This window comes from Dicentrarchus labrax, unplaced genomic scaffold (assembly GCF_905237075.1).
Source record: "Dicentrarchus labrax unplaced genomic scaffold, dlabrax2021, whole genome shotgun sequence".
Taxonomy (NCBI): domain Eukaryota; kingdom Metazoa; phylum Chordata; class Actinopteri; family Moronidae; genus Dicentrarchus; species Dicentrarchus labrax.
In genome coordinates this window covers 20,605,949-20,748,508 of record NW_026136701.1, presented here as the reverse complement: position 1 = coordinate 20,748,508, position 142,560 = coordinate 20,605,949, and the positions used below count along the sequence as shown (strand labels likewise).

The following is a 142,560-nucleotide window of genomic DNA, read 5'->3' as shown; positions in this document are numbered from 1 at the left end:
GAAAGTGGCTGTGTGACACCTCTGTCAAGATCAGCTTCTATTGCTCCGGAGGTCGTTGTAAGTATTAAGGCTGGTGACACGTTGGTTGTTGAACCAGAATCACGTTCCACCCCAATTCAGTCCATCAAGGCACCAAGCCGAAATGTGTCTGGTGACACTTTGGTGGATATAGTAGAATCCCCTTTCACCCCCATTCAGTCCGGCAAGTCACCAAGCCGAGATGAGTCTGGTGACACTTTGATTGTGGTTGTAGAAGAACCATCTTCCACCTCCATTCAGTCCGTCGTGTCAGCTATCAGAGATGAGGCTGGTGAAGCTGTAGGTGAGACTGCAGCAACAGCAGCCCATCAGTGGAACGAAATGAGCTGCAAGGTCATGGCAGTTGCACTTTTTCAAAAAGTCATGGAAAGTCAGAAACATTTAAACGTTAGTCTGACTTGCATAGACATTGAAAACATCAGCGGGACACTGGGGAAGTTGCTTTGGGAACAGATGGCAGGATCTAACGTTGCTGTCAAGCCAAGCGGCCATCATATCAAAAGGGTGGCCAAGGCGGTGCGCAAAGAGTTGTGCAAGAAGACAGGTGATGCAGGGATCTTGCAGATGTGCCTGCTGTCCCGGGATGTATCTATTTACAGATACATAACTGAGACAATTAAGAACCATCTGGTGATGCCAGAGAAGAAGACTGGCGGGAACAGCTTCTTTTCACGTCTCTTAAAGACCGTGGCCAAGCCATTCAGCGCCTGCTTTGGACGCAAAGAGTAATCTTTGGCGGGTTCGAGGTGGTGGTTAGGACACGCATAGTAACTGAAATAGCATAGGGTTTACTCCGAGAGGCTTCGGTTCGCCCACATTTAAATCTTAATGAAAAAAAACCTAAGTACGCTTTGGACACAAAGAGTAATCTTTGGCGGTTTCAAGGCGTTAGGACAAACGCACACAGAAATACACGCGTAGTTACTGAAATGACATAGGGTTTACTCCGAGAGGCTTCGGTTCGCCCACATTAAACCTTAATGAAAAAAAGCTAAGTACGCTTTGGACGCATAGAGTAATCTTTGGCGGGTTTCAAGGCGTTAGGACAAACACACTCAAAAATACACGCGTAGTAACTGAAATGACATAGGGTTTACTCCGAGAGGCTTCGGTTCGCCCACATTTTAAACCTTAATGAAAAAAAACCTAAGTACCAACAAAACTAAAAGTCTGGTGGATCGCTCTGTGCTACTAGCCTCAGAGTTCGTCTAGTCGCTCAACTGCTAATGTTATTATTATTACTAGGGCCCAAGCAGCAACAGCATCTAGTGACACCACATGAAAAGACCGGCATGAACAGATTTGTCTCACGACTCTTAAAGACCGTGACCAAGCCATTCACCGCCCGCTTTGGACGCAAACAGTAATCTTTGGTGGGTTCGAGGTGGTGGTTAGGAAAAACACAGACAAAAATACACGCATAGTAACTTAAATGACATAGGGTTTACTCCGAGAGGCTTCGGTTCGCCCACATTTTAAACCTTAATGGAAAAAAATCGCTCTGTGCTACTACCCTCAGATGTCGTCTTGTTGCACAGAGGAACCAGAGTTTTTCATCTCACAGGTTATCATAGATCCTAGTTGACCCCAACACTGCCTGCTCTGGACGCAAAGAGTAATCTTTGGCAGTTACGACACACATGTACTAACTGAAATGTCAACGGTTTTACTCCGAGAGGCTTTGTTGGTGGTAGAACTTTACATATTATTATTTTGCCCAAGAAGCAGGAAGTGCCCAACTGGTCGAGGCAGACGGCCACCCACCTACAGCCGGGGTCTGTCCAAGGTTTCTGCCTCTTAAAAGGAAGTTTTTCCTTGCCGCTGTCGCCAAGTGCTTGCTCATGGTGGGAATTGTTGGGTCTCTCTGTAAATTTGAATTGACATCAGGTGTCATAGGGCCACACAGGTGCCTCAGTGTTTAACACTGTGGCCTTGCAACTATAGGGTGAGAGTTCAATTCCGGCCTTTGACCCCCTTTGCTGTGAGGAATACAGAGTGCTCACCGTGTTGCTGTGGATTTTCTTCAAGAAGCTTCAGTTTCCCACGTAATCCAACCAAATCCGACCTCTCTCTCTCTCTGTCTCTCTCTCTCTCTCTCTCTCTCTCTCTCTCTCTCTCTCTCTCTCTCTCTCTCTCTCTTCAGCTATTAATATCTATTAAAGGCAAAACAAATTATTAATAAACAAAATAAGAATAATAGAAGAATAAACAATTGGTCTGATAGGAGTCCCTTCCTGAACACAATGACAAGCCTTATATGGCAATAATCGAGAAATTTTCATGATATTTGTGCGATGTGCTGGAGCACGACACGGCCGCAGCACGCCCTTACAGATCTGAAAGACAATTATTGACTGACGTTAGCAGGTGATACCTAGCAGGGAGTTAATGCAGTGAAGGCTTGAGATACAAGTCCTTATGGTATAATTTACTATAATATTTAAAATTGTAATCATTAGTTTATAATCAGTTTAAAGTAGAATATGTTTTGTTTGTGACTGAAAAGTAATTGTCTTATCTAAAAATATGAAAATTAATGAGAGGAAGGTCATATTTCTGTAGCTGTTAAGTAAAGGATAGAAGTGTTACATATTCAAATAAATGAAAAATATCATCATGTCAAAGGGTTTCTTCAGCCATCTTCTTCTAGACTTATTTCTATTCATAATAATGGAAACATTACTTTATTACTCTTTTCAAAAGGAATATTATTACTTTACTTATTTCTCCCTGCCAACAAATTTTTTAAAATCACAGTAATGGACACACAGACATTAGCAGCATGCAGAATGTATTCATTCAAACTTCAACAGATTCTGTTTTCCATCATCAGAACAGGTCTACAGATATCTCTGCACTCGTTTTTGCTCTGTACAAATTCAAATTACAGCACATGTACTATTCAATGGGTTTATTGGGTTATATTTTTGGGTAATTGTCATCATGTTAATTGGCTTGCTAGCTAATGTTCGCTGCCATGTGCTCAGACATTGCCCGTATTTCTGCAAGTGATGTGCACACCCTTCATCGGTCAAGGAAGCATATATGGTAACTTCCACAGACTACAAGAATGGCGCCCCCACGTCTCCAGACAATCAGCGATGGTCAGGCTATGTCATAGGTAGCATTGCTATGGACTCTGACTAATCACAAGTGAGCCAGAGCATCTCAAACTTCCTTGTTTATCCAGAAGTCAAGAAAAGAAAAGACGAGATGGTACATTTTGTGCCTTTCCTGATCTGCTGCCACCAAAAGCTACAATTCCAACATGGGGGGAATTGACAAGAGTGACATGCTGGTCCAACTCTACCGTAGCCCCATGAAATCCAAGAGGTGGTACATGCGGCTGTTTGCATATGCAGTTGATGTCAGCCTCACAAATGCCTCGGTCAGCTAGAACTTGGACTGCAAGGCTCTTGCTGTGGATGGCCTGTCACTAAAGAACTTCAGGATCCAGGTTTTCAGGTCTGCCAGCACCCAGAGGCCAGTCTTGTCTCGCCACCGAAAGAGCTTAGCAGCTCTAAGAAGCCTCAGTATCTCTGTAGATCTTCCTAAACCTATTTGGGGACACCGTAGCCACACCCCAGATGATTTTGTGTGGTTGTACCTGTCCCTTTTCTACGCCCCTGTCCACCGGTCAGCAAGCACTGCAGCAGGAAGGGGCACATCTTGAGGTCAAACATGTGGCTCTGCAGAGTCCGTAAGGTCCACCTGTGCCTCAATGTCGAGCGCAATTGCTTCATAAGGTACCATGAAGCAGTTGCCTAAGTGACTGGACTGGACTAAATAATAATAATAAATAAACTTTCTTATTTACATTCTTATGTTACTGAGGTTGATGTTTACAAGTTGTAAGATAAGTTGATATTTTGGAAAGTACACTTATTTGTTTACTTGCCAATGTTTACATAAGGAGTTTGAAATTACACTCACTACTTTTTGGTTACATACAGTGACTTACTGAAGTTGTTTTTGCACTGTATCACGTTCAAGCCAACTGAAAGATATAGTATCAGTGGAGCATTCACTGCGGAGAATCTTGGACTGTCGGAGTACACATACCCTGTGAAGCAACTACAACAGCAGTATCACCATCTCAGAGGTATTCCATTACAGTTTATTGATCATGCATGCCCTCATGTCCTCATTGGCTCAGACTATGCCCATCTAATGACAGCTACAGAGTCGATACTCATGCACATATCAGGTTAGGACGGGCTCTCCAAGGGCCAGCTTGCTTAATCCCAACCCAGCACACTCTTTCCTTCCCTCTTACCTGCTTCAAAGGTGAATTGCTTAGAAATGTGGAAAGACTGATTGACACTTTGCCCTATTTGAATGAAAAGACAGCCACAAGGTCAAAACAAGACAAACTAGCTCTTGATATACTCCATTCTAAGACAGAGTAGAAATAGATGGTGTAATGTGCCATGCCATGCCACTTCTAAGAGTTCCTGACATTCCTGTTCTTCAAGCTTCAAAGTCAGCTGTCCTGCCCCGTCTCTGTGCTACAGAAAGACGTCTGTCCAAAGATCCTAAAATGTCTGATACATACCAGGAGGAACTGAATAAACTTGTGCAGTCTGGCTACGTTCAAAGGATTCCCAGTGAGCAGGTAGACCAGCCACAGGGGACCTGGTATTTCCCTCATCACATTGTCGAACATAACAACAAATACAGGGTTGTATTTGACTGATCCTTTGAATACATGGGACAAAACTTAAACAAATGTCTTCTGCCTGGCCCAACCCTTGGTCCCTCGCTCCTTGGAGTTGTACTCAGATTCCGCCAACATCCCATTGCCATCTGTGGAGATATCAAAGGTATGTTCCATCAGGTACGCCTTTTGATTGAGGACAAACCACTACTACTCTTTATATGGAGACGGATGCAGATAGACCAAGAGCCCAGTGTTTATGAATGGCAAGTCTTGCCATTTGGAACAACCTGTAGCCCATGCTGTGCCACCTACACAGTTCACAAACATGTCTAAGATCACTGTGATGGAAATGAAGAGGTCCTCCAATCTGTTCAACGTTGTTTCTATGTTGATAACTGTCTCCAAAGGTTCCCTTCCTCTCATGAAGCTAAAACCCTTATTGACAAAATGAGACCTCTGCTTGATGATGTTGGGTTTGACATCCGACAATGGGCTAGTAATGATCCAGCTGTGATACACCGTCCAAAACAATTGAACTGTGGCTCTCAGACAATGGAGACCCTAAAGAGCTGACACTAGGCCTGCAATGGAACTGCTTCACAGACATGCTGAGTTACAAGAGCCGATCAGTCATCTACTATCAGCCTACAATGAGGAATATATACAAAGTTCTGGCAAGCCAATATGATCCTCTAGGCCAGGGGTGCCCATTACGTCGATCACGATCTACCGGTCAATCGCAAAGGTAGTGTGGGTAGATCGCATGGCATTAAAAGACGTCAGCCTATCATCCATCCTCACTATAACATTTGTCACTTGATTGACGTACAGGACAACCACTCTAACGTCTGATCTTTTCTGACACACCGGTCAGCGCGCATGCGCGTTCAACAGCGACAGTTACTTCAAAATTCCAGCAAGCTCGTGAGTTGCTCAGTTAGCCTAACGTATTTCTACTAAACTTAAGAAAGGGTATAAAAATAAGTGGGGGAGCTGGACCAAGTAAAAAGCCAAAATCCTACCACTTCCATATGGACTGGGAGGAGGACTTTTTTTTCACAATGTCCTATTCGAAGTGGGTTTGCCTCATCTGCAAGTCTACCATTGCTATTCCGAAGAAGGGAAATGTGGCGCGGAATATGGAAATGTGGAATTGTGACTGTTTATAAAAGCTACGACACTGACTTCCCGCCAAAAAGCGAACTTTAGAAGGAGAAAGGCGAAAGAACTAAAATCCCAGTTGTCCAAACAGCAGGCCTTTTTCTCACAGCTTACCACAAAAGCGAAGACCGCCACCGAAGCATGTGTGGCGTGTGGGAGATTTGTTATTTTGAACAGTTGGGATCTGTTTTACTCTTTTGATATTTGTAGTGAGTTCTTTCTACTGTTGACCTATAAAACTTAACTATTGGGTATTAGATAAATTAATGCTAAAGGTTAATTGTTTTCTTAATTGTTGCGTCCTGTGGTAGGAGGAGCTACAGCACATATAAGCAGGAGTTGAGGGTTCTCCAAGGGGAGACTACTTTTGAGGATGTTGGTGAGCAGGCCACACGGTTTGTTAGCTGCCAGGGGCCCAAGCTTAAAAGGGGTATAGCCCTGAGCAGAGTTAAGGTTATTTTTGATACCTCTAGTTACCTTTTTCCTAAGTTGTTTCCATTTGTTTTAATTTTTATTCAGTTTGTTGTTATCTTCAATTTGGGCCAAGCTGACCCTCACTGTAAATAAGCTGCACTGATCCACTGCTTGGAAAAAAAGGAAAATAAAGAAATTTGGACTAACTGAACAGTTTCAGTCCCTTCCTTCCTGCCTTCACCACTGGAGCAATCTTACAATATGTTTAGCATTTTTTAATGCAGGTAGATCAGTTTGACCTGGTCATTTTGAAAGTAGCTCGCAAGCCAAAAAAGTGTGGGCACCCCTGGTCTAGGCCTATAGCAGCATAACTAAGGGATGGTTCAGGACTCACCTGAGTGGAGTGGAGGTTGAAATATGACCTATTAATAATTAAAAGATGAAAAAAACACAATCCATCCTTCTGTACGACAACTCAACAGCATCATGAAATTCAACCCTATTAAATTACCATAACGTTGAAACAACACAGCAGAAGCAGAATTACATATTGCATGATTCCTTTTATTTTAAATATATTTGCCAAACTGTTGGTTTCAATGACATCAAGAAGGTCAAGTGATGCAGAAAATCTGTAAACCTTCCTTTACATGTTTGTGTGTGTGTGTGTGTGTGTGTGTGTGTGTGTGTGTGTGTGTGTGTGTGGACCAAGAGGTGAGTCAATCCCTCGTGTGGTCGTCAGGTTACTAAACATCTGCAGACTGCTGTTGTGGCCAGAGGAAGAAGGAGGGTTGGGGGGGGGGGTTGAAGAAGAAGTGGTGGTTTGTGGGGAGGAGGAGGAGGAGGGGGGCTGAAGAGGTTGTCATGGTAACCACTCCTCTGCTGCTGGGGGTGATGATGTAACGTTGCCCATTGCTGTGTTTCTGGGCTCTTTTCTTCTTGTCCTCCCCACCTACACACACAGTGCATGTATGTGACATGAAGTGTGTGTAGAGGAGACAACAAAGGAAGTCCAATGATTGTACATTACCCAACATTGACAATGAGATAAGAGAGCAGTCCCTCTGAGATACTTTCATAACAACCTGCTGCACTCTAATCTCTATTTAAAAAAGGATTATTCTTCTTGTTTTTCTATTCTTTCAAGACCACTGATGCTTATAATTTCAAAAGAATCCAGCGCACTTCAGATAAAACAGCTCTCTCTTCCTCTCTCTATCTTTCTGTCCCCCTCGTAATCGCTTCTCCCTGCTGCACTTCACATCATCAAAGCCGTGTGTGTGAGTGTGCACGCTCCGTGCATCATTAGAAGACAAAAGGCAGAAAGCCTTGGCAGGGGAGTAAAAAGGCTTCTACAGTGAAACCATCAGATAGCAGCTGCAGAGGACGATTCCTGCCACATGAGGGCGTCAATCAGCCGCTGAGCTTGGAGGTAAAAGGACAAAGGCACCACACAGATTAAATTCTCAGGTTATAGAAGTGTATCACAGATAAAATATACATGGGTTGTCAGTCAAAAACAAGCTGTGCAGAGCTTTTATATTTTAAGATTTACAACATGAAACATGGAACTACAAGACTTTTAAGAAAATATAAAAGATAATAATTCTGTTTGACATTATGGCCCAAACGACAAACAACAGCCCCGACAGAACATCTACATAACAGCACCGGTGACATTTGATTTGACTTATTTTCTTCACATAAAACAATAATTTTAAACATCTCGATGTCAGCGGTATAATTTTCTGATCCCAGCCCCCTTCAGTCAGTCCCAGAGAGTGCACACAAACACTCAGACGTTGATCCAGAACCAGCAGTTTGTGATCGTCTTCATCTGTGCCGTTACATAGCATAAAGAGAGGCTGAGGTGTCAGTTCAGGCTGCAGCTTCACATCTCTGGCTAAAGAGCACCTCCACCACCTTCGGGTCGGCCAGGGTCGAAAGGTCACCCAGGTCCTTCTCATTGCGGGCGATCTGCCGGAGGATTCGCCTCATGATCTTCCCTGAATGGATCAGAGGAGACAGATGTTACTGAGTAGGCGAGTAGAGCAGGAGGATGTTGGTTTACAGGAGGCATAAACAGGAGGACCTGTTACCTGAGCGAGTTTTCGGGAGCGCTGGAGCATTTTGAATGAAGTCTGGCGTGGCGATTGGTCCAATTTTCTCTCTCACTGAGAAAAAGGATACGGAGAAGAAATCTGAATAAAGCTTGTTTGGACTGATATTAACGTCTTTTGCCTTCTATTTTTTACATTTTACATTTACATTCAACTAAAAAGCCAAAACCTGATTGCTTTCATTCAGGGTGTTAGTATGGGCATGCCAGATGTTTTTAATCATTTTTTTTCATAATCAATTGCATAATCAACTAATGTTTTTGGCATAAAGGACCAATTATCTAATAACAGTGTGACATTAACGTTAATCTAAACCCCCTGTGTGAGAGCCTCACCCAGTCTCTTGAGCTCCTCCACCAACGTGTGGTTAAACTCTCTGCTGTTTTTGAGGGTGACGAAGCAGTAGAGGCACTCGCCCTTCACCTTGTGAGGCCGACTCACCACCGCGGCCTCCGCCACGGCCGGGTGCTCCGTCAGAGCCGCCTCCACCTCCGCTGTGCTCATCAGGTGGCCTAAAAGACAGAATATTAACTCTGTTTTGAAGAAGCAGCTGTGCTATCAGACAGTAACACCTCGCAGTACAGTACCTGACACATTCAGCATGTCGTCTATCCGTCCTGTGATCCAGTAATAGCCGTCTTTATCCCGTCTGCAGCCTTATGGAGGAGAAAACAAGTTGCATGACTACCAAAAGAGTTTTTACAGCATCTCTTTTTTGATGTTTCAGGGAGAAATTTATTGGTGTATTTCTGGTGTTTATTCTTTTGCTTAATCCAGAGTGATGTACAATCGTTGGCAGAAAGGTGATTTTTGTGATTCTTATTGCTAAGACAGTAGATGCAATATAATTTTTTTTGTGACTTACCATCACCGGTTACATAGAAACCAGGGAATTTCTTGAAGTAGGTGTTCTCGAAGCGTTCATGGTTTCTGTACACAGTGCGCATTATTCCAGGCCAGGGCCTCCTGAATACCTGCACATACAAAATAACTGCCATTAATAAATGTAATGATAAACTTTATTTATACAGCAACTTTCAAGTTCAAAGCTTTACTTTTGATTGTATTATGATTTTGAACAATTTAGAGCTATAATTAAATCTAATCAGGTAAATTCAGATAGAGACACTTCAACAAAATAACATTCAAGAGTGAAATAAGTAGTAAAATCCCATCTATAATTAGTTTGTAGGATTTAGTGTCCTCTTTAGTGGCATCTAGCGGTATAGTAAGAGAAACTATGCAAAAAAAAACACAAAAGGCCCTATCTACAGCCAGTGTTTGGTTTGTCCGTTCTGGGCTACTGTAGAAAACATGGCGGTTCAACATGGTTGCCTCCGTAGATAATTGTAGATAAAAACGGCTCATTTTAAAGTAACGAAAACACAACGATTCTCATTTTCAGGGGATTATACACCAATGAAAACATACCTATGAGTATTATATTCCATTTCTGACAATAAATCCTTCTAAATGTTACACACATCCAGTTTTAGACTGAATATAAAACAATTAATTTTAAGGTAAAAACTGAAAATCCACTAATGAAAGTCTAATGCCAGCGAGTAGGAGAAACAAGAATAAAATAGAAAAGAAGCTCAGCTATATTCCGGCAAAAGAAACTAATGGTTGACTAACCAATAAATATTAAAACCTAGAATTTAGTTCTCCATAAAGCTTATAGCCTTGGATTGGTTTTCAGATTATTTTTCTTTCTTCACTGTGCTTGTATCTGTAGGTCAGGGTGGCGAGCTGCTGCAAACAATTGCGCCTACGGGGATGAATAAAGTCATACAGAATTGAATTGAAACTCACCAGATAACCCTCAGCCTCGCCTTCCAGTTCCTCGCCGTGTTCGTTGAGGATTGTGGGCTCTACCCCGAAGAAAGGAAAGGTCTGAAATATGAGGTGTGGATTGAATGTGAGATAACGGCATTCTTTCATTAAACAGCTCCTGTACAGCTACAACGTTTCTTTAACACCTTAAGACTGGATCGTAATCTGCACAAAGAAAAAATGAAAAAGAACTCCTGCATTGGTTAAGTTTAAATTACTGAGGTCCAACATTTCCTCACCAGCATGATCTGTATTGATGAAACTCACTGGAGGAGATATATACGTGTGTGTTTAAGATTTACATAACAATGTCAGTAGGATATGTTGTCACTTACAGCAGAGCCTGGTTTCAGTGGCGTGGCAGCAGGCAGCGGAGTCAAAACATGACCTCCCTGTAGAGAAATATGATGTTTAAAGGCATATGAAAGTCATCCTATAGGGTTTATTATGTATTTGTCTTGTATTGAACTTTATGAATTTAGTTTGTTTGTCTAAATGTTATTATTTCTGTTATTATTTTCTATTTTTACTGGGAGAAATTACTACTTTGATCAATCACTGAATTAAGCAGTTTCACCTTAAAAATCTGTGTTTCTCTGACTTTATTTGGTAGACAAAGGACGTCCCTGAGGGGCTGCGAGCCAAGCTGCTGCTACCGCTAGCTCAGCTTGTTTCTCCAATAACTTAAGATCCAGATGTCCGATGACTAAAAACCTTCATCCAGCTAAAATATACAGATAAAAACGACCAAGATCTGAAAAGTGAATGGTAAAAATGTGGCTTCAAACTGGATATAAAGTCAATTTATGACTTTATCTGGCAAACAACCACATTGCTGATGCATGTGCAAAGGGGATATGACGCCATTGACCCCATTACCTGACTAGAAAAACAGATTTCTCTGGGTTTGGCTTTGTTGGAAACATTTTGGATAATGTAAGAAGTGAAACTTATTCAAACCTTCCACACAGGATCCTAAAATATAACCTAATACCAGCTGAGATGTGTGTTAATTGCCCGCACTTACGGTCTCTGTCTGCCAAAAAGTGTCGACCACGGGACATCTGCCCTGACCGACGGCCTCGTGGTACCACTGCCACGCCTCCGGGTTGATCGGCTCACCAACAGTACCCAGAATCCTCAGGCTGGAGAGGTCATACCTGGCAGAGACAAGTGAGAAAATGTCCCTCAGATATCTTTATCATTACATGGTGCTGATCACTGCTGTAGCCGTTTTTTTATGCCTCTGTGTCTCTATTTGTTGTGTGAATTGTTGGTTCTTTTATACGGTATATGTGGTTTTTTTTGTATGCAGGTTGTGGCGTTGTCTGATGAATGTTTCTTGTTCTCAAGTTTTTGGCGAACAATAGATCTGGATCTCAATGAGACTGATCTGAATTGACTGATTGAATAATGTTAAATATGCATTGATGATGCTTAATATATTCCATGAGTTACACTTTTCTTTTCTTAAAGCAATAGTTCAGATATTTTGGCTAATAGTTATTTGCGTCCTTAAGCTTTTGATTAGCTCAGCACCTCTAAAGCTCACAAATTACACCATCTTATATCTCATTTGTTTAATCTGCACAAAAACTGATGTGGAAAAACAACAAGCTGTGGTTTTACAGGTGCATTGTGAGATAGAGAGCTCAGACATCTGGTGGTTCGGGCATCTTCCTTTGGAGGTTTTATGTGCACGTCCAACTGAGAGGAGACTCCGGGGTAGACCTAGAACTTGCTGGAGGGATTATAACTAGCTTGGGAGCTCCTCAGGATCCCCCAAGAGGAGCTCGAGGGTGTTTCTGGGGAGAGAGACGTCTAGAGTGCCCAGATTGACCTGCTGCCACCGCGACCCGACACCAGATAAGTGGACGATAATGGATGGATGGATGTGTGCTGACTCACTGTCAAGATGAGGTTCAGATGGTTTCTGCTTCTTACATTGGGAGTGAGTGTTGACAGAGTAAGAAATTGAGTTTTCCTGGCTTTTAGTGACACAATTCACACAGTATCGCTCCCGTCATTATTAATACAGTTTGTTTTTTCTTCACCTCACCACTGAGGAGTCTGTTATGTAAGAAATGAGAACTGAGAAGGCGGTCTTTTAAAATTAAAGGTGGAAATTTCCATATGAAAGAGGGGAAACCGTGTTGTAAAAATACACTCGGGCCAACTATCAGGTCACTGCTGCAGCTTCTGAAGAATACGTTTCTGCTGTGAGGACGCAGGCTCTTACTTCTGCAGCGGTTCCCGTCCGTACTTCATCAGCAGGCGGATGGCTGTAGGAGCTGTGTAGAACTTGGTCACTTTGTACTTCTCAATAATCTCCCAGAAGCGGCCGACGTGAGGGTGGACTGGAATACCTTCAAACTGGAGGAAACATATAAACACACACACACCTCTATGAAGGAAAACACTATCGGGCTCCTGTTAGGTGCTAAAATCTGTCTTCTAATGGCACTATACTGATTGTTAATGAAAAAGTCTCTTTCAGACTCACCAGGACACTTGTGGCGCCATTTGCAAGGGGGCCGTAGGTGATGTAGGAGTGGCCGGTGATCCAGCCGATGTCTGCGGTGCACCAGTAGACGTCGTCATGGTGATGATCAAAAACGTACTTGAAGGTGAGCGACGTGTAGAGCAGATACCCGGCAACGGTGTGGAGAACACCCTGTACCGTACACGAGGACAGAAGCATGAATGAGGAGATAATTGGTGAACACAAAGACAGCAGACAGGCAAAAATAAGGGATGGGGCCTCCCGATGCTGACAGAGGAGACATGTATGCAGGCGGGTGTGTGTGTGTGTGTGTGTGTGTGTGTGTGTGTGTGTGTGTGTGTGTGTGTGTGTGTGTGTGTGTGTGTGAGACGAAGACAGAGATGATTTCATGCCGTCTGACGCTTTGAACCCTGTGTTTTGAGTAATAATAACATATACTGCACACAAAATACAACTCTATGTATTTTGTGTGCTGTCGAGGAGTGATTGGTGTTTCATGTGTCGAACGCAACAAATTTCCACTAGTGCTAAAAGATGGAGGGAATTCAGATAGAAGAATTTATGTTCTTTTTAATTTTTAATTACAACCCCCCCACATAAACAAAACAAAAAAAACAATGTTGGAGCAAATGATTATAGTGGCATCTAGGAGTGTAGTTGCAGATCTCAACTATGTCACTTCACCCTCACTATTCAAGCGTGAAGGAGAAACTATGGTGGCGAACACCCATATCTAGAGCCAGTGTTTGGTTTGTTGGTTACAGGCTACTTTTGAATTATGGCAGTTTAACATGGGGGACTCCATGGAAGTCAACCCGTGGCGTCTGTAGATATTCTAAGGTAACAAAAACATGGATGTGGATTTTGTTCATTGTAAAAGAAACTGAAAATTGTGGCTCTTTTAACTTTAAGGTGTCATTATTTCACGACAGAGATAGCAGATTACGTAAAAACCAAACACACTATACCTTTACAGGCTTATCAGGACTTAAAAGATGCCGTTTCACAGAGAAAATTAAAATTTCCTCTCCTACTCTGTATGTTTCTGCTAATAAAACTGGTTTCTGTGTGTCTTACCTTGGGTTTGCCGGTGGAGCCACTGGTGTAGAGGATAAACAGAGGATCCTCAGCGTCCAGCCACTCAGGTTCACACTCTTCAGGAGAGTCTGTCATCGCCTCGTCCCACCACACATCGCACTCTGAGTCCCAGGGGATCTGAACACACCAGAACAAGGGGGAACAAATGAAACACATAAAAAAACCCTCATTACAGCTACTCGCATTGTGGACCACAACACCATGTCAATGTTACTGCGGCCCTTGGAGACATATTCTGAATCCTAAATTGGAAGAGAACATGTCTGTTGCTGATATTCTATTGTCGTTTAGCCTGGAGTGAAAAATCATACGATCCTCTGTGGAAAGTGCTGTAGCACAGAACCATGGGGCTTTTTTTTAATGACACAATTGCTTTAAAGTTCACTTGAAGTCTTTGCCATTTGTGTCAGCGCAGTGCCACTTTTGGAGTCTTTTCTTTGGAGACTAACTATTTCTGTCCGTCCGACCGCAGGAGTGGACTTGGACCATGTGCACCTTTCAGTGTGGGGCCCTGAGAGGCTCTAACATTGCCTCATATTCGAGAAATAGTTTTGTCAAACTATTTATACAGCCAACAGTGATGGTAATGATGGGCCCTATCTTCTCATAGTTAGAGATACAAGGTATGGCAGTGATTATTAAAGTGTATAACATGAATCAATGTACGGTAGCAGCCCTAAAAAAAGTGCCAAATCTGACTTCTTACCTCTAGTATTGCAGCAGCTACTGATTCTCTTTAATAAATAGATTTCTACACACATTAAAGAATGATACATTTAAACAAAGATTTATTTTATATATCTTTTTTTGTGTGTATATTCTATTTTCCTTGCTCTTATGTGAAACCAAATTATCTAAAAAATCCTTTTCATGAGCTAAGAAAAAAAAAAAAGCCCAGAGAAGACTTAAAGTAAAAATCACTAAATTTGGACATTTAGAGACATTTTATCTTCCCATAAAGTGACACTCGAGCTGAGGATTAGAGCTCTGTATCTGTGCATTGTGTCACTCTGTAGGGAGTTTTTACATCTTTATCTCAGGCTACAATACTTGTCCCAGATACTGTCACACATTTTGTCATAATTTATCTTGAAGAACATAGCCATAAACTAAAATGTTAACTTTGAAAACATATCATACCTGTAGTTTATTGCACGCAGCTCCGCTTTTTGTCCTCAGTGCGTGGTGCTTGATGACGAGGCATTTAGTCACACTCGATGACGCTCTGTGAGGAAATGAAAAAATAGGTGTGAGATCCAGTATAAGTGCCATATGACACTTTCTGTGTCCCATCTCATATTTTCTTCATATTTTTTAACTGCACTTGTCAATGTTATACAACACTTTCTATCTTCTGATCCTTGAAAAATCCCTCATAAAACGGACAGATGTAGCAGAAGTGCAATATAGAGAAAAATAATGATATTATAATAAGTACATAATATAATATCATGTTAAGAGTTATGGTTTAAAAATGGTTTTGGGTTAAATTGCTGCAAACCTTCTGTTTTGTGTGGGATATGGGAGATTTTGAGTCAAAGAATTCTAGTTTTTGCTTTGCCACATGAGGCGTATATAATATCCCTATACATATTATTTTGAAATGATACCCCTGAATGCATCTGCACCCCCCAAGATAATCGTTCCCAGCACACTGTGTTTCGTGTTGCCACGGGGGACGAGCAGCTTGGGCTTCCCTGATGAATCTGAGCGCCCCATGTTGCCCGGCAACCCTGTAATGTGGAAACCAGGCGAGTGTGTATCCTCAACATCCCTGATAACAGCTGACAGTGCTTTGCTGTGTGTGTGTGTGTGTGTGTGTGTGTGTCCAGTAACGCATATGTCAAGGGTTGAGTCCCATTACCAGCAGCCAGTGTAAATAAAGGCGGTTGCTGAGAACCAAGAAACTGTCGGCCTTGTCAGCAGAACTTACTTTTCCCTGCACTTCTCCAGAGCCTCGTCTGCAATCTGTTTCAGGTTGATCAGCTTCTCTCCTCTATAAACACCATCTGTATGTTACAAAGAGGATGGAGGGAGGGAGAGAGAGAGAGAGTGAGGGATGGGAAGACAGAGAGACAGATGATGAAGTGTATAAACCAGAAGGTATTTAAGCTCTGAGTCACTTTACAACTTGAAAACCGTCTTTACAGCCCCTGAACACCAGAACACATCACCCCCTGGTGCTGCTGCGGCCTACCTGCTGTCACCAAAACGTTGCTCTGGGCGTCCATAATCCTCTCACACAGGGACTCAGAGGAGAAACCTGCAAACTGAACATGAGAAAGACAAGACACAAAGTGGAGGAGAAGCTGAATGAGAGAGATGTTGTAGCTCTTATGACCTTTAAAGGGTAAATATAGTTTATTATAACTTGTAACTTAGTTAAGCTGAAATCTGGGAACACAGCAAGATGGGCGACACAGAGCAAAACCCAACAGGCCAAGAATTATGATGGGTTATAAATAGTTCAGCCAAATTAGCTGAACCTCTTTATGTGGAGGTAAAAGTGAGTGCAACCAGATTGTTGGTAATACTCCCTGATTACACAAGAAACCTGCAGGCACGAAACAACAGTAGAAATGTTTTGATATATTTGATCGATTAACCAATTTATTTTCTCAAAAATGAAGCAAACAAGTTTTCTAAAAAAAACCTCTTTGATCCTTCGACAGCTCATTTTTCATGTCAGACTCAATTTTAGCAACGTCATCTCTGCAAACAACCTTGTCAGTGCACTGTTGTATTATTAGCAGCAGGAATGATGCTACAAAAAAAGAACCCCAAGTTTTATAAACTGGAATTGTACTAGAACCAGTTATATTGTGTTAACAACAGACCACGGACCAAAAATATGCAAACCCAATAAATGCGGTCTAAACACCAGTATAGAGTAAAAGTACGTACACGTCCTCCAAAATCCCAAATCCCAAATCCCAAATCAAGCTGTAGTGTCTCAGATATGACTTTAAAGCCAGACTACATAACTCTTGTAAGAAGTGACACATTTTTCATCTCACAAATGAAAAGTTGACTTCATAAACAATAAATCGCAGCCTTGCTCAGTCCAATACACTCCGTGGTTTTCGTGCTACTTGCTCTGGTAGATATCGCTGTGTTACTTACATTACTAACTCAGTTCACTGACTTTATTACTCTTCTCTACTTGTGCTACTGTCACACTGTGTTTTAGCTTTAATCATTATTCCTTAATTGTAGCTTGTGGCCACAATGGCTGCAGTTCAGCCAAAGTTTACATAGTTTCGCTTTAAAGTGCAAACAGACGGTCTGATGCATGCTGTTCCTTCTCATCACCAAGTATAGAAAAGTCACCTTGTTCAATGCTACATAATGAACCAGACATTTATAATGAATCTTTTATATGATTGTCATTTGCTGTGTCCCCTTGCCAGACGCTTGTCTCCTGGCGAAGGTTAATAGTTCACAGAGTATAACGTTTCAGTGTTGATGACAGCATTATGAATCAGGTCACTGACGAATCTGGACTCAGCAAAATGTCACTGCATGAGTGGCATTGGCTGTCCTGCCTGGCTCCATCTATGATTTAATTTTCATGCCAAGCTAATTTATGATTAATATTAACAGTCACATGAGAATCCAAGAGGCTGTCGCTCTACCCGAGATCCTACTGTTGCTAAGTAATGTTCAAAATATGATAAAATCTCAGAGTTGGAACATTTACAACAGTGACCATGCACAGACAAGGTCACTCACTCTTAAGTCTGCCAAAAATAGGCCTCGCAAGTCATAAAAGAAACCCACCTTGGAGCAGCCTGGAGTTATTTTTAACAGGGATACTAACCTTCGCACAGATGGGGAAGGTTGAAAAGCGAAAATAGTGTTGGCTCGCTTGCCAAACTGCACTGACTCTGAAGCCTTCCCAAGCTGGATACAGCCAGTAAAAGTCTGACCCATATATTGAGTGCAGGTGCTGCCAATGCCGTGTTCACACAGAGAACAGCTGATAACTACAGGAGCAGAGCAGTTTGGACTAACAGAAGCAAGAGCTCAGGTTCAGCTGATGTTTTCTCCTTGAATTGGGGCCAAAGCAGTAAACACTACCTAACCTGAACTATCTGCAAGAATTCTCACAGATGACAACAAGTGTCAGAAAGTTAAGAAATCAAATCTTGTATGATTTAATTAACATGCTGACATTAAATTATGGTACATGCAGCAAACTCCCACTCATCTGCTTCTGCAAAATGGTGCAAAACAAACATTATCTGCTTACCACAATGGAGTGAACAGCTCCTATCCTTGCACAGGCCAACATAATGTAGACCAGCTCTGGGATCATGGGAAGGTAGATAGACACCCTGTCTCCCTTCTTTACACCTAGAACACGGAAACAACCAGACTTTAAGTTTTCATCTGTTTGACAACTCAAACCAACATCAGCATTGTAGCTTTAGGAAGAGTTTCAGCATGCTGGCTATAGCACAGATGCTGTACTGCATGTCTGATGTGCAACAACTTCACTGATCAATTGTTGATCTTGAAGAAAGCCGGAGGACAAAAACATCATCAACTAAATAAAAGAGAAATGCATATGGAGCCAGAGTGTGCAGCACTTTTTTCCCACTCTCAAACTGGGCATAGAGCCACATCTGGTGAGTTGGCATGCTGGTTATGGGCCAAATGACAATGCCAATATTTGTCCCTGTAATTTCACAATGATTTTAGATCATAGTTTTGTACCTATAAACTTGTATACTTGAGGTATAGACTACCGCTGACATTGAAATAAAACTGCTGTGATAATGGAGTTTTAAGCTTTTGATGGTTCAACATTATGTCCTTTGCCCCTCATGAATCCATGATTTTGGCATGTGTTCGCTTTGTTCTTGTTTTACTCAAACTGTTGCTACAGGTAATTTCTAAGGAATAAGTCATCTCTATTTTTAGCTGCTACTCAATTAATATTGTTAAGATGTTAGATTTCAATTTCTCACCCATTTTCTTGAGGACATTAGCACAGCGGCAGACTTGGCTCAGCAGCTGGCGGTAGGTGATGACCGTGTGGTGGTCAGGTGAGTTCCCCTCCCTGAGAAGACGACATACAAGAGGAAAAACACAACTCAAATCAGCTACTGTAAAGCTCAGATTGTATGAAGCTCTGTGTGTTTGTGTTGGTTACATAGAGTTAAGCAGGGGTTTGGCTTTAAAAAAAAAAAAACATACTTTCATTAAGGACGTAGAAACCCTTCAGATACACTATTTGAGTCCCTGTGAGTTCTGTGAGTTCACAGGGGAGATAACCTGTTCCAGTTGTTGCTGGGTCTATATTGGGTTTGGATGTTTGTCAGGACGGTTATTTAGAAGACTATGTTTCAGCACACAGCATGGTAGCAGGCCTTTGGTACAGGACAGAAGCCAAAACACTGCAACAACCATTAAACCTTATCGTCAGGCTGATGATAGTGAAATAAATGATTATACTGATAAAACTCAGCAAACTCTTAACTGCAACCACTATTGATAAAGTGACCTGAAGTACATTCACGATATGATAATAGTGCTAAAAAACTATTCTGGATAATGTCGGACCATCTCAGCGTGTGAAAAAGCCCACGTATTTGATTGTCTTTTACCCATAAATTGCGTCTATTGGATAATAGTAAACCCAATCAAATGTGGAGTTCCACAGGGCTAAATCCTGGGAGCTCTTTAATTCAACTGCTGAATGCTTCTGTCAGCTCAGAATGTGGATTCAGCAAAGAAAGGAATGGATGTTTATTTAAATAAAGGAAGAAGCTAGATTTTATTTTTGGTATAACAGTGATTGAAAAATCGTTTTTGTCTGCAGCTGAAAACCTGAAAAAGTGAGAAATGTACAGCGAAGTAGCCTATAACCACCTGCATGAATCAGGGAATTCAGGTACAAACAAAATGTAGGAAAAAGTAATCCACGTCTTTATCTCTGGTAGGCTGGACTGCTGTAATAGGATTTTCTCAGGTCTTTCTAAAAAAGCTCTTTGACAGCTGCCACTCATTCAGAATGCTGCGGCTTAAAATCTATAGAACAAGAAAGTTGAGCAAATTACTCCATTTGTCAAATCTCTGCACCGTCTGTCAAATACATTCAAACTAATACAACTCACCAAATGATTTATGAGCAAAATGCTTCTGCTACAGTCTCAACCCATCAGTCCACTGAGGTCGTCTGCCATGAAATCCAAACACGGTGAAGCTGCTTTTAGCTGCTGTGCTTCAGATATCTTGAACGAATTCCAGACTATCTCAGACTGCACTTAATATTTCTAGATCAAAGCTGGGAATGTATTGAATGTTCAACATTGCCTTTGGACTTTGTGCAGGTTTTGTACATGCACCAGAAATCTTATTTTATTTATTGTGCTTTTCTCATTTTCCTCACTTTGTTTTTCTTTTAGTCTGCGTTTATAGTCTTTTAAGTCATTTACTCTACTGTTTTAGTCTCAGTGTCTTACATAATGCACTCGCCCTCTGTATACATTCATGGGTCCATACAAACAGTTTCCTTTTCTTTAAAAGGGAAATATAGAAAATGACACTAAGACAAACGTAACACTGAGATATCTTGTTTTGTCTGCAACTTAACAGTAAACAGTTAACAGTTACAATAACAACAGTTATAGTAGTGAATGCATATGGACTGTTGCTAATACCTTTAACAATTTAAAAGGGATAATGGAGCTAAATGATAAATGGACTCTTAAGACTCAGATTGTTCCTGAATATTCAATATTTTGATGGAGGATGTTTATCTCTTTATTACACAGAATATGTTACTGAGCATGAAGCTACAACCATTTCTGACATTTCTTACTTGAAAGAATTTCCCCAGTGGGGATTATTAAAGTATATATTCTTCTTCTTCTAAAGGCTTTAGGAAAGATAAAAACAGTTTTTGTTCAAAGAGTGACACTTTAGCCACGGGACACCTGTCATCACAGAGAATTGAGACAATCTCAAACCAAAAGCACGTTTCTCTCTCTCAAATCAAAGTTGTCTAGAGAGACATTATGGAAGGGATTACTTTTAATGCCTCTTATTGGTTTGATTTGATAATTTAATTTAATTCCTTAAACACTGTGCTTTAGTCATACCTGGTATCTAACTGCCTGACTTTTAAATACTCTTTGCATATTGTATAACGTGTCCTACTATTTGAAATGCTGTTTGGACAAGGCGTGAGCGAAAGTCATATAATCTTGGCAGGTCATAACAAAGCATCTGAGTACCGATAACTTGAATATAAACCTGGTAATAACACAGCTGGCAGACTAGATCCTCGTCACATGGTGTGCTGGAACTGGCGTGGCAAACACAGATATATTACACAAGTACTTTGATGTAATGCAAACAATGTTAAGACACTTGTGTTGATGATGGCTGGTCACCACTGTGCCCAGTTCCATTGAACCCTTATTACTGCTGAGCTTATACCCTTATTTCTTGTTTGCTGTGCTTCGTCGATGACAGAGCAAATACGTGCCATAATGCAAAGTGAAAACAACATTAAGTAGAGCCTTTATGGTGACTTGTGGAGGGAATGGGGCTTTACTGTAAACAGTAACTGAAAGTTAAAAAGTAATTTGAGGAGTTTAGTGGAAGTCAGAAACTTCTGAAAGAGTTCAGTGAGAAAATATAGCCTGTGAAAAGAAACCATTAGGCTCTTATTAGAAGATTCTGGCAAGATTTAAGCAGAAGTAGGCTTTTGTACTGTAATAAAAACACCAAAAACCTCTCTCTTTTTTATATATTGTGCACAAATTTGATCAATTCTGGGAAGATTTTGCAACAGATGATGTTAAATGTTGATTGAGTTGAAACACTGAAGCACTGACACTGTGTCGTGCGAGCGGAGGTTTGCTTTGCGTGCACAGGGGTCAGCACAGGGGGCACAACAGTTGCTACTGACTGGAATACCTGACATAACGCCAGGCGGTATTTCCCATCAAAGCCATCATTCATTCCTGACAGACGACGTTGCTTACCAGTAATAGGCAACTTTTTCACCGAGATTCCTCTCCTTCACCAGCCTGTCCAGGACATTATAGCACATGTTGGTTTTGGCCCCTTCCATGCATTTGACATAGACGTTCCCTTTTGTCACGTCAAAGTTGTACTGCATCATTGGTCCTGTTGCAGGCTTCTTCCAAAAGAACTCATCAGCAGTCTCTTTCCAGAAAGCTGAAACAGAGTCATGTGTCAAGTGTTACAGGCTGCAGACAGAGCAGATAAACACAGAGAGATACTGTATACAGACGGGCTCAGAGGGAGGTGAAATGCAAGGAAACACTGCAAGCACTGCACTAAAAATACAGACGTCGTTTGACCTACCTTCTGGATTCTCAAGAGATTTCCTGTACAGTGCCAGATAGGAGTTAAAATCAGGCACGTGAGCATCCCTCTTCATGTCATCAGGAGGGTAGTACATTTTGTCCTGGCTTTCAGGCACAACCATTGTGGAAGGACAGATGTCGACGGGGCCTATATCATCTGAGTCAGAATATGGGTTAATCTGGAGTCACTGCTGATCTGTCTGGATCCTCCTGGGTAAAGTAAGAACACTACAAGGCCTCCTGGACTGAAGCAACACAATTCAGCATGCATAAGACCCACCTCTAATCCCTGAGCTGCAGGCTCTCTCCAAGTCTGCTTAGGGCCAGGGCAGCCAATCGGCTTACATGGTGCAGCACTCCCACTTTTTCATTGGACAAGCCCTCCCTGGCCTGTCATGGCATTATTTTTCTAAGCAAGTAGGTGGAGGAGGAGGAGATGTGCAGCCTGATGAATGCTTGGGATTCAGGCAGGCAGTGGGAGGTTTTATTTGGCAGGGAGGGTGATGGTTGCTCGGAAAGAGAGGGAGAGAGAGAGGGAGAGAGAGAGAGAGAGAGAGAGAGAGAGAGAGAGAGAGAGAAAAGGAAATGAGATTTAGTTTACTGATACCAAGTAAACAAAATATTTGATCTTTAAGGCATTGTCACTGCATGCTCTTACAATAATAAAATGCTCTTTAGGCCACATGTAACCCTTGCACTTGTCTTACATTTTAATATCTTTTTACCTTTTTTGGGAGGGTCAGATTTTGGTTTTATCAGATTGTTTCACCAATACAAAAAAAGCTTGACAGAAATAACAAAAAAAATCAATTTCAAAACAAAAACTAGACAAAAACTAACACATTTAATGCTTAAATCTTTGAAAACTGCAACTTATCTATATTCTGCTAACTGCAATACTAATTCTAAACTTTCTATTTGTTTATGTTAATTAACATATCGTTTTTATCCCTCACAATTTAGATTTTTACCCTTGCTTTGCTGACAAGCACTTGTTGTTTTTGAAAGTGTCACATAAAAACAAAAACCCTATTTAAATCATTATTACATTTCATACATGTGTCATAATGTGTCACTGAAGTAGTTTCTCCTTTATGATTTGTAATATGTGTCGCAAGTAAACGCTGGTAAACACGCAACCATTCAGGTTACGTAACAAAGCTCAGAGGAAATATCCAAATGGCTGTCGGCATCAAGTTCTCGCTCAAGTTTCAATCTGGGATCGATTACGTTGCCGACGTAACGTCTCACGTCAGACGCTGCTAATCGAGCCGGAGCGTGTTGTGTCGATGTCGCCCGCTGCTGTCCCGTCCATTTGCTAACGCACCGGGACCAAACTTCAAGCCCCTCAAACATGTTTCTGTCCGCCGCTGTTCGCTCTGCAGTGTCGCAGACGGTAAGATTGTGGTGTTCTGTATGATTCTGGGTCATAATCTAAATGCCCCCGTCGATGAATTTGGGGGTAGAAGTTGCTGTGACTCGTCACAAGGGCAAACAGCGGAGGCCGCTGAGCTAACGGTGCTAGCTGTGTTAGCTCTCCGCTGTCAAACGTTTACAAGGTGATGTCATTAAATAAACCGTGTAAAGGATAAAGAAATCCAATAAATTAAATATTAGAATTAACTTTTAGTGTGTTGTGCTTTTAAATATGGCATTTATTATCACTTTGAATTTAAATAGAGCCACTTTATGTTGTAGTTGCACAACACGATGAAGCATTGGTGTTTGACTCACAGCCAGCAGTCACAAAGCCTTAAATAACGTTTTTATTATCCAGTATTTCTTGTAATGAGTGTTATATAAAGATATGTCTAATAACTACTAATCTACAACCTGTATTTCTACCCCTGAAGGGTGTAAATGTAGAAGAAAACTGACATATTTTGTGGGATTGTTTGGATCATTTCTTCATTTAAAGACTAAAACAAACCTGCTCAAGCTCTGTGAGGGTAAATAATGTTGTGATGATTCAAGCAGGCAGTTAAATAGTTAAATACCTGGACCAGAACAGACAGGGATTTAGATTTTAGAGGATGCTGATTGTTCTGTCTCCACATATAAGAATTATTCCTAATTACATAAAATTAAAGACTTATTATCTTTGAGGTAGACTTTGATAACATCGGCAGTTTTTCTGTTTAACCTTTCCCCTTGACGAGTCCGTTAAGATAAAACAATACAATACAAGACACATCCCTCAAAGGCATCTCTCTTTGGAAGGTCAAGTATCAATTCACACACTACCATTTGTTTTATCTGTCTTTTCTTTCTGTATTTTCAGGCCAGGCAGGTCAGGAATCTGCATCGGTCGGTTGCACGCACCGGAGCTGGCGGCATCTTTGTGGTGAGTTACGGTTTCTTTGCCGTAGTTAAGAGATGTGCAGTTGTTGCTGCACCCAGAATCTGTGAGATAAATAGTCCTAAAGTTAATGGGGCTACTGTGTTGGGGGGGCAGTAGCTCAGTGTGTAGGGACTTGGGAACCGGAGGGTCCCACACACCACAAAATATGGAGTGTGGACTGGTAGCTGGAGAGGTGCCAGTTTCACCTCCTGTGCACTGCCGAGGTGCCCTTGAGCAAGGCAACCTAACCCCAAGCCTGCTCATGGGGTGCTGTTAACGTTGCAGACCCATCACTGCACCATCTCTCTCCCTGTTGGCATGTCCACAAGTGCATGAAGTGTGTATTTTAGCCTGTGTGTGTGTGTGTGTGTGTGTGTGTGTGTGTATAAAAGAGTGAAAAGAACAATTTCCCCTAGGGAATTAATAAAGTATATCTTCTTCTTATTGTATCTCTTAACTCAGGGACTCCTTTTAAAAAGAAAGCTATAAATTCACTGAGCTACCAATTAGAACAGAAATCACTGAAGGACCACGGACATGGACAATCAGATTTTTCTTTCGGTGCTTAAAACATTCAGAAAGTTATGCAGTATTGTCTCGATTTGTGTCACTGTTAATATTCCTTATTACTGACCTCTAGGGCCTTATATAACTGCAGTCAGCCATGCTGTAATAGAGACCATGTGCACAATAATGTTCACCAGTACTTTGTATTATGTCAAAGTCTCAGTCCATTATTTCTTTAATTTTGTGCCTTACAGTGTTGGGTATAGTCATATACTTTGTTGCAATATATTATGTAATTTAAAAATAAATTAAATACAATGTATGTATAATGTATTTAACTGAGTAAAGAAAACAGAACAACAGGAGGAAATCAAAATCATTTTATTCCACATTTGAGAGACTGAGTCCTCAAGTGTTTACAAAGTACCAACAAATCTGTACCTGTTATTTACAGCTGGTCTTACTATTTGTATTTGTTTCCAAATGAATTAGCCAATAAAAACTTAATGTGATCATTGTTTAATCCAGCAGTGTTTGTGCTTCCACTTTTACTGAAATAATCCCGAAGGTTTTAGTTTTCCAGGAGATCTTAATTTATCTTGGGAGCAGCCTTTAGAGCCTATTAGAGGCATCCTATGCAACAAAAACATCTCAGGTGATATTCTCATGTAATGGAAACATGCCATGGTTTCACTGTCCCTCGACAGTAAAGATGTTTTTGATCTGTGATTTTGAACCACTCCTCTCTGACCAGAAATGTTGTTTTTTTAAACATCTTTCACACCATTAAATTTAAAGTTGTTCGTTTGTTTAATTGGACAAATGATGTTTGTTGCTCACAAGGGGGCAGTGTGTGCAGAAGCAGAAATAATTGTTATCTGTGTTGAGTGTCTTCTATGGTCTGATAGCAGCACCTGTTTCCCCTGTGGGCTTACATGATAGGTTTACTCATATTTTATATTTTGTCAGATATTAGTAGATACTGTTGCTCACATGAAAGTGGAAGCTGATGAGTAAAAAATCCTCCATAATAGCAACTTAACATTGATGGCTTCTGAAAAGGACTTATTTGAATTGGCTGATAAATGTTATTTGAAGTTGATTAAGGATAATTATACCTTTTGGTGTGAACAATGTTAGCTGTCCTTTAACCCTGTGGTTTTCTGTTTTTAGCACAGAGATACTCCTGACAACAACCCTGAGACTCCTTTTGAGTTCACTGAGGTGAACAAAAAGGTAAGATTTGACATCCATGTTGAGCAGTTCCTTTAGGGAATACACTTTTTTTATTATTATTCTCTGAAGCCAGTGACAATATTTGATATCTTTCCATCTGTGGCGGTTTGTGATTTGCATATTACCCCGGGTTCAGTCAGGAAGCAAAACCACTGCGATATGTCAGTTCTCGTGGGAGCAATAGCCTGGCTGTTCTCACATGAGGCGCATTTCTCCGTGCCGGTCAACCAGCTGCAGAGCACGAGCCTCCTGTCTGAAGCCGGCGTCACGGTTACTGATTATTGCATTCCTTTTCAAATCAGCCTCTGTTTCACTAGATTCAGACAATTTATTTTGGGTTTTATAAATCTAGTTTGTTTGTTTAATATTTCCTACTGTGATCAACTGAGAATTATGACCAAGATAAAGTACTAATTATTCTTTTTTTAAACTGTTTATGCACATACCAATAATAATGTTTTCTTGTGAGCATAATTTTAGATTTTCAATTGGTCTAATTGTTGAAGGACAAAAAAAGGAATGCTTCTTATTCTGGGAATCTCCACATTCATGCTAAAATGTCTTTGTTTTCCCCCCCTGTAGAGGATTGAGGCCATCATATCAATGTACCCTGTTGGACACAAGCAAGCAGCCACCATCCCAGTGTTGGATTTAGCCCAGAGGCAACATGGATGGCTCCCTATCTCCGCCATGAACAAGGCACAGTGATTCTTTAATGTTTTACAGCTGTGTGCTTTCTAATCCTGAGGACAATCAGTTGGACAACATTTTTATGAAAAACCATACAACACCATGTCTTCTGAGTCATGTAAGGTTAACCTTAAATTAATGTTTGTAATTGTTTTACTTTCAGGTCGCTGAGGTGCTGGAAATCGCTCCAATGAGAGTGTATGAAGTAGCCACGTTCTATACAATGTTCTTGCGTCAGCCCGTGGGAAAATACTTCATTCAGATCTGCACAACAACACCCTGCATGCTCTGCAACTCAGACAGCATCCTGGAGGCCATCCAAAACAAACTGGGTAGGCGAGCCATTTTTCCATTTTACGGTGGGACACCAATAAAGGGATGAAAACCCAGATGAAAACAATCAATTTTTTATTGTGTATATTTGAGATAAACAGAAATTGGGGACACATGTAAATATACAGATGTCTCTGCAGTTCAAACAACAGTGAGCTGTATCAGCAAACAAGAAAACATAAAAGACTGAACTCAAGCCAGATGACTGCTAACCTTCCCCCCCAGTCTGTGTGGCATTTAAAGCAACCTTCATATTTGTTGCACGATTTGTTATAATTCCCATATAGTGTTACAGCTGTGTAACGTCAGGTGATACCGCTTGAGTTTAAAATATGTGTTGTTTCAGTAACATAATCTGCAGCTTGTCAGAAGAGATTAGCACAATATAAAGCATGTCTTCATGTGTTCTTTCCACAGGTATCAAGGTTGGAGAGACGACTGCAGACAAGATGTTCACGCTAATAGAAGTGGAATGCCTGGGCGCCTGCGTGAATGCTCCAATGGTCCAGATCAATGACAACTATTATGTGAGTGCTCGACGACTCTGTGCAGATGGTTTCCTCACTGAACGTTTTAACTAAATTAACAAAATCAAGTTAAAACCCCGAAATGAGTTTTGCGAAGAATGTCCGTGGAGAATACATCTTTATTTTCAGGAGTGCTGCCATCGCAGGTGTGGTACAGTTTTACACTTAGTTAAGACTTGAGAAATGGAAACCCGTGACAGAAAAATAATCTATCTTAAATTAATAATATGGCTGGAGTAACAACATTGTATCATCCATGACCTCAGTTTGGAAAAATATCAACTTAAACATTATCTGAAACTGATTCTGAACTCAATCGCCATGAGGAATTTAGTTATTGCAAGCTGAGCACAAGTGAATGACCCAATTAAAGTAACTACGACTGGGAAAGGAGGAATCTGCTGAGGTGTGATCATTAGAGGCAGAAAAGGTACAATGTGTTAACACCAAGAGTAAGTTAGTACTTAGCATTTTATGTGAATAATTAGCAGTCAGAAATTCACGCCGTCTTTGGCTGTTAGATTAATTCAGTCATCAATAATATGCGTTTAGTTGTATTCAAGATGGTACAGATTGTAAACAGGTCAGATTCATTCTTTATGCACAGTTAACACAGTTGATTATAAAATACAAAGTAATGCAGTAACTGAGCTCTTTTTTAAGTGCTGTTGGGGAAGACTAGAGATTCATCAGCAGTTGTAAAACACTACATTGTGTGATTCGGTTGTCTGTAAAAAATAATCTTCCATAACTAAACCTGCTTTGGTTGCTTGGGTTTAAAATAAATGGACAGTCTTTCAGCTATTTGTCACAGTTTTAACCTCTCTAGCACTGACTGTGATAAAAAGCATTAACTTTAATGAATCTATGGTAGCATATTAATATTTAGCCCACTGAATCTGATTCAGTTTTGGATTATTCTGCATGTCCTTTTATCCCTGACAATAGTTATTTAGAAATGTTAAGGGTTATTATTTAGTAAATCTGGTAATTTTGATTTCAAGTGTGAAACCTGCTTTCATGTCTGAAAAATTTTTGCTTTTTAGAATTATCTATAATCATTATAAGCTCCTTGCAAACAAGTAGAATTTCAACTATTACCTCCTCCACTCTTCTTAATAATGTAGCACAAAAATGAACATTTCACTGCTTTTTTCCTCTCATTTATTCTCTGTTTGTCTTGTTTCCAGGAGGACCTCTCTCCTAAAGACATTGAGGACATTATTGATGAACTTAAAGCCGGCCGAGTTCCACCACCGGGGCCCAGGTACGTTCAAAATACCATTGTGAATTTGATGTCATAGCTTTCTGTTTGAACAATGAAATTAGTTCGTAGACTTTACTCTAACATTGTATTACAGTGCTTGCACGTTATTATGTTATGCATTTATAGAGAGGCTCCTTTTTCTTTAAACTTACTTGGCAATAAACCTGATTCTTTTTCTGCAGGAACGGGCGTTTTTCATGTGAGCCGGCGGGTGGATTGACTTCTCTGACGGAGCCTCCTAAAGGACCCGGCTTCGGCGTGAGAGCGGACCTGTAGACGGCCGCCCTCAGCCACTATTTTCAAACACAACTTGTCCCTAAAGATGATATATTATGTTAAACTCAAACATATTGTGTAAATAAATTGTTCGTGTACCTCTGCTATAGGTGTCAGTGTGTCAATTACAGGATTCCAACAAAGGAAAAGGTTATATAACTGAAAATAGATTGGTACAGATTATACGTTAATATTTGGCCTGTGCTGCTACTAAAGCTTTATTAGGCACTCTTGACAGTAGAATAAGGCCTGAAACTGTATTTAGAGAGGGACACCACTTTTGTTGTTTAGGCTCTGTACACACCACCATGATGGTTCTGAAATTGAACAAGTATGTGCTCCATGTGCGGATATTCAGGTTTAATTTTGGGGTATTGGATGAATGGTGTAGGAATTACAGACGTATTTGTAGTCCACCTCTTTATCGGGATGAACAGTAATCGGACAGCTGTTCGTAGGACAGGCGACAACTGACGATGGGATAACACATTCAGGCATTAGTTCATGCACAAATCAGCTGATTAAGAGAGTAGAGTAGATGCTAAGTCTCTATATTGCTGGTATCAGGATGAGGGCCAAAGACGTGACAGTGTGGTAGACACACAAGAAGAAGGCATATCCGTCTCAATAAAACCAGGAGTTTAACACAAGATGCAAACCACTCTGGAACCAAGATCATAGAAACCTCCACTAGTGGAACAGCCCATTATCGTTTGCATACAACGTCATCTGTTAAACATGGGTCGAGGTAATGTTAAGGTATGGGTCTATGGCTGCTGTTGGAACCGGGTTCCTCGTATTTATTAGAGACGCGACTGCTGATAAAAGCAGCAGGATGAATGCTGAGGCGTATAGAGACTTAAATCTATATGGACGATGCTTCAGGCTGTAGAAAAATAACCCAAGACATACTGCCAACGACCAAACAGAGCTTGAATGGTCAAGTCAGACCTGAAGCCAACAGAGCGTGCACTTCACTTAAAGGGGGTCTATGGGTTCCAGACTTCAAGTATTAAATGAGACGACTTTATTTAATAATGTGTTAATTTGTCCAATTATTTTTGGTACTGTGAAATGTGGGGTGTATGGATGAATTGGGTTGTAATTCCTGTATTGTTGACCAATTTATTGCTGTCAATATCCTCAAATCAAAGCTGAAAGTCTGCACTGAAGGCAACACATGCTGTTTTATTTAAAAATCCATCGTGGTGGTAAACGGAGCCAAGATAACCAAAATGGTGTCACTGCACAAACACTTACAGAGCTGATTGTCGGTATTTTATAGATATTCTCTGGAATTATTATTCTGCCACGTCTTATCCTGGTCTAGCGTTTACAGAAAAATACTATTTTAATTAAAGTATCACCGAGCTTTACCACATGATGCCGTGCTGTACAACAAAAGCAGCTTATGTCACAGTTTCCACTGTCAAAGCTACTTAAGTGACAGCCTTCTCTGACAAGCTTTGTGAAGGGTTTCACTTGACTATCAATTACATACCGCAGACATACAAATGCATTTTGAAGAGCCCACTCACATTTATCACCTGCAAGTGTGGCACGTTACAGAAATCAGCAAAATAGGAGACACATCCAAATACATATTTCCAAGTGAGAATTAATAATGTACAAGATTACGTATAGGTTTGACTGAATTCATATCACAGAAAGGCTGTCTTCAGTTCACATAAGACTACCCAGTGCCTTTTTGACAATCATCCTAGCTCCAACTATCCAAAAAAGAAATTAAATAATGTGTAATTGTGAATAATAACATGTTTCTAAATTGAAAACTATCACTAGTTAGAGCTGAATTGCAGATATCCTTTATATTTGTGTTTTAACTAGTCATTATCATTAATTAGAGGCTATAACTCAAAGCCAAAAGTAACTCAAATCTCCATAATGTGTACAGGTATCTTAAAATGAGCACTCTGACCAGCCAAAATGTAATGTCACATTTATATTTTCACTTTAATTAATCCGAGATATCTGTAAGGTTAATCCGGTCTAAGCCATCATATGATAAACCCTCTTGCCCTCAACACACTGCCCGTCCCCCCCCCAACCCTTCCTACAACTGCTCCTGTCATTTCCATCACGCCCCGGTGGCGTTTTCGTGTCTAGCCGGTGTCCCCTCCCCCCACTCCGGTTTCCTCTTGCGACTTTCAAGCCTGCTCTGCAACATACAATATTATGCATCATGACGCATGCGCGCAGAACACCTCCATGATGCAAATGTCACTGCGCAACCGATTCAAAGCGAGGCCGAGAAACGGTTGAAGCTACGTGCGGGCCTGAAAAAAAAACAGGGCGGATTCCCGTTTATTCATGAAACTACAAGCCATACAGCCCCCCGTGTAGCCTCACAAAAGAGAGAGCAAGAAGCCGCCATTCCCGGTGTTTAACCCTCATCCGTGATCTTCGAGAAAGTTCCCACTGACCGCAACACAGCGGCGGAAAAGATGACGTCAAGTGGCCATTGCCGTTGCTCTCCCGTTCCCCCCTATGTCAGTCCACATTCACACGTTAACGGCCCCCGACAGAGGTTATACCCGCCGCTAGCTGACAGACAGACAACGTGAAAACCGCGGAGGACACTCTCGACACCGGCGGTGCGGGTTTACTCACGGGAGTCGTTAAAAACGAGCGTTAAAACCGTTTGACACATACCCGATCTCAAGTCTATCCAGCAGACGGAGACCTTATAAGCTCGGTGGGGCTCGGGCGGACACGTGATCCCCCCCTCGACCAATGGGAGCGCCGCTTGCATGTTTTGCTGGGGTTTTGTCGGAGAGGACGGACGACGAACGGCTGGGATGTTTTCAAAACCAGCGATGAACGTCACACAGCCGTAGGCTACGGTTAACGTCCAATATTTAGGAAATAACTATTTATATTGCGCAACATTCAACACCTAGCTGAACCTGAATGAGTCGGTGGGAACGCGTAACCCGGTGCAAAGGTAAGCGCAGTTTTTTTTTTGGGGGGGGTTGTTTTCACTCCCCTACGGATCTTAAGCGGTAAAAGGAAAGAAAAAAAAATAACGTTAGCCGTTGGGCTAAGTTGCACAGCGCGCAGGCTAACGTTCGGCTAACGTGAAGTAAACTGCGTGCGAAAATGGAATGTTATGTGTCTGCGTGGGTTCGGTGCGGGTTGTGTGCCACGTGCGTTACACACGTTGACTACTTTTTCTTTTCGTGAGCGATTAAAAAAAAAAACAACAACAACAAAAAAAGAGAGAGAGAGAATTACTCGTTAATCTGCGTGTAACAACTAGCTACGAGAGTACGGCACGGCGAATAGGAAAATGTCGGGGGCGAAAACAGTGAGCTGGGTTAGCTCCAGTCAGCCAGCGCAGCCTGCGAGGGCTGTGTTTAAAATAAAGAATAAAAAAGAAAAGGGTTGGAAACGAGCTTTGCTGGCTATCTAGATGAAACGCTGGGGAGGGGGATCGTTTTGAGGGGCAGCGAAAAGGGGGCTGCAGTGGGCTTTTGTCTCGGGCTGTGCTCTGCTCTCCTCTCGTGTTGGATATTGACATTAAAACACACACACACACGCACAAAAAAGACGTGAACTTGAATGTTCTTTATCTTGGCGACAGAGTTGCACATTACACAACACACGTACATGTGGGACGCATTTCAGGGGGCACACCGAGACCGTGGCTCGGTGTGTTTACCAAACCATAGCCAAGTTGTACATTTTTTTTTTTTTTTTAGCGCTTAACAAACATAGTGTCGTCTTGTGCATTGGAGGCAGAAAGCAGGAGCGACATTACCGTGAGGTGGGTGGTGGTGTCTGCAATGAGCTCGCCACCGTTTATTTACACCCAGCCTCAGCTGTAGGTGTGATAGCTTTACAGTCTGGGGTAGAAGAAAATACAGGAATATCTAACGTTAGTCTTGATTTCGCTAATTCATACAAGGAAGTAGCATAGCTTGAATAACCAGGAGAGCCTCCCAGCCAATGCCTGTGGCATCTTGGGGGTGTGTTGCCTGATACAAAAGCTGCCTGTTTTTTTTTTTTCTAGATGGCTGTCCGTGCAACGACTGCTCTGAACCAGTAAAACGTCAACATTAAATGTAAAATACCTCAAGTTTAAAGAGCTATGTTTTTGAAGACGACACTTAATACGCACTAAAAATGAAGCTTGTGCAATCCCCCATTCACCACAAGCAGTACCAAAAATTGCCAGTATTATTTGTTCATCTCATACATATATACTTGTGTGATGTTAGTATTGTAGGGAAAGACAGATTTTACCATGGAGTTATAATACAGTACATTAATATGAACTAGAGTGGCACAATGTTTTTTTTAAAAAAAAAAATCATATTGCAATTATTATTTTGACATATTGTGATTGCACAATTAATTTCAATTCTTCGTGCAGCCATAATATGAACAAATATAATCATTGGAAGGAAACAGATATTAAATAATTCAAACAGTATTAACACTTTATTCAACTAAGACTCTAAATGTAGCTTTTGTCAGATGTGATATTTATTTCATGTCTTGTCAAAGACGTAGGAAGCCTAATAATCTAAGACCATGCATGTCAAGAAAAGGAAGACGGTATTAATTATTTTCATGGTTTCTGTTCACAAAATAAGTACTTTGTGATTTCAACATTAGAGGGTTTTGTCCTTATGTGCTCACAAGAGAACACGTCAACAATACACAGGAAACCACAACTGCATAAAAAATGTTTCTATTATAACCACAAAAAGATATATCAAGCCATGTTCTTACCAAACCTTTTATTAGAATTTATGTAAAATTAACAATTGATGGGTCACTAAAAGCATTATCAGCCATAGGGGATATTTGAATACAGCAGATCTTCTCGATACCTCCTAAAGAAAATAGCAAAAATTGACCAATTGGTCGTCCAGGCCAACCAGTATTTGGTAATTTGCGGTTAAATTCACGCCGTGCGCTGTGTGGCGGTTGGACTTGGCTGTGGTTGTCAAACAGAATACCATGGAAGACGGGGGGTTTTGTTGGTTCTCATTTCAGCTAAAACTAAAAACTATACGTAGTCATTTGATTCATTATCACACCTCAAACTAGAGAAGAGGAACCCATTGATAATATTGTGGTAATGTATTTAGTTTAATGACTACTGCATACTTTCAGTTGGCCAAGACACACTTACTACCTGTAAAATTGAGTCCCTCGTAACCTGGAAATGCACAGGTGCTGTAATTACAAGAGGATATTTTTAATTTAAAGGTCCAGTGTGTGACATTTAGGAGGATATATTGGCAGAAATGGAATATAATATGCGCAGCTGCATTTTCATTAGTGTAAAATCACCTGAAAATTAGAGATGCACAGATATTTCGGACAAACATTGGTAGCGCTATTGGCAAACAAGATGGAGTTAACTGATATCAGTGACTGATGTTGTGTTGCATCAATTTACAATTACTTCCAACTCGGATGTTGTAGAAATAATCACCTCCGTTTTCCAGCACTGGTGCGTATTGCTAACACATAGCTACGTGCTCTATGCAGCTGTTGAGAAAAGAAGAAGACAAAGTTGTAACGAGGCAGAGGAGCTCACCTTTGACGATTTCTGTGTTTACCTGGCACACAAAGGCGAATAAATAACAACAAAAAACATCGGTTTCCGCATATGCCAAGTAGTTATTTTAAACATTGGTATTAGCCAAGAATTACATCCCTACTGAAAATAGGTATTATATTTACAGACACTGCTGGTCGCCTTCTACGGAGGCTGCCCTGTTGCCATATTTCTCTTCAACGGACAAATCAAACACCGGCTGTAGATCGGGCTGTTTGTGTATTTTTGCGTGTATCTCCTTTGCGTTTACAATCGGCAACTACTCCGCTAGATGTGACTAAATCCCACACACTGATCCTTTAATGTAATTGTTATTTAATCCATTATTCACTGGCAACATTTGATGTTTTAGTCCCTTTTTTATTTTTTATACAGGCACTGCAACAACAAACACAAATGTTGCAAGTCATAGCCCTGGCAAAATAATTCTTATTATTCTCATATTATCATAAAAAGCGTTAGTAAGCGTCACTTCTAGTTTGTAGTTAATTGTATGTGGTGGGATTAGTAAGATGTTCCAGTCTAATCATATTCACCCACTTTGCCAAACACATTTTTACAGGTTTCCCTTTTATTGTCCATGACTTTGTGCTAATATCTCAATACTCAACCGCAGGTCTAAAACAAAAAGGACATGAGAATGGTAAACATCCTGCAAGTGTACGTGGCAACTGAGGATGTATCAGATGGTGCTTTGATTGAGAATGAAAAAGTGTAAGATTTGGGTTAGACATCACCATACAGCTTCTTGCAATGCGTTATGTTTACTCTGGCATCAGTCCCGCAGTACCTTTTTTTTTTTTTTTTTTTTTTTTTTTTGTTGCGTCATTGAGGCTGAGGTGTATCCTTTTTTTTATTTTCTGCAGTCCCTCTGAAATGTTAGTCTTTCTGACAGCTCAATCATCTGCCAGCTTAGAGGGGTTTGACATTAAAATGACAGCACTCTTCAGACAAATAGCGTGGCATTTCTACGTGATCTTGCATCTTTTTAAGGGCATGTTTCACTCTTTACTCAAACCAATATTGTGATATGCTCACACCCTGATGTTTTGTGTTGTCTTTTCTTTCATAGTTCTTAGGAAAACATTTACTGCACGTTAAACAAATGATGATATCATACTGTCACACCACAACAGAAAACGTACAGTCCTGTTGTTGTTAGACCGCTTTTATCCAACTGTGTGACGTAACTGATGAACCTAAAAAAACGGTGAACCACAGCAGCACGACCAGTTCTTGATTCTTTAATGGCACACACCACAAAACACACATTGCTGCTCCAGATGAGGAACATATTTATCACGTTTGCACTCTGTATTTGACATATTCTGGTTGCTGTACCTTTTTACTTCTTCCGCAGGCATCAAAGTTGCACGTCAGATGACATGATGCTATGCGGTTCAGCGTGTTGAACCAATACCTCTCTGGTCTCGTAATAAATGCTACCTGTGTCAATGTACAGGATTGCATTGCATTGACAGTGTAGGTGTGGTTAAACATATTGCTTGGCTCGCACTTGAAATTGATCATTTGGAGCGTGCAGCTTACCTAGAGCCAGATGGAGGCTGTGCCCAAAACATTGAAGCCTTGTCCAGTTAATTTGGATGGCTGCCACTGTCGGGCATTACAAACACCCATTTTTTTTTACCAACAGGTAAGGGCCTTTGTGTGGCAGTGATGTTCTGCTGTTTTAATGGCCTTGATAGCTTTATCATATTGTATTTTAAAGAGATATTACAGCATGCAGTGCCATGTGGTGCTGCAACTACTAAAACATTGCTTTTCAAAGTATGTGCCATTGACTGTCATGGCCAACTGACTAATGCCACTATTAAATCTCGATACACACCACTTATGTAGGGTACATTTAACAACATGGCCAAATATTGGTTGACCTTGAGTGATGAACGCAGCATGACCTTTTATTCTGTGAGAGTGCAGTATTTTTGACTCGTGTTGGTTGTGTTAATTTGGTCTTTCTCAGAATTTCTAGCACATTTCCCTTGACTGACTCATTTTCCCTTTTCTTTCACCACTACCCATCCTTCTTTCTCTCAGAGGTTAGATTGTTTTTTTATTGCTTACTCACGGTGCCTTTGCAGTTTTTCCACATGGTGTAACTTGGAGAGAAATTGGGAGTATTTGATTTTGAGGGAGGGTCTTCCAATAAACACAAGATTATAATATATATTTAAAGTTAACCAGCTGCTCAACCGTGATACGTTCTACTCAAAAATCGAGTTGGCCACTGGGTCAGGGTCTAACTATTCACGTTTCTTTGTGTTATGATATAGTGTGACATTGTATAATCTACGGCGCATCACAAAAATGTATGTTATTCGTTTGAAAGTAAAATCAGTCAATTCAAAGTCATATTCATTTGCCAAGTAAAAATTATTTTCAGGTAACAGCTTCTCAGACATTGAGATATCTGATTTTCTACACGAGTAGTTTAGGTTTTTTTTTTTGCTTTTTTAAATTGTGGTCTTGACATAATACAATTATTTTGTGTAGTAGTAGAATTATTAGCCTAATCAATTAATCAAAACTGGATGAATGAAATAATGTATATACTGATGTAACATTGTTTGTTTGTTGCGGTCCGGCTGTGCTGGTAGTCTGAAGAACTTTGGGACTTCAAGCCAGGGAGTAGATTTGGTCCATGTGAAATATTATTTTGCTCCGTCTATCTTGGCAACACTCAGTGCCAACATTCATCCTCTGATCTCACCCGGATGCATTGAGTGACAGGTCTGGATGCACAAAAATCAGATTTTCCTCTTAATTTCTGCCAGATCGGGAAAATCAGATGAGGGGCGGGTCTGCAATCGCATCAGTTTTACACGCACAGTCCAGGCGAATGTTTGTACAAGTCACTGAGAGGGTGTGTGTGTGTGTGTGTGTGTGTGTGTGTGTGTGTGTGTGTGTGTGTGTGTGTGTGTGTGTGTGTGTGGAAAAAAGCAATGCAGACGCACGTCAAGAAATACGACCTTAGGAGGCACAAAGTTTGTCTTGATCTACCATTAACACAGTCTTTACAACCTAATGCGTCAGTTCAGTGTGACTGGACATCTGCTAAATCATGTTTGAACCTTTTTCAAGATGTCCTCGCTTGTTTATCATCGACATGTACATTACACCGACTGTATGTGTAACTGGGAAACCATACCATGGCTACCATGGCCTTTCCAGACAGACTTTAAGCCTCTTAGAGAATAGGGTATTGACCAAGGTGCTTTAAAGCAGGAACAATTATGTAAGCACATACAGTATTCCCTAGTGTGCTGCTTATTAATCGGGACGGGTTGGTTTTTCATCGCAGTGGTTTGTTTTTTTTAGTTATCAGGATGGATGGATTATATGTAACTTATAATTTATAATTAGCATTTTTATTAAGCATAACAGGTTTCAACACCTTTTTTATAATTTGTTGCATATCATAACAGACTGTATGTCAATTTAAAAAGCTTTGTCCAGTTTGTTGATGGTATATTACATAATCTAAGGAAAGCATTATAATAAAGTGCCTTGCTAAGAAAGTTACCTTCACAACGAGGTAGATGTGGTGGGGTACAAATGCAGGTTAGTTTAATGAAAAATAAGGTGCAATTTATAGAATAAATAGAATAGATTAAAATAAAAGGGTTGAAAAACCGTACAAACTGCTGAAGTGTTTCTGGGTCCTCGCCTTCACTGATTACTGTACGAAAACACATCTTTATTATTATTTATTAACTTAATTCGCTGATTTTGGTAAAAAAAAAAAAAAAACTGGATCATATTTCATGGTGAACATATTTTCTGGCTTTCCCGCTGATGTCCTCCTGCTTCCCTGCCTCTACTCTCTGGGATTTATAGAGTTTCCTCATGGATAGACAGTACATGTAGCTAATTAACCACTAACTGTAGCTGCCATTAACTAGTAAGTTAAGTTAGTCGTGTAGCTAACTGTCCCATCAGCTTCCAGGCTTTAATGAAGATTGTTTTAGCTTTATTAAACCTCCTCCTCCCAGCTCCTGTGCTAGCTGAGAGTCAGTGTTCACAGCACAGGATTCAGACAGTGAGTTTTGTGTTTATTCCAAACACAAGAATCCATTTTGCCTGTTGTTTTCTTCTTCTTGCTTTGCACTTCAGTATGATCGTTGGCGGTCCTTTAATGTTGCCCAGGATGCACTCACTGCTAAAAGAATGTGACCATATGTGGCCCAGACCTCCTCTGAATGTGGTCTTAGTGATCTGAGGTTCTTGGAGGATTCACACCTGCACTTACAGCTGTCCAGTTGTGATCAGATCACCCAAGACGCGTGTTAAAACCAGGTGTAAACAGCGGCCACTGACTTCTAATCGTGGTGTCCTTTGTGCTGAAGGCCTTTCTTCATGAGAGGGTTAGCCTAGCCTAGGAGATGTTTGGACTGTTTGCCTACTAGATCTAGATCCCTTTGCCATCTTGCAGCATTTCTTCAGCAACACTCACATTATGAATTCTGGCTGTAATGAAGCTTTGACGGTTTTGACCTTTTGACAAAATTCTTTAGTGTACTCGAGTTTAGTCTGGTTCCTCTTTTTATTGTTTTGAGTGATCACACCAGAGCAGTATCTTCAGGGAAACCCCCCAAAACGGTTTTTGTTTTACTCTTCCGTCTCAAAGTGAAGACCAGTGTCTCTTCAGTATTAATAAATTACTGTCATTGATTATTGTGGTCCGTGTTGCTAATTTTTCAGGTGTGTAGGAAATCCCTCTAGCTTGGTCTTAGGTAGGTAGAGCAACTCTTTGGAAAGGTTGTAACAAATGGAAAGAATCCCAAAGGCAGAAATGATCTGTTTCCTCTATTAGGTTCAAAATTCTGCTTAGTATCACTTTCACTTCAAGCTGTAGATCACATTTATTGGGTTTCAGTTCAAACAAGACTGTGAAAGCACCAGTACCGTTTATGATATGAAGTACCTCTAGCCTGAGCCTGGGTGCCGACGGCTCCATCAGCCGAGCGTCTGCGTCTTCGAGAGGCCCTGCAAGTGTGCGCTTTGTGCGTGTGTGTGTGTATCTTTGTGTGAAAAGGGTGGAGCCTCCTGATTACACAACATGTGCTAGCCTTTGCCAGGAGCTGAATGTGTGGAGAGCGTTGTTTTTGTTTGGTACGTTGGGTGCAGTATCTCGGTGTGTAACGGCTGCTGTTGCCTTGATAGATCCACCATGTGCTTCTGAGAGACTGACGATTCGAGAGCCCTGTGACCTTCCTGCAGGAGAATACAGCATGACAACGCAGAAAGAAAGGAGGAAGGAACAGCTTGGGTTGTAATGTTACAATGTTCTAGGTTTTTGATTATTAATGAGCCCTTAAAGTTTCCTTTTTTATGAATGAGTAGTGAGGGAAATAAGAGTCTGCGTTCAGGGGGGGAAAAGACAATTTGACCAAGGGGGTGTGTGGTTTGCATTCTTCATTGCTTGGCTGCTTCCACTTAACTGATGCCTAAGAAAGCAGTCATATCCTGTTTACGCTGGCTCTAACAGTGACCATGCTTTCTGAAGGGACACGGACCCTCCTGCTGTAAAATAGGTTAATGAGTATTTCATTCACGGGACAATTTTTTTTGGATTGGTTTCACCTCCTTTTAATGTGTTGAATTAAACATAGTACTTCTCTGAAGAATAAGATAGTTTAACCCTATATCGTTGGTATGGTTCACTGTTCATGCTCATTCAATAATACAGCTATGCTATACAGTTAAGAGGACTGCAAATATATTTACAGTAAGACTGACAGTTGCATGTTTGGTTCAAATTTGCACTATGTGATGACTAATGTTGAGTAAAATGAAAGCAGAACTCAACACGGAAACACAGTGTTTCCTCTCTGTTGATTTTGGAGCGGCGGCCCGCCTCTGTTAAATTTCTGCCACCACGGTATCAGAAATGGGGCAGACGCACAATGTAGTCACGGTTGCCTTTTAAATGATCCTGCCGACATAATGCACCCCCGTTGGCTGCCGCTCACATTGCAATTTAACAAGTAAAACTATTCAGAGGTTATTGGGGCTGTCCAGTTTAACTCCACATACTGTTGTGTTGATGTAGCTTATTGTCAAAACGTTCGCTTTCTTCCAAGTCGACTATTAAACTAACAGCTCCACCAAAAACGTCACCGCTGTGGGTCCGTTTTAATTGGACAACGTTCAACTTTTCAGTTCTCAGCTCAACGTCCTGATATCAAACATCTGGAAACATTAGAACGGTAAATATATTTGTTTGTGTTGCAGTGAAGTGTCACTTCTGTTTCATACGTAAAACGTTTGCCGAAACCTAGAGGAAACACTGGAAACAGCATTTTAAACGGTCTCTAAAAAGGTTCAGAGAGAAAGGAGTTTAAATGACTCGGTATCCGTGATATTGTTGATAGATCTCAGCTACCTTTTTAAAGATTATTATTTAACAACAGTAGATAAACTGTAAAAGAGCAGCAGTTGGAAAAGATGACAACACCTCAGTTGATATTTGTATAAGATTAATATCAACGAGGTGGTCAGATCATTTAGCATCATTAAGGGATTCATGGATTGGATCAGCAAAACCATTTTTTTTATTAAATAGTATAATAATACTTTATAGTCTCACTCAAGGTCCCCCGATTGTTCACACGTCAGGAATAAAAGCCTATCTACACCGAAAGCTGCTGTGTCATAGACGAGCAGAGGCAGGAGCTGCTCCTGTGTGTCGAGGGGAAGGCAGCAGATACTTCCGAAGTTGCAAAAAAAACCATCACAATCTTATGATCTATTTATACAACGCCCAGTTTCCCAGTTACACCACTGCAAATACTGAGTCACGGTGGGTCTCATTTTAAAAACACAGCACGTATCTGTCTTGTTGATCTTTCAGTGCAACGCCGCATTAAGATTTAAGGAATTATTACTCTTAAAAAGTAACTGCAGCAGTAAAAGTATATTTAAATTTGGTCCAGGGTTCACATGCGTACCAAACCATTTGTGGCAGCCCTACAGACAACGGATGAACTATGATCCATTGCGCCGCTAGCATCATTGAGTGTTGCCTCAGCCAATGTAGTTGCTGTGTAACGTTGGAGTAATTGTATCCTAACTGGTCTAATGTTTCTCATTTCCAGATAAGACCGTACCTCTTTTTTGTTGCCCTCCTGACAAAAATGCATAGAAAAATATCCAACTTCAGAGCGGCCTTAAGTCAGAACACAGTTTATGTTTAAAAGTCTTGTGGCTGAAGCTACTTAATGGTATAATCGTCCATATTGGCTATATATTTAGCCCGGGGTTGGTATACTGGAATAGATTAGATGTGCCAACATCTGCCACCTCAGCAACACCCACAATTTCAGATAAATGAATGTTGTGTGTCTGTGTGTACGTAATCTGAGATCACAATGTAGGAGGTTTCTTTTGTGTCTATCTAACAGTGTTTGATTGTGTCTCCAAACAGCCTTTGAGTGTGAAAATGTGAGGTAGTCAGACCAGCTGTCCATATTCTATAGCCGTTCTATAGCCGTTCAATAGCCGTTCAATAGCTGTTCAATAGCTGTTGAAATGAATTACGGTCAAGGTCTCGTGTTGTAAAAGCAGGTATGGATACAGCAGTTGCGTGTTTAAATGTGCTGCTTTTTATACAGAAGCTCCTTGAGTCCCACACAGCCTCAGGTTTTAAAAGGAATACTTGAAAATCCAAATCAATAGAGATATTGATATGAATATATACTGTTATGTATACTGTATGTTGTGATACAGTGCTGACTATAGAAATACACTCAGGCTGACAATGATTGCTGCGAATGAGTTGTTACCTCTGATCAAAGGTAGTGGTTTTTTTTTCTACTTTTTTTTTCCTGTGCATCAAAACTGCTGTCGAGACACATTTAGAAGTGCAGTCAATATTATTGATTAGTTAATTGATAGACAATTATTCAGACACATTGTGATAAAACTAATTGTGATAGGCATTTTTCAAATTGATCAGTTCATCAAGAAAACAATTTTGCACATAAATTATTAACTAAAATGTATTAAATCACAATAAATTATCTTGAGCTCAAATGATTTCTTGATTAAAGATTAGCTGATTCACCGTTATTGTGTATTTTATTAGCTTTAAAATCCCTTCCCTACAGTACTAGTGAGCATACACTAATGTTTTTGCTCAGTGTACCACAATAAGCACAGGGAAAAGTTCAACTCGTGTAGACTTTTATCGTGCACAATAAAGTCGTAGTAGTTAACCTGTTTTTATCTCCACCATCTTAAAAGCTCAATAGTGATTACACTGAAATGAAACTGATACTAATCTTCATGCTGCTCGACTTTTGATCAAAGACGTTGTTTGCTCAGTAGTCTGTGTATTCCTTCCAGTCTGAAGCCGGAGATGCTGTGTCAAGGTTTACTCACTCACAGAGGCTTACTCTGGCACTGCAAAGCTGTGGTTTTGGCACAGCCCGGGCGAGCCATGTGTTGGGCCTGTGATCGGATCGACATCTCATCAAGCCTAATAGGATGTGGCAGGTGTAGATGGAGTCATGTCTTGAATGTCATAATGAAAACTGACACAGCGTTTCCCTCGTGGTTTATTTGTCGTACCGAGGGCCTGTTAGTTGCTCATATGGAACTTCCTTGATGATTCCTTGTGGTTGTGACACCTTGTTAGTGATGTATTTTGCTTTATATTAATGCAAGTGGCTTCAGGGACGAAGATAACAAAGCAATTTCCTTAATTCAGTAGGTGCAAAAGATAGGAATTTAGCTGTTTTGAGTTCAGTACACCGTGTTTGCCGCTCGTGTTCTTGTGAGCGCGAGTTGAAAAGTGACCAGTCTCTTAAAGAATTAAATTAAATTGTTTACCTTCAGCGTAGATTTCTGGAGTTTAAAATGGGTTTTCAATGTCTGTTTGTACTGTTGATATTTAAGTGTTGAACAGCAACAGTTTCCCAGTGTTTGGTTCAGTCATGTGAGCTGTGCTGGAAATAAGAACAAGACCCACGCCTAGGTCCTAACCTTTGCTCTAATCCCTCCCTCCCCCCATTCCCTCTCCCCTCCTTTTTTAACCCATAATCAGCAGTAAAGGCTTCATTGTTCTTGTGCGTTTCTTGGGTATCTGATCATTAACCTACATTCAGAGCGGTGGCGGTAGGCTTCTTAAGGCTCTCTCGGCCCAACTTAATGGGCGTGTTTCAGTGGGCTGAGCCTTATTCTCCTGCCAGTAAAGTTAACCCTATTCACGCCTCTCGCATACAAACATTAGGCTATTTTATGAGGCTTTTGATTTGTGTGCGAGCCATGCCCTGAGCCTCTCCCTTGTAAATTTTTAGGGCTATTCCTGTTTTTTTATGGAAGCTTTTAAGTGATGGATAAGGCTGTGAAACAGTCCAGCACTCAATATTACATAAGAATACACATTTAGGACACATAAAGTACATTATGTCTGGGTCTTACAACAGCTTAATGCTTGGATTATGAATTAAGCCAGAAAATTTGGTGTCCTGAAATTATCTTTTTTGCCAAACTAACACGATTAACCATTTGGTCCACTGCTTATTCGTACTTTTACTCACCTCTGCTGGCAGTGGCAACCCGTGCTTGTCCCAAGTTGAGCTCACCCCCCCCCTTCCCAGGGAACATGACTGGCTCATTTATGCAACCGAACAACTACTGGAACGAAGGCCAGACACCCTGGTTGGAGGAGGCGTGTTTTGTCTGTCTGGGGTTAGGGTACAGAGAGGTGAACAGACGCCTTGAGGCATCCAGTGTCACTTGCTGTTTGTTTGTCCATGTCGAAATATGCCTTCAGTTCAGACGACCCAGTGACGGGAGGAGAGCTGCACTTATGTTGTGTATGAAATGTTATGCTTTTGATTTTCGAAGGACTGTTAGTGGTAGAGAGTTAATGTTGAAGGAATGCTTGAATGTGGCTAAATGACACAAATAGATGCTTGTGTGGGGTTATTTTATTGAATATTTGAAAGTAATTTGTGATTATTATTATTTTATTCTGGTATTCTGGCCACAACAGTTCCTGGTTTATATTACTGCAGGGTTATTGCTTGCTGGACATACTATTATCTTCATCAGTAATTACTCCAGTATTTCTTTATTCAGTTTAGTTATCACATCTTTAATTTTATGTTTTAAAACTGCTTACTTAATCTAAAAGCCACAGTTTTCAATCATGAAGACATTAAAAATAAACTCTGCCAGCAGATATTTGGTATTCCTACTTGATAAATTGAATGAATAATTCATCATTTAAAAATGTAGATTAATAAATTGAATGAACAATTCCATTTTAAAGATGAATTAATCAATTTTACATAATTTTAACTCTAATTTGGATTACTAACATGTCGAAGAATAGGATTTTCTTTTTGTTTTCTCAACAGGAAAATAATTGAACTGGACATTTCTGGGGCACATAACATATTTGACATAGATAGGTTGAGGTAATTGTATATTTCAGGCACATAAATTGGTCAGTGATATAACAATGAATGCTGTTAGTCTGCGTGTGTGATCTTGTTGAAGATGGCTGGCTCTTTGCTGGGTATTGTTGCCTTTTCTACCCCTCTCCTGTAGTCTCAGTAATCGGGCCTTTTCGCCTCGCTTTGTCCTGCTACTCATTAGAGAGTCAGAGGAGGAGGAGGAGGAGGAGACGAAGGCTGGGAGTGGATGCGCAGCTGAGAAAGACCTCCCCCATCATTTAGCCTGACGGCATACAGGACCACAACCACGTGACCGGCTGTTTACTGTTGCAGCAAGCGTAGTGCGTCTCCTCCTATTGTATGAAAATTATAAAATAAAAAGACTTATCTTTAATGTAGATTTAAAATATTCCTGCTAATAATCCACTTGGTTTTATTTCTGCTCTGTATATAACGTTTTGAACATGGCGATCTACATTCGCAGCTTGTTTTCCAGCGGGTTCCTTTGTGTGCGTAGTCCTAAGTGCAGCCACATGGGAGACCAGGGGGAATCACATGTATTTTCCACATGGTGTGTGTGTGAGCGCTCACAGCAGGCAGTACTCTGGAAGCTGTAGTGGAGTAATGCTGGTGGTGGTGGTGGTGGTGGCATACTCCGCGCTCTGTGTGTCAGGCTCAGTGCTATTCTTAGCCCTCTTCCCTCCCTGTCCCATCCTGCAGTCTGTGGATCAGGTTACTGTACTGTGTGTGCTCTTCATCTATCTCAGCTACACCACCACAACCCCCCCAGCACACATCTCCACACCAACTCCCACCCCGCCCGTCCTCCTCAAACCCCCAAACCGCTGCACTCACGCAAGGACATGCACTGAAGCAGCCGCTCTGCTGTCAGGGCCAACATGCTCCAGCACTACAGGGAAATGGTTGTTATTGTTGTTAGTCAGGAACCATCGCAGTTAAAGTGCAGGAGGTTATAAATAAATACAGAGACATCTGCTTCTCAGAAGGACCAGCGGTGCAGCCAACACACTTAACTTGGGATTTCATTGACTTAGTTCAGTCAGTGCAGGTGGATATTTCATTTGTGGTTTGTCATATCGAGGCTTAATGAGGATAATTCAGAAAGGGTTACATTTATAATTCACATAATCTGAAGAGTAAGTTGACCTCCGGCCTTATTGGCCACCGTGTTTTGGTGCTGGTCTAAAAACCGAGCAGAGAAGGCGATATATTTTTGGCTGCTACGTAACATTGACACAGTGGCATGTTATTACTGCCTACGTGTCCAATGTTAACTTCAGTTCAGCAAATAAGACATAACATAACGTGGAGCTCGATGGTGATTGTGCACTAATGTTTCCTATCTGTGCCTGAGGGCTGTTTGGAGTTCACTCAGAGACGTTACACTCCTAAAGCCTTTCTTTTGTTATGTCAGTTATAATCGACCAGCGATTATTCTCGTTACTCCTTGATTAGCTTCCAAACGGGCCTTTCTTACATCCTGCCGGCTGGAAAGAACACAGCTGAATCTCCTAACATTAATTAATTCACCTGTGGAGATATCAGGGACTTTAAGCAACAACAGCTGAGCATCAGATCCCCTCCCTCCCTCCCCACCGCCACCCCCACTGAATTCCCCTACAGAAGAGCCCTGGAGCTCTTCTACTAAAGGCCCAGAAAAATAAAATGCTCACAGGCAGGATGTAGCCTGTCACTGAGTTTTAGCTCGAGAAAATGTTTGTAATGTTTGACACCAGTTTCTCTAGTTCTGTTTTTATTGTCTGCTCTAGGTTTTTCAACCTTTTTGTACACATATGTTCATGGTAATGGTCCAAAATGATGTGAAACTGCAGATTTTGTATTGGAAAAACCTTTTCTGGGGGGAGGACCATCAAATTCCCCGCTATATATATTCATCTCTTTGTCTTTGTCTTCCACAAACCTTGGAATACCCTGAAATTTTAAGCTCCAGTACGTATGAATACCATGAAACAGCACCGCCGCTGAAAATAATTATAGGGGAAATACTGATGTTGATGGCTACATATTAAAAAAGAGCCTAGACTGTTTTCAGTGGCCTGGACAGAAGCATTGTATATTATACCTGGAACGATTAGTCTATTAATTATAATAAGTAATGATTATTTTTATTATCGATTTATTCTCTCAATCATTTTCTCAATTACTCTAATAATTGTTTGGTCTCCAGAACAATCAAAATAGCAAAAAAAAAGTACATATTACTATTTCCTTAAGCTAAACCAACTGTATAAAACCCAAAAATATTAAATTAACTATCACATAAAATTCTCACAGTGGAGAATCTGGAACATGTATGAAATAATTGGTTATCAAAGTAGTTGCCATCTATTTTCTGTATATCTGCGATTATATTAATTGACTTAATTGTTTCAGATCTACTATTGGAGAAGAATACAGACTATTATCTGGTAGCAGTCTCTCCGGTGTAAAGATTAGCTGCTTTTATTAAATCCTAAACTGAATGTTTTAGGACTGTTTTGAAGACTCCACCTTGTGCTCTGAAAAACAAGCATTTTCCCCATTTTATAGACAAAATGTTTATTCTATTAGTTGAGAAAATACTTGGCGGATGAATCTATAATAAAAAATAATCATAGGTTGCACTATAGGCAAGGGTACCAGCCATCCCGAGTGTCACTTCTCACTCTGAAGTACTTTCACCCTTTCACAGTCCTGATTTTGAAGTTTGATAGCCTGTTTCATTGGAATTAAGTGGGTTAGGTAATTGTTGCTATCACTGTTTTCTATGCACGGGATCCAGTGTCAAACTAATCTCCGATTCAGTCTCTGTGAACGGTAGTACTCATCAAAGCAGGGTTTGATCTAGACTTGAAACAGCCCAAGGTTAATGGCAGAGCTTGCAGGGGCTTATGCAGCCCTGAGCTGCTCATGAAACTCAGTGAATGCAAATGCCAAACTGGCGAGAGCCCAAATACCTCTGTAATTATAGTCACACCCTCCTCGCCTCGTCTCCGGGCCAGATTGGAGTCCTGTCAGCGTTTGTTTTCTGGTCTGGTCCTGTGCTGTCCATACCGCTTTAATACCCCCGATACACTAGCCTCTTTACACCAACGTGTTCACTGCGGGCCGCTCAATTCTCCCTTTCAGTGGCCTGAATGACGGTGCTGCTGCATACTTGCTATCTGCTGACTAATGATGGACCTCTCGCCGGCCTCGGCCGAGCAAGCGGGGCTGTGTGTTGGAAAAACGATACCTGTCGACACTGTGCTATTACTCTGGCTCAGCCATGGTTGTAAATGTTTCTGAGGAGACTAAATGTTGGGTTCCCTTTTGAGAAGTCTAGTCGTCTTATTGATGGTAATTTAGCGCTGGAAACAGGTACGACTGGATTCTGTCTGCAGAGGCAAATGGCAAGTGTGACGTCTTAAAACGAGCCCTGCTGTCTAATAAAAATGTAATTGTTTTAATAATGTTGTAGTCTAGTGCACAAAATACTTGGAGATCTAATTACTTGAAAAGCAGGAGGTCTCAACTAAGTTCTTTTTTATTATAGATTAATAAGCTTGATTTAATTGTGTAGTCAATGAATTCAGAAAACGGCGAAGAAAGCCACAAGGTGATTCAAATCACTTGTTTTAACAGACCGAAGCTGTTTAATTTGGATTAATATACAGCAGCAGCTTCACAGTTAAGAAAGTGGAAGCAGTTTTTGACTTCATGAACATGGACCCAATTATTTCAGCTTGTGGTGTTGGTTGCTGTATGTCTTAGTATTTGTGTTATGTAGTCCCATTGCAAGTATGAATGTGATGGATGTGTCTTTATGTATTTTTGTGTTATTTGAGTATTTTAAAACATTCAAATGGGGACCTCAGGAAGATACAGTAGCTAATGAGGATCTGAATTAAACTAAACAAAACCATTTCAGCTCTAAAATAATTCTCACACTGTCCCCAAACGTATTACAAAGATCACAAATAATATTCTAAACATCCAAGTTAAATTAAGACCAGACAGTATATAAATTAAGTGTCCTGCTCTTAATGTGTGGCAGAACGGTCGCTCTGTTGTTGTATTTTTCTTGGAGTGATTTAGCTGCTTGAACTTGTAAGAGTTAAGGCCTTTACATAATTCCTCAATACGCCACATAATTGCCCCATGTGAAGGTGGGAATGAAACGCCAGAACATGCTTGTTCTCTTGTTGACGGCTGTTATGATCCATTTAGCCACAGTGGTGGTGTGTATTTTTGATTTTAGTTTCATACACAAGCACAGATTGATTGCACTCTCATGGTAGTGTTATGTGTCTCTGTTGTCTAAGTTGTTCATACGACGCTGTTTGAGTCTCAAGTCATAATCTCCACAGTCTAGATTTGTTTGACATTGTTTACATCTTAGTTGGTTAGCGTAGCAAACCTTACATGTACTCCCTATAAGATAGGTGTCTATCTTAGCCTCACAAGATAATTGTTTTGCAGTCCACACCGTAGCTACAAAGACCCAAATAACAGGATGCCTACCTTGTAGATATAAACAGTACTTGTAGATGTACTCAGGATGTTTCTGGAAACCTGGCAAGTTACTTGACATTTGATGGTTACAGCTTCTTAAATGTGGGAATTTGCTGTTTTCTCTTGTACTGTTTGATTTTAATTTAAACATCTTTGAATTTTGGACTTCTGGACAGACAAAACAAAACGTATAAAGATGCCATGTTGGATTTATTCACTGTTTGCTGACATTTAATCAAACAAACGATCAATCAATTGCTTAGTACTTTTGGATCTCCCACTAGTATTGGTTTAGCAGGGACGGCTCGTCATTTGGAGATCATTGCTGCCTGTGTGCTGTCAGTTTTGACCTCTTACATACTGTAACCGTGCAAAGCAGCCGGACTCCTGAGATTACATGAGAATCCATCTTGGCAGGCTTAAATCTATGCATTTGTGGCCAAATGTTATATATAAAACCAATTAAGATCAACAAACCATGAAGTTTTAGTGTGTGTGTGTGTGTATAGTATAGTGTGTGTTTAAGTGATAGACAGATGGTTTATTCAATCAAATGCCAAGTATTTCTTTGCCCTTTTCCACACAATTTCCAAAGACAACTTCCCAGATGATTCCATGTATCAACCCATCTGCTGCAGTCAGGTTATATTTACTGGCCCACAGGAAAACTAAAGCTGTAGATGACACAGCTGAGCCTACGTCAACATTCATTTTTAAATCATGATTTAAAATAAAAATGTTGTACAATGTAATGGTTCATTTTTGACCCTGACAGTTTATAGAGTGTCTTTAATCTTACTACGATGGCAAGGCAACAAATAATAACTTTAAATATTGGTTAATTTTCCAATTATGTGCTCAATTACATAACTACTTAACGATTTTATTTTTTTTGGTCTATAAAATGTCAGAGTCCAAGTTGACACCATCAAATTGCCTGTTTTGTTCGACCCACGGTTCAAACCCCGAAGATAATGCGGTTTACTGTCGGTAAGGACGAAGAAAATAACAAATATTGACATTTGAGAAACTGGAACCAGTGTAAAAAAAAAAAAAAAGAAAAGACAAGCAAAGATTTAATCAATTACTTTAATTGTTTGAACATCACATCACAGAGTCCTGATAGAGAGAGAACTAGGTTATGAGGAAAGAAATCCCCAGAATTCTTGTGAAGACTCTTTAGCAATGTCTGATTTGCTTTGTGAATAAGTTCAGTACTAAGACAACAATCATACCGGTTCTTTTCTTAAAATTAAATGTTTACTATATAGGTTGTTGTATTTGTAGTAATTGGATGCATTTTGAGTAATGGGGCTCTCCCATTCATCTTGGAGGCTGATTCACATCTTATCAGTGGCTCTCAGGTTTCCTAATATAGACGTTGTTTTTTTTGCGATGCTTTTGTACGGCCAAGAGACGCTATTGGTGTGAAACCAGTTGCGATGCCGTTTCTGTCTTAGAGAGAAAGTGTAGAAGTTCGGTGAGCATACAGGAGAAGAGCGTCTTGTGACTGAAAACAAACAAACAAATCTTCAGGTGACAAGATAACTGACACATGCCATGTCGGCTTTGTGCACATGTTCAGCTGGGTGTTATACTTTCTCGAGTCGCTGTAGGCACCCGCAGTGCCCCCGTTGACTCTGCTGCATGTGTTACTACACTGACACAAACCACATCAGAGAGAAACTTGGTTAAACTGATGAGTAGGCTACAGTGACAACATTTTGGGGGGGGGGGTGGGATGCTTTCCTAGCAGAACTTTAAAAGAGTCCCTAAAGCTGTGATTCATGCTACCTTTTGTGTAGTTGTTTCCTGCCTCAATTGTTAAGGTCATTCTCAAGAAGTGGTATGGAAATTTAAATAAAAATCCCACATTACTGATCCACTCAACGTGTACAGTAGCTGCTCATACACTACCACTCCACTCCTCTCTGGCTAAGTGATCTGTCTTTACACAGGTCATGTTTCCTCTGTGATGCAGCAGTTTGCTGAAGGCCTCGCTTGTGAAACGGGCCTTTTGTGAAGACTGGTCATTTAATTGTACCTGTATTTAAACAATGTCCCCTGTGCTGGCCAGTGTCTGGTGCAAACACTAAGCCGATCATCCACTCAGACTCACTGTGATGTGGCAATGTTGAAGTCTTTCTCATTGCTGCTGTTTTCTGTCTCCAGGTGCATGATGAACCTACTGTGCTGTAGCTGTCACAGCTAGTCAGGTGCCACACCATGGCCAAACCTGGGAGCGACAGAGATGGAGCCATGGTGGATAAGCAGGCGGGGAAGAAGGTGTGTTAGCACAGACACAGAATAGCACTGAATATCACTTTTCTGTCCTCCAATGATAAATGAGTATAATGAATGTTTAGCTCTGTGAAATTTGGGCTTATTTTCTTTTAATTCTGAGTTAAATCATAGAGGTATGTAGCACAAAATTAGATCCCAAGTCAGAGCTTTAAATTCATTCTTGATCTTGAAACCAGCAGTTGAAACTAAAAAAACTATCTGACCTCAAGGACCATTTAGTAGATGCAGATTATATAACATGATCTTCATCAGCTGGTGGAGTTTGTCCAGCTGTCCTGACATTGTAGATGTTGAAATATTCAACTTTTCAGACTACTTAAGGGTCTTTTAGTTCATTATTGATCATACAAACCCCAGTTGACAAATGAGTCTCACCTCAAGGTCCATTCAGTAGCTGTTTTGGATCCCAAGTCATGTAGAGTATATATTAGTACATTAGAATATTATAGTTATCTTTGAGTTCTGTAGGCAGACAATAATAAGTAAATCTTGCATAATTTACCTGAGACACAGATTATAATGTTAGCACTTTAGCTGGTCAGCGTTATTATAGGAAACCTCAGAGATGCAAAAATTCCAAGCAGATTTACTTTTTATGGAGACTCTTCTGTTTAGTCACAACTTCCCTCAGTGCTGAAATATGTGAGTGTTTTAATGTTTTAGCACATTTTTGCACCTGTTGAGTGTTTCACAAAGCTCTCTAACCGAGTACGCCTGACTTCCTGCGCTGAATAAAACCCAAAACAACTCCTTTTCTTTCTTTTTTTTTTTTTACTTTTAGTCAGTGTTCCAGATTTGAAGAGCTTCTTGATGAACTCTCCCTCAGACATTTGTGTAAACTGTCTCTTAGCCAGTCATCTGGGTGCTGGCAGGGTGCACACATCATGTTCACTGTGCTTTGACAGCCATGTTGACATTGATTCTAATACTGTGATTTAATGTGATTCACCAGTAACCCAACAATATACATTCAAGGTGGATCAGAGGACACAACTAGTATTCTGAGAACCACTCTGTGAATATTGATTCATGCCTCACTGTGCTGTCATAAAACAACTGATGCACACATGTTTAAGTACAAGGTACTTAATGCACTGTGGAGTATGTGAGTGAGAAATCCTGTCCTCCGCATTTTTATACCAACACTACTTATTTATAATTTTCTCCATAAATGAGTGGGTCCATTTTATACGTCTGCTTTTTAATTTTTAAGGCAGAAGTGCTTCTCATCCTAACTCTCTTCTTACTTACAACACTGCCAGACACTTCAGCTTTGCACAGCTGGCACATTGCTTCACTGAGATCAAAGAAGCACCACACTGCATACATTTTTCCTCCTGCCAAAAAATGTATTTTACTGCACCAGAGTGCAGCTCACTAAAAGTACTGGTAGTGAATAAGCTTTGTCTGCAAGATCAGAGTGCGAGAACCTGGTAACTGGAATTGTAAGACGTTTTTGATGATACAGCCCCGGTGCAGTGGGTGCTATCACTGTTTTGTTGTACATGATGCACTGGAGCCACCCCCTCACCACCTCTACCATAAGTTTTTAGTGTTTTCTGAAGAATTTGAACAGCATTTTCTTTAATTGATGCAGAGAAAAGCGAAGACGTTTTTAAAAACTACTAGCAGCTGAAAGTAGGAGGGATCACATTTAACATTTTCTTTCTTGTGATGTGGGAATTGTTGTGTTCTTAACTTAATTATGGCTCAGACCTTGGTCACCAAAGAAAACATAACTAACCGCAGTGTGGCAGTACTTGTGTTTAACATTGAGCGCGGTGTGTGTAGACAAGATTGGGTTCAGTGTATACAGTTAATTACGAGTCCTCCATTTCATTACATTAGATCCATAGAGACTGTAGGGATTGTTGTTTTACATATTTTAAATCCTCAAGATGTTGCTTCTTTTTTTTTATACGAGTGCTGCTAATGTATGTGTGAAATATTAACATGTGAGTGCAAAGGGCAGCTTGTCTAATAGGTTTTTAGTCATTCTGTCTTAAATTAAACCACTAATCTAATAAGTATTAATATTTAACTGTTCTAGGAGTTCTGTTTGCTCTAGTATGAAAGTTCTCACACTGCAACAAGACTTCTTTCTCTTTCATATTTAAATTTCTGTGTGTGAAAAAACTAGTCACTCCTGATCTTTCACTTTAACTCTTGGCAGAGACCCTGCCTTGGGAGTGAGACTTTAGTGAGTCATGCAGGCAAACCTCCCGCCTGTAAGACCCAAACAGTATGTTACAGAGACACAACACAGCCTGTAATATAATCATCCGCACTTTGTTATGTTAGTGTAATGTTTTAGCAGGCTTTGGCCTCATCTGAAATACTACCTGCTCACTAAGCTCAACCCTTTTGTTGTTGAGCTAGTTAACAGGCCTCAGTTTATGTGCTGGCAGTATTGTTTACGTACAAACATAATTCATAAATGTAGCCACACCTTTTGCTGTGTTTAAAATGCCTGATTCATTTTTGTTCTTTTTATTTCCTCTTCACCTCCTCTGACAGAGCAAAGACAAGTTGTCCCCTTTCACCAAAACTCCGAAGCTGGACCGGAGTGAATTGCTGGGGAAGGAAGGGAAAGCCAAGTCTTCCATGAAGCGCAAGCTCTCCTTCACTACCAGTCCGCTCCGGACAGAGGAGCGAGACTCTGACACCGGTAAGAGCTGTTGCTGCTCCTCCCTGCTCCTCTTTCAACAGCCATGCTGCTGGCTGGGTGCCATGTCCTAACTCTGCCCCCTGGTGGCCTAACTTTTTCTTTAAGGGACTGTCTTTTGGTTTAGGTTTTTGACCTTTTTGGCAACAGGATCCAAAGCTGATCATGCTGAAGAAGTTGTGGCGTGTTGTGTCGAACAACAAGATAACTGTTGAATTATGAGATTTGAGAAGGAAAGATGATGGGAAATAGTTATGTTAGAGTTAACTTGAGGCTCTCAACCCTTTTAACTAGATTGTCCTGTAGTTCATTATACACTGACCAGTTTTTAAAGTTTAAATATAAAGCTGCCCATAAGCTGTATTTTTACTCATTGTCAATAAATCCCATAAAAATCTCCAAAACTACCAAAGAACTGATCCTGTAAACAAGTCTGTGTATCCTCTGCGTCATAATTTTTAAAAACACGTCAGTGAGCCACATTGTTGCACTCGCTGACGTCTTTCTTTATTTCTATGAACACTAGCACTGTAGCTCATGTTGAGTCATTGTCACATCCTAAATATTTACTGCTTCAAATAGTCCCAAACAAATGCACTTATTTGCTCCTGTTTATTAATGTTGGCTACAAACTAGCTAGCTCTTTTGGGAAATTACTGAGACTTTATATAAAAATGAAACCGTATGTACATTATATTAGTGACTTGTTCTTAAAGATTTATGTCTTCAGTAGGAACCAGTGGGCTTTGGGCTGAAAGCCACAGCCGGGGTAGAAAAGACAGAACTGTTTGTTTCGGTCTTTCGATGGAACTTTTTGACATAAATATAAAAGTACAAAAAATATAAAACGCCGACCTTATTCTTTAAGACGTAGCTTTATCGGAGCAGTTGTACGATGAAAGCTGCTCTTTTTGAGTTCCTTCATCACTCTGAAGATAAAATTCTTCACCCAACTCAGCTTCACATTGGAGTAATTGTGAGCTTGAAGTCTTAATCGTACCTCTCTTACTATTGTAAATAAAATTATTCTGCTTCTGTCATTTGGCTACAAATTTAACTGTATATTTACATCAGATTTGAGAAGTAAAAATAGGGTTAGTGTATCGTACAAACCATAATTACAGAAAATGAAGTACAGTAATGCGTTTTACAGACTGCTTGAGGTCCGGTAGATTTGCCTTCATCTCCTCTGTAGAGCAAAAGCTCAACGTAATGATTTTCAATGTGTGGTCCTGCGTCATTCTTACAGACGAAGAACCATCAATTTTGAATGTGCCGAGTATAATTTATGTTGCACACGTTATAAAGCTAAACTAGCATGCAGGGCGGCTTTTCCTCTCCCCCCCCCAACCCCACCAGTGCCTCTCCTGTGGCTCCTGTGTTGAACAGCCGTAGGAATAAAGGAAGCACCGACTCCACTGACCGCCTCGGATTGGATCTTCTCTCCTGTCTCCTGTGTTACCATGACTCATAATCTGTGCGTGGAGTGCAAGTCTGCCTTTGTGCCTGTCTGTATTTGAGTACATGTGAGACGAGGAGGGAGAGAGAGAGAGAGAGAGAGAGAGAGAGAGAGAGCGTTAATGCAGTGCTTTCCCACCCTTCCACCCACCCTTGCTCTCCCCTCCCCTCTCCCCTCCCCATCCTCTCTGCTTTGCACTGTAGATGACTCAGACCCAGGCCAGTCGAGTGAGACCTGGGGAGAGAGATTAGTGCCTCCCTGCAGGATATACGCAGGTAATCGCTGCAGCCCGATCCTCAGCCCCCGTGTCCTCTACCAGTCACCCACTTTGCGCCACAATGCTGTTATAAACACACTTGCACACATGCACTTGTGTGTGTTTTTCGCCCTGCATCTGGCCCTGTTACAGCTCACGCATGTCTGTGTTTAGTAACAACTGACCGACCGGAGATTGGGGAGGGAGGGAGGGAGGCCGGGGAGGGAGGGAGGGGGCTCGAGGAGTGCTGTATGAACTTGGCTGGCTTAAGAGAATGCTGTCTTTTTTATTTTGTTTTGTCCCCTTTTTTTCAAACCTCATGCTTGTCATCTGTTTCTCCGCGTGCTCAACAGATACAAGGGAAGGAGGAAAACGTCACTGTGACGATGAATTTGCTGCTTGAAATGAAACTGGACCTTTTTATGTATTTATTTTGGGAACTGTTCTCTAAAATCTGTCTTGGTTTTGTTGCAGATAAAGATGGACCAGACAAGAAGAAGGTGAAAAAGGAGTCTGGGGGCAAGAAGTCCCAGGCCAACCTCTTGTTTGGGTATCCTCTGTCAGAGCGCAAACAGATGGCTCTCCTAATGCAGATGACTGCCAACAGTCCAGGTTTGTGTGCCTGCCCTCTCACCTTAACCACATCCTCAAGATGGCTCAGAGTATATTTGCTGTTGGATGAGTCATGCTTCTCGAGCAGTTTGACAAACATGCTTTTATTTCAAGGTTGTTTGAGAATATCTAATATTTAATGTATCTGGTATAGAAGAAAGCTGCTGTGCATACATGTCACAGGACCGGTAACTGAGATACATTTTTCTTTTTGTGAATACTGGGTTGTAAGACAGTAGCGGTTAGTACATACATGCTGTAAATAAAGAGTCACAGGTAAGCGCAGGTTTCCAGTAAAACCAGTGACAGTGTTGCTGCTCAATCAAATGCAAATTTAAGGAACAGTTTGACATTTTGGGGAATAATAATATTTGCTTATGCCATGAGTTGGAGGAGAAGATTGTTACCGCTCTCATGTCTGTTCGTTCAGTATGATGCTGGAGCCAGCAGACTGTTAGGTAAGCTTGGCATAAAGACGGGTAGCTAGACGAACAGCTAGTCTGGCTCTGTCAGAAGCTAAAATCCACCTACCAGGTACCAGTTTTTTTTTTTTTTTTTGTTTTGTTTTGTGGGACTATTCCTATTTGTTACTGTTGGACAGAGCAAGACTAGCTGTTTCCCGTTTTTATGACAAGCTAAGGTATTCAGTGCTGGCTGTAGCTTCAAATTTAGGGTACAGATATGCAAATTGTATCCATCTTCTCATGTCTCCAAGAAAGCAAATGAGTGTATTTCCAAAATGTTTAACTATTCCTTTAATAAATACATACTTAAACACACAATTATAAGCACAGTCTTTAAACTTCCCACTAAAACCAGTTTTACTATGGCTGCTTATTCCATTGCTTTGCACATTAATGCAGGTAGTTATCTCAGCCCCTGACAGGCATTTGCTTCAAGCATCAATTAAGTACTTTTCTCTCTTCCTGCCTGTGACCAGACTCTACCCCCAGTCACCCCTCACAAACGACCCCTGTGCAGAAGAAAGTCCCCAGCAGCGCCTCGTCTCGGCAGAAGGACAAGGTCAACAAGAGGAACGAACGAGGGGAGACTCCCCTTCACATGGCTGCCATCCGGGGAGACGCCAAGCAAGTTAAAGAGCTCATTAGCCTGGGAGCTGATGTCAACGTCAAAGACTTTGCAGGTACGGTGCCCCAGGAGGTGATCATTTAACAGCTTCCATCATGTCTGTACGGTAGCTATTAATAACATGAAGCTGACTCACAGTTGCTTATTCAAAGGCGATGAGATAACACAGACATCGGTGTGCATGATACTATCTTGTGTACACGTTTTGTATTTTCATTTTTACAATTTATCTCCCAACAGAAAGCTATGACAATTTCTTTTTTTGCTACAATACAATTACTGTGAATTCTGAAACACTCCGGTTTTACTGTTTTCTGTCCTCACCAGGTTGGACTCCTCTTCATGAAGCCTGTAATCTCGGCTACTACGATGTGGCCAAGGTCTTAATAGCAGCAGGTGCAGAGGTGAACACGCAGGGTCTGGATGACGACACGCCACTCCACGATGCCTCAAGCAGCGGGCATAAAGATGTAAGAGCTTCACTTTTAAACTTTTGTCCTGCTGCAGTAATGTAGCGCTTCAGAAATGGAAAAATATGTGTCAAATGTAATGTACACATTACCAGAAGTCTTATAATAGTAATTTTAAGAGCTGCATAAGATTATAAAACTTTACTGCAGCCAATTAATGAGTAAGTAGTGTTTAGAAACAAATGTATTAAACATTTGTCTGAACTGAGTTGCTATAAAAGATAATATTTTCAGTGCCACCTTTTGCAATTTTGTAGCTTTATTTTTAAAATGTTTATCTACAAGCTTAATGTTAGATTCTCAATCTCAATTCTTGTGTTTTGTACAGATTGTGAAACTGCTACTACGCCACGGTGGAAACGCCTTCCAGGCTAACAAGCGCGGGGAGCGCCCCGTGGACGTGGCTGACTCTCAGGAGCTGGAACAGCTATTAAAGGGAGAGGTGCCACTGTCGGACCCAGATGAGACTTCTTCAGGTATGCAGAGAATGCTCTAGAGCTTGGCTGACCTCTGGTTTAAAGTCATATATTAACAAATATTAACAAATATTAACTGTGATATTACTGAACATTCTTCATCCACTGCACCTCACAGCACAATGTCTACATGTGTTTTTTCACTATAGATGGAGCAGATGGGGGGCTTAAACATCAAATGTCAACAGTGTATTTAGGGCTTTACTTTACCTAATATTTATGGAACAATGTGTAGTCTCAGTTTTATATCCACTACTAAACCCTTTATTGTCAGTTGGGATGCACTATAGAAGTTCATAACCTGTAGTTTTACACCTGTGGGTAAGAAAGGATAAAATGTAGTGAGCAAAGATGGATGGATTTAATAGTCCATAGCTCTGTCCTAACCAAATCTATCATGGTTGTGAATAAAACAAAAACAATTTGTCTTTATAGAGCATGAAGCCTATCAATTTATATTTATTATATATATATATTCAGCCAATATTATGGCTGTAATTTAATTTATAATTTCCCATTATTGGATGATAATTTATCTGCATGGGTAATTATTGTGCATCCCTGGTATAAAGCGCTGTCTTGACTTTAATCTATAATCTTAACATTGATTTCCTCCCCTCTGCAGAGTCTGAAGACCCACCGTCTGTCAATCCATCCAGTGTGGATGACAACATGGAAGACTCTGATACTGAAAAGGACTCAGATGGCAAACCAGCCACAAAAGCGTCTTCTTCCGTGCCCGGGCTGGATGAGTATGAGTTCAAGGACGAGGAAGAGGAGGAGGATCTCAGTAAAGCCCTGAACGACAGACACATCCTCCGGAGGGAACTTCGCCAGCGGGAGAAGGAGGAAAAGGAAAGGAATCATGTGGCAGGAAAGCAGAGTGGCAAAGGGGATTCCTCCTCCAAATCCAAAAAGCAGAAGACTCCTCGTGTCCACTGCAGCTCTGATACCTCCAGTGATGAAATGGAGAGCCTTCCAGAGAAAAGGAATTCCCCTACCTGCTCTCAGAGCTCAGAGAGCGTCAAGGCCGACACAAGGTCTAAAAAGGAGAATGCTGAGCAAAAGGACAAAGGCAAAGTCAAGAGGAAGAGCAAAAGCCAGAATAAAAACAAGGAAAACCAAGAGGATGGGAAAGAGAACAGCAAAACTTTGGTCCTCTCTCTCGCAACCGTGTCCGAGAGCACAGAAAAGGGTCGGGAGGAAGACTCCTTCAAGATGTCTTTCAGTCCTAAAGATGACTCATCCGTCCACCTCTTCCATTTGTCATCCATAAAATCTCCGAAACTGAACCACAGCCTGACAGATAAACAAACACCACTCAAACAGGAAAATACTAAGATGTGCATTTCCATCAGTGACAGCTCATGTCCGGTGGACAGTGTCAAATACAACCACTACACAGACGCAGATTACTGCACTGAAGGCTCCAGTACCAAGGGGTGCAAGCACAAGGAGAAGAGCAAACATCAACAGAAAGATTCCAGTGTAGACGGGGACGACGGTCATTCGAGTCCTTACAAAGAAGGCAGCATAGGAAACAGCATAGACAGCGCTGAAGGTGCCTTACGGAAGACCGACTTAGACGGCAAAGTAGTAAAGAAGCATAAACTTAAACACAAGGAGAAAGACAAACACAGGAGGGAATACGAGGCAGAGCGGAGCCGCCACAGGCAGAAGGAGGCCAGGAAAGACAGCCACAGGAATTTGGAGTTTGACAGAGAGTTCTGGAAAGAGAATTTTTTCAAAAGTGATGAGACAGATGAATCTCTGCCAGTGAAAAAGGAAGGTGAAGACAATAGCTCACTTCAGAAGACTTCTGATTCCTCTCCTGTCAAAGATGAGAGAAACGCAAAGGAGAAACACTCCAGCAGCAAGGAAAAGAGGCAGAGAGAGGAGCGAGAGAAAGACAAGGCTGTGAAAAAAGAGCGGAAGGAGGCTGCTGGTAAAGAAGAGAAGGTAAAGGATTCAAAGCTCAGCGAGCGTGACGAGAGAGTGGACTGCCACGGCTCAGGGCGGATTCCTGAGGAGACGCTGCAGAGCAACAGCATGAAAGAAGAGACAGAGGAGAAACCCATAAGTGGGATCACAGCTGATCAAGAACAGCTGGAGCCCTCTGAAAAAGGCTTGCGCGAGAAAACTGACAAGAAGCTCCCAGGAAAGGAGAAGGATTCAGAAAAAATGGAGAAAAGGCATCCTGAAAAGGAAAAAAAGGTCAAAACGGAGCACTCCGACAAAGCTGAACCACAGAATTCAGTGGATCGTTGGAAGGAAAAAGAGAGAACGGGAGCAATTTCTTCCCACTCGCCCGGAGATAAAAACTACAAAGAGAATGAAAAACTGAAATCTCTATCCACAACAAAAAAGCATGAGGAGGGCAGAAAAAATAAAGATAAGTTTGACAAACGGTCTGATAGGGAAAGGCAGGACAGAGAATATAGTGTTGGGGATCACAGAGAAAAGGAACGCACAAACTCTGAAAAGAAAGGAAAACCTCTGGAGAAGACCACAGATCATGGTAAATCTGATCGTTCCAAAGAAAAGGACTGTGACAGGAAGAAGAGAGATAAGATAAAAGATGGGACTTCCTCAAGCTCCAATCTGAAGTTACTTTTAGAAGAGAAGAAGAGTTATCTGTCCGAGAGCAGCAAGTCCTTATCTACTAGATCAAAGGAGGAAGTTGTGAGAACACCAGAGAAGGATCGCGACCGGAGGGACCGGGACAGAGACTCGGATAAACACAAGGAAAAGGATAAGGACCGACACAAAGACCGCTCCCAGCAGGCCAAAATCAGCAAGGCCAAACCCAACGAGACAGACGCGGACAAGGCCAAATCAAAAGCCTCGCCAGCAACACGAGACACCAAGCCCAAAGAGAAGAGGCTCGTGAATGATGATCTGATGCAGACCAGCTTTGAGCGCATGCTCAGCCTGAAGGACCAGGAGATCGAGCAGTGGCATCGCAAACACCTGGAGAAAATCAAACAAAAAGAGCGGGAAAGGCTTAAACAGCGGCCTCTGGCTGATCCGGGAAAGTCTAAGACCAAAGACAGAACGAAGACCGAACCTTGCTTGAGTAAAGAGCTGATGCGCTCAAAAAGCTCTGAAGCCTCCGATGTCCACAGCAGAGATAAACCCCTGAAGGACGGCACCAGCTCTAGGACGATGTCACTCGATGGGAAGAGTCTGCCCTCTATCGGCGCAAAGGTCATGTCAGCTGTAGAAAACTGTCTGACCAGATCACCCAGACCAGAGAGCGAACGCTGCCTCATGTCCAGGTCTGTGTCCTTGGTTTCCGTCGCCAGCTCAGAGGATTCATGTCAGGCGACGACATTGACACCCAGACACGTTGAATACGACTCCGACATGAACCTGGAAGCCTCCGACTCTCAACCCGCATTCCTCCAGTCTTCCCTCGTCATTCAAGCCACCAGATCGCCGTCTGTCCACGATAAGGATTGCAACAGTCTTCCAGATGTGCCGCAAAGTAATCGGACGCTGCTGTCCGGCAGACATGAATCACCGTACCTCAGAGCTATTCTCGATGAAGATGCCAACTCGTCGACCGAAAGCAAAGCTGTTGAAAATCTGCCAAAACCCAGCCAGCCGACTGAGGAGGCGAGAACGAGAGAGACCTCGGCAGAAATTGAGGAGAGTCTCAACAGTCAACAATGTCCGATTTCAGCCGCTGATTCTGTCACGGAAAGAGAAGTGAGCACTACTGGTGGTTTAACACCTCAAATGTCAAGCAAAGACCCCGAGACTAAAAACCTGACACTTCCAGAGTGTAGTGGCTCTCAAACGGGGTCAACAGAGCAGAAAACTGTTTCCTCCCCCGATGCCCCTGTTGCGAAGGACGTCCAGAGTCTGACGGAGATTTCACAGGCAGATTGTGTAAACAAAGACTCTGATCAGCCATCGATACCTACAACTTGTGTACCTGCTGAGCCGACGGCACTCACAAACACAAAAACCCTCCAGCAAAGGGAACCGCTCACTGTTTCTGATACGGAGACTCTGCAGCAGACAGAATCAGTTACCACACATGTTCCTGACCTTAAAGACAAACCTCTGGAGAGTGCCGATGGAGCAGAACAAGAGAATATGGAAACCGTTTCAGAAAGCTTCAGAACGGAGGCTGTAGGAAGTCCTGTACCGTCCACCAGTTCGCACATTCCCAGCTGCACTTCAGGAGAATCCTTGCCGGGCTTTAGCAAAACAAGCTCCGAGTCTGAATGTTCGCAAGAGGACATGGATGTAAACAACCAAGACTGCAAGAAATCAAGACCTTACAGCGACACTACAGGTTCATGTCTCGATGCTCAGATGGAGAAGAAGGACAGTCTGCCCCCGGCGTCATCCTCTAGTGCGAGCCCTGAACACAAGGCTGAAGAGATGATGGACGTCTCACAGAGTTCAGAGAACAGCGGCGCTGCTGTTCCTGCCACAACTGAGAGTTCGTCAGCAGAGGGCAGCATGGCTACCGAGAGCTCTTCTGAGTCCAAAGCAGAGGCCGGCTCAGAGTCGATGGAGGTGACCCCTGCCGACGAGAAACCAGAGTCGTCTTCGTCTGGAGAAGAGCACAGTCAAAGCACCATCCAGTCGGGGTCTCAGACAGACTTCAGCACCAGCACCTCAGGGAGCTCCTCTCCTCAATCTGGAGACCGGGATTCAGATTCTTCGGGGGCGAAGGTCAAGGTTCGCTCTGCGGATGAGGACGTGGACGTCCACGTGCCGCATCCACGCAAGAGAAAGATGCCTAAAGTGTCGTCCTTGCAGTCCTGCTCCACGACTCAGCAGGACAGGGAGAGAGGTCAGCAGTCTCTGGCTGCTATTGTGGACTCTGTGAAGCTGGAGGAGATCCAGCCCTACCAGACGGAGAGGGCCAACCCTTACTACGAGTTCCTGCACATCCGGAAGAAGATCGAGGAGAAGCGCAAAGTGTTGTGCAGCGTCACCCCTCAACCGCCGCAGTATTATGACGAATATGTGACCTTCAACGGATCCTACCTCTTAGATGGGAACCCGCTCAGCAAGCTCTGCATACCAACAGTGAGTTGTTCCTTTCTGTTATAATGTTATGAATCCACTCTTTTATATCATTTTGCACACGTTTTTATGTTGTTTTGGCCCCATATCTTAATTTTGACTTTAATTTGATGTGTTTAGTAGGATTTAGTGAGTACTTTGATGTGTCTGTACTTGTAAATATAGCAACTTTTATTTAAAAAGACTTGTTCTGTTATATATAAAGCAGCTTCTGATCAACTTGAAATCAATTTCAGGATTAAATCAACAAGAATTCAGATAACTTAGTTGCTTGAACAAATACAGATAAGAGTGAACTTGCTCATCCCCAGTGTTTAGTGTTATGTCTTTCTCAAAGTCAAACTTACTTGAATATGAATTAGATATAAATTATCTTGAGGACCTTTTCATACTTAACCTGTTTGGTTCAGTTTAAACTCTGTTGTGGTTTCCTGTTTAGTTCAGTTTGTTCAGGCCGATCTGGACCGACTGTACAGAGACTTTCTCACATAATCTTATTCGCTTAATTTGTGGTCTAAAAGCAAAGTAGACCAACAGAGGGATTTGAGAGTTCACACTGCTGAGACAAGAGTTATATTTCTATATATGTTTGTTCCTCTTGGTTTGTAAAAATTCGGAGGAAACACAAAAGTTTAAATATTCAATCAAAAGTAAAGTATTCTTCTGATTCGATATCTGATAACTCATCAGTCGTCACATTGAACCGTCTCCCTCTCCATTGTTGGAACAGATAACTCCACCTCCGTCACTACCCGAGCAGCTGAAAGAGATGTTCAAACAACAAGAGGTCGTCCGTATGAAACTACGGCTACAGCACAGCATTGAAAGGGTACGTACTTTTACTCCTGGAGCTTTTGGTTTCGGTCGGGTTGAGTGCCTCTAGACATTTTAAGTGCCACTTCTCGCAGCTGAAATGGAACAAAACCCGAAAACTCATGTTCTTATCCCCTCTTGAAGACCTTTTAACAGGATACCAGTGCTTAAGATGCTTGCTACAGTACAATTAAAGATCAGATTTACAGTGTTACTTTCTTCCTCCCCCTCCTCCTCCTCCTTCAGGAAAAGCTGATTGTTTCAAATGAACAGGAAGTCCTAAGAGTCCATTACCGGGCAGCAAGGACACTGGCCAATCAGACTCTGCCTTTCAGTGCCTGCACAGTTCTATTGGATGCTGAAGTCTACAACATGCCTCAAGACGCGCAGGTAAGCGCCGCGGAGCAGTGGTCACACGTTGCACCTGTGAGTGTTTCGCTTTCGGTCACCTCTGAACCATAACGTGTAGAAAATACTGTGCGTGTGTGTTAAGTTGTTGTGCGTTTGTGTTCACAGAGCGACGACGGCAAAACGTCAGTGAGAGACCGATTCAACGCCAGGCAGTTCATGTCGTGGTTACAAGATGTCGACGACAAGTTTGATAAACTGAAGGTGAGATTAATTGTTTTTAGTGACGAACACGCCCTGTAGATCTTTCATGTTTACTAATTAACACCGGAGATTTTTCTAGATTAAGTCCTGGAAGATTGCAAATGTCACACGACAGGACATCTTAACTGTATTAACCGGCTTGTTTGGACAACTGTATCAACTGAAAACAAGATTACTTGAACAAACAACAGTGGATGTTGTTCTCTGTGTACGTAAACTGAGCTCCTGGCAGAGTTATACAGCTAAAAGTGTAAACACACACACACTGGATACAGCACAAATGCTGCAGATCACTGGGTTAGTCTGTGACATTACAGTTGTTACCTGACGTCGGTAGATTCTGGGAGAGGAATCGAGATTTCTTGGACACGAAGCGAAAGAACAGCTGATAAGATTCTGTTGAGGTTACAAACTTTAATTGTGACCAGTTTAATTTCCCGTTGGAAGGTCAAACCCTCTGATATTTCGTGTGTGTGTGTGTGTGTGTGTGTGTGTGTGTGTGTGTGTGTGTGTGTGTGTGTGTGTGTGTGTGTGTGTGTGTGTGTGTGTGTGTGTGTGTGTGTGTGTGTGTGTGTGTGTGTGTGTGTGTGTGTGTGTGGTAGGAGAGATAGCGTCTATTATCGGGAGGTAATGGACAACATGGAGGCCAGAATGTCATAACATTTTAGATTTTAATGCGTTTTGCAGTCAAAATTTCTCCAGCTATAACTCCCATTTTCCTGGTATCACCTGAGGGTTTGGCTAATACCTGGAAGAATCCCAGAATAGAAATATTGTTCACTACTCCAGTAAATAGGACAAACTTAGATACGACAACTGGAGATATTTCAATCAGTATTGACCCCTAATAACATCATTTTATAATCCATTTTTTGGAATTCTGGACGGATAACAAATGATCACCTTTTTCCCTCCACAGACGTGTCTTCTGATGAGGCAGCAGCACGAGGCGGCGGCCCTGAACGCCGTGCAGCGTCTGGAGTGGCAACTCAAACTGCAGGAGCTGGACCCGGCCACCTACAAGTCCACCAGTATCTTCGAGATCCCCGAGTTCTACATCCCGCTCGTGGAGGTCAACGACGACTTTGACCTCACCCCGATATGAGCTGTAGGACAGACGTGCTTTGCCACAGCGGCGGCCCAGCGCTACGGACACGAGAGGCGAGCAGCTCCTTCTCCCCCCCCGCGCACATTCGAGGAAAAAAGGAGATGGAAAAATATGAAGCACTTAGAATGTGGCGGGAACACGAGAGATGATTTTTACTCCTGAGCTCTTACTGTCTGAACCGGCGCCGACCACGAGGACGGGGAACCCGGGGGAGACTGACGGTTCGTCGTACGAGGGGGCAAAAAAAAAAAAAAAAGAAGGGGGTCCAGGTCCACAGATGAAGCCCAGAGAGCAGAGACCAAAAGCTGGGTTGAAGGGAGCTCCTCCTCAAGCAGGGTCACACAACTGAAAGAGTTCAATTGTTTTCAAAAGTGAGTTGTTCATACATTGTGTACAGACTGTGCTCTTAATTTTTTAACTTATTTTATACATAAAAACAAAAAACAATTGTGCATTTGTAAATAGTCATGTAATTATTGTTTTAAACTTGTAAAAACAAAAAATAATAGATATTTTGATTGTAAAACTCTTGTTCTGTCTCATGTTTTAATGGACCAAAGTTGGTTTTTATATCGAGTGTCCTCTTCGTCCGTGATGTTCTTGTTGTCGTTGGCTTAAAACTCTTTAAGCATGTGTTGGCTTTTGTTGTTTGTTTGTTTTATTTTTGTTCCCGTTTCTTCCTTCCTCATCTGGAACTCCACGCCACAGCTCGTGTTTTTTGACTTTTTGGCAATTAAATGCTGTGCATGCGTTGCGTTGTTTGTACTTTTTTCCTAAAAAGCTGTAATGTGGACTTAATTGTGAGGTTTACTGAAGTGTTCCAGCTTCTTTCTTTTGTTTTGTTTTTGTTTTTCTGTTGGGTTTTTTTTTGGTTTTTTTGCGCCGTTGTGTTATGTCCTTTCTTGCGGCCTCACTCCTCATGTGTTGTCCATTGTGTCTCGCGCACATTAAAGTCTGTTGTGGCTTCCAAGGAAAGAAAGGAAAAAACAAAAAAACAAAACAACAACTTACTTTTACAGTTTCAATGTGAGATCACAACAAAACCTATTTTTTCAACATAATGCCTTTTTGAACGATAGTTCTAAAAAATGTCTATTTTAATATTTACTTGTTACATGACTTGTACATATTTGTAATATATAATTGAATAAATTTTATTTGTTGTGAAATTAAAAGTGCTGCTGTTGGTGTCATTAATCCAGAAAGAGCTGAAATAATCAATCAATAGATAGTTAATTATTGGAACCAATTCCGATCAACAATATAATTCTTTATCTAGAAAACAATCAGATAATTTCTGGTTTCAGCTTCTTAAATGGGAGAATTTGCTGCTTTTATGTTTTCTAATCATACATTTATATTTTAGGTGTTTCTTTTTTGTTTTGGACATTAAAAACGAGATGTCTCCTTCAGCTCTGAGAAATTTCACTGAACATCTTTCAGAGTTTCCTGACATTTCACAGACTGATTAATAGATTATTTACAAGTTAATAACTTTAGAAGAGATTTGATTTTAAGGTTACAGAGCTGCTGCAGTGTCGGTCTCGGCCAGTAGATGTCGCTGTACTCAATCAGCTCCCAGAATATCAGACATTAGTGTCACAGCTGATCATAGAAAGTGTAAATAAAACCACTTTATATATCTGAGGCTGTATTAATGCAGGTAAATGCAATTTTAAAAGTACATTTTTAAATAATTTTAAACCGTTTTTTGTGTTTTGACCTTTTAATATGTTTTTAGGGAGATGATGTAATTGTCAGTTCACTGCTGTAAATACTGTTTTATAATATTTAAAGGTTTCCCTACAGACATGTTTAAGAGTAATTACTCAATAATAATAATTATGTCTGATTTGGTTTTTCTACAAAAATGTTGAATTATTTAATTAAAGATTCCTACAATCATATCCGCTCCTTCCTCTAATCCATAATCTATAAATAGAGAAATATTGTTCATATAAGAAGTTTTAACTACTGACAAGAGGAAGTGGAGGCTTCAAATTTCTACATCTCACTTTTATTTAAAGTTCAACAAAACAAACTTAAACAGCAACAAGAAGCAAACTTATATATAAAAGTTCTGCTTACTCATGAATCAGAAATATTATTCCAATAAAACGTCTGATCAATATAATGTGCACTTTAACCTTTGATACTTTAAACACATTTAACTGGTAATTCTTCTGTACTTTTACTAAATAAAACATGTTAATACTTCTTCCACCACTCTTAAAGTGACACATACTGACACTGTATACTGTAGTAGATGAACATATGTATGTCTGTTGTTGTTTTATTCCCATTTACATCAACAAGAAACAACAACTGAACTTTACACACACTACTGATCGGTGGATTTATTGTGTTGTTGTTACATTAGACTGTAATCTGTTGTCTGCTCACCTCAGTAAACTCAGAGACAGATGAACACATGACGGTGTTTTTTAATCTTTGAGTCATTCTCACAGGAATATGCTCTGGAATTAGTTCACCTGAGTCACTGTCTCAAACCAAACAGCTCATTTAATCCCACAACCATCATTTGGAAGCAATGAGCACACTTCCTCTTAACTCAACGTCATAAATAAAGCTTTTTTTACTTGTTTAGATGCCGGAATAACTTTGTCAGGGTGAAACAATGTGACTTTTATTTAAATGAGTCCCCTCTGATTGAGATTTAAATGTCCCTGCCTCTGACTGAAGGTGTGTCTGTTCCTCTTCCTCCCCTACAAGGCTGGAAGTGGTGTGGGGGGGGGGCTGTTGTGGTTTCTGATGAACTTGTAAACACCTGTGGAGTGAAAATCAGAGCGGCTTCTTCTGCGCAGTCGCTACAAACGAGCGCGGAGACGCATCTCAGCGGGGAGTGTGCCCGACTTCAGAGCTTCCGAATCGGCCTTTTCTCACCTAATGTGCGCACTCACAAGGCCGCTGATAAGCCCGGAGACAAAGGGCTGTGTAATGGAGTGGGGGTGGCTTGTAAAGACAAGATTTGCCTGTGTGAAAGAGGACAAACAGAGCCCACCTGGACAGGCGAGCAATGGCCGGAGTCTGGCTTAAAAGAGGTAAAAAAAAAAAAAAAAAAAGACGCGCAAGAGTTTTTACGCACAGCTCCAGCGGGCGCAGTCGGTGAATGTTTGTCGGTTTATGGCGCTGTGAGGCGGATCATTGATGTCCCTCACCCTGAGGACACTCAGCCGGTGTGTGTGTGACCTGAGGCCCGGTGTTTTCCTCCACAGACGTTGGGTAGAAAATGGAGTGTGTGCCTTTAAGGCGCCCGACTGCCTGTCGCTTTTTGCTGCGGAGAGACTGACGCCCTCTGGACACAGTGGACACTTGAGCGGCGGCAGCACACCATCCTGGAGAAGTTCAAAGAGGAAAAAACAGCCACAACTCACTCTTAAAAAAAAAAAAAAGAAGATAAGTCGTGAGCTCGTTAACAAGCGTTGTGGTGAGTTTTTAAAAACTTCTTCTGCTTTCGTTATTTCGCCGTTTTTCTTGTCTTTTCTTTCTTTTTTTTTTTTAAAGCTGCGCTCGGTTTCTCTCGCGGATGCGTGCGAGTTCAAGCAAAAGTTTTGGTGAGTTAGCGATGAGCTGAAAAAGGAGGTGAAGAGGTTTTCATGACTCAGGGAGCTAATGTTCCTCACATGTTCCTGTGAAACTGGAACAATGTGCAGCGAGAGAGTGGCGAAGTGGTAAAAAAAAAAAAAAAAAAAAAAGCGGAGCGATGGGATTAGACTGTGTTAACACTTCGAGGAGGCAAAAAAAAAAAAAAAAATAGGTGAAGGAAGCTGATGTTGCCAGATGTGTGTGTGTGTTGTTATTCCACAGTAACGTGAGTGAGAGCTGGCTTTGAATGAAATGTGACGCAGGCCTTTTAGAAATGTGATGGATGTTAAAGTTTGAGCTGCTTTTGTAGGATAAAGTTGTGATTTAAACTTTTTTTTTTTAAAAACACATTTTTATTGACTTTTGCTGCACTTTTAGTTCCTGTGTTTGATTTTAGAGCACCAAAATGTAGATTTCAGATCTCACAGTGCTGCATGAAGCACATAAATAAAGGGAATGCAGGTTAACCCCCCCCCATTATTCATTAGAGCTGTTATATACTCATCAGGATACAAAGAGAAACACACAGTTTGGCATAAAAAAGCAACTCCAGCTCAGCATGAGGAAACACTCTCTGCTCTTTTACATATTCAACGCATTTCTCTTTTATTATCTCTCATGCAGCTCTTCACGTTCTTCCTCCAGAGGAATGTCAGCGCTGAGGTTTTGTTTGTTTGCCTCTGAGGTCCCTGTGTTTTGTGTTGATGCAGGTGTTTCCAGTGCCGTGCTGGTGAGCCATCAGGATGAAGCCTGGTCAGCTGATCGTCCTCCCCGCCGCCGCCGCTCTCCTCTTCCTCCTATCAGGGCTGTCTCTGACCTCCGGCTGCAACAAGGCCCTCTGCGCGAGCGACGTCAGCAAATGTCTCATCCAGGTAAAGGAACGCCGAGGTTTTCCACGTGTTGTCTGAGAGCGATGGATGCTGAAGGGTTGGAGTTACACAAACACTTCCTCCTTCCTCTCCTGGGGGCTCTTTTTCTGAAAGAATCTGTAAAGTTAGACCACCTCACTAGCAGTTTCTCATACTTTAACTTGGATTATAATGTCTGGAGTTCAGTTTGTTGGTGTTGAACTACATATAAATGTGGTTTGCATCCTCTAAAATCCCCTCTGATTGTCCTATAAATGTGCAAGGTGAGGTTACGGCTGCAGACAGATAATCTAATGTCACGAGTGGCCCCCGAACTCAACTGAGCTTTTCTGTTGATTAAAGTGGGAAATACTGATGTGAGAGCAACCAAGTTCAAGCTTTTCATCCTACAGCGTTACAGCTGTTTTGTGTAAACAGAGACTTGTTGTTTCTCTGCGACAGAGAACAGAAATTAAATGTTGAGTTCGAGCCCCGAGAGCGACAGGAGAGCTGTCGAAAAGAAGCCCCCCCCCACACAACTTGTTTTTTAATGCTGTTTAAATTGGCATAAAACTGGCAGGACGGATTCAAAAACTACGCAGTAGCATTCCTTCGGCTGGCGGGCTAAAGGAAATATGATTCAGCTGTTGTTACGTCTCCGTTTTGTCCAAGTACTTCCCATAAAAAACAAATATCCAGCAGTAGCCAAAAGTCGAGTTAAAATCGGCTCGTGTCCTGACGGAGATCTGGACCGGAGAACAAAGATGGAATCTGTTGTGAAGAATGCAGATACATTCCTTCGATAAGCCAGCGAAGTCTGGGAGAAAGGGTTTTTTTCCCCTTCTTCTTCTTCCCAGAGCGAGCAGCAGAGGAGCAGAGATCTAAATCTGACTTCATGCACACCTGTTCTCTACCTGTACAGGTCAGATTCAGGGCCGTTGTAGAGCAGTGGATCGTGGGAGAAAGTGCTCTGCAGTGCTTTGATTTTATGTTCACATCAACCCTTCTGACTTTTTGACTGTAGTTGACTTTCTGGCATCACTTCCTGTGTGTCACTCTTTCCCTCTCCCGTCTGGAGCCCGGTGGGTGAGGGGCAGAGGGGTGGTACCCCACAGTTAACACACACTCTGTAATGCATTCGTGTTATTTTTCAGGGACAACATGAAGTGTTGGCCCGTCCTTCCAACACATGTCAAGTCATATTTAAGCTGCTGCTTGTCCTCGTGTGTGTGTGTGTGTGTGTGTGTGTGTGTGTGTGTGTGTGTGTGTGTGTGTGTGTTTTAATGGCCCTGCCTCTCCCATTAACATCGTTTAAAGCACCGTATTTAACCTCAGTGGCCATTTCACCTGTGTGACCTCAGTGCGAGTGAGCTGCAGGTAGTCGCCGTTTGGAAAGGAGGTGTGGAGAACAGTCAGAATGAATGAGGCAGCAGGTCCATTAATTGAATCAACTGACTAATATTAATAATAATTACTTTTTTTAGGATTATTTATTGCATTTATTGAGGTTCCTCGTCTAGAATCGATGTTTATTATTATTATATAGTGTGTATATTTACCACTGGCACAGACAGAAAGTGTATATGCAATAATTCTGATTATTGATTTAATGCTGCAAACATTTACTAGTTCTACGTGTGAGGATTTGATGATTTTCTCTTTGATAAAACCTTGTAAACTGTGAGATCTGTTGGGTTTTTAACTGTTTCTGAACAAAACAAGTAATTTGTCACCATACAAAAGTAATCAACATTAAAAAGAATCTCTAGTTGCAGCACTAATTTGAAACTAAATAAAGTATTATTATTATTATTTGTTGATGCAAGTACTTCCTGTCCATGGTCTAGTTATCCTGTTAACCAGTATCGTCTTTGTTTAGTGGTTAAGATTCTTTAACAACTGTACAATTGATTAAGTTACCAAAAACTAACTGGCTCTCAGTGAAAGGTCTGAGGCCCCTGGGAAGTTTCCCTCTTTGTAATCCAGCCTGTTGTGTAAATGTTGTGTTGCTTCAAGGGAAACTCGCCTTTAGCAGCAGCCTTTAACGATACAACAGGCTCCTCGGAGAACATAAATACTTACTTATATTCTGTTAAACGTAACTCTTAAAGGAGGAACCATCACTGTGAGTTAAAGCAGAAGATCAAGACGCAGGAGAATATGAATAATGTTCATTGAAATTTAGCAGGACACAGAAACACGTTTTCAAATTGCTTGTTTTTATTCGAAAAGCCAGAAAAAAACCCAAAGTTATTCAAATTTTAATGGATTAAAGCAGAGAAAATCAGCAAATTCTCACATTTAAAATGCTGGAACCAGCAAATATATAGTTTTATTGCAATTATTAAGATTGATTCATTTTCAGTTGTCAGTGAGCTAATAAATGAATCACGAGGATAACATTGTTCGCTCTCTTACAGTCCTGAAACAGAAGATTTAAGAACAATATTACATTTTCTACACCACTTTAAAAAGGTCAACTTTACAGGAAATAAAATCTCTAGTGGCCCCTTCTTGTTTTATAGATTACAGCCTTTTTCTACAGTCATGTGTTGGGCACAAACCAAACATCAGCTCCCCTCCTGTGATCTACAGATTGTTCTTCTTTGCTTCCAGGTGGCTTATTTCGCCTGATGAATCATTGCTCGGGACAACAAAGCTCTGTAGTTTCCGCGACCCTGCCGACACCAACTCGCTAGCTGTCAGAGGCGAGAGCGATGGTGCGTGTGCCGTGAAGGAGAAACTTTTTTTTTCCTTCGCCTCTAGACGCTGCATGTTGCTAGTGATTAGTGGGATCTGCCGTCCGACGTTCGCTTTTTACGCTCTGCTGCCATCTCAAGTCATTTGTCTGAATTCCCCAAAACCCCTGAGGGTGGGAGAACATGAGAGGAGGAGAGGGGAGGGAGGGAGGGAGGGGGAGGCTAAGGTCAGGAGGAGGTGTGTATGTCTGTGGGGGGAGGTTGGTTGAGGGAAATATACAGTTGGGTTGAGATCCACAAGCCACAACTCTGTCCAGGCCGGGGCTGTTTAGCAGGGTGTGGCAGCAGATTTCAAAGTTAACACACAGCGGCGGTCGCTCAGCAGGACGAGGCAGCACATGTTCACTTTCTCCCCGCAGTCCTTTTGTCTCGCTGCGGCTGAGTTTTCACTGATTGCAGCAGTTTCCGCCCTAATTGAGAAAGTGGTCGAGATGACCTCGTCCCTTTTCTGTGTCGGGGGGGGGGCTGAACTACAAACTGTTACGATGTTTTACGATGGTTTATTCTGTAAAATGGCAGAAAGGTGACGGCGTGGTCGCTTCTTTTGTCCAAACAGACTAAAACCAAAAGAGATTCAAGATTTACTTTCAAAGAATTGCAGCAAATTCTTATATTGGAGAAGCTTCAACCAGAGATTGACAACACTGATTAATCGATTGTCAGAGTCAGTGTTGATCGAGTTTTTGTTGTTTCTGGACTAAATGTTTCAGCACCAGTTGCAGCTGGAACCAGTCGATGGGGGTTTTGTTCTGCGTGTGGATGTTTTCATGTTTTAAAGCTACACTGGGGAACTTTTATAAACTTTTTTTTTTGTCCTGTTTGCTAAAACTTTCACTATATCCTGACAGGAGTGCACGAGACAGATAACATGTGAAAAGATCTGGTTCCTCTGACTCGTTCTAGTGCTCCTAATGACGTTTACAAGAATCCACCGGGCCCAAGCAAAAAACAACCAATCAGAGCTGAGAAAGATATAAAGACGCTTTGGGGTTGGAGGCTTGAAGATAGTTGATTCTTGAGTCTCATTCCCAGAGTCCCAAAGTGTCTGTATTTGATACCCTGGGAATAAAACTCAAAATCAATGATCTTTCTCTGCTCTGATTGGTTGCTTTTGTTCGGGCCCGGTGGATTCTTGCAAACGTCATTAGGAGTGCTAGAACGAGTCCGAGGAACCTGCTTCTTCCACAGATAATCTGTCTCGTGTTCTGCTGTCAGGATATAGTGAAAGTTTCAGCAAATGGGACAGAAAATACTTTTATAAAAATGACCTCCTGCAGCTTTAATTCGGTCGCCATAGTTTTCTGTTTGTGTTTATTAAGATTAATGACTGAAACATAAGGAAAGGAACGCTGTGTTATTATTAGCTTTGTGTGAGTTTAAGTTGCTACCAGCCTGAAACAAATCGGTGAACACACTCAGATTCATTTCTTGCTTTGTTTCTTGTTTTAAAGGAGTAGTTTGACATTTTGGGAAATGTGCCAATTCATCTTAATCTAAAGAAAGTGAAATAAGTATGTTATATAAACTAACCTCCTCCTCCTCCTCCTCCTCCTGGCCCCAGCTACATGTAAATGAAACCCTCTTTTATTAAAATGAAATGACTTTAAAAAGTAATTTTTCTTCTTTTTCTGATTTGTGAAATATGAGATGCATGTTTTCCTCTCGGGGCAGCTGTTTAGTTTTTTATTTTTTATAATTCCACCTTTGAGAGTCATAATTACTCATGGGATCAGATGTTGATCAGAGGTTTTGGGATCGAGAGGCTGGTGATTAAGTGAACTGTGTGTGGTTTTGCAATCCCTCACTGGTGAGTCATTGCAGTGTCTTTTATCATTGCAGAGGCTGTTTACGTGCAGGAGATGGCTTCTGCGAAGATATAAAGGAGGAGCGGGGTGAGAGGAGGGTAAAAAAACATAGCAAAAGGGAGAACATGTGGAGGAAAAGAGCATAAAAAGGAGGAGGGAGGAGAAGAAAAGCGAGGGGGGAAAGTGTTGTTGGTGGGGGGGGGCATGTTCTGTTCTCCAGGTGTTTTCTTCTCCCTCCCACTGTTTCTCCCCCACCTCCCACCTCCTTCATTGCGGTGACCTTGACTTAGAGGAATGTGCTCCCTGTTCTGTGTCAGGAGAGAACAGAGCGGGGGGGGGGAGAGAGAGGAACTCCTCTGGCAGTTTCACCCACTTTTCAATCCCACCTACACGTTTAGTTTCCCTTCACTGTCTCTGCGTCTGTCCCCCCCCTCCAGAGACAAACTGAGAGTTGAGGAATGAAGGTGGGTTAAGTGTTTGCAGAAGAGTTATGGGCTCAGCAGAGGTTTCATGTTTTTGGATGGTAGCTGAAGTAATAATATTACTTCTATAAAAAGCAACATGAGAAATTCTCAGCAAGAGCTTTTTCTCTTTTTTTTTTCTTCTTTCTGTTAGTGAAGTTACAAAAATGAACCCAGTGAACCTTAAAGTCACTTAAATCGCCTGACATAATATCAGCATAAACACCGGCTATAGAGGCAAATTCTCTACATGCTGTAAACCCTCAGTTTGTGGATATTACAACGTTTTTATCCTTGATTTAGTTTCTTTTGCTGGCAGGTTGTGAACTGTTTTAAATATGTCTGAGTCATGAGTTGGAAGCACTAATGCAACTTTTTATTTTCCGATGTTGTGTCAGATTCCTCTACTCAAGGCATTTGCAGATACTTTTTTAATTTACTTTATTGCGTCAATACACACGTCAAGAACACAGATAACAGACCGACTCCGCCACCACCGCCTGCACAAGAACACAGTTAATGCCAATATTATTGAAATTTCAACAAACCGAAGTGCAAAATGCAAAACACAGAAGCTGCAGTTTGTTTGATAAAGGTCAAATGTGACAAATAGTGTTATAATGAAGTACTGTAGTGCTGCTTGTTTGGTACAGACCCTCCAAAAACATCACATCTTTATGATTTTAAACGTTTTTTTTAAGTGAAAATAAAATGTATGATGCAAAATTCATCAGTCAGTCATATCGTAATGTGATGTTTTTACCAGATTGCGCAGCTTTACTTGCATCGACAGAAAACATGCATATGGGAGGAAAGAAAAGAAATATAGTAGTTTTAAACAATGGGCTGTACGACCAAATCCTATAGATACAGTTTGTTCTGTTTAAAGACTGACTAAATAAATAATACTAATCCTCCAAAGAAGAAAGAGAATTATTAAAGAAAAGAACAGGATCTAAAGTTTTGTTAAAATGATTGGAGCAGCCTCCGATACTGTACTTAACTTATACTTTAAGTATAGGAAGGACATTAAGTCTTTAAGCCAAGAATTAGGAGCTGGAGGCTTTTGATCCAGTTAGGTAAAATAACCCTGCAGGGCTACGAGAGAGAGGCAGTAATATCTCTCTGCTCATGAGTGAAGCAGAGAAAATCTTCAGGGACACCAATAATAGAGTTCAAGGGTCAAAGAAACCTCCATCTGATTTGCCGATACCAAGAACTGATCTCATACCAGCGCTCTCTTGTACTCTAATTTAAAATATGCATATCGTACTGCATGAAACTCATTTATCACTCACTTTAATGTAACACGAGCAGGAATTGTAACTGAAAATACTGAATTTGCTACTTGCTACAGCAGCTCCAGATACAACACAACAGATAGGAAATACATATTAAATAAAAATGTAACAGGAAAATACAAGATATACAAAAAATAGACTATATATACGGCTTTTTATGTACAGATGTGATTAATATTTAACATTGCACAGGTCACAGCAGGAGGTAGTGGCAAGGTGTAAAAATAAATGTAATTACACAAGATGAAATATATACAGTAGTATAGTTTAGAGGAAATATAGGCTATAAACTGGGCTACGAATATACAGTACAGGTTTAATATAATATATAATGTGCGTGTAATAAATTATATATATGTATTAAATTAAAAGGTGACTGTTATAGGTGTTGGCAGATGTTACAGAGACATCAAACAGTGCTATATTATGTTGTTGAGTTAAAGAGTCGTCAGCCGTGTGCAGAACTGTATTTAATGTAGATTGATGTCAGTCAGCCGATACCTGATCCATTTAATAAGTGAACGGCCTGTGTTTCTTAAGTAAACACATGTTTTAGGAGCAAATGTGAAAGTACTCTTGTGTGGCTCCATTCAAAGCATTTATTATATATTAATTATTGGAGTTTTATTCTTAATTCATCATCGTTTAAGCAGCATCTGAATGTTGCCAAGAGTAGAGCTACTTTTATTTAGTTTAATCTACAGTAATGTATATTTAATAAACTGACCATATCTATCTGAAAAGTATCTACAGCTGTCAGATAAGTGAAGTACTAAAGTAAAGTATTTACTGTCAGTCAGTGCCGCCCACTGAGCCTCAGAGTGAAACCATTCAACGAAATGATTTGAATGCTGTGACCTTTTTTGACGTGTCAGAACCTGCTCTGTTCGTGAATGGAAAGATAGCGGAGGTTATCACAGAGTTCTGTAGACGTCAATAGAAACCACACAGTTGTCTTGTTAACGGCTTGTGTCCGGTAATAGTAACTGTGCATGAAGCAAACCTGCTGATGTTTTAATGGTACGTGTCCTGTTTGTTCAGCGGGTCTACGTGTTGTTTTCTGTCTGCTGTGGGACTTTTAACTGTCAGACCAGGATCTCTTATACTTGAAAATGAGCCTTTATTTGATGTTTGTGTGGGATCGACTGTTGCATTCTCCAATTTTTGATTGATTTGAAGTATTTTGAAACACAGAGTTATGTAAAAAAAGGAGAAAAATACAACAACATTTGGACTTTTTACAATTAAAGACTCAATAATAAAGCTCAGAAATTTAAAAAATGTCCCTGTTGAGTTTACTTGTTTGTATTCACCTTTTTAACTCGGTAACGCTTTAGATTATTGCGTACTGCAGCGTAAGTCTTCCGTATTTGATCTTTCCAGTGTACCAGTACAGTACGCACCAGTACCTGTAGGTACAGGGGAGGAAGATGAAGAAGAAGTTGGGGAATTGTGAATCATATATCACAATATCTGTCAAATTAATATAAAACTATATGATCATGCAGCTCTACTAAAAACACTACTAGTACTATAAATTACTAAAACGTGGATGTTAAAACGTAATTGCTTTAACATCGATATTTATGTGACTTTTTCTGAGAAATTGCTTGTAAAAATGATTTTGAACTGATGTCAGTCTGCTACATGAACTGATTATTACTTCTGTTCGCTGTAAGACAAAGAGGTGGTGATTATTTTTTGCACACACAGCAGTTGGATCCCAACTACGAGGAAGGAAAGACAAAACACAAAAGATAATGAGCCTAAATAGGCTAAAAGGTACCAGAAAAGTGTCCTGTTGCCAAGGATCATGTTCAGGATCACCTCTTTATAATCAGTCTGCTTCCACACTAATGAACTGCTGCTTAAATCTCAGTTTCTTTTCAATCAGAAATACAAACAGTGAAGTGTTGTTTCTGCATGTATCTGTTTTGCTGATGTTTCTGTGTGTTGTCCTGCAGGAGCTGTGCCAGTGTCGTCCGTCTGATGGGAACTGTTCGTGCTGTAAGGAGTGCATGCTGTGTCTGGGGAACCTTTGGGAAGAGTGCTGCGACTGCGTGGGTGAGTGCAGGCGTCGCATTTATTAGCAACATATTTCAAAGCTTGACTGCAAAGTTAGTCAGCGTATTCTTTTGTGCTTTGATAAACTGCATACAGCTTTAGCTTTAGCCCACGCTCCTGTTTTTTTTTTTTTAAATGCACTTACAGCGACTGAACAGAGTCAGTAAGACACACGGCTGCTGATGAACATCTGTGGAAGAGATCAGTGTCAGTGAAGATTGCATTCGAGTTGTAGAAATGTGAATTTGTCAAGTTTGTTTTGGACTTTTGGACGACAGGAATGAAATTGAATTTGATGTTAATATCAACTCTAGTGCTCAGTGCTGCTACTGCTCGTTTCCACCTGCCACTGTGGTCACATTGAGGCTAATTGTGTCCACCTCAATGGGAGCAGGTGACTGTAAAGAACTAAAAAAAATAAAATAAAATAAAGGACTAAACTTCAGGAATCAACAGTGGTAGAAAGTTCCTGTTAAGAAATTACAGTCTGAACTCAAACTGATAGAAGTCAGTTTATTTCTGTTGAAGCTTTTTAATTAATTTATTCAACACCATCACTTTAAGAGTTAACGACTGACAGATTCTCTTTAATATCTTTTATTTTTATCCATTTAATATATCATGTTTATGTCATAGCAGGTTTCATAACCCCAAATTGGATGAGATAAATTTTTATTGTGCATGTAGATTCTTATAAAAATGAGTAATAACACTTTAACCGCTATTTATGAAGTATGAGCAGTTTATCAAGATTTAATAAATGGTTTATAACATACTATAATGTAGTTGTGTAAGCAGATTTTAAGGACATTTTAAAGTATTTATTGATGTACAGTATTTGTTGTTGTTATTGACAAATACACGGCCACTGGCAGAGATGAGCCCCCTTCTCTTGGGGGAGACAGACAGCGGTGGAGAGCCACCAATCACTGAACCACTGCAAGTGCAAAAGAGTCAATTATCAATATAATCTGTGCAACATACAGACGTTGGTTCATTCAGGTAACCTGCACCCAACACTGCAGGATACTTTTAAAACTAGATAAAATACATTTTAAAAACTAAGATAAAAATGACAATAAAAAAGATTACAATGGAATAAATTAAGGAACAGCCTGGATGCTGATGATTTGTGTTCTCAGTGTAATGCAGATCTTTAATAAACTATAAATAAAATAAAAAAAAGTTTAATATGGTTAAATATTAACAGGACGTGTAACTACAGCAGGCAGTGAACCTTTTTATAATTGATCAAACTGTGATTTAAACATATTTAAATGATTCTGGCACTAATCTCTTTCTATACATGTGACACTTGAGTTACGTCTCAGTCTTGTTAATCTCTCTGTCGCCCCGCCAACAGAGCACTTTCTCTCCCTCCCGTGAAAAATGAGACTGTGGCTGTAATGCACTTGACAGTTAAAGAGCACGCCGGTTCAAAAAGGAACCAGTGTGTTCAGAGTTGTTGCTCCTCTGATACGAGATGAGTGTGAGGTGAGCGAAGCCAGATATTGAAGGTGCCTCTGAAAAGTGACCGTGTGGAGGTTAAACGCAAAGCAGAGCAGAGGGGGGGGGGGCGCTGTTAATCAGAGAGTAGGAAATTAAAGAAATATTATTGCTCCAAGCCTCGAGGTTTCCCCAGAAGATCAAAGGATGAAGAAGCCGGAAGAGAGAGGGGACGAGGAGGTCAACCTGCTCAGATGAACTTTGACTCTCTGCCTCCTACCGAGGTGTAGTGGGGGTGTAAATCCAAAACAACTGGATTGGTGGAAACAAGAAAACATTTCACTGGTTAACTCCTTCATCTGCAAACAGGCTCCAAACAAGCGGAGTTAGAAACTGGGACATGTTTGTAAAATGAGTGAAAATGTGTCAAGACTCAAATTTAAAGACCAAATTCTTAGATTATTAGACAATGGGCCCCTGCACACAGACATGTAAAAGGCCCCCAACCCTGCTATATAGGAGGAAGACAACAGACTGTGTTGTTCTGTGTTGTGTTTTGTGTCCCTTCTTAGTAGTTTTGCTTCTCTTTGTGCTCGTTTTGTGTTTGTTCGTGGTCGCTTTGTATTCATTTTATGAATCTTCCTGGTCATTTGGCCTCTCTTTCTGGTTGATTTACATCTCTCCTTGGTGGTATTGTGTCTCCTTGTAGTCTTTTTGTGTCTTTGTCGCTGTTTTGTAGTCTTTTTACGAATCTTTCTGGTCATTTGGCATCTTTTTGTCATTTTGTCTGTCTTTAGTAGTTGTTTTGTGTCTCTTTGTGTCTCTTTGTGGTCGTTTTGTGTCTCTTTGTGGTCGTTTTGTGTCTCTTTGTTGTTGTCCGGTACCCCGTAGTCCTGTTCAGTAATCCATCCATGATACAAACAAACCAACCACCTATCACTTTCTGACCCTGGTGGGACGGGGGGCACCGGGTTGGGGGGTGCAGTGCCACCCTTGGCTACCTTTCTGGCACCGCCCCTGCAAACTAGTAAGTTCTCAGATCAGCGTTGACAGACAGATATTGCTGTATGTGCTGACAAAGAGGCTTTATTAAAGCTCTTTCATGTGGAACACAAATACAAGTATCTGACACTGAGCTGCTGCTGCTGCACAGATGTTGTGGTGGTGGAGCTTTCCTCCTGGACAGGCCTTTTACAATACACCGAGGACAGCCTGTAGCTTTAACCAAGTATATTTCTCATTTATATGTTTTTATTTTTTTCCCTTACAGTGCTAGCCTTATGACCACTTTAAGTAAGTTTCCACTCTAAACATGTTATCTGTGCCAAAACGCTGGCTACTTTGAAGTGTGTATCTGCGAGTGGTTGGAGCAGCCCAGCAAGAGGAGCGGCGGGGAGAGGACAGTTTGTGTTTTAGAGGAAGGGAGGAGGGAGGGAGGACCCATGTGTACGCTTTATCTAAAACAGCTGCTCTGGCTCAGCTTTTAGCATTGGTTTGTAATCCAATTCCTCTGTCAAACTCCGTTCCCCATTAAATGATTTACCCATTAGCTATAATTCACTTTGACTCATTTAAAGGGTTAGGAAGATCATATCTGAGGATGTGGGGACTTTGTCAAGTGATTACTACTGTATTTGGAAATTAAATGAAGTGTTAAAAAGGACTTTAATTGAGACAAGATACTCTTGACAGCCGTGTGTTTTTTTTTTTTTTTTTTTTTTACAAAACTGCCCCTGTGAGTTGAAATCATGTGTGAAACCATTTAACGGTTAAACGTGTCTATTTTGAGTGAAAGTATGATTTGAAAATAAACTCTCTGCCTTCAAGGGTCAGTTCACCCAAATTACAAAAGAAAAAAACCTGAATGTTAATGGTATCTAGATGTGTTTTGGTTTTATTCGCCCAGGTTCATTTCTGCCTCCATCCCAGTCAAGGCTGTAGCTAGCATTGAGGACTAGCAACATGTCCTTTCTTATACAGTATATATGTTTATTAATGACATAAAGGGGAGTTTACGTTGGGTTTTTACATTAAATGTTTTAAGATTTGACTGCAAATTTAAAATAAAATTAAAATGGAGGACTTTAAACATGTAAATTGTAATGTAAGGGGATATAATTAACTGTAAATACAACTTTAATTAATAAAATCTGAACATTTTTGCTCATTTTAAAATAAATATTAGGATAATTTTACTGAATTTGGTTGTCAGAAATATCTGTGGTTGGGTTTGTGCTCTGGGGAAGTTTGAACTCATGACCCTGATCCCAATACAAGGGAATTAAATGGAATTTGGTCTGTAGTACATTACTGAAATACTTTAGTAATTACATTTTTAGTCTTTTCAAGCACAGTGTCTCCGTCGGGGAAGGATCCAGAGGAGTGGCGTTAACAATGTAAGGCCACTCCAGTTTGGGGTCAAAAGCTGTCAGATTGAACATATTAATTTAGATTCATATTTAAAATATTGTGTTAAACAATGTAAATAAACACATTTAATTCAATGACCAGTTATGGGCACATTTTAAGTTATAGCCTTAAGTTCAATGAAAGAATATTTATTTGAAAAAATGTCAGAAATGAAACAATTTATTGATTTCTATTGGCACATTTACATGTTTCTATTTAATACTTTACTAATGCGCCACAATAATGTTGTTTTTGAGTTTCATTTGGGTTTTTTTCCATCAAAATCAACTACCTAAAGTCTCCATAGCACCCCATGAACATTTCCCCTGATCATCGTTACTCTGGATAATCCACAAAGTACGAAGTGTTTATAGGGACTATTTCTTTGGTAGAAAGTAATGAAAACTATTGACAGTAAAGCCCGAATTATCCAGAGTAACTGGGACATTATCGCTGGTGCCACTGTTGTATTTAAGAGAGACAAAAAAGAAACTATCTGAATAGTGATTTTGGTAAACTGACCCTTTAATGTCTTCATCCATCTTTCTTACGCAGGAATGTGCAACCCGAAGAACTACAGCGACTCTCCGGCCACGTCGAAGAGCACCGTGGAGGAGCTGCACCGTCCGATCCCCTCGCTGTTCCGCGCCCTCACGGAAGGCGACGCGCCGATCAACATGATGGTGGTGTCCTTCCCCGTCGCCGAGGAGCTCTCCCATCACGAGAACCTGGTCTCCTTCCTGGAGTCGCTCGACAACCAGCCCCAGAACGTCTCCGTGCCTGGCAACAGCATCCACGCCAGCTACGACACTCAAGGTGACGCTTCGTTCGCTGTTCACTAGCTTCTCAAATACATATTCATCCACATACTGAAGGTCCCTCTTCAGGGGAAGTTTCAGATTCAGTTTTTCAGTGTAAAATAAGTCTCAAAAGTCCCCAAAACAGACACATGACCTGTAATTTGAATGTATTATCTTCATTACTTTACTTTTCCTTGACTGAAAAATGTCCATTTTATCCCACTTTTACATCCATTTTGCTGTAAATATTGTACTTTCTACTCTACTACATTTATTTGACTGGTTAATAATTACTTTGCAAGTTACAATTTGACATAAAACATCTGATGAGCTTAAAAAATATGAAGCATTTGTTATTAACCTACCCAACAGTAACAGTAAAGTAGTTAAATTAGCTGCGCCACAGCCAACCACAAACTACAGCAGCATTTAAATGCTCCTTACATGTTCCCATTAGCTACTTTTACGTCTTCCTCCAATGTCTGTGTCTATTTCACATGAACTAGGATCTCTCCATAATAAGACATAGCTCAAAAAATATTCAGAAAATTAAAAATCTGTTAATAATTTAAGTCATTTATCAAGTAAAAGGCCAAATATTTGCTTGTTCCAGCTTCTTGAAGGTGAGAATTTGCTGCTTTTCTCAGCAGTAAATTGAGTATCTTTGAGGAAGTTAGGCGCTTGGAAGAGGGAGAGGTTGAAGTGAGGGAACTGTAATCTGAAACTACACCACTGGATACCATTAAATCCTACGCACTGGTCCTTAAAGCCCCTGTAGAGAGCTTGTGTCACAACCACATCACTAATAAAGTTTCTGAATACATTACACTACATGAGGAAAAACATGCTTTAGTATTACATAGTTTTCTGTTCCTGTCAGCTCCAGTCAAATGTTTCATTTACATTTATGCACACTCACTAAGACCCGTGGTAATAAAATCAGGCCCGACCCAGAGTTGAAGTCGACTACAAAGGCTTGAACTTAGACCAGTTTGGGTTCGGTCAGGTTTTCATCATTTCAAAAATTCCAAAAGACTTTTCAAACTTTCAAACTTTTCATTTGCGGCTGTTTTGGCTCTCTACCTTCCTAAACCAGCGCTATTTGCTATAAAGACGCACTCATAATAGGAGTGTTCCCACAGAGCCGAGCAGTTAACTCATTAAGCTCACCAGAAAACATATGGTCATACTTAGTTGCAGCAAATTAATTTTACCCCTAAAAGTAAAAGTAGGAACATTGAGGGTTAAAGATACTCACTTTTTAAAACGGTGCTTTTTTACTGGATTTGTGACTCACGTTTCTTTCTTTTTTCTCATTTCTTTTTTAGAAAACATGTGCACGGTGGTCTACTTTGACGACTGCGTGTCTATCCGTCAGTGTAAACTATACTGTGAGTCAATGGGAGGATCCAAGTACCGCTGGTTTCACAACGCCTGCTGCCAGTGCATCGGACCCGAGTGCGTGGACTACGGCAGCAAGGCTGTGAAGTGCATGAACTGTCTCTTCTGAAGTGCGGGCACATATTGGTACCAAATGTCTGGACCATACCAGAGGACTGAGGGCAGAGGAAACTATGACTGTTATGTGTTAGCATTCCTCAGTTACCTTGTAAAATTACCCCCCCCACCACACACACACACACAAACACACACACACAAACCCTTCCTCCTACCCCTGCAAATTGTTTTTATTCTGCTGTTATGTTTCACTGTATATTTTTAGATATAGTGTTTTTTACTAGAGGTGTATATGAATAATGTATTTTTACAATTATGGTCTGCTAAACCCCAGTCTCATGCCAAATAAAGAAAAGTTTGGTGACATGGACTGTTTTGTTTCACAGAGAGGTGTCCTGATTTTTAAAATATCTTTTTCTTGCTTTGTTATGTTTTCTTAAAAAGATGTGTTAAAAAAAAAAATAAGAAAGAAAAAAGGTACATAGCATGAGTGGAATAGTAAATGTTTGTCCTCCCAGTTGTCTGTCTCCTGCTCTAATCTTAGCTTAGTGTTGCCCGAGCCAGGAAACGCATCATTTCCTGGGGAAACAAAGTTGTTATTATACCATTCTGGTCCACAGGTGTTCCAGTGCTCACTGACCGTCTCATGCAAGCGGAGGGGAAAGGGAACGTTTACCGATGCCAATCTCTCACCGCCGCACACAAATGCTCTTTGTAATGCCAGTGCGTTTTTCAAAAGGCAGCAGGGTGCCCTATCATTGATTCTGTTCCCAATTGGCATGCAACAGCAGTTTGCACAGACTAATGTACCCAGTTGCACAATGAGACCTTGTTTGTCTTTTTTTTTTTTATGATATTGAATCACGACCTCATTTCACCATTGCAGCTGTGGGTTCGGCGCAGATGGTGCCAACAAAGATCCGAGGACTAATGTGTTTCATATGTCAGGATGACCACTAGTCTTCTGGGTCCAACCGCAGCGTTTTGGGAAAGTACACATGATTCAGAATAGCAAGTGGTTTCACCAAATTTAGATTATAGCTGCTATTCCAAACATTGTTTGACGGTTTATTTTGTACACAGACTTGTGCACCAGCGGACCTGTGGTCAGGGTCAGAGTTACACCACAGCCTAAACACTCTTCATTAATCCCAGATCATTCTCAGCCAAGAAAACCTACACAGACTATACATTTGTGGTGAAAAGCCCCAACCAATGGAGGCGTTCGCTTTCGAACTACATTTCCCTTCACGCACTTTCGGGCTACCGCGCAAGCGCAGATCGGTTTATTTTAGTACACAGACATCCGGAAGCTCCACTCCGAAACCGACCGAACGGGATGGTGGTTGGTAAAGTTTCTTGTCCGTTGTGTTGTGTGTGTTCAGCGACAGTACAGCGGGGGGAAAACAGACCTCAGCACATGTAGTTAACAATAAATCTGCTGTTGGTTTTGTCTGGGCGGAAGTTCAGCTTTAATTGTGACGGATAGGAAGGCTAATCAGCTAGCTCAGCTACCGTTAGCATATGGGCCCCTCCATTCAGAGGAGAGCTTCTACTTTCTGGTGTTTTTATTTGTTTCATGTGAGTCTGCTTGAGTGCATTAAGCACAGGGAACTAAACTGGGTGTTTGAGCAGCAGGTTGGTGAAGTGTGACTGGTTGTGTTTGATGGAAAGAAGAGATTGAGGATAATCTGCACACAGCGAAGGAAAAGATTAAGAGGTCAGACATCATTAATTGTGTCCAGAGTTGAATTAAAAACCAGCGTTTAGTGGCTGTAAAGCTGCTGTGTTACATCATTTATCACAGGAGGAACTGATAGTGCACCAAACTAACCACCAGACCTCACTGTTGTCTCTACTATCAGTGTGTAACAGGAGCTCTTCAACCTGCTGTCAGATTGAGAAACAGCTTACATCGATTGGTAGGACAAACTGGGGCTTTTTATACACACACACACACACACACACACCCTTGCAGCGATTACGTAATTGAATCTGTTTGCTAAAACGTGTGCAACCTGACAGACGAGGTCGTTTTGTGCTTAATTTAACACAAACAATGCAGACAGACAGCCGCAGTGTTGTTTTCAGCTGATCCAAACATTGAGCTCATCAGAGTCCCAAACAGCTGCAGTCCTACAGTGGTTCTGGTAAATCACTGTGTCTGTGCTTGATGATGATGGAGTGGACTGCAGGTTTTATTTGGCTGGGCTGGGGATGTCAGAATTGGCATGTTGGAAGTAGGACATGGAGGATTGTTCATAAAGCAGAGCCCCATCTGGTGGGTGGACATTACTGTTGCAGCTGCTTCTCTTTTAAAATAAGCAGCAAAAGAAAGCAGAAGCAGGAAAGGGCTGCGGCTAGTACAGACTGTTTGAGTTTGGTTTACAAATCAATAGATCTGTTGCAGGTTATGAGTGTTAATCTAGATGGGAAATAACTTATTTTGACTACATTATCACACCGTGGCTGCACAAGTTATGCGTGTTTAGTTAATCGTATCTCAGCTTAAAGTTTTAATGATTCGTTGTTTAAATTGTCCTCTTGTTTTAACAGGATTTCTGAACTATGTGTACAAAGTTCCTTTTCTAAAAGCAAAACTACGTACTGTTTTGGGTTTCTTGTTGTTGCTGTTAATGTACATTTGTGTTGCTATAATGTGGTCTTACATAGTTATAAGCTACTTCTGTTATGCTAAGTGTTTTATTTTCTTTATATATATTTTAAATACATATTTTAACCTTTATTTAATTAGATAAACTCATTGTGATCGAGATCTCTTTTGTTGTTGAGTACTTCAGGGGCAATGTACCGAGAGAAGTCATGCAGTACAACAAACATAGTTCAGCAGATTGTAGCAGATAGCTGCATTAAAAACAATTGCAAACACCTGTAAACACATCCATGGCAGATTAAAGTAGTTTGTGAGGAAATACTGCTTCCAGTGATCGGTGATTGGCCCCAAAAACCCTGATTGGAGCAGCCTAATAAATAATATTATAAATAAAATAAATAGGATCTGTATTACTACAAGTCAACACAAAATAAATATATAAAATCTGCTGCCTCTGCCTGTCATATAAATAAGCGACAACAGGCACATGGAATAGCTTTCAAGAATCTGTGTGAGAACTGGACCACAGTCGAGATTACCCGAGTAGTCGAATGCAGGGTTTAATTGTTGTGATATTTTGTATTTCCGCCACTGCAGGTGTGATGGAGAGGTGATGTGCCAATCAGAGGAGTGATAAGGCCAGGGCAGCCATGACTGAGTGCTTCCTGCCCCCCAGCAGCAGCCCTGCAGAGCAGCGCAGGGCTGAGCACCCAGGGGGTGTGGCCCGCACCCCCAGCTCTGAGGAGATCAGCCCCACCAAGTTCCCCGGCTTGTACCGCACCGGGGAACCGTCGCCACCTCACGACGGCCACCACCATGAGGCACCGGACGCCTACGTCTCGGACGATGACAAAGAACACAGCAAAAAGAAGAACAAGTTCAAGAAGAAGGAGAAACGTAGTAAGAAATTATCCTGTAACTTGATCTTTCAGACATATTCTGAGCTTTGTCAAAGCTACGAGAAATGACTGAAAGCATGAGTGACTTTGTGCTACAAGTTAGTATAACATAACAATGTTCACAGGTATGAGATAACTTAAGGTAACTTCTAGTAAAAATACTGGTTATTGGTACTGTTGAACTGTAATATACAGTAGTGACACTTTAACACCTTTATTATTTATCATAGTTATGAAATAGCATTTTGGCAACCTTACGTGGAAACGGTATAGTCAGACAGTCTATGGTTGGCATGCAGATGAGTACTCATGCACAGAAGAAAGTGTTGCTAAGGTGCTTGAACATAATCCATTCATTCAGTGAAGGTCGTGTGATCAGTGATGTGATATTTGGGCTACACTGGACTGTTTCCATGGTTGCAAATAAGAAAAATGTAGAATATCACCAACCTTATCCTTTAACATTTCAGAACTGCCAAATAGATATAGGTCATCTATTCTCAGGCCACTTAAACCCTCTGCTTTAGAACAGTTTAGTAGTAGTAGTAGTAGTTGAGTACAGAGAGAGACAGCTTCCAACTTTTCCATCCTGTTGGCTGCTGCTGCCTGAAGCTGTGAGAAATGTTCCTTTACTGAGAATGTTTTTCACTGAGTGGTTGTCAGGCTCATTGTCCACTTTGTATCAGGATTTTTCCATGACTGTATTTAGCTCCTACACCAGGGTATGGTGTGAGAGAGGAAGAGATGGACAGTTTCAGAGCACACCCAGAGAGCCCAGTTGACGGTGTGTCTCAGGCAGCGGTGTGATAAACAGGGTCTGTTCTCGGAGAAACCCAGAGTGGAGGTAATTAGAGGAGACAAAAAAACTGCGAAGAGGCCGCTTAACCGCCTTTGACACTATCTTGTAGCCGTTTGCTCTGAGGAAAAATATTTTAACTGAGCTTGTTCTAGAGAAGAGAGGCGTAAGGTGCAGAGGGAGCTATGCTAAATCGGTGGCTGACCTCTTTTCTAAGTCCCCATTCTCCCCCTCCTCTGCTATCCTCTCTCTCTCTCTCTCTCTCTCTCTCTCTCTCTCTCTCTCTCTCTCTCTCTCACACACATCTCTCTTCCTGTTTCTATTTCACTGCTATTATGGTTCTGTCGTAGGAGGAGGAAAAGAAAACGTGTGTTTTTTCCCCTCAGATCTAACCCTATTTTTTGCCTCTTCCTAATCTCTTTACTTTTACAGCGGAAGGTTACGCTGCCTTCCAGGAGGACAGTTCAGCAGACGAAGCAGAGAGCCCATCCAAGATGAAACGCTCCAAGGGAATCCATGTGTTCAAGAAACCCAGCTTCTCCAAGAAGAAGGAAAAGGACTTCAAGGTGAAGGAGAAGGGCCCCAAAGAGGACAAGGCCAAGGATAAGAAATCTAAAGACCTGACGGCTGCAGACGTGGTTAAACAGTGGAAGGAGAAGAAGAAGAAGAAGAAACCAACAACAGAGGCAGAGCCAGTCCCAGTGGAGATCCCCACCTTCAGGCCCATCTTTGGAGCACCTCTGGCTGAAGCTGTCAAGAGGACAGCTCTGTATGATGGTATCCAGCTGCCAGCCGTCTTCAGAGAATGCGTGGACTACATTGAAAATTATGGCATGAAGTGTGAAGGCATCTATCGGGTCTCAGGTAGAGAAACTTTGGGCGGCTGTTTTTCCATCATCCACCCAATTGCAAAAATATATATCTATAACTAGCATGTGAATGTATCTCAATATTTAAATGTCTGATTGATACTCACATCAACTTCTGTCTCTCTCAGGTATGAAGTCCAAGGTGGATGAATTGAAAGCAGCATATGACCGTGAGGAGTGTCCCTGCCTGGAGGAGTACGACCCGCATACGGTTGCCAGCCTGCTGAAGCAGTACCTACGCGAGCTGCCCGAGAACCTGCTGGGCCGAGAGCTGGTCCAGCGCTTCGAGGACGCCTGCGGGCGCCAGGTGGAGGCCGAGAAGGTGACGGAGTTCCAGAGGCTGCTGGCCGAGGTGCCGGCGGAGAGCCGACTTATTCTCTCCTGGGTCGTCACGCACATGGACCACGTCATCGTCAGGGAGGCGGACACCAAGATGAATATTCAGAATATCTCCATCGTCCTCAACCCAACCATACAGGTCAGAGAGGAAGGGCAGAGGAGCGGAGTAAAAGGAAATTGAGATTAAGGGGAAACGACAACAAAGGAAGGAAACGGAGGGGAAAAGAAGTAGAAATGTTGCAGAGAGCAGCAATTTGACAACAACAGGCAAACTAAACATCAAACAGAAAAATAGGTCTTGGGCTCAGGCTCAAAGATAAGAAACCTCCCCTTAGCAACAAACCAACGAGTTTTTATTGGATCAAACGGTTAGTTCATGTCTGAAACCCTGGCCCAGTTTAGTGAAGCTAATTTGTTCCCATAGGGGACGTAGCTGAGGCTGCTCCACTTATTCTGAACCAACAGCAGCAGTCGCTACAACACTGTTAAATAAACACTTCGCCCAATTAATGAGAGGAGATCAGGGTCAGTTTAATCAGGCTAAGTAAATATGCAGGAATTTGTATTGTTGAGAATGTGGTGCAGAGACGTTTCATACTACAGTCTTTATACAAACACGAGCTCATGTGCAAGGTGTTCACTGATTGTTTTACCTTGTGTTCAGATTGGGAACCGCGTTCTTTACATGTTCTTCACACATGTGAGGGAGCTGTTTGGAGACGTAGTCCTGAAGCCCGTGGTGCGGCCACTCCGCTGGTCCAACATGGCGACGATGCCGGCGCTGCCCGAGACCCAGGAGAGCATCAAAGAGGAGATCCGACGACAGGTGGGTTCAGTCCAACTGCAGCCAATTTGTTGGTTTTAGTTAATTCATTTATTGATACAATTGATTAAAAATTCAAATAGTTTGACATTCTGAGAAAAAATATGTTTACTTTATCTTTCTGAGAGAGATTCCTCTCATGTCTGTTCGTTTGATACGAAGCCTCACAGAGACAGGACAGGAAACTTGTGTTTCTTGTTCAGATTAAACAAACCATATATAACATGTTAATTAGTAATGTTTAGAGGTGCTGGTGGACCTTTTTATACAGAGCTAGGCCACCTGTTTCCCCCATTTTCAGTGTTTATGCTGAGCTAACTAGCTAGCTCCAGCTCATATTGAACTTTTCAAATTATTATTTTAAATTACAAAATTTTGATAATTGTCAGTCATCAAAAATGCCAATATTTCTATTTGTGAGGATTCCTGCTCACATTACGTTCAACTTTCTTCAGACATTTTAAAGACAAGTTAGATTAATAGATCATAAAAATTATTTCTAGTTGCAGCCCTCATCCATTTCTTATAAAAGAGTCCTTAAGCAAGACACTGGACCCTAATAATTTACAAGGGTTCTGCTGCTTTTTGCACCTACTTTATGATGCCTTTGGTAGAATGTGTATATACTGTATGTCTTCTTCTGTTTATAAGTTCTCTCAAATATTTACATCTAAGTAAGCGGATGATAAATCAGTTTAAGTCGGGATTAAAGTGTTACACAGTATGTATGTACGTAGTAATTCAGCAGGAATTTAGCAAAGTAAGCTGCTTCTGTTTATATTACATTGTCTTGTCAGCAGTGCACATCTTTATCCTTTCCTCTGTTTCTCAGTGTACGAGGTCTTGATATTCTGTCACCATGTACCAGAAGTTCCTGCTATTTAATTTATATGCCAGTGAATGCATCTCACTGCAAAATAAACAAAAACTGGAGACACTTAACCTAGTGCAGTCAGTGTTAAGAAAAGTGATCCCAGTGAACCGTCTTACAAGAAATGATACACAAGAGATTAGAAGTCAATACATATTTGTTTCATGATCATAATTCAAGGACCACAGGTTTCACTGATTGCTGTAATTAAGGAACTGAAACTTGTTTGACTATTGTATATCATTTTAAGTTCACTGCACCCTTTTTAAATTGATCTGGAGATGTAATAAAACTGTTTGTGTTTTAAGGAGTTCCTGCTGAACTGCCTGCACAGGGACCTGCAGGCGGGGGTGAAGGACTTATCTAAAGAGGAGAGGCTCTGGGAGGTTCAGAGAATCCTGACCGCTCTAAAACGCAAACTACGGGAAGCCAAACGTCAGGTAAGTTGTGTCTGGATACCCTATATGTGTAAATGTATGTTTATTATTTTGTTTAATAGGAGCAAGACCAATCATACGAACATACTGCGAGCTGTTGCTGATTCAGTTACAGCACTAATATACATTTTCAGTGTTTGTAATGAATTTCAATCAGGCTAATGCACATAAACATGATGGATAGCTGCTGTTATTCAGCGGTACTCCTGTGCTAATTTGTCATTCCTGCACTGATGCATATGGTGTCATGGGGACAGAATATGATTCCATATAATGCAATCCAATACAACCAATACTATAAACAACTGCCTGTAAAATGAGTCTAAACAAAGATTAATATCATAAGGCAAGGCAAGTTTATTTGTCTAGAACATTTCAACAATGCAATTTAAAGTGCTTTACATAAAAACATAACATAAGGCGATATAAAAAAGACATTTAAATACAATAGAAAAGGTTCACGGGGGAGAATCAGAATTGACCCTTGTGCTTTATTTCTCTATCTTTCTGCTTTGGCCTTTTTAGGAGTGTGAGACTAAGATAGCCCAGGAGATAGCAAGCCTCTCAAAGGAAGATGTTTCAAAAGAGGAAATGACTGAGAATGAAGAGGAAGTCATCAACCTCCTCTTAGCGCAGGTGAGTCATTCAAACACACAAACATACATGTTTATGTGTGCACTCAGAATGCACTTAGACCAACAAAATGCCACCATATGTGCCTTAAAAACCTGACATTGTCTTTAAACTTCCATATATTCTCCACCTCCTCTCCTCCATAATCAGGAAAATGAGATCCTAACAGAGCAGGAGGAGCTGATCTCTCTTGAGCAGGTGCTCCGCAGACAGATTGCTACTGAGAAGGAAGAAATTGAGAGACTGCGAGCGGAGATTGCAGACATACAGAGGTGAGAGAAGATTGAACCGTTTTAAGGTAATAAATATGCTGCCTTACATGCATTAAAGGTAACCCAGCATTGTGTTCCTCAGTCGGCAGCAGGGTCGCAGTGAGACAGAGGAGTATTCATCAGATAGTGAAAGTGAGAGTGAAGATGAGGAAGAGCTGCAGATGATTCTTGAAGACCTGCAGAAACAAAACGAGGAACTGGAGGTAAAAGAACATTTAACACACACTGTTATTTCACACAGACTGAAGTGTGAATTACACTATATTATTTGTGTTTATATACTTTGTCTGAGAATTTAAGATGGTTTTATTTCTGTGGATGTTCATAGAGTATGTACATGAGCAAACTCAAGCTATGTTTTATGGCCCTGTAGAACAAAAACACCCACCTGAACCAGGCCATCCACGAGGAGCAGGAAGCCATCTTGGAGCTCCGCGTCCAGCTCCGCCTCCTGCAGAGCCACAAACTGCAGCAGGAAATGACCGTCCAGCCGCCGGCCGAGCAGGCCCCGCCCACACAACCTAGCCCGGAGCCCCGCAGCGAGGAGCAACCCAAACGCTCCGTTGCCACGGTGGCCGCTGGTGCAGACACTGCTGCCTCGGCCAATGGGAAGGCAGCTAAGGATCCTTCAAAGCCCTCACCGAACAAAGACAGGAGAGACACCAACATGTGAGATGTCATCTCGGTGATGTATTTGGTGGCTCTGTGCTGCTGTACGTCTCCACCGCTGGTCAGTTGTCCTGTAGTGTCGCCCGTTATCCACTGGAGATTTCAATTTGCTGGATCCATGGGTTCATTAGTAAATTGTGTCCATCAATAGGCAGCCATGGAAAAAAAATCAGTTTTTGCGTTCTGACTCTTTTAGCAGAAATCAAACACGTTGATTCCCATTTTCACCCCCAAAAAAGTAGAAATAGAGTAGCTGCTGTAGCGGACAACTGGGTGCTGCTGTGAGAGACTAGGTGGACCTTTAATCAAAATCCACGGTGCCATGCGTGTATGAAGGAACGACGAGGGGGGTGAATGGATTTATAAAGAAAGTAAGGGGATGGAGGAGAAAGTAGGCGCATTGCCAGTCTATGACATAAAGTTTATTTTTTGCTGGTAAGGGCTCAAGAAATGAGCATTGACCAGATATAATCTCAGTCCCTGTATCTCACTATGTCCCTTACCTAGATGCAAATTTGACATGTTAGGATAGAGACCACTGTGCCATAACTGAAGATGCCAGACTGGATACGTTTCCCCCAGAGAACCACTAATACAAAAGCTCTTTGAATAATGAAGAATTTATGATTGGTCTATCTATATATTATATATTTAAGTAGTATTCTGATGAATACGGACGGCTATTCGAGAGATACATTGATTTTAAATTTCAGCTTTTTATTAATATATGAATATATGTATAAATATATTGTAGATGCTTTCTTTTCTTTGAACAGCAGATGCACATAAAGACAAGTGGGCGTTGTACCTCGCGACTGACCAGTGGATGAAAACACGAACGGACAACAAATACGCATTTATAAAATTTAAAAAGAGAAAAGAAAAGCTGGAGGCAGCGTTGTTACAGTCTCTCTGTGAAACCCACACTTTGCTCTGTAGTGCAATCATCTTCTCTGTTATCTTACTATCGCACAGACAACAGAAATGTGGGGGAAAAGGACATTTCTCCAGTTTTTATGACGGAATAACAAAATGTAGCGTAACAACTGTAGTGATGATTATCATCGCCGAACATGTGTGCGGAGTGTGTAATGTGTATTTTAACTCTCGATGTGTGGAGTTAATGTTCATGGCATCAGTTGGAAGTGAGTAAAAAAACAAACACAAAAAAAACCCCCCACAAGATTACAAATCAATCATTTCATTTCACAATTGATTCATGACTTTTGCAAAGTACTGTCATTGTTCAGTGATATTTAAAGCAAGGGCATGGCCTGGCTTACTTACCATTTGTGTATATTGTAAAATTGCAAACATACTGTATTTTCAGCTCCTATGTGTTGTCATATGTTTCTTTTTATTATTATTATTATTATTATTATTATTATTATTAATTACCCGTATGCAGTATGCTAGTGTGAGTGCCCCTGCTTTTGGTCACGGGGCAAATCAAAGCAATCTCATCTGGACTCATGATTCAACCTGTTTATTAATCCTGTGACTGAAACAGATCAATGCTAGATTGGGCTCAGAAGCTTCTCATAAGGTTATTTTCATATTGTTCCAAGCTTTTGTAGCTTATTGTTGCAGACAGAATAATGCTGTGAAGAAATAAAGTGTCGAACCAAAACAATTTATCTGAATCTCTGTGTTTTTCTCTGATAACATATATATAATGTTTACCTTTTTAATGAAATTGTGGTCCATATTTAGTGCTTTATTTTCCATTACACCCTCTCTGAATACTTTCCCTCTCTCAGCCTAATGAGGTTGCATCCATTCTGAGGAAGTGAGGTGTTATTGTTGGGGGTTTTGACTCAGAATAAGGCTTTATACCTCAGAGAGCGGATCCACCCGACTTTTTTGTCATGGTTTTAACTGGTTTCCGATTTGGGAAGTTGCCATGTCAAGTAGGACAAAACCAGCCAGAAAAAGACCGGATATAGGCTAACTGGGTTTCAAAATTAAAAGTATTTCTAACTTGATTTAATAGAAATGTGTTTACCAGGTGGGATGAATTTAGTCTGGAGTTTATTTATTGTATTGTGTCCCTCTGTAATACAATCAGTATAGCCAAGTGGATTAGCTTCATTATAGGTGAGTAAATTCAAATATAGTACCAAAGCTTTTTTTTTACTGAAACCCGATGTCTCTGTCAATGAAGATTATTTTCAATCTAATTCATAACCTTCATTACTAAATTAAATTCTATGAATCCCTGTCCAATCAAAAAATGCCTATTTATTACTTCACCTGGATGTTTGACCTCCACAGAAGAAGAATGATAAATGTGCAACACCTTTTCTACTAGAAGACTGCTTTCACATGCATTTTCTGAAGGGTGAAACGTCCACTATGCTTATCGTAAAGGTGCGTTTAAGGCATAATAATAACAAGGTCCAATATGATCCAATATGCAATTTAGACACAAACTTTATTTTGTTTGTTTTTTTGCGGCTTTTATTTTGAAACCCCCCACCGGAAGTTCTGTCTGTCACGGCGCATAGCTTCACAGTGGTGTAGAGTAGATGGTCAGCCTGTCTGTCTCAGGGGCTGGGTTTCTCTTTTATCCAAGAAGAGGAGAAAAAAAATAGAGTTTAAAACATGACGGGACAAAGACACTGAGTGAACACTGTCAAATAATGATTTAAAAACAGTTCACAACTAGCCATGGCCATAAGGGAGCTCAAAGTTTGCCTTTTAGGGGTAAGTGGCAAGATGTTTTTTTGTTGATGCATTTTGGGGGAAATTCCTTCTGTCTGCTTCGAGTGTTTGACTAAGTTTAAAACAGGAGTGAGCAAACTGACTGCAACTGATACTCTCTGAATGTCGGTTATTTAAATAATGTTAAATAATAATAATAATAAAAAAGAAGAAACTTTATCGTGTTGCTCTTCGTCGGAAAACTTGAGAATTGAACTTAAAGGTTGATAGCGAGTTGATCGACCGGTGGGCGCAGCAGTCATTTTACATTACATTGTCCTCTCGCGGTGTGTAACGGCTGGTTTTTAAAAAATAAAATAAAAATTAAAAAAGTAATAAAGAAATAAAAGCACATTAACGGTCGTCGCGTGCTCGTCTTTACGTTTTAACGGCTCTGACAGTTTATCACCCATTACGTCACCGTCGGACTAACCGCTACACAACGACAAGCCGTTATATTTCCTGCTGCGTTAGCAAAACACAGCAGAGTCCCCTCTCCCTCTCTCTCTCTCTCTCTCTCTCTCTCTCTCTCCCCCTCTCTCCCTCTCTCTCTCTCTCTTTATATGAGACGGTAACAACAAGAGACGCCTTTGGACTACAAATCGGTCGTTTTAATCAATGAAAGTAATCAACACTAACGCTTTTACCGAGGGGGGCCTGCGCATTCCTCCACAGGCCACCGACATGCTCACCCAGCACTTTAACAGCCAACCCTTAAAAGACTTGTCCTCAACCAGCCCTTTGTTTTTTTTTGCCTTCTGCATGACTGTGTGTGTGTATTATTTATAATTTAACTAAATGATTTAACTAAAGTCAGGACGAGAGCTGTCAATATGCCTGGAATAAATCACAGGCAGCCAAAAAAAGGGGCCTTAAAGGTAGGCAGAACTATTCATAGGTGTGTTTTCATTAGTGTATAATCAGCTGGTTATAGGAAGCTTTGGGTTTTTGTTGCATTTAAAATGAGACATTTTCATCTGCAGAGACACCGCGGCTCGCTTGCCTTGTCATCGTCAGATACAGACACCTGGTTACATGCCACTAAATCCTGCACCTTGGTCCTTTAAAGCTCTTAGTTTTCATGTTAATTTACTTGTTATTTAGGCGTTTTTTGGAGATGCAGTGTGTTGTGTTGCACAAGTAAGTAATATTGACTATAAATTCGGAGCTAGTTGTTGACTAAAAGGAACCTATTTGATGTGGTGGGCATGTGACCGGACAGTTGACTAATCAATAGGGGTCAATTAGGGACATGTGACTCTGTCCAGAGTGCTGTGACTGAAGTGGGACCTTCTGTTTTCAGGACACTGGAGTTGGCAAATCCAGCATTGTTTGCCGATTCGTTCAGGATCATTTTGACCACAACATAAGTCCCACGATAGGGTAAGAGCATTGTGTTACAAATCACTAAAAGACACCACCTGAAGTGTGAAGTCAGTGACTTTCACAATAAATAGAAATTCAAAATCTTCTATACTGATGATTAAGTGATATATATGAGAGGCAGTCTTTTAGGTTACAACATTTTGATAATTGTCATCCATCAAACACATTCGAAGCCTTGGTACATGGGGCGTGCGCTCTACCAGGTGAGCTACCTGGCTGCCCCCAAAGAATCATTTTAAAGTGATAGTTTGGGTGTTTTCTAAGTGGGCTTGTAAGCCGTACTTATCCATCGTCAGTGTATTACGTAGGGTAGACGGTGGTCGGTGCACACCCAGTTTGGAGAAGTGGACAGGAGTCCCGGCACAGTTCAACAATACAGTAACTGTGGATAAGTACCTCATACAAACAACACTTCAAAACACTCAAACTGCCCTTTTTTAGCTAAACAATTTGATTTATAAAGGCAATAATACGTCAGATATCAGAAAAAGAAAAGAAAATACTACAATATGCTTAAACACGGTAAGGAAGGACTAAAGTTTATAAAACAAAACAACAATATTAAGCTGATTTAACAAGTTAATGAGACATTAAAGTGTTTGAGCCCACCGTCATCACTGTGTTGGCTCTTTTTCTTGTTTGATTGTTGTTTTGTCGACCCAAGACTGCATCGCTGCCTTCAGGCAACATGAGTTCAGTGTCATACATCTTATTTACTTCCTGCTGACATGTACGGATTTTTTTCCTGTTGCCTTTTTTAAAGCATTGTTGTGAAATGCTCTTTATCATCCGCAGTGCATCATTCCTAACCAAAACAGTGCCATGTGGACATGAACTGCACAAATTTCTGATCTGGGATACAGCCGGACAGGAAAGGGTGAGTACACCCCCACAAACATTCCTTATTTACTTACTATTAGTAAGTTCAGTTAACACACATGACTATTTATCATATTTCTGAACAAGTTTCCATTATTTCCATTACAATTTACACCAGTAAGCTAAAAGTGACGAATCATTTCACTGTCAGTGTTCCTCATGATACCGAGTTATTATTAGGTGTGAAATCGAATGAGTCACGTAGGGTTCAAGGGTCACAAGACTGTGTTATCACCATGGTGATTCATTTTATGGAGGGGGAGGTTGATAAAGCTGGCCAGACATGTTACAGCATGGAAAAACTAGCAAGTAAGTATTTCCTGCTGGAAATGATACATTGAAACCTCCGATGTCTTCTTGGTAAACGTCTGTGAACGTCTCTCCTCCAGTGCTACGCCAAAGCATTCTCAGCTCTTACCTTCATCAGGGTGGTGCCTGAGGCTGCTTCTGGTTTCCTTATATACAACTGTCATGTGATCGATATATCACCATGCATACACACTTTACAGTTATCTTTTTCCTTCAGACATACTGTAATCTTCTGATACATAGTTCATACAAACATATCTTAAGTCCCAAATGCAGAGTATAACAATTTTTTTATCTTAACCCATCAATGGGGAAGAACGATTGGATATCAATTTCTCAAAACAAGAGAATAAATTCTGTATTCTTCCAACCCAATTATCACTTTTAAATCGCTTCCATCACATAACATTTACAGGTAACCTGAGCTAATGTCAAAGTCCATCTACATCTAAATTTATTACATTCATTTACAATCTACACTCCCAGTTGTCCTTGAAGAATTTAGTTAATGGAGAACAAACATAATATAGTAGTCAGACAGTACGAAAACATGTGTGAGCAAGAATGTGAATGGTGTTATTTGAGGAAATTGGGTCACTGCGCTTGAATAACTAAGATGTTATGAACACTGGCTGCAGGAAACATAAAGGCACTGTGGAGCTTTGGACCACCAGAGGTGCTGTAGAGTAATGTTTTGGGCCTTTTATTATTTGTATTGCATGTATTTCCATGACATGAGCACACAGGACTGACGTGGTACACTTTTGTGCTGACTGCAGTCGGTGGTAATGCATATCAACAAGACTGGGTGGCCCTGAAAACAGTGCAAGTTTTGAAACATGAAAACAAAGATTTGGGTATTTCTTGTGGAAGGAAATGCTTTCAGCATGTTTGTTGAGGCCTTAAAGACTGGATTTTTGGTGTCATGTAAACAAAGCATTTTTTTTTTTTTACTGAAAACCCATTAAGGTGCATTTAAATACAGTCTGTAAATTGCATATAGAGGCTATGAACCCTATAAGAACATTATTCTAACAACTGGAGCAACCTTCAGAGTGAGGAGGAGTTAAAAGCTGTAAGGAAGCAACTTTTTCCACCGGCCACTCATCACTTAAGAATGTATGGGAATAGTCTACTCACAGTACACTACACAGTGTTAGTCTTTTATGGGTTAACACAACATGTTTAATGAGTTGATCCAGTTCAGTTTAAATGGCCATGTACTGTTTGTTGAAGTCACCTTTATAAAGCACAACATATCTGCGTAACTGAGATTTGATTTGATATATTGACTGATCATATGAATATGTTGTCTTTTTTTAGTTCCACTCATTAGCTCCTATGTACTACAGAGGATCGGCTGCTGCTGTCATCGTCTATGACATTACTAAACTGGTAAGAATAATCATCTTTAAATCCCTAAACCAGGTGACATACTTAAAATAAGTAACCACCCTTTTTCAGTTGCCTACTAACCGTTGAGGGGCTTGAGCAATGTCCTTCACCCCTAACTGTATCAGTGAAGCAGAGAAGAAGCTGGTTTCACAGTACGAGCCTGATGTAAAATTCAATTACTTTTCCATCACTCTGGGATGCCTTGCCTTCCACGACCTACAAATGTCATTCTTTCCTGGTCTGTTAATGGAAACTTGTATGAAAAACACCACCTAATGCGATGAATATGCGACACAAGTTGTAGAAACTGTGTCGGCCATAGTCTCATAAAGAACCTATCCCGGAGTTAAACCTGTGATGTGTTCTCCTTGTTTCAGGACTCTTTCCAGACACTGAAGAAGTGGGTGAAGGAGCTGAAGGAACACGGCCCGGAGGACATTGTTGTAGCCATAGCAGGGAACAAGAATGATTTAGGAGACATCAGGTGAGCAAAGGGTTATTTTCATTATTGTCATTGCTCGTTTTAAATAGTAATGATATGTCTGTCTTGAGTCAGCACAAACAACATGTCCTCTTTCCGTGTTACTTGAGTAGTTGTCCCTTGCAGAGTCACTGCAGTCTCAGTTATGACTCTTGTTCCTTTTAAGACTTAACAGCACAGCAAACTTTCAGGTTTTGCAAAGTCTTAGTTCAGTAATCCTCTTGTTATACCTGTTATGTAGCTCATGTCAAGTCCACTGTGCCAAAAAAATAACGTCTCAATAATTGTCATTATGATCTTTGACATTCAGAACACCCTAAAGAGCTTCATTGATTAAAACAAAACAACAAAAAACATGTATTGTTCTTTGTATTGACTGCAGTATAGCTAAAGAAACACCTCCAAAACATTGATGGAAGTCGCCCAAGACACTTGCCACTATCTATTTGAGACAACCATCTTTGAGTATGTTGGTTAGAGAGTGTTCTGTCTTTATCATTGCCCCTGATGGCCACCATATATTGAAAGATACAGCAGTGGTTTTGTACACAGGTTCTGTTTTGGACATATGTTTATGTTTACTTTCTCTGTGGATGGTGACACCACACTTGTCAAGTCAAGTCAGATTATTTATACAGCCCAAAATCACAAATCAACACCCTCTGTCCTTAGAGCCTTAATTCAGGTATGAAAAACTCCCCACAAAAATGTTTTAATAGGGAAAAAATGGGAGAAGCCTCAGGAAGAGCCACAGAGGAGGGATCCCTCTCCCAGAACAGACCAACAAAATCACATTATGTGCACATTTTGATGACACAATTTCTGATACATGAAGAAGCTGTCAAGTAAAGTATAGTTTTATATTCATCATAAAGACCTCCTCTTCCATGTATCGTGTTCTCCATCAGACTTCCAGCGCAAACTAGGTAGAGACGGGATGGATGAAAGTCATTGATGAACATGTTGATTTGCCATGTTAAGCTCCTTCCACACTTCCGTTCTGTCCTTCTCTTTTCCAGGGAAGTTCCTATGAAGGAAGCTAAAGAGTTTGCTGAATCAATTGCAGCTATTTTCATCGAGACTAGTGCCAGAAATGCTGTCAATGTTGAGGAACTCTTTCAGAAAATCAGTAGGTTTGATGTCTTTACTGAAAGTCTGTGTCACATGTGTCTGTATCATTGACTGTATATAGTGTATTATTTTGGACGATATGTGCTGCTGACTCAAAGAGTTGATTCAAGAAAGGCACTGTATACTCTCAATGAGGCTGGTGTGCAATGTAATCCTATATGGCAGTGGTTCCCAACCTTTTTCTCAAAGGGACTCTTTTTTTTTAATCATTTAGTAAACTCATGATCACCCTCCTCACTTGACATATTGTATAGATATTTCATATTATACTCAAAACTGTACAATGAACCCAAATAACTCAGTAACTGCAAGAAGTTCAAGTAAAACAAGTGATTTATATGAATTATGAGAGGATTATTTCCAGTTCAGGGAACATTTTATATACAATTATGTCTGTATTATGTATTTTTTATCATTTGTAACAACCATACAAACTTAATAGGCTTTACTTTCCTTCACAGAAGTGAACCACATGCTGAGAAATAGGCCTACTGTGTGTATTTTTAAAGTTTTGCCTTAAAATGACGCCTTTCGACCCCTCCATGAAGCTCTGGTGACCCCTAGTGGGGGTCCTGACCCCCATGTTGGGAACCACTTCTATATGGGATGGACCAAAAACATTAATTCCTCTAACTAAATATGACTGTTCATGTCTATAAGGAAGGTTGGTGTAAATTGTAAATATGTTGGTTTGTGTATTTCTGCCATAATCTGGGGCACACACATTCCATTATATTTGTTTTTGACAACTAAACTAGTAGTGGATATTCACCAGGATACACTTTAACTTTAACTAGTTAAATCCGCCATGGTGACTCTGCCAATGACCCTGTGCTGTGTGCTTAGGTAAACAGATTCCACCCCTGGAAAACCCCGAGGTGGACAGCAACGACTCCTTTAAACTCACCAGACAGCCGGCTCCATCCGCCAGGAGGTGCTGCTAGTACCAGCAGTGGCTGATGAGATTACTTCATCCACACACCGCGGGACCACACCAGCACACAGCACAGTCCACAATGCACACAGTGTCTTACTCCAGGGAAAGACGACGACAGTGGACAGAGGTCAGCTTTGCACGTGTGGTCAACTGCAACATGAGACAGAACAACGTACCAACAGTATTATATGTGTGTGTCATTGCACATTTATTTCATTTAGTTGTAGCAGTTTCTGAGGAGGTCAGGAAAACCTTCAGTGTGTCCCCTTGAGGTGGTGTTTTACCTGAACTGCATTAAGATTTCTGTCTGTGTTGCATGCATAAGGTCATTGCAAAGAGGCAGTTTTTTTTTTTATCCCATTTCACAGTAACTTTTAAACTTCAGAACAAATAAATAACAACTGATCTTGCTGATGTGCTTTTTAAAGCCGGGTGTTTGCTGTAGATGCAACTACATTTTCATTTCAAGAGTCAGCTGCTCTGTAGATTTTCGTCACACTGTGGCTCTCAAATCGCACACATTAAAATTAAAGGTTTTTTTTAATATTCATTTTTATCAAGGCTACACTTTTCCTCCATGGAGCTTTTATGTACGTGTATGTATCACTCTTGTATAGAATCGAATTAGAGTATTTGAATATGAGGTTGAGGAGATCAAACCTCAGACGAGCGTTCACTTCTGTAGCTTAAATGCAGCGGCTTTACATTCCACCTCGTCATGTGTTCTCACACATTTGTTGCATAAGGGTTAACTGTAATGCTGCAGAGTGAACAGCTTAGAGGCCTAAATCGTAATTACAGTATGACACCCCCTGTTGAAACACTGTGACCAATACGAGAATTGTTTACATAGCGGTTTGTTAAAGATGTTTTCTACATGCTGAAATGTGTTGTATGAGATTTCACTACAGGGAATGACTGACTGCCAAACATGAGTTTTCCATGAAAATGGGTTACATTTGTACTCTTTAGAGGAGAAAAGATCTGCATGTATTTTACTCTAAACATGTCTAAAGCTGTTAAACAAACAAGCAAACAGTGAGAATAGTCTTAAGCCCAGTTGTATAGATCAACAATATCATCTGCTGTTTCTTTGGCGGTATTGTCCTTAGTTTGGATCACCTGAGAAATGTATAACAGCACTTTTTCACATACATTTAACAAAAACTATGAATGTGGAGTAACTTTTTGTCCCAGTACTCTTTTAATTTAATTGATTTTTTTGATCAAACATTGAAATGGACATGAACGTTGACTTACGTAACAGTACATTACACAATACAGTACATTTTCATAACTTTTCATACATTTTCATACAAAAGTTTGTACTTAAATAAGTTAGTACAAATTCAAACATAATTTTAAAATGGACTATTTTAACCGACATGTATCATGGGATAATGTAGTTTAATTCGTCATTTTTATTGCAATTATTGTCTCATTTTGCCAATATGTACCATTCTCTTTAACAGAAAGTCACACCAAACTCCTTTTTAAAAAATCTGCCAATTAATGTGGCCTTACCTACTTGAAAAAAAATTCCCATACATCCCAGAAAGTGACGTAACCTAACCATGGGAAAATGTATATCACATACAATCACCAAAGTTAGTTTGCTTCAAGCAAAATGTCCAACATGTGACTACAATCTTCCACTAAAATGTAAACTGAATTAGTATCTGCTTGGCGGCCCAGATGTCCAGAATGTCAATTTCACCAGCATCAAAATGTCATAAAATGTAGCTTTATATAAAAGCAGTTGGGTATGACATAACCTGCTTACAAGAGACTGTTACATATTGAGCAAAGAAATGTGATTAAAGGTCACATGTTGACATTGTGATGAGATTTCTAACATGAGTATTTTTGTTGCCACACGAGTGCCTTTTTTAAAAATGTTTTTCTGAACAAGTGTATGAAATGGCTAAAAAAAAAAGCGTACTGCTAGAATAATGCATGAATTACTTGACTAAATCAGTACAGGCTAATTGTACGCATAACAGTCAACTTTGAAACTGCCAATTATCTGCAGCCATCCTTATCCTGTATGTCTAAGTCATGCTTCCCTGTATCCTCTGTAGGCCAGATTAACTTTTGTATATTAATCAGTGTAATAAAGTAGTGATTATTCTATATTTCAGTTTTTTTTTTTTACTTTACAATGAGTGTTTCGAAATGTCAAAAGACAACACTGTTTTTTTTACTATTCTACTTTGATTTTATGTTTAAAGTTTGTTGACGGAGACCAGAAGATGAGTGAGATTCACTAACATAAGGTCGTGACTTCAGTTAACCTCCTGACCTCGAGAGAACCTGGTTTTACATCTCACCTGAGCAACCTGACATGACTTTAGTAAGTGACATTACTCCGCCTCAACCTGCGTCAACCAACCAAAATAAGAAACACGTTACAAATTAGTCTTGTTTTATTTTGCACATAAATGGTTCATGTGACCTTTTTTTTTGGGGGGGCTGTAAACAGCACAAATTACATGCAGAGTGGAGCAAACCACAGAAACCTATTCAGTGCACAGCGGTGGATTACCTCCTCTGGAGCTTACAGTAGCGGAGGTCTACACTCCTTCTCACGAAGGTGGATTTTACCATAAAGCCACGGTTGTCAGTGGTTTCTAAGAGAGTAAAGTGGGATAATAATAGTTCAAACATACTGTATTTCACACACAATGTTCTTCTTTTAAACTCACAGTGACGTGAACCCTCAAAGTCACACAAATTAAACATATATTGTTTATACTGTTTCTTTCTCACTGGTTCTATTAAAACATACACCTACATTTAATTACTACAAACAAGAACTCCTGATATGTAGCTTTTTTTGGTGCATTCACCTTGTCGACCATCTGAACTTTAAAATAATAATAATAATAATACCATGTGTGTTAATGTGTTGATAAAGTGTTCTCTTAAAAGTGGGGAGAAAACAATTCAACTTAACATAATAGCTTAAGACAGACACACTTGTGGAAGTCATTTTTTTTCTATTCTTTATGCCTTTACAACTAGTAATTTTAATTAATCTTGACTATGAAATAGCCTGACCAATAAATTGGTAAATTGGCAAAGATGTCGGTCAATCAGAGTACAGAATAGTCAAAGTTTTAGATTTATAAACGGTGTTAGTGTAGTGTATCTCACTCAGTACATAGCCCAGCATAACATTGTGTAAGTTCTATACAATTAAAAATGTTAAGGGAGGCCCAGGCTAATGTAAGGAGCGTCACCATGTGTTGATAATGTGATTTTAAGTGTATGAGCTAATTAAGAGTTTAAGGAGAACCCTTATAAGTTCCACATGTGCTGCCAAAGTGCTAGTTAAGTTAAGTGTTAAGTTAATGGTGTGTATTTTAACCTCAAAAACAGAACATGTAGTAGATGTAGAGTAAAACGTTAATGTCTTTACAGACAGCAGTCCAACACAGATATACATCAGTGGTTCCCAACATGGGGGTCGCAAGGCCTTCTTTAATTTTATCACATTTATTTAGGAAGGCCTGATTCTGATCACTTTGTTTATTCCTGTGTAGAAAATCTAAATTAAATTTGAGGTAATTATTGAAGATCTAAACTTTGCAGACCCAGAACACAAGGTATCCTGTATGATCAGATCATAATTGGTATAAAAGAGAGGCCTATTAAGTAGTTAGGATTGTTAAAAATAGAAAGAAAAAAATACAAAATACAGACAGAAAATTGGATAAAAATATCCCTAAAATATCAGGAAAACTAATCTCTGGTGTAATATTTAATAATCTGGTTGGAAACTCATCCAAATCGATCCACTTCCTGCAGTTATTGTGTTTGTTATTTGGGTTCATTGTGCAGTTTATCAGCTATTCTGTGTTGTTAGTGTGATGCATTGAATATAATTACTCAGCAGTGTTGGGCTAGTTACTCATTACTCTTTTAAAAAGTAATATAATTACTTATTACTCCCTGCCAACAGTAATTAGTTACACCACTGGTTATATTACTTTACTCCTACACCTCACAAAATTGGTAATTGTGTCCTTTCTCTCCAAAATTCTGATTTACGACGATTAAAATCCAGTTTTGTTTGTTAAAATCAAATTAATGTGAATATTTCCGGCTGCTGAATGTTTCCATCGATTACAAAAATAAATCCAAGGATGTGACTGAAGTGTTGGATTTCAAATCAGTAGAAGGTAACAAAAGTAATACTGTAACTAATTACTTTTTGGAGGAGTAAGATAAGATAATGTTCTTTTAGTGATCCCCCAGTGGGAGAAATTCAAGTCAGACACAGCAGCAATAGTGGGAAATATAGTGCAAAAAGTACAATAAAGAATAATAGAATATTATAAATATATAATATAAAATATAAACCCTATACTGTAGCTGTTATTAGTAGTAATAAATAACTGCCCCAACACTGTTACTCTGATAGAAAATAAAGGTAAAAATAACATTAATAATAACATCTATAAACCAGCACAGGTTATAAACCATACATTTAACCAATATAAGGACTCGTTTCATAAACTGTGTGTCCCCGCGCTCTTAAACCAGTTTACTGTTCTAATCACATCAGTTGGTGGAGCCACGAGGGCGCGCAACAGGGTTCTGCGCTCGCGCGTTCAAGTATTTATACCCACACGCTCGTTCGCAGAGCTCAGTCAGCGTTTGACTCAGTAGTGGAAGGGGAGCGAGCGTTTCCACTTGTCAGTTAACTCCCCGATACCGAAATCAAGTGCAGCCCCCCCTCCCCGTAACAGCAAACATGTCAAAGTTGGATCAGATCCTTGTCCTCGACCCTCCCTGCGACCTCAAATTTAAAGGTAGGTAACATCAGAGTTTATTGACGCGTTTATATATATATATATATGTGTGTGTGTGTGTAATGTTCCAGCGAGTGGTGGTGGCGGAGAATTAATGTGACTGGAAGGAGAAGAAGAGAGATTTTTTTTTTTTTTTTTTTTTAAACACTCTTCCCCCCTCAAGCGAATTTACGTTGCTAGCTAGCCAGCTAGCGCCCACCGCCATTTTAAGTTAGCGAGCGACACGACGGGCCGCTGTATCCTCGCGCTGTAGTGACGTGGAGAGCCGGCGTGGCGTCGCCCGTTGGACCGACCGCCATTCACGGCCAGCTTTAGTGACAACACCTTGGCAGAAAATAAAATAAATACGTGCTGGCTGTGGTTGTGTGTGTGTTTGTTTTTTAATAAACAACAACCGGATTTAAAAGCGTTGTTTCTAAGCAGCAACGTCAGCTAGTAACGTTCTGCCTTCTGCTAGTAGTGTTAGCAACAGCAAACTGTTGTTTCCTTCGGGGGGGGTTATTATTCCCTGAAACAGCTCACAACCCGGACGTAATATGGAAGGAAATTACCCCCCCCCCCCTCCTTTTTTTTTTGTTTTAATATAAAGGATAAATGTATTCGTCCAGGCTGACACACGCCTGTCAGATAAGTTAGCTGCTAGAAGTGACTGACTGTCGGTTGTGTTGGTAAACTCCGCTAACTGCCGTTTAACAGCCTACAGACAGTGTTCACCGACATTTAGTCCGTTTCCGCCGTCAACCACCGGCAGCTGACGGTGGATGTGCTCGGTGAAATGTGTCCACGGGTTGTGTTTCACGCCACATTGGCAACGTTGAGTCGTCGCTTCAGAAAACTCCCACTGATTTAACGTTAAGGGTTTGAAGTTTGGGGACATATTTGTGTGATTGTTCAACTGTTGCTCTTGTTGTTGGGAGATCGAGATAACAGCAGTGAAACTGTATTGTGCTGATGTTAGGTACAAGTTTCATTGTAGCTACTCTGCCAAGGCCATGGTATTGTTAAAAAAAATAAAAATTAAAACAAATACCAGCAGTTGAGCTATTTATAATGATCACTACTCATTTTGACCTGTAATTCTTCTCTGTATTTGTCCCAGTTATTAGTTTATATATGAGACACTGTGTTATTGTTGAATATACCACTGTCATACAACCAAGACTCTTTCAGCCTATCGTCTTGCTGATCCTAAGAGGCTGATTGTTGGTTAGGTCTAGGTATGTGCAGATGCTGATTGTGTCCTCGGCTTGACATAATTGTTGGAAAGGTCACCAGTTTAAATACCAGAGCCACAGGATACTTTTGGGTGGGGTAAAGTAAACAGAAACTGAATTGATCACATCTTTTACAGACCATTACACAGTTCAGATCCTACACCTGATGGTACCACAGCCTGGCAAGAAGCAAGAGTATCTTATGTTGAACACAACTCCCATAATCACCTGTATTTTATTAAACTGGTTGGTGTTTGTTTTTGTTTTTTTGTAAGGCCTGTAATTGCATCATCAGGTGAGCTGTGTGTTGAATAGAGTATATAAGGATGCAAGTTAATGAAACTGCAAGAGAATACAGCTGAAAATCAACAAAACTAGTGATATTGAACTGTAGCAATTAGTAGTATTGACTTTAATCCCGTTTATCTGATCAAACTTGTACTAGTTTGTGCTAGGGTTGGGCGAACTGTTCCAACCGGCCACCATCAGCTCAACAACCGGCGATTGCTGATATATTGGTGCAGGGATAGTTTCAGATGGGAGATGTGTGTGTGAGTTTGCTAGCAATACATAAACAAAATAAACTGCCAATAAAGGAAATGTTCTTAAACGATCAGAAATATACAACTGTACACCTTCTGAATTCATCTTTTTCTTTCACTGAACAAAGACTAGCTTCATTGACTCATCATAAAACGCACTGAAGAAGCGAAATAAAACTCACCATAACTCTCTTGGTCAGTCTTTCCGCAGTCGAACAATCACCAACTTTGGTTTGGTTGAAATAAACCCTCCAGTCACTGAGTTAGATGTGAAAATATTCTGCCTCTTGAAATTGATATTGATATTTAGTCTGATGGCAGAGACATGGTCCATCGTAATCTGATCACGGACCTCATTTTACCTGATTAAGAAATTCTGCTCCAATTAGACTTATTCTGATTACTGATCAGTCACACGGTTTACATTTTCTGTCATCAGATTAAACTTTTACCCTTTTATACACTGGAATGGATGCAAGGCTGTAATTGCAAAGTTATGACAAAGGTGATGTCGATACTGATAAACAACTGTTCTGTTCTATTGCACTAAGAACAAGACGTGTAATCTAAAGCATGGGAAAGAAATGTAAATCAAAATGTAAAACGGTTGCAAATGTATTGGCATTTCTGCTTAGGAGGACAACTAGCAGGCTGACTTGAATCTGCACGAGTGCTCCATCTGATCTAGTATAATTTGAATAGTCCTGATTTAATAACCTTGTATATGCACGCCTGAGACTGACTACAACGTATTATTCAAAGAGTTAGATTTTTATTTTTCAGATTGGAGGGTTTTCTGTATTTTAGGAGGAACACGGAATAGGAAACATTTAGTTTCCCTCTGTGTTTGAGAAGGAAGATGACCACAGCTCCTTTACTGTCACAGAGGCCGAGCTAAATCGGTCTGCGTGTATCTGAGAGCTGGTCTGTTTTAGAGCCTCTGCTGGGATTCCTCCAGCAAGCTAGAGGGGGCAGCCCTCCTTTCCTTGGCTGGTATTTTTAGAGTAGGACTGGCCTGGGGGACCCTAACTCTGCATACATGCAACGAGATGAGAGAGACGATGCTAACGCTGCTTGAGCAAAGGTGGCATCTCAGAGTTGGGCAATGGATGCTATGTGGGTGTATATCTGACGCGCACAACTGCTTTCCAATGTTTCATCTGATTCAGTGTTGGTTTTAGCTATGCTCACAGTGTAGGGAACACACACTGTGTAGAAATGTACCCCAGTCATCCCTAAATACCTTTTTTTTGCTGAAGCAGTCGCTCACTTTTGAGTCTGTGTGACAGGACATCAGAAATGCTTCAGGCATGTCAGGAGGAATGCTTGACAAGCTCTAATTATCATACCTGCCATGTACTTGAACTGCGCCAAAACATCTGAAATTATTTCAATTTAAGAAATGGACTCGTATTAATGCTCTGAGTCAACCTTATGAGCATTCATTTTACTATCCATCAGTTTCACTGCCAGTTATATATGTGACAATAGGTCAGATTTTATCACAGTAACCATTTTGTTACAATAACAAAGTATGGCCACAGCAGGGGAAAAAAGCTAGACAGGAAAAACTACAAAGTTTGAAGCAGAGACTGTGTACAGAAATATCAGATGCCGCAGACACAGTGGCATTGACAAGGTTTTTCAGGTTTGTAGGAATGCCTTTGTGACGCACCTGTGTTGAAAACAACGCCCCAGTCATCTCCATAACTCCACATGTTAGCTTTAGCTAGGTGGAGCCACTCCAATATGGTCATGCATTGCTTCTTATCTCTCTGAGCACTGGGTGTGATGGAAGGCTGAATGTAGGCTTTGTGAACTCCAGAGCTTCACCCAAGCTGCAAAAGAAAGTAAAAAGAATATTGGATTGTGTTTATTTCTTGGGCATTTTACATGATTTTTTATTTTTATTTTTGTATGAAAACAATTGAAAGGAGTCAGGAACATTAGACAAATCACCATTGTATTTATAGAAACTATGTATTATGTATTAAGACTTTTTGTCCTGTAGGTCAGGGCACAATATGGGCACACATGCATCACGCTGGCATGTGTCCAGCTAGTGGCCAAAACTGAGGAAATATTAAACCAGAGCTCTTCTCCAGTTCAGAGGGTTGAATGCATTCCCATGAAGGTATGTCCCTCAAAGGATCTAAAGGGGAAGCTGTTTATCGTCAGGCATTTCCCTTCAAAAAGTGACATCACCTTTTGAAGCCTCTAGTTTTTGGTGTTTATAAGTGACCACATTGGGCAAAAGGGCGGAGCTGGGCACAGTACGTATTGCCACGTCTCTGTCCTGATTGTGTTTGTTTGATAACCCAAAGACACGCCATTGTAGCGACTTGTCAGTCACAAGGTAGCTGCGCCCTAAAGCATACCCTGCTTTATCATCTACTGTACTCTAATTTACCAAATGAACATCATGCTGTATGGAAGAAGACTTGAAACAAGCGATTGAGACCCTAAATTCTTTTATGAACATGTTTACTGAGGTAACAAATCAAGGGAGAAGTAGGGTAATTTTCTCATAAGCTCGCATACAATCTGACTTCTTTTTGCAACCTGTGGCGTTTGGCCCTGCTGGCCATTAGAAAGAGTGCCAGTTTAAGGCCCTTCAGCCTTGGCTTCACTTTTCAGACCCAGAGGCTACGTCCACTTATCGCGTCTATGCTTCAAACGCTTGACAAATTGTAAATACCTCCGGTTACATTAGATAAGAATGATAAAACCAAAGTTTATATTAGACATCAAAGACTTCACGGGCAACTGGCAAATGGCGTAGCAGGTAAAATCAGTAGACTTCACTCAGAGCGATGATGCCAGCTAACCATTCATCATGGGACGTGTTTTTTTTCCAGGCTCCCAAGCTAATTGCGCTGATTGAGTTTTATGTACCTCTGACTTGGCTTCCGTGATTTCGACATGACATGGCTGGATGCTGCTGACCGTGGTTAAGGACGTAATTAGAAGCAAGCTCCGTCACAAGATGGTGGACTATTGATCTCCTAATATATGACCTGGGTAGGGCAGGGCCTTAATTCCCAATATGAACATGGGACATCTATATGAAATTAGCTGTCTGGAAAATAATCCTAATTGATTCAGGTTGTTTGGCCTGTGTCCTTCTGGAGACATGCAAGGGGTGCAGGCAATTTCAGAGATCTTGATCTTTATTCATTTCTCATGATAAGATTTGCGTTTATACGCAGTAGGACCCCTCTATCAGGGCTATATTGTTGATAAAATGTTTTAAAATGCAGTTTTAATATTGCAAAAGACTACACTTCTAAAGGTGGACAAGCATCTCCTTAAAGAAGGTGCTCTTAAGCTTCTTTAATTAATTTGGAAGTAGCTCCAACCAAGCAAATTGTAGGCATCAGCATGCTTTTTATATACTAGAAAATATATTGGAAGTCATAATTGATATAAATAGAAATAAACTGGTAATATATCAGCGTGGTGCTGCCTACTGTTTCTTCATCTAAACCCTGTTTTTTTTAAGAATATAGTATCCTGCAATCCAGCTTCAAGCCAAGCAAGTCACAATTCAATTAGTTGTCTTAATCATGTCTGCCTAATTGAGTTGTAGCCTGACAGTATTTTTCAGCTAATCTTTTTAAAGTTCTTTTTCAACTTTGGCAACAAAACACTGCAGTCCTATCTGTCTTCCATGGATGAGGAGTAACTGGAAATATTGAATTTGTTCCATTTCTCCACTGGCCGTCCGTTGCTCCGTACAGCGTACTGTCCACTGACAGGTTTGGTGGTTTAATTCTGCAGCTCCCTCTGTTCATGTGTCCCTGAGCAAGATATTGAACCCAAAGATACTGCCCACAGCTGCCCACAACATGCAAACGCTATGAAATGGCAATAACGTCTGAAGGCTGAAAGGCTCTAGCCCCCCAATTCCTATTCATTGTTTTTTGAATTCTAAATTCAGCCAATTCACACTGGAAAATTGTGTCTCCCTTGCAGTTTCATGCAGCAGCAGATCATTTAAATTTTAGTTTGTTATTCAGCTCTGTAGTGGTGCAACTACTGCTGTCAGACAAATGCTACAGCTTAGTGTATTTCTTTCATTTACAGTTGTGCTGTGGGGGTGTACCCACGGGAGAAGACAAGTGTACTCCAAAATACAAAAATAATAATGCACTTGTGTTTGTGATTGTGTCCACCAGGTCCTTTCACAGATGTGATCACCACCAACCTCAAACTGAAGAACCCTTCTGACAGAAGAGTGTGTTTCAAAGTGAAGACGACCGCACCGCGCAGGTACTGTGTACGGCCAAACAGCGGCGTCATCGATCCCGGAGCGACTGTCATTATCTCTGGTAGGTTTTTAAGTAAAACATTTTTATTCATTAACTCTCTTTTTTCATTAAGTTCAGTGAACTGACTTCACTTTAGTCCACAAAATGTTGTTGCTAATTGAGAGAGACAGTGGGAAACCTGAGAGGGAAACTGGGTGAGGGAGTGCAGTTTGGTCGCAGGTCAATAAGGCCACATGCAAGGTTGATGCAGAGGTGTTAAAGCCCCAAGCTGTGATTTGTGGAAGCAGTTTTCACCTACATGATCCGCATTCCACTTGTGGCCCATGTGGTGTAGTGTACATATTGAATGTGGACAGAAACTGACCTGTACACCAGGTGGAGTATACGACTAACTGCTATTTCAGTGGCCAAATTCAGTAACTTACAAACAACCTTCCTTTTCTGGTAAAACTGCACAGTATGTTCACATGGTTGCTTAAATAGTGCAAGTGGGTTCTGGCATCCAGTATTTCAGCATTAACAAATATTAATTTCTGTAATCCACAGCTGAGGAAACATATGCTGCATAACACATCTTGCAAAGAGACTATGCTCATTTCCCCAAAAAAAAAGATACTGCACATGAAGATATGTTCAAGTCCTAAAATTGCCTTAACAGGACATTTCTGTAAATATCTTTGTGCGAACAAAACAAATAAGACAGTTACGATTGGAGTGTCACTAGATGCCCTCAAATACACAGCAGTAATCTAGCCATAATGCAGTAAAGGCAGTAAGGTGAGCAAGGTGGAGCCCAGGCAAACACTCATGTCTGACTAAGTTATTGTGATTGTATTTATAATCCTAATAACCATAACTGCAGTAAATTATGCGGAATACTATAATGTTACCAAATGTTGGTTGTATCATTGAAGGACATTGTAGTTGTGCAAATACCTAACCCTAAATTCAAACCTCAGCGTGTTGGTTCAGCTGATTGGCAGCTGATAAGGGTCACTAGAGTACACAGTACAGGATACACTGCCAGAACTACAGGTTATGGTGTCCTACAGCCAACTGTCGGCTTGGTGTGTCGGCCCCTAAAACAAATAGCTTTAATTGTTTTTTTGCAAAGATTGCCACAATGGCCGACCGCAGTAGTGTTGCGACAGAAAGATTTGGTTTCTCGTGAAGTATAACTGCTGCATGTGAACGAATTGCATAAAAACAGAAATATTAGTGGAAGAGAAAGCAACCAGTGTTAACATGTTAATTGGAGCTGTTTGCAAATTATGTTTTGCAAACAGCTCCAATTAACTGAACTTTTATTATATTAAAGTTGTTTATTTAAAAATGGGAACTGTTAAATGTCAAGTTTCCTCCAGTGACCGTAGACGGCTTGAATTCAGTTGCAATGTTAGTTGCTGTGTTCTTCGGTGATAACATTCACAGTGAGGGGGAAAAAGCATCAAAATGTCCAAAGAAACTCCTCAAACCACTCCAGCGACGTCCACCTTTCCTCACAAAGCTGACTCACATTGTATCCAGAATACACTGCTTCCATTTGTCACTTGATAGTAGTGTAGTGATTAAGCAACTTATTAGAAAACGTATTATTATTCTTTAACATTAATTCAAACTGACTACAACTGCTGTTCTTTGTGAAGGAGCAGCCATGGGCTTCAAGCATCAGCATGAAGGCTACACAGAAAAGTTTGTGTGATACAATTTAGTATAACTTCAAGTGAACAATTACATTTATTTATATTTGCTAAATTAAATCGAATAGACAACGATTGAATTAACAAATGAAAGAAAAAGACAACAGCATGACGTTGATCAGAGGTCAGCCTTCGGCCTTCAGTGTGGGTCAAATTACCTTAATGGAGACTGCCACATTACATAAAGAAGATATTACATTTAGAGATTAAAGTGTGTTGTCAGTGGAAATATGTCTGGGGTTTATTATGCTGAATATTGAGTTAATGGTTATTTTGTGTAGAGATGATTTTCCTCAAATGTTTGAACGTTCATCTTTCATTCACAGTCATGCTACAGCCCTTTGACTATGACCCCAACGAGAAAAGTAAACACAAATTCATGGTGCAGACGATTTTTGCCCCGCCAAATGTTTCTGACATGGATTCATTGGTGAGTAATATTTTACTTAAGTACTTTTATTAAAGATGTATATGCAGAACACTTAGTAGTTGAGCCCTTTTAATCAACATCAGAAGTGAGGATGCTTTTAAAGTTGGAGCTCTGCAAATGTTTACACAAACTCACACTCTTTGTTGTGTGAGAAACCAGTTTCCTTCCTTTCATCTGTCTGGTTTTCCACAGTATTTGCAGTATTACTTAACTGAAAAAATAAACAACCCAAACCAGTCGCAATTTCAACAGTTGTCCAAAAATAAAAGGATAATTGATTTTGAATTTGAAAGAGTTTTGTTGGATTGTTTAAGAGCATATAAGTCAACTGATTTCCACCCAGAAGTCATTATGTAACTGAAAGATGTTTGTTTCCTGCCGCAAGAAGTCAGTTTACAATAAACTAGGTCCTCTAAAAGCTAGCACTGCTCAGACTAATAATAAAAACAATAGACAATAAATGATTTAACTACTTTTTTTTTTCACTGAAAATGCTATTTTTAAATTCCAAATGATTTGTGTGTGGGTTTCTTTCTTTCTTTAATTTAAGTATTTAGATAAATACAGATTACTCTGGGGTTTCTGTTTTTTTAATTAAAGATCTGTTTGCACATTATAACTCACCAGAATCAAATTAACTCTTCTTATTTTTAAATATTCTACAGCACTCACTGAAAACCTGCCATCAATTATTTGTGATCAGTAGTCCACCACTAATTATACACATTTCTATCAGTTTACTGATTTGGTCATCCATTGTGGTGGGTTTATTGACATGTAGCTTTACTTGCTATGCCAAGCTCTCTGCTCTTAGACTATTACACTATTATGTCAAAAAAAAAAAATCCACAACAAACAACAGATGCATTCTCCATTTGTCCACCAGAGGACAGCAAAGGCTTAGTCAGTCAGTAAACCATCCACATAACCAGTAGTTGTGTTCATGAACTGGCTTGTCTTGAATGACTAGCAAAATCCAGGAAGTGCAGTGGAGCAAATGTCTGACTGCGTCTGATAAGTCAACTGGAATCTAATGAGGTTAAAGTTTTATCAGATATATTGCTTTCATGGCATTACTCAACCCCATTGCAATGCTGCGTTATACATTTCACTAACACACAGATTGTTGCTTTCACTCAACCATAAAGGAGTTCTGTGCCTTACTTGAATTACATGCACCTTTTGTCGTTGAGCGTATAAAATCCCGACATGTCTCCGAGGTAAGGAGCAGACTTTATGGACGTTTGTCGTTCTAAAAATACAGACCCAAAAACCCAGTGGAAGAATGTACACTTGTGACAGTTTGTGGTTTTATTTTGTAGGAAAATGAGACGAGTTATTACCAAGCTGTGCATGTTTTATGTTTATCTATAGATTCAAGGCTGCAGTGCATGTGAACAGTATGAAGTGTGTGGATAGATTCCAGCTGCTAGCAGTTTGAGTTGATGAATAACATGCCCATTTTTCATCTCTACCAGTGGAAAGATGCAAAACCCGATGATCTCATGGATTCCAAGCTGAGATGTGTCTTCGAGCTGCCTTCTGAAAACGATAAAGTGGTAAGAGGCACTGCTGTACATTAATAACAGCTTATTTCCACATAATTTAAGTCATAACCTGAAGTATTGTTTTTGTTGCTAAAGGACTCATGCTGAATGTTCAACTCTGAAAATTACCAGGATACCATAGCTTTCCATTAAAGCAAAAACCTTTGGACAAAATCCATTGCTTTAATATCAAATAAGTAGAGAGTGTTGTTCCAGTGGAAATACTGGCCATGGCACACTGTACCAGGTGCAAAAATATCAACAAACCATAACTTCCTAAGCTTTTCTTCTCTTTTCTAATGTGTGTTTCTCTTACTCACTCTCCACACTCAATTATTCCTTCCCAAGGTCACCTAAAATACTTAATGCTGAAAAATTTTATTTTGCCGGGCAGATCTGGAGGATTGCTATCATGAAACTCCTTGCTGTTAGGTGAACTAATCATCAGGTTTGTCAGAGGTTGCACAACCTTTTTGAGATTGAGGGCTCCCGAAAATTGTCCGGAGGGCCACTCTGTATACTTGACGAACGTCCACGTTAAATTTTTGCTTTCAATAAAGTAACATAGCGGTGTATATTTTCACCTTTAGTCATTTCCATGTATACGGTTGGACCAATCCAATTGCGGTTATGGAAGTAATTTTTCTCTGGTTATGGTATTATGTTATGTGAAATCTACTGCTATGAACTGAGTCAGTTTATTCAGATCACCTAATCAATAAAAACTTAAAAGACGTGTCGAATGCAGAAAGGCAGAATAGGGAATCATAATTTCTAACCGCTATACTCCAAAGTTTGACACTGACCTGCTCCAACCTTGCTGTCAAAAAAAGTGCTGGCACAAAAGCTAAAATAAAAGACACAATGACCACAAGGAACAAATCCAGCGCCACACAGAGAAAGATACCCCAATGTGTTTTATGGTTACGCCACACATAGCTGCTTCAGTGAAATTCTTTTTAAATTTACAAGAAATGTTGACATTGTGGAGTGTAATCAAAATTCACATTGAATAGTATGCAGATGTTCTGTTGTGGGGATGCATGAATACTTTGCATGCGTCTGATTGCTGAGGAGCACATGAACCGCAGCCGGCGGTGCCTTTTTGCACTGCATTTTGCATTTTAGCGGCTAACGTCACCTTTGCCGCCTACGTCAAGCCCAAGTGCGTCGCTGTGAATAGCAAGTGCAGCTGCTATGAAACCATTTCAAGGTGAGAGAAGAGCTTCAACAGATGAATAGTTTGAATGATGTGGGTGTTTACTTAGTTTGCTCCAACCACTGGTTCACAGTCAAGTATCAAACATGGCAGTGTGCACACAGTAGCTTGAGACCTAACATGGCTCTCAATATGGCTCCTGTAGTGGTGGTGTATAGACTGAATTACATTGAACATGTTTCTAATGTTTTTTTCAAACCCTGTAGTCATACATGAGACATGCCAACTTCACTAACTCGGCATTAAAAAACTTCTACACAGTTGAATCAACACCTCATGCTGTACAGAGATGTTTGTGTAGTGGATTGCATTAGTGTATACTCAGTAAACCGGTGACTGTGAACACTGGTAGGCTGTATTAATGCCCTCAGTGTAATCAGGATTTAGATAAGCAGTGCTGCTCAGCAGTCTCTCACAGTTCAGGTGAAAATGCCTCCAAGGCCAGATTTAGCTTACGCTAAGAAGCTACAGTGAGGATATGCGCACTGCTGAGTCAGCACGGTATCTGCTCTCTGCTCTGGCACGTGTAGCATGCATGTAATGTGTAACATGTAGACTATGTAACTTTGTAGGATGGAGATGTATTGTAAAGTGTAATGTTAGAATGCGGAAATGTACGTTTAGGATCAGCCTTTTTGTAGTGTGCAAGAAGAGCTACACGGAAGTATTTTTGTGCATTGGGTCTAAAACTGATTGTAAAGACACACAAAAAATCCCCATACTGTAAAGCACTTCTTCCTCCACATGATGAAGGTCTGAGGACCAAAACATTGTCAATAAAGTGAGAACAAGTGCTTGACAGTGTGCAGGTTGTGTGTTTTTGGCTCTTTCACAAGTACTGAAGCATCTAGTAGGAAGAGGTTCACCTCCTCTTGGATCAGATAGTTTTAGTGAATATTTGACACTTTTAGACTTGTTTTTAATTTATTCAATTTTGTTTCCTTTTTATAAATGCTTGCTTTGCATTCTGGCACAAGGGATAATAACATCACATCCTGTCTGTGTATTGATTATCAACCTTCAACTACAATACAATAGTTGTATTTCCATTACAAAGCCTTTCATTTCTCCAATGCCGTCATGTTGTCTGTCCCACAAAACAAAGCCACATCAAACATGACTTCTGGACAAACGCATTTCCTCCCTGGTCTCTTTGATCTGGCACTGTGAGCTTCTGGGCCTCGGACAAGGCTGCCTTTCTTTGGCACAGGCTGTAGTCTAGAGGCTAACCTCCCTACTTAGCTCAGGGCATGTTGGATTTCACTTCAGCGGTTCTCTCCCTCTGTTTGTCGGGCAGAATGACGTGGATGCGACCAAAGCAGCCCCGGTGATGAACTCTGTGAAGGGCGAGTCATCGGCAGCCTCGATGCCTGTCTCTGCCTCACTGGACGATACAGAGCTGAAGAAAGTGCTGGAGAAGTGCAAGAGGCAGCAAGCTGAGATGAACAAGCTGGCTGAGGAGAACCGGCAATTAAAGGTTAGATGTGTCGATAAATAATATTCGTAACATGATGAAACCCTCGCAATGCTCAGACAGCTGATGTCGTACTGCTCTTTAGGGGTTTAGCCCGTAGTGTTACGTCTATAAAAGGTTGAGCTCGGTGACCTTTCAACATGTTGGCCAGATTTTTCCTTTAGCATTTATACCTCCCCATGAGATCTGATCATAATGCAAGGTGGACCACCTCCACTTGGTGGGTTTTGTGTTTATATCGGGCATTAAGATGCATATTTACAGATATAGATACTGTACTATTACTGTGTGTACATTGTCTCTTTATGTGCCCTCACTGACTTTGAATAGATGGTAGAAAAATCTGTTTTGTAGTGTTTTCTTAAACAATGAGTCCTGACCTAAAGTGGGTTAAGGACCCTTAAAGGGTGCATCACAGCATGATTTCCTGATATCACCCTGTGTCTATCAAGATCCCTCTACAACCTCTTCTAATCTCTAGCTCTTCCAAGGCGTCGCCAATCGATGAATATTGGGAATGAGAACGGGTTGCCGACCACCTCAGATTCAGGCTGCCCACAAACGTCATCTTCACGGTCAATAAATACTAGTGTGAATGTTTCCCGTGTAGTTGGTTAGTTAGCTAACTCAGCCACTAAAAGTCAGTGTTAGCCTTTCATTAACCCTCTGATCTCTGACGGAGGTACGGGTAGATGCATTGATCTAGCTTGACTGAACCATGCTTATACAATGTGTGGCCTCTCTCTTGTTGGTGAAGAGGCAGCTGAGCGAGTGGACTCACATGACAGTTGCCAAAAGAATACAACAAATGTCAAAAGACAGTTGTAGGAAAAATGTTGAAATGCAAAAAATGTGCTCTGAGGAATTTCATCATCTGTTTTCATCTAATTGTTTGTCGTCTGTGCCAGATACATATGAGATGATGACATCAATGAGGAATTTTATTTTCTGTGATCAGCTGCAAGCAACAACAAAGGAAGAGTGTTAGACACTGATTTGAAAAATTTAAAAGTTTATTGGATCAATTGTGTTGGATTCTGTACAGATGGGGCAAATCTAATATACCTTTAAGTGTTGTGCAATGTGAATATTGCCCACTATACTTCACAGAGAGGCTTTGTCTTCAGAGAAACTTGGTTGAGGTAATTTACTTAATTGTTAAGTGGTGGATCTGATCAAGAAGAGACCTGTGTTGTTCTGATCTGTTCAGTTTTCTGTGACATTACATAATTTTCACCCCCCCCCCCCTTTCTGTCACAGGATGAAGGTCTTAGAATGAGAAAGGTACCCCGCTCAGACCACATGACATCAAACTCAACTAGCCTCCTCGGCCGAGAAGCCAGCACCGCCTCCCTGCCCTCCCTCCTCGTCGTCATAGCAGCCATCTTCATCGGATTCTTCCTAGGGAAGTTCATCTTGTAGACTGGGAGATGCATGCCAGCCGTATCCCCCCGCCCCGGCTCCGGAATGAAAACAGGCCTGGAAAAACCGAGAAGTCTTTCTGTTGACTTTGCCATATCATTGGTAGTGTGGCCTATACAGTGAACACATCTGTACAGCATCATTCGAAGGCGTCGCCTTTTTACAATCTCACACGGTTAGTACACAAAGAAAGTTGAGAAAAGAAAGGCGACAAAAAAAAAGTGATTGCTTCCTTTTCTTTTTTTCTTTTGTTTTTTTTTTTTTGTTTTCTGTTTTTTGATGGCTGGATTATACAGGTAATGTGCCGGGACAATGAAAGTTGTATACTATCAGTCAACATGAAAGATGCACCTAGAGTGAACCAAGGGCAAGAGGCAGTCAAAAGATTTAGATGATATTCTCTCTCTCTCTCTCTCTCTCTCTCTCTCTCTCTCTCTCTCTCTCTCTCTCTCTCTCTCTCTCTCTCTCTCTCTCTCTCTCTCTCTCTCTCTCTCTCTCTCTCTCTCTCTCTCTCTCTCTCGTTTTTAATAGGAATTGAATGGAATGTTAGGTGTCTTGTAAATGTTGTTTTAAATCCTTTTAAACAAAAAAGGAACGAACTTCCATCAAAAAGACCTTGCTACCTGTTGCTGGATTGCCTCTGAAGTAAATTTGTTCAGTTTGTAATTTCTACTTCTTGTCTTGGAATGTTCAGGTCCAGCTGGGGATATAGGTGCCTCCTTCTTGTACATTTCTGTCCTTTTCCTCACAACACCAATGCAGACTTTATATTATTATTATTATTATTAATATTATTATTATTAATAAATATTATTATTATACAAATCGTATATTCCTTCTGAGGCAAATATTGACTGAAATAAGGTCTCCATTCTTAAAATCCTGTCCCATGGTATTACGCATTGAAAAAATAAAAATGAAAAAATGTGGTTTTGATAGCCGTCTTTTCCTGTGTCTCCCCCACTTCAATGATACACCCTCAAAAATTCAATATTTCACCGCGTCGTGCGTGCCAAGTTTTTTCCGTCAGTATCGCAGCCAACATTTTGTGTTGTATTTTTCTTAGTACGAGGATAAAGTACAGATTGTGGGCTAACCATGTGTTTTAATTACAGTTCACATTTCAGCTGATATTATTTGACTTTCAGTTATTAGTTTCCAAAAGTCACTGCTCTGTTATGAGCTCGAAATGAAGAATATTCTAGTTAGTTTACACACTTTATTTACTGACTGAATTAATCAAGGTGGGAGTTTGGATCTCTTTTGGATTCTAGTGCTTTTTATATTGAGATTCTTATACATTTAAATGGTTTCATCTTGTTGTCACTCACACACTCTTGAAGTTGTGCTGCCAAGGTAATGTGGTACATTATGCCATTCTGGATGGCAAAATCTGCAGTGGTCATTTGGCCCCAATCTTCACTCATTTCATCATAATGGCTAAAATACAGAACAGTCTTTACAAGATGCTTATTTTCCCCCAAAGTGAAACCTACAATCATTTTATTACAGTGTAAAGTAATATGATTCATACTGACTCCTGCAGGACAGGGTAGCGTGGGAAAAGTCCACTGTTTTCTCCTTGGCAGTAGAGAGAGGGAGAATAACATGTTACAAGCTTTTCTGTGACTATATGACAGAGTGCCACAGTGTAAGATGTTGTGATTGTAAATGTGAGGCAACAGAGGACTGGAGTCCATCTGGGAAAAAATAATTACTGTTATTGATGCAGTATGCAGCATTTGCATATACAGTATGTCAGCTAATAGGTACAGTGATTAGAAACAACTAAATTTAAATTCTTTATCAAAATGTTTGTTTATTAAGCTAGAAAACGAATATGTTGGACAATAAATTCTTAATGTATTTTACACTTTAAATTTCAGCCTTCAAATTAGATGTGTTGGTGTGGAGCACTGCGGGGAAAAAATCCCTCTCCTGCTTTTAGAGGGGTAGGTTCTTATTTATAGGCCTGTTTTTTGAGGTTTCCTGGGAATAGCTGGTCAGGCTTGTGGCATGCCTAAAATCCATACTATACTAACTGTTTTTAAGGTAAGTGCACAAAAAAAAGAACAATTTTACACAATGTCTGGATGTCACTCAAACTTGCGGCTTTGAAATGTTACTGCCAATTAAAGTTCACAAAGCGAATGCAAAATTAAGATTTAAGTGGGCGAAAACTCAGAAAGCAGCCAAATTTCAATATGATATTTAATATTTTATTCAAAACATTTAATTTTGTATTTATTATAGTCATTTTTGCTTGGTTTTGTATTGATTGATTTTCTTTTTGGGGTGTATTTTCACATACACGTCGGGTTAACTTTCTTCTCCTGCACAGCTGGTTTCATTTTATGTTCTCTGTGCTCCATAATGCAAGAGATGGATTTAAATTTCTCTACCAAGAGTAGTCTCAGTCTCACAGTGGAAAACATCCAAAACCTTACAGGATGCTGTGGTGCAGATATACTCTTCATTTTGAATATTACTTTTATTTATTTTAAAGTACAAAAGTATTAGAATCTAAATATACTTAAAGTACCAACAGTACTCTTTATGCAAAGAAGGGTTAATTTCAGAATAAAATGTATTATGTAATTGGATTATGATTATTGATGCATTTATGTACATCACTTTCATGATGAAGGTTGAGCCTATGCTGCTGGTTAGCTTAATCTATAATAATGCATCCTTTTTTTTTTTTGGTATTAATCTGAATCTCCAACGGAACTTGTAAATACAGCTGTCAAAAACATGTAGAGGAGTAAAAAGTACAATATTTCCCTCAGAGATTAAGCTGAGTATTAAATGGAATACAATAACTCTTAAAGTGCAAATACCTCAAAAAACCCAAAAGTACAGTGCTTGCATTAATGTACTTAGTTACTTTCCACCACTGGCGGGATGTTGGAGGAAATATATGAAATCACTAAACGTAATCGAAGTAGATGTGGCTTCTTGAGAAAGTGCGTACACCAATAAAGTAAATTATTCCTCCTCAAAACTTGTGAATTGCACTGAATCTTGTAAAGAGTTTAATATCGAAATCTGCTGGACTGATCATGTAACTTATCCATGTGGGCCAAAAATGTACATAACGGGTCAACACTGAAGAGTATCAAGCCTTTAATCTTATACATGTATCCAGTTACAAAGACATTTCTTGGAGCCTAACGCAGGTTCTTTTGTCCGGGAACACGATTCTGCACCATCATTGATAAACTGGCTGCAAGAAATTAGTCACTTTGTTTATTCCGTTGCAGAAATATGCAGAATATGCAGAATATGCTGTGATAGTTTGTCCTTTTCTCTCGGTCGAACAGTCTGAAAGTTCTGGTATGGTAGAAGCATGCTAGTAAATTCCCAAACAGGTACTGGTCCACGATCCAGAAGGTGATGGCAGTGACGTCATGGATTGTATTCGAGAGGGGAACTGAAGGTTTGTCATATTGTACCACACCTGATGACATTCATCCCATTCAAGGTATTTTGAGTATTTCCACTCAAGTTTAGAAAAAAAAACCTCAAGGAGCAAAGAGCACTAATCTATTTTTTATGTCATTTTGCAGGTTCGTCACTGGAAGACTTTAACAGGGAGCTACACAATCTGGAGAGGTAATATAAACTACAGTGCATTGTAACAGTTTATATTTATTAAGTGTGAACATTTACCCCAAAAAAAACTTAAATCCCTAATGAGACATCTGTCTTCTAGATCTGTTGTTACTGCGAATTTTAAAAGGAACCAACTACTAAAATACTGGTTTTTTTGGTATGGGTTTGACCGATAATACTGTTCCAAATACCAACATCTAACACAGAATTAGAGCATATTCATGTCTACGGGGAGGAAAAAGTAATAAAAAAGGCTGTTTGTAATGCAGTAACTCTTGTAAAACCGAAACAGATGACAACTTATGATTTACGATTTACTGGTCGCACTTTGATATGTCTGCAGGTGCAATCGTCCCTTCATTTCATGTCAAGTACAAATTGCAGGCCTGCAGTATTTAAATTCTTGCACTGACTGATAGTTCACTGTGAAAATGAATGATAGTATCTTAATTTTAATTAGAGTTGAGCTACAACTAGCCATCAAACAGGATTTTGCATGTATTCCATTAGACACGCACCGATAGATACCGAGCTCGTGCACTCCAGTAACGCCCCCAATGCTTTTTTACGACAGTGTGGCGTTACCTAACCTCTCGTTGTTGAGCGGGAAGGCGGAGGCGAAGCAGTGTCAGCAGTTTGGAGATATTTGAAGCAACTTTGACAGAGTCATTGTTAGAGCTGTAACGGTATTAAGTACTTGTAATTGGCAAATAGACAAATGTAAATATTTGGTTATTAAAAACGTGTTGTACATCCCTATATTCAATTAACTGAGAAAAAAGACAGTTAACACCCACAAAAGTTACATATTTTGATAAATCTTAAAACCAATTTAACAGTTACAACAATGAATTGCATGTAACATTTATATAGTTTTTGGGTAAAATACGTATTGGAATCACGTTGAGACGATATAATCATATTGTTATGATGTTATTCTGCTACTTATTTAGTGATTCCAAGCAAATTGTGATTTAAAATTCAAGAGTGACAGAGAAAGGCAGTGGAACAGAGTTCACTGGATTCATCTGAGAATTTCTATTTTGATATTTATCAGGAACTAATCTCATAGATATAATTTCTTTTTTTAATTTAGCCTCATTGCCCGGTCTTAATACAGGTTTCAGTGTATCTGAAGTCTTCAAATGGTGAAAAGCTGCTAGTTTATAAGCCCAATCCAACAAGACATCATTTAAAAAAAATATCCCCAATGGAAACCAGGTCAAGTGTTAGCCGGTGAAGATGCAGCTATCTGACCAGTGAGGGAATAAAAATGTCTCTCTTAGAGTGCACAGAAGATGAGTTTTATTGTATCCAAGATACCAGTATGATCTTAACGTGGAAAAGATGTAAGTTCACCGTACTGTTAGGCAATATTTAAAGAAAACGCTTTAATATAAGAAGTGTAGTTCCCTTTTACTGTAAACACTGACCATCCACAAGCACCTCTCCTCCAGACAGGGAGCTTCTTGTCAAGAGTTCATTGTAGAAAGTTTCCACTCATCAAGTCATGTCTTTTTGCAGTACCAAGAAATGACTTGATAGTTGTAGGTAAATACACTGTATAAAACATACTCTCAGGTCGGTGTGGATATATAGACATCTTTGTACTATATTTGTGGAAAAAAAACAGACGGGTTGGTCTTTGGTTCCACTCTAAAGTGCAGTTTCTGTGGTGCATCAGTGTCGAGTCTTTGGTAGCTGGAAAAAGGTTCAGAGGATCAGAGGCACCAGTTTTCATCCTCTTTCACATCAGACAACTAAAAAGTTTAGATTTGCTGTTTTTAAACAAGCAGTCTTGTAATCCAAACTCCTCTCTTGTTGCGTCTTACGTAGGAAAAAAGCCCAAACTGCTCTCTAGCTTTGCCAACAGAGAAGCAGAGACGTGACGAATGCGACGAGCGCCACAGTGACGTGTTTCTGGCTGCCCCTGTGCCATCCCGTGCAGTCATTGTGGTGCAGCTGAGGCCTGTTGCCTCCGTCCACTCTGTTGTGGTAGGACGGCTGGCTGCTTGCTGAGCACTGCACCAGGGGCATCTGGTAAGAGGTGGCCCGCTTCTCCGGCCGGTCCGGGCTGGAGCCGTCACTGGGGCGCTGGCCGTTGTAGAGCAGGTAGCGGCCGTGGGCGTCCTGCTCCATGCGGAAAAGCTCGTACTCTGTGTGGGGGAGCCGGATGCCCAGTGCCACGCAGCCGTTGGTTATGGTGACGTCCTGCTCCACCCCGACCTGCCAGGACCCCTGCACGCCGCACTCGTTACCGTTGAAGACGTTGAGGAGGGAGGTGGTGGCCAAGTCCATGGGAGTTACTCTCATGTGGTTCACTAAAAAGGAAGAAAGGCACAAAAAGACCTGTTAGCTCTAACCGCTTCTTACAGAGTTACCAATAGAAATCCTGAACATCCTGTGTTTATGTGCAGAGTAGTGATTGTAGTGCTCAGGGTGTTGTAAACTCTCAACTGGATGAGTCACTGAAACAATGTTTTTCTGCTCGCTGTTTCCAATTTGGGCCTTATTTTTGTCATTTTGGCCATCGTTACTGTTATAACTCACCGAGATAATTGCAAGGATCTGGGAAAATGATGACATTGAGGCATGAAACACAAGCAGTCAGGCAATCAGTTAACAAGTAAACAAGCCAATAGGTTTTAGCCAGATTAGGAAAGTTCGAGATGAACTGCGCCTAAAGTGGGCGAGGTGAGGCGGCAGCAACAAAAAGCTGCAGTCAAGTCGGATAACAAATCTACAGGAAGTCACAGAAATGTTTCCATCCTGTTACATCATTTGTAGGTGGCCTGTTGTTTTTAGATCACATTCCGATATATAAATATTATCAACCACACAAGATGTTTGTTCGTACAATCTAGAGTCAAATACTGAAATCACACACAAAATTTGAAAAATGTGGTATTTGTGGTCAAAACTAAGAGCCGATCTTTTGATCAGGCGACAGGCAGGCGTTTCCCATCATGCCCTGGGTCTTGCAATCAGTGGAAAGCAACTGCAGCGGCTTGATCTAAAAACTGCGGCGGCCGATTGTCAGAGCAAGTCGGCATCAAGTCGGACACAAATCTAACTGGCGTGCATTGTGTGCCGATCGCCAGTGATTGATTCTGCGCAGGCCTCGAGTACATCTCGAGTGAAATGATCCACTGTGAGTGAGTACAATAGGTCAAAAGTTGAAACAAGATGTCTGTAAACTATGATGGAAGTTTACAACAAACAGCTGGGGTAATAATTTACCACACACACTATAATTTACTCTTCCAAACGTGATAATCTGACATCTCGTCTTTCTTGCCCTGTCAGACATCTTGAGTAATTTCAGTAATTAACTGGATGAGTACAATGTCAGAACAGATTGAAGCAATGACCAAAAATAGAAGGACCAGCTAGCATGGCTGTTCGAAGGTTACAAATCCACCAACCAACACCTCTTATATCGTATCATACGTTGGATCGTATTTGTTTAATCTGAATAAAAGCGTGTAAAAACGTCCTGTTATGTGTAGGATTGTTTCTTGACCAGGTACAGTAACTCCGCAGTCTCCGCTGGTTGCCTGGTATTTCTAATGATGCACAAACTCCGACATGTCACTTCACATAACGCCCTGTCCCCTAAATTCTTGTTTTTACACTTTGGCTTTCGTACATATTAAACAAACCAGGTATAATGTGTTAATTAACGGGTTTCAGAGGTGCTTATAGGCAGATTTTACCTGCTGGCTCCAGCTAAATGTTTCCCAAAATGTTGAACCATTCCTTTTTAACTTGAACTGTTACAAAGAGTCAATTAGAAATGGTTACATCTACCATAAAAATAGAGACAGTAAAGGAAGCAATGTGTCCTGTACCTGTCCTGTAATGGTGGTCATGATCGCCATAAGAATTGTAAGTATGTAAATTTGTAATGTCAAAAATCTATATAATGGTTTCTCTATTTTTCTAGTTTTCCCATCACTTGAATTGTAGTGTCCTCTGAGAATTGTTGGTATTTTGTAGCTGTAAGACATGAAATTATCAACGGGTTACCTTTGAAGACGAACTCCGTCCCGCCCAAGACGCGGGTGGAGTGAAGGCCTCGGCTGTAGCGTCCGCGGGCGTAGATGGTGAAGGTGGGGTGTTTACAGACGGGGTCAGAGTAGTGGTAGTAGTGGCCCTCCCAGGTGTGGTTGTTGTCATGGAAGATGAAGTGACGGGTGAGGAAGAGGACCTCAGGGCGAACCTCGCAGCGCTGGCTCACCCACTGACCGTACAGCCCGACTGTCAGATCGGCCCGCGGTGGCAGGATGGGAGGGTGGAACTCATCGGAGCGGTAGATGATACGACAGGCGATGCAGCCGTGGTCATGGTTCTGAAAAAATAAAAAGGGGAAGAAATTTAAAGTTACTTTTGAAAAGGTAATAAATTGCTAATGTACTTAAAACTAAAATATACAATTACTGTCTGATTTATTTTCAACACTGCTGCAACTAGAAATTACAAAAAAAACAAAATTACATTTACAAGGTTTCTTTGTATTTAGTTCAATGTCACTAGCAAGTGAGAAGCAAACAGGACATTAAACTGTGTGTAGGATTTGAAATATTCCAACTTTAGCACCCACTAATGGCAGACAGCAACAAAGGCACCTCTACATGTGACATGGAAACAATGAGATGAATGAAAGTAACAGACTGCACTGATTTTCACCAAATCATCAAATAAAATATTGATATTTGAATATTGTTGTCAAACAGATTTGACACTGTTTTATCAGCATGATTAACCATTTGGTGGGTGATTTTTGTCAATGCAAACCACAAAGTTAGTTACTAATGCTGGATTTTTCAGGCATATTCGGATGTTCATATTTGACATTTTAAAACAATCAGAAAATACATTTGCAGATATTTTTACACATCAACACGTATATTAAAACCCTCATTAATTTGCACAAAACAAGATAAATGAACAAAAGTAAAACTATTTTACTGTTAAAAATAAACTTGGCAGTGGTTTCTGTACTGCAGTCTCTTACATTGGCCAACTAAACACTTATAAATGTATCATTAATATATCTGCAGTAAGCTAATATCAGCCATATAATATTGGTTCGGCTCCAACGGTGTGATCCATTCAAACTGGGAAGTCAGAATTCCCGAGTTCCTGGTCGGAAATTTCAATTGCAATGCTCCTTGGAGTCAGATTTCCAACTAGAAAAGTCGGAAGAAGCTCACCAACCCCGACCTCAAAATCCAAGATGGCTGCTCTGTACGTCCTCTAATTGAAAGTTGTGGTAATATTCTGTTCGTTAGCTCTTTTGTTTCTCATTAACATCAGTCGTACAGAGCTATCCAACGTCTGTCTGCGGACACGTTTGTATGGCTAACCTGGTTAGAGCTCGGTTTTCCAACTTGAATGCGTACAACTCCAGTGTGATGTCATTCCCAGCTCTGACACTTACAGGTGAGATAAAAAAAAAAAACAACACTAATTTAGAAAGGATGATAGAAAATCAGCTGTTGAGCTGAAGTTGCCGCCAGACATTACTGTGTGAAAAACCCAGTCATATGAACTGCGTTGGTGCTTAAAGCTTCTTATAAGCTCCATCATCAGTATATTGTATCACGAAATCCACACAAAGGGACGTCTGGCGTCTGTTCAGAGGTGAATGAGGAAAAACTATTTCCTTCAGTCTGAACCTCTTGAGTGTTGGAAGGCAGACAAGGTTCCAGCATTTTCTCAGGGTGATCACATCATTTTACCGTAAAAAGACAGATGTCTGGTCGAACTAAAGCCGTGACAACAGGAAGTCACACAGCGAACAGCGAGCTGAACTTTCATGCTACTTACAAACAACAGCGGGATGTCTTTTATTCGCCTTCATATTGACCAAAAAAAAAAAAAAAGGGTTTGTAAGTCTATAAATGAACATTAATCATATTCAAGGGATATCATGTCTGCTTGAGTGGAGCCCCTGAGCAGCATGTGGTCATAGTATCCACAGACAGGACAGCTGTGGGTCTCTGGCTGCAGGAAAGACTTGAGGGCCTGACGGACTCGGAGCTGGAAGCCTTCATACTGTATTCCACAAATTCTCTTCCAAAGACCAAACTCCAGGGAGGCAGTGGAGTTTTTGTTATTCGAGGGTGGTCAAAATTTAAGACCTAACCTCCCCGACCCAATCACTCTTTTCCCAGACAACACTACGTCCGCATGGGATTTACGGGGAGTTTAAAACAGAAGAAATGAAGAATGCTGAAAGACGGAGGAAAAACAGGAATATCACTACGTCCTACAGATGAGATAGTCCCAGCGCAGCTCCATAAGCACCTCTGAGTGAGAGGTTAATGGGACGAAAGCGGAAGCGAGGCCTCTTGAGCATAGTGGGTTTTTTTTCTTTTTTTACGGGTGTGTATCTCAGCACTTGTGCACCTGTGTTTGTGCGTATGAGTAAGAAATATCCCGTACATGCAGCAGGGAAAAAGACATAAATACAGTACACAGAGAGAAAAATATGTACGCATATTTTAGCATATACAGTATTTATGTAAGAATGCAAGGAAAAAAGGAGCAGATGGTGGGGGGGCTTCCTGTTGCAGGTGTGGAAAACATGTTCCAGATCTGCAGGATCTTTGAGGCCATAAAACAAAGTCAGCCTGTCTGAGCCGACTATGAACATGTCTTCACTGCACGCCACTTTCTTATCTTATACATGTTCAATTCTAGTGTCTTTAATCAGAATATTGACTGTAATTAAAAACATTAAAGATTAAACATAATTGTCTGCAAGCTGCCCCAACAAGCTCCAGCAATAAGGTAAAGCAGTTTTTATACAACCTGAGAGGCAAAACTCAGGGCAACAGCAGTCTGACGGTGGATCAGATGCTTCTCTCTGGTGGATGGACAGTAAGAAAGCAACGTTAAGATCGATTTTAGTGAGAAAATCAACCTGACAAGTGAGCGCAGCATATAAAAATGTTAATCTGCGAGTCTGTAATCGAGCAGTAATCACAACTGAGTGTTAAAGCCAAGTCAGATGTGCCTTAGGCGAGCTTTACACAACACAATTCTTACAAGCATTTGCAGGTTGCAAATAAAAGTTTTACTGGTGCTGTGACACCACACTTATCTCCAACATTCAAATTAATGAACTAATTTATGGCTTTGACTGGATGGTTCTTTAACAGAACATTTTCTACCCGAGTCCAAACATGTAAAACCAAAGACTACTGACTTCTGTTGAACTGATAAATATAAATTTAACACATTTTCAGCTCCAGCTCGGTGTCCAAATTTGGGTTTTTTGGGCTCTAACAGCGGCCAAGATGGCTCTAAGTGTTAAACTGAGCTCCAAGGGTGAGCACATCGTCTTTCAGTGAGCCACCTGGTGATCACATCTGATGTAAAAGCAGTGAGCCCCTCCAGTTATCAGTAAGTAATCAAGGGAAAAGGGCTACAATTAATGAATAACTGATAGGCGTTTTTCATAATTTTGCAGAAACAATAAATCAGTTTCAAAGCTAACAAGGCCGCGTTCAGACCAACTTCAGCACCGAGTGAAAAACTAAACAAAACAGTCCTTTCATTCATTTAAATGCAGTCAGTCCATTGACCATTGTTCCTCAAACTGGACTCACTGGATCGTATCTCATTGTGTCACCAGTACCATCAAATACATGCCTCCACCAGCACAACCCTCTGTTGTTTCTGGTCTGAACTCCCGCTAAGACAAAGAAAAACCGGAAATCTGCAAATCCAAGAAGCTGGAACAAGATGATGTTGGGCATTTCTGCTATTAACTGAATTTGAAACTCACTTCCAATGCAAGAAAGTGAAGCTATGACAAACTATTCTCAGTTGGAGGTGGAGGAAGCATGGCTCAAAACTTTAAACTTTACATTAGTCTTTGTGATAGCTCACAATGTCCAGCCTGTAGTAAGTGTAAGTGTTGTGTCGCAGTAGGCTTGAAGCAAAGCGTTTCATACCCTTACTGGGACTGAAGGAAAACGAGGAAATGAGGAAGGATATTACTGCTCTTGTTTAATATAAATTACATTTATTAATTTCACTTTTTACTACCACATTTGGCAGCTGCTTTAGTCTGAACCGACATACAGTTGAAGTACCATCCAAACCACAACAGATCAAGGAGAATTAGAACTGAATTTCACTTTGTTTGGCAGAAATCCTTCATTTGGGCATTTTGTGGATTACTGCCATAGTTCAAGGGAAGATGATGTCCAGAAGCATACATTTTACGAGGAACAGAAATTACGTCAGGCTTTAAAATGCTTCTTTAGAAACCTGTTGGTGATATCAAGGCACTAAACCCATGTTTTTTTTTCCTATGCTGGCATCGTTAGAGATAGACCAGCATCTCTCCTGTAAGATAACTTCCCAGGAATTCATAATAAGAGTCTTATCTTGGACAGGAGAGCTTTTAAATGTATTTTGAGGGAGTATTAAAGGGCAACATGATATAAATCAAACTCAGGAAAGCATAACAAAACATCACAAATCAGTCTCAGCATGAGGGACACATGCAAAAACAGAACAACCACAGAAACACTTCAGCAACAGCAACAATATAAAAACACACATCCCTTCTTAACAAGGATCATTATCAAGTGGTCATTACTCTGCCTCAGTGACGCAGCAGTGAACTGGGCGACAGAAAACAGAAGAAACAAACTACGAAACAAAGTCTGCTGCCTTGCTGTTGCATCACTGCTGAGATCCACCCAATAACCACAAATGAACATGCTGGCACCAGCAAATGTTCTGGACTGGGACCAGCGTTGGGTACACCGCTTAAGATTAATGGATTGGATAGTCACCATGGCCGTAAAAATCCCCCGAAAAGAAACCATTACAACCTCAAGAGATGGTCGGATTTAGTGCTTTTTGTGTAGGAAGGAGTGAGGTATTTTCTACCACTGTTTCACCAAAAAACTAATTTACTGTATGTGCATAGTTGATGGCCAATGGGGCCCAAAATTGACCAAAGCTATAAAATTAGTCAACTTTTACGATGTTCAGAAATGCCTATAATGCAGGCTTGTATTATTATAGAGGCACATTACCAAGCTAGTAAGCAAGGAGAGCCGAGTAGCAAAGCAAAAGGTGATACATTTTTATCTTGTGCACACAAGTTAATAACGTCTCCATAAAAAAACTTATATAAAAATTATATTTCTACATTTTTCTCTACAGGGATCTGGCCAAGCAGATAGTTTTGAGTCTATGTGTTGAGGGTTTGAGATTACTGCCTCCACCCGTATACAATGGAGGTGAATGCAATTTTGTTGCTCAAAGCTGATTTAAAGCAGCATTAATCCATTTTTGACCACTTGGGGGCAGTGCAACAAGCTATAAATGCAACACTGACATTATGACCTTGTAAAATTGATAATATATAACACAGTTGTTGATACACTCAAGAAAACAACCCTAATTGTACACAAGTCTGTTTAGTAGTGCTTCCAAAAAACCTGCAAAGCCTTTATCACAATATTTGCACTCCACCAACTCCTGAGGGAAATAATTGGCTCTTTAGCTGCTAAACGCTCCACTATGTTCAACAGTTAGTCACTAACTTTGTGTGAGGCACTGCGTACGGCAGGTCGATCTGAACATTTCCAAACTGCTGCAGGTGGAAACGAGGTTGATTAGAGCAACAAGAGTGAATTTAAACTGTAAAGCTGCTGATTGTAAAACCAAAACAATGAGCTGTGAGACTAAAACGGTCTGTAGAGCTGAGAGAAACTGCAGAGTTGAGTTAATTCCGTAAATCTGTCACTACAAGAACACCGTTACCATTAAACATAGTTCATTGACCACTGATCATGATGATGCAGCTTTAACACAAGTTCAGCAGATGTCTTAAGAAACAACAAAGAACACTGTAGAGAAAAATAGTCCCCATGAAATCTTACAGTGCATTATCTACAGTAACCGGGGACGCTGTTTCTGGAAAGAGATGTGGTTGTTGAATTAGGAAACAGCACAATCAGACCTCCATTCACCTCTATTACACTGGGGTGGCAGCAGAAAAACAGGTCTCTCAAAACCATGACAAGTAAAAAAAAAACAAAACAAAAAAAAACAATCCGCATGGCTAGGTGCTACTGATAAGTGAGAACATGCATTTATTTGTATTTTAGTTGAACTGACCCTTTAAAAAGGCAACGCTGTAGTTCTGTTTGACTCATAACTGCAACTTTTTATTCAGAAAAAAAAATGAGCATAAAAAGAGCACATGCAACACTTTGATTTGAGCCTCAGGCATGCATGAAATCAGACCTGGTATGCGCTCGCTGGAATAATTCATATGGCCGCATGATTCCAAATTCTAGGAATACCACATGTTGATCGCTCCCAGAGATAGGCCGGGTTTCACATTGCGCCTCTGCGGGCCAGAGGGGCTTAAGGAGAGCAGCGCTGGTCATTACAGCGCCACAGGGGAGATTGTCTGATCACAGCTCCTCACTCCACACTCTGTTTACATTCTGATCAGCAACACCAAGTCCCATCATCCCCGTACAAATGGATGTTTATTTAGACAGTGGACTCGAACAGGATTTCATTGTAATCTCTGCAGAGGGTGACAGTGAAAACATCACTCTAGGGTTTCAGCCAGCAGGGAAACTGCTGTTCGGCAGTGTAAATAGAGAAATTACATCCCATAAGCACAGCGGAGGGAAGAAAGGGCTCTTTCTTAACACTAGATTTGGGAGATGAAATCAGTATGTACATAGTTTCTGGTTTCTTCCAGTGCAAATGTTTAAAGTATAAAAGGGCAGGATTGTTCACACACACACACACACAGACACACAGACACACACACACACACACACACACAGTTTGTTGCCACTGACAAGTGGCAGATTGAAGCACAAAATGTCAGAAAATGACAAAACTCTACAGTTCTGCATTTTACACTTAACATTGAATATTTTGTCAGATCCGTCCACCAAAACAAAGACTTACTTTCAAATACTATTCTACCCAGGTCTCCTCGCAGCCTTTGCTTAAGATAAACTCTCACAAGAGAAACATGGTTTTTAAGGTCAGTTCATGATGTTTTCTGGTGTGTGTGTGTGGTCTTTGCGGTGTGGAGGGTCGACACAGTGGGAGTTGAGTTCAGCAGAGGTTCTGTACCGAGCTGCGTGCTCAGGACAGAAAACCTGTCCTATGGCCTATGGCTCAACCAAAGAGCCACAAAGATTATGTTTTTTTTTTTCTCAGACTGTTTTATTTTGAATAATCTTTAGTATTGAACAAGAGACAAAGAGTCTACAGCCATGCCTAGCAGCTCTGTGAAGCTGTGCTAAATGCAGCTGTCAGCATGCTCACATATCAACAGTGACAATGCTAAAATTCAGATTTTAAGCAGGTATGTTGCTTATCAACTTCCATGCCAACATTTTCTAATTAGCACAAAACATAATACAGTTGAACGCCAAAGTTAATACAGTTCATCCTGAGGCCGGCAGGAATGTGTGTACCAAGTGTCATAGCAATCCATCCAGTAGTTGTTGAGACATTTCACTTAAAAATTACAAACGTCAACCTCATGGTGGCACTAGAGGAAATAATTTCTATCCCAAGAACATTTCTGTAGAATTTAATGGAGATCCATCCAATAGTTTAAATATTTCAGTCTGGACCAGATAGCCACACGTTGCCACTGCCATCCCGAAAACCACATTGCTAACTAAAGATCAAAGAAAAGTCAAAAGAATGAACACAATTCTGTGCTGCAGAACATCTTGAGATCTCTCGGGAGGGGAACTAGCAATCAAAAGAATTAGAGCAGCTCTAAATAAACCATTATTTTCGTCCTACAGAGAGTCATCTCTCTAAACTCTAATTGAGAGACGATCATTAAGGACTTACCTTGGCGTTTTGCAAGGCGGTCTGGTAGCTGGACGGCTTGTAGTACAGCCTCTGGGACAGCTCGGTGTGGATGTCTCCTAGAAACAGCTCCTCCACCAGATGATCCAGGTTGTGATGCAGGTACTGCTTCTCTACCCTCAGCAGCTGCAGCTCATGCATGGTAAAGTTAAGCTCCTTGGAGCAGTCAAAGGCGCCCTCCTCGCTCAAGAGCTCGTAGATCACATTGGGCTCCCAGGGGCCCTTCACTGCCCCTCTGCAGCTGCGGTTGAGCCTCTGGCTGACTTCTTTGGCCACGGTGGCTGTGTGACAAACCATCTGGACACGGTGGAGATGGTAGTCCGCCTCTGTGCCGCCGCGGATGATCCAGGAGGCCTGGCGTAAGCGCAGACGACCCCGAATCACCAGAGTGTAGGTGGGTTTGGTGCAGTGATTGTCCTCGTAATAGAACTGGTGAGCCTGGAAGGTGCTGTTGGTGAAACTGTAGGAGCGCGTCAGGAACTCTGGGCCTGATCTCACCTCACAGCTGCAACAGAGAACGGGAAGTTTCAGATAAATGCCGTACAAGACTACTCGCAGAAAAATATTCCAATAAATATCAAGAAGATTTAAACTGATTCAGAGATTCAGTGTGCAGAAAGCCATTCTCCTTTTGCATTGCCTGTGTTTGTTGTGGTTTAAAGACCTTCTGACTTTAATTGAAAATAAGATCTTCTGAACTTTTAATGTGGAATGAAATTATGAATTGAGTTTTGGTGTCGGATGTCGAGGAATGTCTGAATTCTGGTCTTTTTCATGTTTGTCTAATCTTTGCAACGCCATAGACCAAAATATACCATTAGCTTCTACAGTAGTTCCAAATCTGTAGAGCAATTCATCATACTTAAAGCTACATTTTAATTACAGTATGCATGTAAAAGCCCAACAAGAAATAAATAGCTAGCAACTCTGTGCAGCACATTGGTTTCATGCTTTGTATTGGAACTATGTTAAATTGCATCTTCCCCTTTAAATAAATAAATTCAGATATTGCTTTTATTTTTACCTTCCAGGCAGCCACTGGTTCATTCCAGTATAGTAAGAACCTGACTTGAAAACTATTTTGCCATTTTGGGGTCAAAGTAATGTTAGTGTGGTAATGCAGATGCAAGCAGGAAATTAAGTGAAAACTCTCTGTGTTGCATTCAGTGAAACTAGATTTATGATATGGTCGATGCAAAGCATTATGGATTTCTTTTAAAAAGTGAAAAAGATGATGTGGATTAGGTCATATACCAAAAAAAAAAAAGAGAGTTCAGATGTTCAGCAGATGAAAATAAGTACCACAAATGACAAAGGATTTCAAAGCACTTTAAAAACTGCTCACAAAACCACTCTGATAGAACAGACTAACAAAACAGAAAACTGTGCAAAGTGTATTTTCTTAATATAGAGGAAGGAAATAGCAGTAATCCCTCTATACTTAAAAACCATGTTTTATGGCATCAGAAAAGGGTAGGAGCTCTTCCTGGACTTAATTTAAGGTTCCCTTTGGATGCATATGGACGCAAACATCACAAGAAAACTCCAAAGCACTCAATCATTTATTTTTATGTTTTAAGAAATGTCTGCAGTGTTGTTACTAATAGTGCAGTATATGCAGGAAGTTCCCCAATAAACATCTATCGCCATTTCTTAATGCACTCATTTAAATGTAATTGCCTGGTTGGATTGGATTTTATATGTAAAAACTCCCTTGTTGTTTACCTGGTGGACACCCAGTGACCCTCAACGTTTGGAGGCATCTGCACAGTGATTCGGGCTCCATTGTGAAGGTGCTTCAACATGTGATGGCACTGGGAGTCTTTGACCAACCGGCCGAAAGTTTTCTCCATGGAGAGGCGGCTGGACCGACCGTCTGAGTAGTGAAGAGAGGAACCTCCAGCCCAGCCTGAGGGAAGAACAAGGACACCAAAGGTTTAAGCTCGGGTGATAAAGGCATAAAAAAAGAAACATAAAAACATCAGAGAAAGAAATTTAATCCATTCGATTTGTGCGTTACATAAAAATTTCAGGATTCAAATGATTTTATTGTTGAATTAATTAAAGCAGCATCAAGGAACTTTAATTTTTTGTTGATTTTGGCAACCCCTGTGGACAAAAGTGGTAGTGTTTCTACTTTCTTGTTTGACTGATTTTAAGGGGAATCCGCCCCAGTGGCAAGAATAACTATACAGAAATAGCCAACAGGTCATATAGAGACATCAGTATTAAATTTAGACTGTTTCATAACTCCATGTAGTACATCTGAGTAGTGTTATTATACTGAAATCTTGAATAGATACATCATTTAAAAAAATTCAAGACACATGTAAAAAGCTATTCAGTGATGTTTCAAGAGGTTTGCCTCATTGAGGTTGAAACATTGAATAAACCACTAAAGAACAAGTTTAGTTTGGCAGAGCTGGTTTCTTTTAGATCTCTTCATCCTAATAAATGAAGCACAACTGCTGTTAAAGGCAACATCCTAATAAATGAAGCACAACTGCTGTTAAAGGCAACTAATAGATCATATAGAAAAATAAATTGTCTTGTTAGTTTGAAGCTTGGATCTCATGCTTTCACTCTGCTTATTCAATCAGTCGGGCCTCTTTGAAGTGCTTAAGGGTTTTATTTAGTCATTTTAACTCATGTCATCACCCACGGATTACTGGGCTTTATCAGTGACCTGCAACACCTGGTATGAGTAGAGTCTTTATGGGTCAATATTAGCTGAACATGTGATGAAAAGGCAAAGCTTCAGATGTTCCAAGTTGAAGAACTGATTAGTGGGTTTCCGCTGCCACAGACAAACACTAAAACAAACTCTGAAATCAAGCTACAAACAAAGTTAAAGAAGGAAGCGAAGCAGCATTGACTCTTCTAAAACTCAGTTCTCCCACTCTGTCCGCGTACCCCTCAATGCACCACATGAAATAACAATACCTTCAACAATGGGCTGAGCTTAAGGGGATAAAATATCGGAAATGAAAGCATTTTCAAAGCCTGCAGCCAAAGAAAAGCCTTCAAGCTCACATTCCAGCAAGGATTTATTCCATATAATACTCTAAATATCGTCTAAATCTACCTTGAAATATGAAGACTTTGCCTTAAATTCTTTCTATTGGACCCGACTTGCCTGGCAATATCATTTAACGCCTTGGAATGCCGCTGCGGTCACCTCTGTGCTTTTAATTTGAGACTAATAACACACACAGAGGGAGGAACAAAAACATCTGATTAAAAGCAGCCAAAAAAGCTTCACAAAGGAACAAAGCTCCATCCAGTTGTTTTACACCCAGCGAGGCAGCAACTATGTGTGTTAGCCGAAGCTTGTGTGTAAATCACCACATCACAGCGCTGCTCAATGGAAACACTGGACAGTGGGGAGACTTGATCCCCCGACTCAGCTGGTGGCATTAGTAACGCTGCTGCTGGCTGGAGCTGTGTTAAAAATCAAAGACAAGGCTTCACAGTTTGCTGCATTTTATGTGTGAGTGTGTGTTTATGTGCGTGTGAGGCCTTTTTTTTTGCACCTGCAGTCAGGGCAAAGAGCCTGAATCACTAAGTGTATGTAAGTGTGTGAATTAAAAAGGAAACCTAGTGAGATGTGTAAATCAAACACTCTTTTTAACCTTCTATCTAACCACTATCTGACCAGCAGAAACCTGGTCAGATAGTGCTTCTGGTTTAACAGCAGGTGAATTTCAAGGTAGGACACACACACAGACACACGCACGCACGCACGCACGCACGCACGCACGCTGGTCATTAGGGAACTATTCCTTACATAATTTGTTCCTGATCACCAAAACCTGAAAACATTTCATGTTGTGGGGAGGGCCACATGGATGATAAAACCCACTCGCATACACATCAAGTATAAAACATACAGTGTGGAATGATTTCTGGGAATTTGGTTTGGATTTACATGACAATAGGAACTTGAGGAGAGCTGAGATGAAGATAAATCGCAGACAGATAACTCAGCGCTACAGCCAGAACCCTGGAAAGCTTCCAGAAATCAGCCATGTTGGATTAAAATACCTCCACAGACGGTTATTATGGAAATGTTATATTAAGACACAGGAAGAAGTTGATGATAAGATGGGGAATTATTTCCTGACGTTCTGCTACAGCGTAATCTATATGTTGAGGAGTAATGCTCGAGCTGCTGAATAAAGCAATTTGCAAACATTGGAAGAAA

General features: G+C 40.6%; 8 protein-coding genes and 1 long non-coding RNA gene across 18 annotated transcripts in view; 6 read left to right on the top strand and 3 right to left on the bottom strand.

Annotated features, from left to right (window-relative positions):
- LOC127367977 (uncharacterized) overlaps positions 1–2,172 on the bottom strand; it is a 269,916-nt gene extending 267,744 nt beyond the window's left edge. Inside the window, exon 1 of the long non-coding RNA XR_007885566.1 lies at positions 2,105–2,172. This is a non-coding gene — a long non-coding RNA (uncharacterized LOC127367977). The remainder of the gene's footprint in view (positions 1–2,104) is intronic.
- A 4,645-nt stretch (positions 2,173–6,817) lies between these two features.
- Positions 6,818–22,723, bottom strand: acss2l (acyl-CoA synthetase short chain family member 2 like). Of its 2 annotated transcripts, XM_051412708.1 has the most exons (19): positions 22,460–22,723; positions 22,178–22,336; positions 21,832–22,027; positions 18,805–18,896; positions 18,084–18,187; positions 16,029–16,101; positions 15,765–15,840; positions 14,972–15,056; positions 13,811–13,948; positions 12,734–12,904; positions 12,470–12,603; positions 11,258–11,390; positions 10,566–10,622; positions 10,210–10,290; positions 9,260–9,368; positions 8,982–9,050; positions 8,730–8,906; positions 8,374–8,448; positions 6,818–8,280 (listed from the first exon to the last, which is right to left on the bottom strand). In XM_051412708.1, the coding sequence occupies exons 2-19, from the start codon at positions 22,299–22,301 to the stop codon at positions 8,153–8,155; spliced, it is 2,022 nt and encodes a 673-aa protein (XP_051268668.1). In that variant the 5' UTR covers positions 22,302–22,336; positions 22,460–22,723; the 3' UTR covers positions 6,818–8,152. The 2 variants fall into 2 exon arrangements, with proteins under 2 accessions (XP_051268668.1, XP_051268660.1); XM_051412700.1 differs by lacking the exon at positions 22,460–22,723 and having other exon boundaries at positions 22,178–22,453.
- A 684-nt stretch (positions 22,724–23,407) lies between these two features.
- Positions 23,408–29,461, top strand: ndufv2 (NADH:ubiquinone oxidoreductase core subunit V2). Its single transcript, XM_051412719.1, has 8 exons — positions 23,408–23,575; positions 24,461–24,523; positions 26,201–26,263; positions 26,846–26,962; positions 27,117–27,285; positions 27,704–27,813; positions 29,004–29,080; positions 29,263–29,461. Exons 1-8 carry the CDS (start codon positions 23,534–23,536, stop codon positions 29,354–29,356), a joined length of 735 nt encoding a protein of 244 aa, XP_051268679.1. The 5' UTR covers positions 23,408–23,533; the 3' UTR covers positions 29,357–29,461.
- A 2,116-nt stretch (positions 29,462–31,577) lies between these two features.
- Positions 31,578–67,982, top strand: ankrd12 (ankyrin repeat domain 12). 6 transcript variants are annotated; one of them, XM_051412651.1, is made up of 14 exons: positions 31,578–32,321; positions 40,137–40,242; positions 52,067–52,180; positions 54,716–54,866; positions 56,526–56,597; positions 57,053–57,190; positions 58,131–58,334; positions 58,607–58,749; positions 59,078–59,225; positions 59,851–64,277; positions 65,005–65,103; positions 65,334–65,513; positions 65,604–65,699; positions 66,619–67,982. In XM_051412651.1, exons 3-14 carry the CDS (start codon positions 52,121–52,123, stop codon positions 66,802–66,804), a joined length of 5,904 nt encoding a protein of 1,967 aa, XP_051268611.1. In that variant the 5' UTR covers positions 31,578–32,321; positions 40,137–40,242; positions 52,067–52,120; the 3' UTR covers positions 66,805–67,982. The 6 variants fall into 6 exon arrangements, with proteins under 6 accessions (XP_051268611.1, XP_051268620.1, XP_051268602.1 ...); XM_051412660.1 differs by lacking the exon at positions 40,137–40,242 and having other exon boundaries at positions 65,334–65,477; XM_051412642.1 differs by lacking the exon at positions 40,137–40,242.
- A 1,635-nt stretch (positions 67,983–69,617) lies between these two features.
- Positions 69,618–86,134, top strand: twsg1a (twisted gastrulation BMP signaling modulator 1a). The gene is made up of 5 exons (XM_051405604.1): positions 69,618–70,255; positions 71,124–71,285; positions 79,552–79,651; positions 84,062–84,322; positions 85,635–86,134. The coding sequence occupies exons 2-5, from the start codon at positions 71,157–71,159 to the stop codon at positions 85,814–85,816; spliced, it is 672 nt and encodes a 223-aa protein (XP_051261564.1). The 5' UTR covers positions 69,618–70,255; positions 71,124–71,156; the 3' UTR covers positions 85,817–86,134.
- An 859-nt stretch (positions 86,135–86,993) lies between these two features.
- On the top strand, positions 86,994–96,619 carry ralbp1 (ralA binding protein 1). 4 transcript variants are annotated; one of them, XM_051401903.1, is made up of 11 exons: positions 87,121–87,484; positions 87,630–87,686; positions 88,976–89,278; positions 90,506–90,937; positions 91,071–91,420; positions 91,946–92,107; positions 93,284–93,415; positions 93,938–94,048; positions 94,196–94,317; positions 94,400–94,520; positions 94,691–96,619. In XM_051401903.1, the coding sequence occupies exons 3-11, from the start codon at positions 89,029–89,031 to the stop codon at positions 94,988–94,990; spliced, it is 1,980 nt and encodes a 659-aa protein (XP_051257863.1). In that variant the 5' UTR covers positions 87,121–87,484; positions 87,630–87,686; positions 88,976–89,028; the 3' UTR covers positions 94,991–96,619. The 4 variants fall into 4 exon arrangements, with proteins under 4 accessions (XP_051257855.1, XP_051257846.1, XP_051257863.1 ...); XM_051401895.1 differs by lacking the exons at positions 87,121–87,484; positions 87,630–87,686 and adding an exon at positions 86,994–87,109; XM_051401886.1 differs by lacking the exons at positions 87,121–87,484; positions 87,630–87,686 and adding an exon at positions 87,033–87,113.
- Positions 96,620–97,494: 875 nt separating this feature from the next.
- Positions 97,495–106,342, top strand: rab31 (RAB31, member RAS oncogene family). The gene is made up of 7 exons (XM_051403436.1): positions 97,495–97,692; positions 98,993–99,072; positions 99,871–99,952; positions 101,587–101,658; positions 102,036–102,142; positions 103,159–103,268; positions 104,117–106,342. Exons 1-7 carry the CDS (start codon positions 97,657–97,659, stop codon positions 104,212–104,214), a joined length of 585 nt encoding a protein of 194 aa, XP_051259396.1. The 5' UTR covers positions 97,495–97,656; the 3' UTR covers positions 104,215–106,342.
- A 2,505-nt stretch (positions 106,343–108,847) lies between these two features.
- On the top strand, positions 108,848–123,772 carry vapal (VAMP (vesicle-associated membrane protein)-associated protein A, like). The gene is made up of 6 exons (XM_051404436.1): positions 108,848–109,024; positions 114,959–115,111; positions 117,078–117,181; positions 118,660–118,740; positions 121,245–121,424; positions 122,682–123,772. The coding sequence occupies exons 1-6, from the start codon at positions 108,967–108,969 to the stop codon at positions 122,841–122,843; spliced, it is 738 nt and encodes a 245-aa protein (XP_051260396.1). The 5' UTR covers positions 108,848–108,966; the 3' UTR covers positions 122,844–123,772.
- A 2,180-nt stretch (positions 123,773–125,952) lies between these two features.
- The window catches only part of LOC127365850 (protein APCDD1), a 20,638-nt gene continuing 4,030 nt past the window's right edge, over positions 125,953–142,560 (bottom strand). The window contains exons 2-5 of the mRNA XM_051404390.1: positions 140,082–140,265; positions 138,339–138,861; positions 130,488–130,809; positions 125,953–128,779 (exon numbers count right to left, since the gene is read on the bottom strand). Coding sequence (XP_051260350.1) covers positions 128,316–128,779; positions 130,488–130,809; positions 138,339–138,861; positions 140,082–140,265 — 1,493 coding nt within the window. The 3' untranslated portion in view covers positions 125,953–128,315. The remainder of the gene's footprint in view (positions 128,780–130,487; positions 130,810–138,338; positions 138,862–140,081; positions 140,266–142,560) is intronic.

Bases quoted from the DNA above. Each gene is read 5' to 3' on its own strand.
- ankrd12 (XM_051412642.1), top strand. From the start codon at position 52,121: ATGGCCAAACCTGGGAGCGACAGAGATGGAGCCATGGTGGATAAGCAG. The intron at 58,750-59,077 runs GTAAGAGCTTCA...TGTTTTGTACAG, and splicing joins CAAGCAGCGGGCATAAAGAT to ATTGTGAAACTGCTACTACG. The intron at 65,700-66,618 runs GTGAGATTAATT...TTCCCTCCACAG, and splicing joins ACAAGTTTGATAAACTGAAG to ACGTGTCTTCTGATGAGGCA.
- twsg1a (XM_051405604.1), top strand. From the start codon at position 71,157: ATGAAGCCTGGTCAGCTGATCGTCCTCCCCGCCGCCGCCGCTCTCCTC. The intron at 79,652-84,061 runs GTGAGTGCAGGC...TTTCTTACGCAG, and splicing joins AGAGTGCTGCGACTGCGTGG to GAATGTGCAACCCGAAGAAC. The intron at 84,323-85,634 runs GTGACGCTTCGT...TTTCTTTTTTAG, and splicing joins CGCCAGCTACGACACTCAAG to AAAACATGTGCACGGTGGTC.
- ralbp1 (XM_051401895.1), top strand. From the start codon at position 89,029: ATGACTGAGTGCTTCCTGCCCCCCAGCAGCAGCCCTGCAGAGCAGCGC. The intron at 89,279-90,505 runs GTAAGAAATTAT...TTACTTTTACAG, and splicing joins CAAGAAGAAGGAGAAACGTA to CGGAAGGTTACGCTGCCTTC. The intron at 93,416-93,937 runs GTAAGTTGTGTC...TGGCCTTTTTAG, and splicing joins TACGGGAAGCCAAACGTCAG to GAGTGTGAGACTAAGATAGC.
- rab31 (XM_051403436.1), top strand. From the start codon at position 97,657: ATGGCCATAAGGGAGCTCAAAGTTTGCCTTTTAGGG. The intron at 97,693-98,992 runs GTAAGTGGCAAG...TTCTGTTTTCAG, and splicing joins TCAAAGTTTGCCTTTTAGGG to GACACTGGAGTTGGCAAATC. The intron at 99,073-99,870 runs GTAAGAGCATTG...TATCATCCGCAG, and splicing joins AACATAAGTCCCACGATAGG to TGCATCATTCCTAACCAAAA.
- vapal (XM_051404436.1), top strand. From the start codon at position 108,967: ATGTCAAAGTTGGATCAGATCCTTGTCCTCGACCCTCCCTGCGACCTC. The intron at 109,025-114,958 runs GTAGGTAACATC...TGTGTCCACCAG, and splicing joins CTGCGACCTCAAATTTAAAG to GTCCTTTCACAGATGTGATC. The intron at 117,182-118,659 runs GTGAGTAATATT...CATCTCTACCAG, and splicing joins TTTCTGACATGGATTCATTG to TGGAAAGATGCAAAACCCGA.
- ndufv2 (XM_051412719.1), top strand. From the start codon at position 23,534: ATGTTTCTGTCCGCCGCTGTTCGCTCTGCAGTGTCGCAGACG. The intron at 23,576-24,460 runs GTAAGATTGTGG...CTGTATTTTCAG, and splicing joins GCTCTGCAGTGTCGCAGACG to GCCAGGCAGGTCAGGAATCT. The intron at 24,524-26,200 runs GTGAGTTACGGT...TTCTGTTTTTAG, and splicing joins GAGCTGGCGGCATCTTTGTG to CACAGAGATACTCCTGACAA.
- acss2l (XM_051412708.1), bottom strand. From the start codon at position 22,301: ATGGTTGTGCCTGAAAGCCAGGACAAAATGTACTACCCTCCTGATGAC. The intron at 11,391-12,469 runs GTAAGAGCCTGC...TGTCTCTGCCAG, and splicing joins GGACGGGAACCGCTGCAGAA to GTATGACCTCTCCAGCCTGA. The intron at 8,449-8,729 runs GTGAGGCTCTCA...CCTTTTTCTCAG, and splicing joins GGAGGAGCTCAAGAGACTGG to TGAGAGAGAAAATTGGACCA.